This window comes from Vitis vinifera, chromosome 4, assembly GCF_030704535.1.
Source record: "Vitis vinifera cultivar Pinot Noir 40024 chromosome 4, ASM3070453v1".
Taxonomy (NCBI): Eukaryota; Viridiplantae; Streptophyta; class Magnoliopsida; order Vitales; family Vitaceae; genus Vitis; species Vitis vinifera.
Window position 1 is genome coordinate 22,267,831 of NC_081808.1, and position 130,444 is coordinate 22,398,274.

Below are 130,444 nucleotides of genomic sequence, written 5' to 3' on the forward strand. Positions count from 1 at the left end.
CAACTCTGAAACATGAAGAAGAAAACTATGAACAGTGATGGAAAAAAATGTTTCCCAAATTTTCAACACGCTCCTGTACAATTAGTTTAAAGTCAGTATGCACTAATGAACAAATCAGAATTGTCAAAACTATGAGAAGACTAACAAGCAAGTGAAGATAAGCTGTGGCGGCGAGAGAAAGGGGAAATGAGGGAAAAACTAAGAATAACAAAATACATTGATTCAATGGTATACAATTCATGTTATTGCGTAGGCGTACTATATAGTACAACAAAGCAGTAGTTTTTATACATGGAAACATATACTGCAGTTTGGTTAAATTGGTTTAAGCAATGTAATGGGAGGCAATACATGCGGTTGGAGTAAATACCAATAAAACAAGATGTGGTGCAACCATAGTTCGGACATTGTGAAAGAAATTAATAATCAAAGCAATATAACTTAACTCAATGAACATAGCAAGTGAAGGCAAAAGTACAAAATATTGAAATAGTAACGCTAATTTGGTGACAACCAATTCACTAAAGATACTTGAAATAGAGTAAGACAAGATCTACATAATGCAATAAGGTGACAAATATGCATTTAGGGCAAAGGTTTCCTGCAGGTTTTTCTGTTGTGGCTAGACATATGATAACGAGAGCAATAGATAGTGCGTTTATCTTGAAATTAGGACTCAACGAGAGCAATATATAAAACCAATAGTTCCTATATAGCATTTCCTATTTCCATGTTCTAAAAGAGATCTCTAAATCAATATCAATTACTAATCAACAAGAAGAGTAACATATACTAACCAAAAATATTTGAAGAAATGGGTCGTGAATTTAAACTATACATATAAAACAAATACAAAAAAAAAATAAAAAAACAACAACGAAAACGTTAGCACCCACCAACCATGAATATCACAAAAACCAAAAAACATGAGTAATTTCGAATCTATAAATCACCATTTCAGAAGCACTTATTTCGCTCTCAGAAGAAATACATCATCCCCAAAAAGTGTTCCATTTTGGTAATCCATTGCATAACCCAATCCAATAAATGGGTTTCACTAAAAAGGCATTGTTTCCCAATACCCAAAAACAGTTTGGGGAAAAAAAAATTCCTTTTTTAGCAAACCAATTCAAAATATGTTTTTCCCAATTCTAAACCACAACAAAAACAATTCCCAACCCATATTCTTGCCTTCATTTTATATCAAAACAACAGATTTTCGAGAATTTGCCAATCCAAATAAAACAGTAAAAACTCAGAAAACGCATGGAATTGAAAAAAAATGATGATGATTTATTACGAATAGATTTAAAAATTTAGTACCAACTCCTAAATGCCAACATTTAAGCCACACCTAGTTCATAAAAAACCCACACTAACAACATATTTACGTGAATGTAAATGCGAATGCAAAACAATGAAGGAATGGGTTACCTCAAGACAGAAAATCTGAGATAAAACAAATGGGATTAAACCCTTCTCAACTGAAATGACAGAAGGAAGGAATGTGTTACCTCGAGACAGAAAATCCGAGATGAAACAAATGGGATTAAGCCCTTCTCAACTGAAATGACAGAACTTTTTTAACACTCTACACGGTTCTTTGCTTCGCCTCCGTGACAAAGTGAAAACAGATGAGAGGAACAGGTAAGGAATGAGAGAGAGGGAAGAAAGAACTAACCATTTTCCTAGGAAGCTCAAATCGCCTCGGTGACGAAGTGAAGACAGATGAGAGGAATGGGTATGGAATGAGAGAGAAGGAAGAAAGAACCGTCGGCAAGGGTCTTGAAGCGTCGGCTACACCGTTTTTCTGGGAACCTCAAATCGCCTTGGTGACGGAGTGAAGACAACTGAGAGGAATGGGTATCAAATGAGAAAGAGGGAAGAAAGAATCGTCGGCTAGAGTGTTTTTGTGGGAAGCTCAACATTTGATTTTGGAGTTTTCAACCGGTTCAGTTTCAACCCGTGCTGAGATGGGTTGCTGATGTGGATACCTGGAGGGGCAATTTCGGTAGAAAAAATACAGAAGGCTTAGAGTGCATGAATCTGATATAAGTTTCCACATTGAAAGATATTTTTCATATTCCATAAATCTGGGTTCCAAAAACCATATATTTAACAAATTGGTCCGTGAAAACACAACTTTCCCTAAGGCAGGAGGGTATATATAAAGGTTAAGTGTCTGTTCTTGAGTATATAACATTTTTTTGAAAGAACAGAACCGCTCTCTCTCCCGCTCCCATTGCCTGAGAGAATACAGTGAAAGAGGTGGTGCCCTCCGTTGCTCTTAAAAGATCCATATCGTCTTCAAACGCACAATGGACTCAGGGTGGGGGCGCAGCCTTTGGCCTCGGCGGAGGCGGGGAAAGCATGCGGGTGGCACCAGGTAGACTTCCGCCCATTGAAGAAGGAAGAGAACGTGGGTGAGGCAGGGACGAGCATGGGTGCTGGTGGGTGTTCACGTGGAAGTTACAGGGGATAGTCGCGCATGGGGTTCGGAAAGAATGGTGCCAAAGCAATAATCAACAAGCCCAATGACAGAGAAGAATAGATTCACAGCACGAACTGAGCAAAAATAGCGAAAAAGAAATATCAGAATTGAGGAGATGGCCATACCTGAGCTCTCCGGCTGAAGGTGGTGCCCCTTTCCCTCCTCTTTCTTCTCCTTTTCTTTTCCCCTCCCTCTGTCCTCAGCTTCTTCCTGACCTCAAAACCCTCCTCTCTCTATCACCTACTCTCCTGTGTCTTCATCATGCCTGGCCCCCACCCCCCATTAAAAGGGGTCTACAAAGTGATTTTTATATTTTTTCAAATTAATGTTATTTCAAATTACCTAGTCATAAATTATTGATGTTAGAGATTCCATTTTGAAATCCCATATCATCATACACAGGAATCATATGTTTAATTATGTGAAGAAACTATGCCAAACATTTGTATAGAAAGGGGACATACGAAATTTGAACTAACCTGAGTCCATTGTGCGTTTGAAGACGATATGGATCTTTTAAGAGCAACGGAGGGCACCACCTCTTTCACTGTATTCTCTCAGGCAATGGGAGCGGAAGAGAGAGCGGTTCTGTTCTTTCAAAAAAATGTTATATACTCAAGAACAGACACTTAACCTTTATATATACCCTCCTGCCTTAGGGACCATACCCTTTGGGTTGTTGGGCCTCACGAGTCTTAGGCCCATCATCTAAGACCCGTGATGGCATTGGGCTCTACACATAAGGTGGCCCATACTCTAGACCAATCAACAATCATATATATATATATATGGATAGCTAAATCCTGAACAATGATTAATATGATGTGGGTCCACATTTATTCTAACAATTGAGTCATAAGTAATAACATACATGTTAATCCAAAACCCACTATTTTCAAATATATATATATAATGAAAAAAACTTTTATAGACAAACCCTTATGATTTTTCATGGAATCCAAATATCAGGTGTTGATTGTGCTAACAACAATGGGTAAATCAAGGTATTTAACCAACGACAAAATTTACAACAACCAACAAATAATAAATATTTAATGAATAGAATATCAATTAAAGAAGATAAAATTATATATTCACAAATATTAAACTTGAAATAGATTTTTTAAATGATTTATTTTAAAATTACATTTTGTGTCCAAAACAATTTAAGTTTTGAAATATGCATTTCAAAGATTTATTTTCTGACTTTGCCTAATTAGAAAAATTCAAAGAAAGTAGGGGCAAGTGGTACCCAAAGTAAATATTTTAGGTTTTCATTTATGTATTTATTTATAATTGGTACATGACAGAAGGTAATGGGTTCCCCCCTGGATGCTTTGTGATTGGTCAAAAATATAAAATGTTATCCATCAACCCCAACAGCTGAGTAATAATACTGTTCCCTTCCCTTCAAGCCAAAACCCTTGTGCTCTGCTTCTTCTTCCCTCCTCCTTCGTTTCAACAATGGAGGCCCTGCCTCTCTCAAGGTGCCCATCTTCTTCTACGTTAAATTTCTGTAGTGGGTCAGTCTCAGCTCTGGGTTTCTCTGTGCCTGCGTTCAGGACAACCCACCTCACAAGGAAGAAGATGGTCATAAGGGCCTCAATTGCGGTTGAACAAGAAACCCATAAAACAAAAGTCGCTCTCGTACGGATAGGCACGAGAGGAAGGTGAATGTTATTGCTCTGTTTCTCGCTTTGCTCAATTCCTCTTTCTGGGTTTGCTTTTACATCTCAAAATGTCGCTTTAGTTTTGCTCAACTCCATCAATTATTCATGTTGTTTGTGTTTTAATTTTTATGATTTTTTTTTCTGCAAAAGATGGTTCCTCTTTCTGAGGTTATTAACCAACTGGGTTGGTGCAATTTGTTGTGATTTGGGCTTTATATTCCATATCCAATCATGATTGGGCCAATTTCTAGTAGATTTTTTTCATTTGCATTGCAATTCTAGTTAGCAGATGAAAGGGAAACTATTATCTCATTCTTATTATGAAATATTGGATCTTATGGATCGAAGTCTAGGTGATTTGGTTCTTAATGTTTGACTCGTAGTTTCTGTAAAATGATAGCTGCAATTTGGAAAGTAAAATGGAAGGTTGGAAATAACAAACGTGTATAATTTGAAGAAAATACATCCTTGTAAACTTCATATGACAAAGGAAAAAAGGAAGGTTGGTTGGGATGTTAAAACACTTGATAGTGGAAATTTAGTTGCTATTGCTTTGTCTTATAAAATCTATGGTGCAGGTGATAATGAAAAATGTATAACTTGAATTCTTAGGGTTTGGTAGAACTATAGTTTGGTTGTAAAAGCATATTTGAGAGTCTTATTATTAATTCATAATCCTTAGATGATAGAATTGGAACTTGGAAACTTATTCTCGCTACATTTTTATGTAGACTTCACGATAATAAGTAAAAGACTAGATACCAGATCGTTAAGTGTGAAGCCTCACAAAATATCAACACAGCATTTTTCTTAACATTTGAGCAAGTATGAGTCCATTAGTTACCACATCCATTATGTGTAGTGTCATTTCCTCTCTGTTGTCAGAGTTGTGTAGGATTGTAAGAGGGAATGAGGGTAGCATCCTAATAGGTGGAATTCCTACATCTGATTGAGATCTACTTGAACTTTAAAAGATTTACTGTATTCTAATACTTTTTGTCAATTTGGTGTAGACCTTTACTACGCAAGTGTACCATGTACCCTACACATTATGGTGCATGGCCATTTATTAGCTGTGACCTTGATATACAATCTTCCCAACATAGCTTCAGCCTAAATAGTTCTTAAACGTCTAAAATAACTTTCCAGGAATGAATCTATGAAGATTTTTCATGTTATAGAACATGAAACATTTTAGATTGGGCAATTCATACATTTTTTAATGCTTCCTTTCTTTTTGAGACAGTCTCCAACTATGTTGTTGAATCATTTTTAGAATCTATTTTTTTTTTTTGATAGGTAAATAAGATATTGTATTAGAAAAGCCTAGAAGAGGCGAAAAGAGTATACACGAAGTATACAAGCAACCCCCAAGAAGCTAGGCAAAAAGAAAGAGAATCATTTTTAGAATCTATCTCCATATTTTCTTTCATGTATCACCTATCAAAAATAAAAAATAAAAAATTCTTTCATGTATTATTTTCATATTGTCCTTCTCCCTTTAGGTTCCCTCCTATAGTTGCTTCTCAAATTGGTAACATAGGCTCATCTCTTAAATTATCCACTCATTGAAGTTACTGATTCATGCTTGTTCTGATCATGTAAAAGTGAAACCAAGAGGTCGATAATGCCACCTTGATTGTCACATAAACAGGACACCTAAATTGGGACATGCATTGGAAGACAGAGCCTATCAAGAAGTTAATAAAAAGAGAACATAAAACAAGAAAATTTGTGCTGCATCTTGTCTTATTTATGCTATTATATTGAAGGTTTCCTGTCATGATCATTGTCAGAGTTTTAGAGACTCTCATGATCTTATCAAATATGTGCTTTTTCAACAAAAATAGTTATATATGTAAGTAAATAGAGAAATGCTTGAGGTTACTTACAAAACTATTTCATTGGCATTTTTGTTTCCTTCCGTCTCAACAGAAAATATAGAACATAAATTGAATGCACTTGGTTACATAATTTATTCCTTAAGATATGAATCTCTCTTAAGAAATAATAATTTCAAACATGTAACGTGTTTCAAACCCTGTTAGTCTTATGGATGAAATGAACCAGTGGAATCTTTACCTTCTAACCTAGATGTAAGCTGAGATGGGAGTCCAGCAATATGTATTTAAGTTGGGAGCTGGTGTATGTGATGAGTACGACATTTTAATACAGTTCTTATGAATTTGTAATACACTTGAGCTTAATAATGAGGAGAGATGCATGCATATATCTTTATGTCATGTAAGGCTCGATATTGGTTACTGAGATAGCAACCTTAAAGAAAAATGAATTTTAAACAGGGTTATTGGTGCCTGGTAAGGTATTTGCAAAAAATAATGCTAAACTAAATGTTTGTTTGGATATACTTTCTGTCTTTTGTTTTTAGAATTGGAAACTTATGTATAAAAGTAGAACATTTTGTACAAAAGAATATACATACACCTTATGTTTTTAAAAATCACTTTTAGAAGTTTTAAAATTTGAGGTAGTAAAAATTTTTTATACCTTAATTTCTTTTAAACAGTTTTTAAAATAATTACTTTTTCAATCTAAGTGTCTAAGAGTTCTTGTATCTTATGTAAGCATTACTACTATTTTTTTATTTTAAAAACAGAAAATAAGAAGTGGATCCAAAAGAAGGGTTCCATTTCTGATATCTGGTCATGTATGTGGCATAGCTAGATTGCAATCTATCCATTGCCCTTTCTTTCCGTATTCATTTATTTTCCCTTTTTTTTTGTATTTAAAAGAACTTGATGTTAAATAATGATGCCTGTGTATTTTTCTCATGTATTATTATGTTTGATGTGACATTTATCAAGAGTTGCAAAATGAAAAGGCAGAAGACATAAAATTTTATATATATATATATATATATATATATATATATTTATAAACAGTAAAAGATTGTAGTTATACTTGAACTAGTCTGGAGGAATATTATGATAAGCCGTGCCCTAGAAACTTCCTGTGTCCAAAATATTGGTAATCTTATATGAATTTTCTAATCTTGTGCCTGATGTTTTGGATTCCTCTACTTTATTTTGGTTATTTATATCCTTTCTGTATGTAAGACAGCCCACTAGCACTTGCTCAAGCTTATGAGACTCGAGATAAACTCATGGCAGCACATTCAGAGTTAGCTGAAGAAGGGGCCATTCAGATCGTAGTGATAAAAACAACGGGTGATAAAATACTAACTCAACCACTTGCAGACATAGGTGGGAAGGGCTTGTTTACCAAAGAAATAGACGAGGCACTTTTAAATGGTGATATTGACATTGCTGTCCACTCAATGAAAGATGTTCCTACCTATTTACCAGATAAGACAATTTTACCTTGCAATCTTCCCCGGGAGGATGTCAGAGATGCATTTATTTCCTTAACTGCAGCTTCTCTATCAGAGCTCCCAGCTGGAAGCATTGTTGGCACTGCTTCACTCAGGAGAAAGTCACAACTACTCCATAGATATAAATCACTCAATGTAAGTATTTTGTGTTACGCATTAGGATACATTTTATGGCAGGATTGTGATCAAAGAATTTCTGTAGATATCTTTATGCAGATGTTTAACTAGAGTATGCATAATAATTGAGTGCAGGTTTTTTTCTATATTTTTTCTTGAATTTTTTCTTGTTTGAGAAGGATAGAATTATATACATGGTATCATCTTTGACACACCTTTCCTGTCCATGATTTAGATAGATCTTGTTCATTAGCATACTAACTCTTCTATGGTGGGTTGCTTAGAATGTATGTGTATTGGTTTATCCACTGCTGTAAACACCAGCCACCACTGCTGCTACCAATGAGCAAGATGCTGGTCTTCCACCAGCACCATCACCGTCATCCCTATTGTGTGTCTGCCACCTCTTCCAATAGCACCAGCAACACTGAATACGACTGCTTCCACCATCTATCACTGTCCCCTGTTACCACCAGAGCCACCACCACCACCATTGTTGTACACCACTATTGTTACCGTCACCACTGTCATGCTGCCTTTCTCACTATCATTGTTGCAATTGCAGCCTCTACTGCAATTGCACCACCACCATTTCTGTTTTCATGCCAATGCTGCAACCACCACCACTTCCTATACTGTATCCATCACTATACCACTAATACCATCATCACCACTGTTGCAGTGTTGCCACTATCACGACTATCAGGACTCCTATTCTCAGTTCTGTCACCACCATTTCTTTAGATACTTGTCAAAGCCATAGGTAGAGAGTGGATCAACTCTCGTGCTAGAACTCCCTTTTCCATAGGTAATGTTTTGTGGCCAAGATTTTGGACTGATGGATGGTGTGGAGTGAGTCATTTAAAGGATTTTCTACTCTCATTTAATCTAGAGGTACAAAAAGATGCTATGGTGAGGGACTAGTGGAAGGTAGAGACTAGGACGAATTCTTGGAACCTTGGCTTTAGGTGGAAGCCTTTTGATTGGGAGTTGAAGGGAGTGGAGTTTTTGCTGCTTCTGTTAGCTGTTCCAATGTGTTAATTTTGGAGATTAGCTGGCGTAGAAGGCATCCAAAAAGGGCATCTTAACCCTACTGTAAGTCTTTGTGTCCAAGCAGTGCCTTGTTCTTTTTCCAGCCAGAGAGATTTGGACCTCTAGGGTACCATCTAAGTTTTAGCTTCTTCGCTTGGGAGGCTGTTTGAAGGAAAATTTGCATGATTGATTAGCTAATGAGAAGAGTTTGTAGTAAATAAATATTGTCTTTGCAAACAATAGATAGAACTGGTTGACCATATTTTTCTTAATTGTAAATGGTTATCCGATTTATGGTCTCTGGTGTTTTCCTTGTTTGGATTGACTGGGGTTCTTCCTTGGATGGGCTAATTGAGTGGCATGATAGTTTTGTGGGTCAAATTAGAAAGGCAGTTGGAAAATGACCCTCTCTATTTATTCTGGACCATTTGGACAGAGAAGAAAAGAAGAATTTTTGTGACAGAAATGATCGGACTTTGTCAGCCGTGAATGATCTTTTCTTAAAGTTATTTCTCTTTTGGATTTTAATTGTTATGTCTTGTTGATAATTTAAGCATCGGTTAGTCTATGGTAAATTAGTGGCAGTTTCCTCGTTCTTCTTTGAGCTAGATATGCCTTGTATACTTCCTGTGCCTGTGCCTTATTAGGAGCCTTTTTAATAAGTTTATTTTTTATTGCCCATAAACCAAGGTCTTTAATCTGATAAATAAAATCTAATTTTACTTACCAAGCATCGTTTTTGCAACTTGATTCATTGGATAGTGAGAGAGAAATTATCATATGTTTTCCCAATGCCCAATAAAGTCCTTATTACTCATTTCGCGACAAGATAGTTCATTTTAAGTTACATATATATATATCAAACACTAACTTAGCTTTTTTCCTTGAATCTAACCTCTATACTTCGGCTAAGGGCTTGTCTGGCAGTATTTCTGTTTTTTTTTTGTTTTTTTTATTTATTTTTATTTATTTATCTCCTGTTTGGGGCTTGCTTTTTTGGTTATTAATTATGTGATTTTAAAACAGGAAGCTGATCTGGAGTTTTCTGGAAACAGTAAAATGTTTGATAAATAACATTCAACCTATTTTTGTAAGGCCAAAAAAAAAAAATAACCAAAGCAGATCCTATGATGGTAAGACAAAATCAAGAATTTTTCTTTTCTGTTTTTCCTATTCATCAAATTGCAATAATTTTTTTTTGTTTTAATTAATTCAAGACTAAATCTATGTTTGCTTTAAAGGCCCATCCATTTATCTGATGTTTTTTGTTGCTTTTCTTGCTTCTCCTAATGTAATTTAGTTTTTTGTTTGCATGTTTTTATTTATTTATTTATTTATTATTATTATTTTTATTGGCCTTGTTTTCATTTGTTTTGTGTAACATTGAGCATAAAAAACTTGTTTCATCAATATTTATGTTTCTTTACTCAAAAAAGAAAATACAAGAAAAGATGTGCCTTTAATAATTACTGTTTGTTTAGTTTATCTGGCACTCAGTGGTTTCTGCAAGTAATGCTATAGCCTGTAAAAATATGTGGCTAATCATGATCTTGGGAGGCTTTAACTGGTAATCAATAAAGGAAACATTTAAGAGAAAATATTTGATTCTTTTATTTTATGCATGGGTAACCCATGGAGTGGGTTCCTTGCCAGGCTGAACCTTTGCCATATGGTATTTCTTCTGGATGAAGAAGAATATGAAGTTGCACAATGCCTGTGTTAGTTCCACTGAGTCTGGTATTGTCTCTATTATTCATCCCAATTGACTTAGCTAAGAGGAAGTTTTTCTTTTTTGTTTAATAGAGGCATCATGTGTAATGAGATTATTTCATTTCCTTCTGTATCAGAGAGGGGCCCCTTAGGGAGTGGGGCTTAATGAAAAAGGCTGAGAGCAGTGAAGAAAGCCTCAGGTTTAGGGCTTCAGCAAAGCATATGGAGACAGCATAGACATGCATGCTTGCATTTAAAATCATCATTCTAAGAACTGTTACTGGAGATACTACCTCAAACACTCGGTTTCTGTTTTCTGCTCTGCTGTTGCTGCCATGCTTAATTGCATTTTCAGCTATATATCTCCTTAATTGACAATTTATACTGAAGCTATACATTATGGATATTAGTATAGATTTTGATCAATACTTGGTCAACAGAGTCAAACTGAGTGGGTGTCAATGGATCTTTTAGGTATGTTATTCCCATTGGATGGAGTAAAAGTTGATGAACTACAAACTACTAGGAGTTTTCATGCAAGTGTCTGGGAAGTTAAATATTGATCTGACCAGTTTGAGCTTAATGGTTCATAAAAATGATGTTTAACCATCTTTAAGTCATGGTGGAATTGAGGAATTTTCTGTGTATGTACACATCTACGAACGGAGCATTGTATTTGGGGATGTTTATTCACAGAAGAAAAAAAAATATCCTCTAAATATAAAATTGTACAACACCAAGACTATGATGTATTTCTAATCTGCGTAACTGATGCATTAGTAATTCAGCAAGTCTGCAATCAATGTACTATGTACACCTTCTACTTGTTCGGATATTGTTGTTTTTTGAAGCCTTAGTGATGGCAGCTTCAAGATGCAAAGAATCCGCTTTGTTTAGATTTCTGATAGAGGAATAGCAGGCTTAAAACAATTTTCCAGTACTTCTATATCTAGATTTTTGTTTGCAGGCAGTTAGGTTCATATAAAGAAACAAAGCTTCATTCTTGATATTCTTATAGTTTAGCAGGCGGCCATGCATGTAGATGACTTTGATTCCCCAAGCAGTCCTTATTGTTGGTTATTTTTATTTATCTTGTAGGCTATTTTTCCTTTCTCTTAGGTGGTTTGATGTTGGGATCAGTGACATCTTTCTGTTGCTTATTGTTCTTTCTTTTGGCATTTCGTTTGCCAGGTGCTGGAAAACTTCCGGGGCAATGTCCAGACACGGTTGAGGAAACTCAATGAAGGAGTGGTCCAAGCAACATTATTGGCATTAGCTGGCCTCAAGCGGCTAAATATGACAGAAAATGTGACTTCTATTCTTTCAATTGATGAGATGCTTCCAGCTGTTGCTCAGGGGGCAATAGGAATCGCCTGCCGAAGTAATGATGATAAGATGGTGAGTCTCACTTTGTCAGATGTGTGAGTTACATTCACCAACCTGCATGTCTAATCTCAAGATTGATCATGAGGTGTTGTCGGGAATCCCATGACATTATGGCAGCTTGTTAGCTGCAACATAGATATCTGGTTTGTCTTTATTACTTTATTAACAGGGGTTTTGTTCTGGTAGCTTATTTGCAGTGTGTTTGCATATATGTTTTATATCCGTACATGATGTACATTATGGTGAGCTTTGATCCCAAATTGATTGGTTAGATTAAGTTATGGATCTTCTACATTAGGTTTTCTGTGTTAGTGAAAGGAATCCCTAATGGATTTGTGATGAGCTTAAGGGGTTTGAGGTTGAGTGACCCTCTCTCCCTGTTTGTTTATTTTAGTAATAGAAGCCTCAAGGGGTTTCATTTTTAACACTGTAGGTGAGTTTATTAGTGGTTGCAAGAGAGGGGGAGAGAGTGGAGGTTGGTCTCACTTCTTTTTTTTTTTTTTTGGCTGATGATCCCCTCCTATTTTATGAGATATATTGTGATTTCTTGTTGTACTTGGGGTGGGTTCTTCACTGTTTCGAGTTAGTGTCTGGTCCTTACAGTTAATTTGGAGAAAAGTGAGCCCATTTCAATAGGGGTAGTGACAGATGTGGATTCTTTTGCTTCAATTCTTGCCAGTAGGTGGGGAGTTTGTCCTCCACCTAGTTGGGTTTATTGTTGGGAACTCCATTTGTTTGAGTTAATTTTTTCTTTGTCCCTTGGTGCTTTTTGCATACTTCCTCTATGCTTGAGTTGCACCCCCTTTTTGCCAGGTGCCTATTAACTATATAACTACTACTACTACTTTGCTTATCTTTATTTAGCACTCAATTTTTTCTCTTCTCGCAATTTAAAATGTGCACATGCATGGTGTTTTCCATTTAGTCCAGGAGAAACTTTTCACAAGATCCCAAGTACATTTTACAAATACTTGCATCAAAGGGAATTGAACTTGCTAACGCAAACATGCTTTTTCACACTTCCATACCTTGTATATTTTCTCATTTTGTCTTAATGAAGTAAATATGTTTAATCATGAGTTTTAATTGGAACATGGTGTACCTGTACATCAGATTGCATCATTGATGGTCAAAGTTGACCATCTAGAAAATCATATATCTTTATTATGTGCTGGCAGCAATTGTTCTGCTGCTTCTGCAAGATCTTCTGAACTTTTAAGGCTTATGCTATTGTTATTTTTCTGGATTTTTCTTTACAGGCTAATTATTTGGCATCATTGAATCATGAGGTTACCAGATTAGCTGTTGCATGCGAGAGGGCCTTTCTTGAGACCTTGGATGGTTCTTGCCGGACTCCTATTGCAGGATATGCTTCTCACGATGAGGATGGGAATTGCATTTTTAAAGGGCTGGTGGCTTCCCCTGATGGAACCAAAGGTGAAAATATCCTCACTTAGAAAATATAACTTTCTTTGTTTATCTCTCTTATGCTCCATAATCGCAATAATTTGTCTTTAACATTGCTTTTGTTCCCTGTCTCCTTATTTCAGTACTTGAAACATCTAGGAAGGGCCCATATGCACTTGAAGATATGATTAAGATGGGAAAGGATGCTGGCGAGGAACTTCTTTCACGGGCGGGTCCTGGTTTTTTTGATTGTTGAGTAACATATTAATAGAGTTAGAGTCAAGAAAAAATGAGGCTTCATGCTCAAATCTTGGGGTTTGCATCCAATTAGTTCTGTCATCCTTGTGCTGTTGTTTGTGGTAGCTATAATGGGAATAATTGTGTCTTTCATTGTAAACTAAAACATTGATTATTTACATGAGGATTAGATTGTTGTCTTTCTGAGCAAATGAAAAAGCCAATTTTTGCTCTCTCTCTCTCTCTCTCTCTCTCTCTCCCCCCCCAACCCAATACTGCTTGTGGAAAATGAAATTACACTCTAGATTGCATGTAGGAGGTTCAGGATGGAACACAGTTATAATGCAGATAAATTAACCATAGCAAATTTTGGAAAGAATTGGATGCATTTAATTGGAATGTAGTTGTTTCACACTGCTGGGTTTCATATCCTATGATCAGTAGCAAGTATCCATCTTTTGCCCTCCTGAACACAGCATGGATTGCACAGATCAGATTCATCTTCTCCTATCCTGCATAAGATGGTTGGTCCTCTTCCTGTTCCTCACTATTTACAATGGAAACAGAAGGTATGCTACTTTCATTCTGATCATATTCTTGTTGTTTGAATTCTTCCGTCTGGATCGTGAATTGAGGTTGACTGTTCAGTGGTAAACCTATTTCAGATGGAACTAAACAGCACTTTGATTCCTCTCTTGTGGTCGGCGTTCAGTGTTTGGGTATGTATTTTTTGGCCTCTGATTGTACTACTGGCTGTATTGAAAGCATTATAAGCAAATTGTTCATATTTATGAAGCCAAACCGTCATCTATTCATTACTTCGAATTTCTAATAGCCGAGTTGCTTTGGAAAAGGAATGAAAAAGGAATGAAAAAAAGTTGAGAGTCATCATCATTGATAAAGCTGAATGCCTTGCTAAAGACACTGTTCTGATGTGACATCTAATTTCTTTCCAAATCATGTCAATTATTTCTTTATAGCTCACTCATTTTTTTCTTTGGATTAGGGGATGAAGAAGTTAGTTTGCTCGTAGAGAGAGAGGATGAAGATGTTAGTTTGCTGATTGAGAGAGTGAGAGAGAGGGGAGCGTGGGGGAGGAGGCTGTTTTGGTTTTCAAAATAAAACATTGCTGAAAAGTTCCAACTTGGCGAAATCATGGAAACCTAGCAACAATATGATACGATGAGAGATGAGAGGTGGCAGGTGCTGTTTTGCAGTGGGGTCCAAGTCGTTTGAAATCTTAGTAGAGGTGTTTGGAGGGAAACTGAAAGGGAAAATCTTGGAGAGATGCAGAGGTGTGTCATGGTGGATCAGGTTTGGGGAAAGGAGTTTGTGTTGTTTGTTGGAAGGTGTGGAAGCTTGTTGTAGGGGTGAGGATGAAAAGTTGTGCAACAAAGGTTGGGTGGAAGATGGGAGGGAGTTCAGGCTGGAACTACGCTCAAATGGGGCAGGGAGACTCATTCTTTGCTCGGTTTGCTCTGTGGAGACTAAAAGGTTCACTTTGAGTTTCCCTGAAGGAAGAAGTCTCCCTGGGGGATGGTCTATCCTGGCCGAGAAGCTTCGCTTTCTCGGAGTAGTTTCCTATAAGGAAATGAAGCTTCCATCCCTAACTGCCTCAAGATCTTTGGAGATAGGTAGTAGTTCTGTGAATCCACTGAAGGGATCTATTGTAGACTTGGTTAAGAAAGAGCATGGTTTGGTGAATGAAGCAATCTGGATTCAGATTGGGGAGGAGGAGGTTCAGCCTAGGACGGAGCATTTGAGTAGCTGTCTAGTAGGGAGATGGGGAGATTTTCTAGACCCAACTCCAGATTTGCTTGCGTTGAGGAGTTGGGTAGGTCATAATTGGTCTCTGAGAGGGGGAGTAGGGATTTTCTTGCTAGGGGGTGCCCTACTCTTGTTCGAGTTTGAGGAAGGCTCTGATGCAGAAATGGTGTTGTCAAGGGGTGTAAGAAGGTTTGAGGGAACGGTTTTGCATTTGGATAGGTGAGCACGCCAAGGAAGTGTGGATGAGAGTGGTGGGGCTTCCTCTGCACTTGTGGGGTCCGGAGGTGTTAAAAAAGATTGGGGATAGTTGCGGGGGTTTTGTTGCAGTGGATGAAGACACAGCTCATCTCCGACACTTGCAATGGGCAAGAGTTTTAGTGACGTTGGATGGGAGAAGGATGCCTGGGATGTTGAAGGTGGTGGTGGGCCTGTCTTGCTTCTCCATTCAGTTGTGGTGGGAAGTACCACCATGGTTTTCTACTGAGGTTTCGAGCTGTGGGTTTTCTGGTCTAGAGGTTAGGGGTGAAGTTACGGGAGAGACACGCGCTGTTGAGAGCGTGAGGGTGCAGGTTCCTCTGCAGCAGTTGGAGGCAGATGCCGTGTCACTTTGTGATGGGGGGTCAGAGGGAAAGGGTTTGGTAGTAGTTGATGGTTCTGAAAAGGCTATGGTAGGCAGTGGGCTGCAGAAAGCTGTAGAGGGTAATGGTGATGGGAAGCTAGCTAATTGCAATCGGCGCTGCTTGGGTGGGGTGTCTTGTAAGGGAACCCGAAGTGGGGCTGCTGGTGGGCTGAAAAAGTTGGGCTTTCAGGGTTTGAAAGAGGCCCAAGTGGTTCAAGGATTCTCAAGTAAAGCGGCCCATCTTTGTAGTGGCCCATTGGAAGGGTCAAAAGTTTTAAAGTCTAAGGAGGCCTGCGGGGTGGGTCATCTTGCCAAGAAGGCCCATAGACTTCCTGCTCTTTGTGTGGCCCAAGGTGGAGGTGAGGGCTCTGTTAACGTGCACTACAGATCTGATTCTAAGAATAGCCCATCGGAGGAGCCGACTCTTTTGGGGGCTTCTTTCTCCTCTAGAGGGCACTATTTCCAGAATCGTAAGCTCTCCCCGCCGGTGGAACTTCACACAAGCACCGACATGGCCCTTATGGAAGAAGCGGCGAGACATCCTGGTTCTTTTTCTTTCTCTGTTTCTCCCTTGGGGACACGAGCAGCTTCTTCTCCTTCTTTTTGTGGGACTGATCTTGGTTCGGAGGGATGTGGGGTGGTTTTTGCTGTTGATTCTCTGGGAGAGGATAACAGTCCCCTAAGGATGGTTTCGGAAAACGACTCTTCGTTGGAGTTTGAAGAGGCTGGGGTGATCCCGATTGAAGTTGCAGTGGGTGAGAAGGATAAGGAAGAAGGGTCATGTCTTGGCTTGGCTTCAAGCGAAAAGGTGCCTATGGAGAATTGGTCCTCAAGCAACCTGGAAGCTTTCAGTGACTGGTTGGGCATGCCGACAGTGGACTTCGAGGCTGAGATCTTGGCGCTCCTCAGAAAAATGGAGGCTAGGAAAGAGGTAAGGGAGCGAGAGGATGGGAAGAGAAAGAACTCTTCTTCTTCAAAATCTGAAAGGGAATTAAAGAAACTGGGGTGTTTTATGCAAGGGATCAGAAGGTAAACGATGAGGGTGTGGATAGGGAGAGTGGGAAATCACAGCAGTGGGTGTGTAGGAGATGCATTTTTTTTCATCTTTTTGGATTGTTAGATGGGCTTCTGCTATGTTTGGGTCACAGTAACCAGTTTGATCGGCAGGCCTACAAGAAGGTCGTCTGGGGTATTTTTTTTGGCTGACCGGAAGGCGCTCTTTGTATATTTTGATGCCCCTCTTTCAAGCGCTTTTAATTTAATCACTCTTTTTACCTATTAAAAAAAAATGTAATTTTACTGTGCCTTCCCTTTTGGTGAGTTATTTAATTTGTCTAGTTTGTACGGATGGGCACATGTAGAAATAGGCATTGGCAGGAATTAATGTATGCAAAACTTTATTGTGCCTTTCGATTGCTTGACCTAAAAGGAAGAAAGAATGATCCGCGTGGGAAAGAACTCCCATAATTAGACTTAAGAGATGGTTGAAAAATCATAACTTAATGACAACACGTGGATGAAAAGTGTGTTAAGGTATAATAAGTTCACATCTAGATGGTTGAAAAATCATAACTTAATGACAACACGTGGATGAAAAGTGTGTTAAGGTATAATAAGTTCACATCTAATTTAGTTGTATGAGGTTTGGCTAAAAAACACATGTTTACCAAGTGTGGACTTACCTTATTTAGATTTTGTGACTGGTAGGGATGGGATGACTTTAAGGTAGCAGCCGATAGTTTGTAAAGATGGTTGTTTGGATAGCAAGAAACCCATATGAAGTAAGGCTGGCAATTCATGTTGATGGGATGAACATGGGGTTAAAGTTTTAAGCATTTTATTACATAACTCAATCTAAACCTAACACAAATAATGATTCCATAAAAAATATAAATTCAAGTACTACTTAATTATTAAAAGGGTAACATGTTATAGAACTCATTTAACACATTTAATAATTAGATCCTCATATTTAACTATAAGGTTAAGTTGGATCTTGTGAATATCTATATGATTAACGTCTCAATCAAACTTGTTTATAATGAATGAGATAATTCGGGTTAAATTCATGTTATGTAGGTTGATAAAAAAATTATTTATTTATTAAACGGGTTATGTAGATTGATACGAATTTGACTCAAATCCATTTATATTTAATTCAAACCCACGAACAATGTGTTAGGTTCGTGTTATCTTGACGAATCATATCAAACTTTATCATTTCTACTGTGAAAGTTGTGTATATGTTGATTGAAATGTTCTACGATAACTTGGGAAGGAAGGGATGCCCACATTCATTTAGGTTTGACATGAAAGTGAGGCAGTGGATGAGCAAAAAGTTGAAGAGAAGGGTTGCTAAATAAGTGATGACTTGTGCAGTAGGACTACTGCAGACACAGTTGAGGAGCAGAGGAAGATTTCATGAACCACTGTGAAACTGAAACCCACATGCGTCTGAACCTTCGAATCACCGTCACTGTTGTTGTTACTGTCGTGTCGCGACTGTCCCCGACTCGGCCCTCTCTGTTTTCATATTGGACTTAAGACGTAAGTTTTGTTGTCTTATCTTAAGTTATAATTTCCTAGTTACAATACAAAGTATGATTTGATTACACCTAGCTTTGCGTTCAAAACTATACCTAAACATTACGAATATTTTTTCTCAAATTTTTCAAAAACCAAATATAGCCTTAATGATATTATTAATAAAAAGTTCAAAAATAAAATCTTTTATTTTAAATGGTTCATTATTTATTTAAATAATTTTCTTTTACCGTTTCTTTACACTTTTTTTTTTCTGTCATTCTTTTTATACCATTAAGACCTAAATTTTACATTCCTCTTTGTAAAATTTAAAAGAAAAGAATATTTATGAATACATTTATTTGAATTAAATTAAAATAGAAAAATTAAATTAAAATAGTAATAGTTAAATTTTAAGTAATACAATTATTTATTTAATTAAATATTAAATTTCATTTCCCAATAAAAGAAAATAATTAAATTTTATGAATTTAAGTAACTTTTGAGAAGTCAAAAACTCTTTTTTAAGTTTAATAACATCTTAAAGTTATGTATTAAAAAAGAACTAATATGAAAGTTAAGAAAATATTACTTCTTGTAAAAGCTTTATTTTGACTTATGTAAGGAGTTATTTTATATTTAATAAAAACTTTTATATGATATTAGTATTATCTTTCAAAAATTGTTACCGTGACTTTGACTTCAACTTTCAATTAAAATCGTATTCAAATAGAGTTCTAAATTTTGTAAATCTAAATACTTAAAATTATTTTAACTTAAATTATTAAGTAATATTAAATCAATAAGTTGGTTTATCACAATTATTTTTAATTTTAAGTTATAATATGTAATTTATCAAATATATTTAATATGCTTAAAAACTTAATTTAAATAATTTTAATTTATAAAACATCCTCTAAATAATGCATCAATAATAAATACAAAATATGCTTAGGTGGCGTTTGTTTTTTTGGCTTAATTCTAAATAGAACTTTTTTTTAACTTAATACTAAATAATGCTTAATAGCATTAAGCATTAAGTTGTTTGTTTTTTTTAAATTTTATTTCTATTAAGTATTAAGCTGTTTGTTTTTTTATATGTTGAAAACCAATATCTTAAATTTAAATTATTTCTAAAAAGTTCAAAATAATAAAATTGTTATAATAAATAATTTATCATTATCATTCTTACAAAAAATAATTAATATATTTATTTTTTATATAATTAAAATAAAATATTTAAACTTAATAATATGAAAAATAATGGATTGATAAAACTTAAATCAAATTAAAGAAAAAACATAACAATTCAAGTACATATTTTCAAATATCCGAAGACATCACATTTTATGCTAATATCTAAACATTGCATTTCTTACAATGGTAAAAAGCTAAAAATGACAAGTTAACTAAACACTTGAAAGAGTTCATTTGCAATTTGGTTTCGGAACTATTGCATGAATTCTTGATCAGATGCTGCAAAAAAACTGCTTGTAGTTGAGTTTTGATTTTGATTTGCATTGTCACTTTCCAATTCCACTTCATTGTCATATTCAGAAAATAATCTATCCGCAACTGAGATTTGTCGAAGAAAATTGTGAATGGAGAAGCATGTCATGACAATTTTTGTTTGAGTAGTAAACAAATAAGGTGCCATTCTCTTCAATATTGGAAAACACGCCTTAACAACACCAAAAGCACGTTCAATGACATTTCTCAATCTTGCATGACATTGGTTGAATATCTCCTCTTTTCCTACAGCTTTACCACCACTACGAAAATCACTCAACCAATAACGCACATTACGATATGGTGCCATAAAACCTCGAGTGTGTGTGTATGTTGCATCTACTAAATAATATTTTTCTGAAAAAAAAAAGGATTGAGTTGATTATTATAATGAATAAATACAAATTATATTAAATAAAATGAAAATAAAATATTTACCTGATGGGGGCATTGGAAAATTATGTTGTGGGTTACGGATAGTTTCTGTCAAGACTCTTGAATCATGAGTTGTTCCTTCCCATCCAACAACAACAAACCTAAATATCATGTCAAAATCACAAACTGCCATAACATTTTGAAAACATTCTCCTCTCCCACGACCTCGATAAGGTACTTGTTGATTAGTGGGAATACATGCATGAATAAGAGTTCCATCAATTGCACCAACAACATCCTACATGGTAATAATTCTTTAAAATATAAATAATTATTTTTATATGAGAATAATACAAATATGATATGAATAATTAGAAATAAAAAATAATATACCTTAAAAATTTGTCTTAGCCGACGATTGGAGATACCATTTGAACTATCATTGAATGATGGAGGAGTAATCATCTCTTTTGAGAAATTCACCATGGCCACTAAAACCTCATGGAAGTATTTGTGAATTGTTTGACTTGAGTGTTGGAATCTATTCTTAATCAATCAATTCCGAAGATTATGACTAATAGTCATAAGAAACATGGCCATTTTCTCTTCAACATTCAAATGTTTACTGTCAACAAGCCATCCTTTTTCTCGAAACATGTGACATAGAGAAATAAATCCATGTTTTTCCATCCGCATTAGTTCATAACATGTGCTAGATGAACCATTTAAAAGCTTTTGAATGAAAAGTGAACCTGTAAATGATGAAGTAGAGACTTGTTCCTTATCAATGGATGAGTCACTTAATAATTTGAGCAACAACATAACCAATCTTTTTTTAAAAACTCTTGTCACTTCTAACTTTGTGTCTTCATCTTCACTTGATGATGATGAACTTGAACTATTTGAGTGATGTGAAAGATTCTCCATAAGAAAATCTATTATAAAAAAACAATAGTTATGAAATAAAGGCATAACAATATAATCAAATAGTTATAACAATGTATGAGTAATAAATATCCAAAACAAATATCCATAAAATGTAGAGAGAAAGTCTTATAATTGGAAAAGTTTAAATGTATCAAATATCCAAAACAAACAAACCAAATGTACCAAATTAAAATCATCATATAAGTCATATACCCTATGCATTCCACAAATCTAAAACAAATATTTAAAAAGTTATTTTCGCAAGCTTTGAATCCATCCCATTCGCTCTTCGTCACTTTCCATCTCCATCCACACCTCTTTGTACTATTTCTTCTTGCAAAATGCATTAATTGCTACATAGTATAATGGATCCTCATAAGTCAAGAGCCTCTTCAAAATCTTCATGCATTCTTTGACTAAGGGTCCTTTAAAATTCTCCAACACATTCACTATTCTATTCATTTCTTCTTGAGTTTGCTCTTTCTTTCCTTTCTTCTGTTTTTTCTTAGAACCTTCTGCTTCATCATTAGTATTTCTTAGCAAATCCTCATCTTCTTCTAAACTAATTGAAGTTTTGCTAGGCATAGATGTAGAATGTGTTGATGATTCCTCAGCCCCAGAAGCTATCACTCCTTCAGAGCTCCAATTTTTAGACCCAGTAGCTAACACTCCTCCAAACAATGCCTCTAATTCTTCCACATTTGCTAATGGTTTAAAATGGAATTGTTTAGCTTCTGGATATTTCTATTTTACAAGATAAACAACAAATTAGTTATGTATACATATATAAGACAATTATTTTTAAAATTCACTCAAATCCATAAAAAAAACTACCTGTAGATATTCTTCCCATTTTTCAGCTGGCCAATCAAAAGTTTTGGTTACAGAGTTGTAACCATGTCCTGTCATAGTCATCATTTTACTCCAAATGAGATATTGTCTTTTCATGTAATCCCACCCATTCTTAAGTTGTTTTGAAGTATAACGTTTTCCAAGTAACTTCTCCAACTCTTCAGCAATTCGAGGCCAAGCACTAGACTTTAAACCTCCACCTGATCTAAAGCCTTTGTTTGCCTCTTGAAGACAAAGATCAATAAAGTGCTTTCTTTGGATGGGGTCAATCCAATTTGCCCTACTAATATCAACATTTTGACTCATTACTGTACAAAAAACCAACTAACATTAATGATTAATTTTCAATTTTCAATTAGAGACAATAAAATAAAATAAAATAAAAATCTTCATGAATGTAAAGTTTGAGTATGAACAAAAGTCGGTTAAGGAGTTGAAACTATGGTCATAAGTGAAGCAAAGTCATTGGTTCAGCATGCACAACAAATAATAGATATGACTAAACAGCTGAACAGTAGGAACAAGCTGAGTCCTTTGTGCCATCTGTTTGGAGTCATGGGTCCTCAACCATTCCATTCTGGTTGAGGACCCATTTGCAACGAGAAAAGGCTTATAATTAAAGGAGTATCAACTCGGTAAGACAAAAAAAAAAAAAAGCTATGCCAGTGCTTAATGGTTTGGAAGGTGAACAGAAGGTTCCTAGGACAGAGGTAGGGGAAAAAAACACTTGGATTGACATACAAACTGGGAAGATAACTCAAACTGATTACTCAGCATATTAGGGTGACGGAATCAAGAGACTATTTCTTATAGCTCAACGGTGGATGGTAGAACTGTGATAAGATTTTGGCCTAATGCACCCCCATGATAGAAACAATCTATGCACACGTAGGCATGTAGTTTGGTCCAATAAAAGTACAAGACATACAATATAGAGACCTCAAACAAACAAATCAACTCCAACACAGGTTGCCCAGAACATCGTCTAATGAGCATACATGCTACTGAATCTAACAAAAATGGCAGTGCTATAAAAGCAGTGTCCTTGCCACAAAGAATAAGAGTATCCATCAGAATAAAATGCTCAACTCTAGTAATAATTAGGATGAAAGACAATCATCAACCACTGGCATGTTGAGAGCAATTAATCATGTGGTTGATTTCAATTTTCCAAATTCATAGTCAACAAGTTGGTTGGATTTACCAAGAGGGACTGGATAGCATAATCTATTTAATCTTTGACTCTTCAGTTGCATGGTATGCAAGTTGGGTTGGTCTCTGTTACTACTATTTTTTTATTTTTTCCTGATAGGTGGTCTCTGGTAATGCTATATGTAATAAGATACAAGAGTACATCAGAAGTAGAATAGCAAAAACTCTACTGTGAGCTTTTTAATTTTCCGGGTGAATCTAAAATTCAAATCAAAGTGAAAAGACAAAGGACCCTAAACTTAGAGTTGGGTGTATAACAGAATTCAGCATGGATGTGCTGTTTGCAAACTGTTTTTCTCCTGATAGGAGCTAGTTCCACTATAAATATTGATGAGGCTTAAAACTATAAAACTCACAGGTTGGAACATCTTTAAAATTACGTCTTGTGTGCATCTTCTGGTGGAAATTTAAGGTTCAAAAACAACAAAACATATCCATCTCAATTAAACCCTCAAATCCCTCAAAGAACTAACACATATTTGGTAAGGATTTTGTATTGCAAATGGTAATTAGCAATTTTAGCGACAAGGGTGCAGACGCTAGTCTTTATGTTATCTGTTTGGAGTCATTTTTATGCATTTTTTTCAATGCATAAAAATCAGCTCTATAAGAATGCATTACATGGCTCAGGAATTCAAATCCAAGACAAAGAACTAAAAAAATTGAAAACTACCACTAAAGAGACGAGGGCTAAATCTTGAACTAAAGTAAGAAAATTGGATAACCTTTATAACACTTGTAAGAGTGGGAAAGAAGAAAGCCCACAAGTTGCAGACATCACTAACCATCCTCTGCAGAAACCTCAATAAAGAATAGGGAATACAAATAGATTGTATTCCCTATTCTTTTTCTGTACGAAGTGGCAACCTTATTGTATTACATGTTTTTCTAGTGGTTTTCTTGGTGGATTTTTCTGTGTTTGAAGTATCTATTTGAGTAAGGTGCAAAAGGTGTGTGCAAACCAATGTACCAACCCAACCTGATAAAAGTGAGTCAAGTCAGGTTTTTATCATAGATTGGTGGATTCTAAATAGAAAAATTAGATCCAAACTTAGGAGAGCCTGATTTTATGTTGATAGATAAACCAATTCTAATGTTGAACACAACTCACTGAACCAAACCTAATCCAGTTGTTTTGGCCTTTTGGGCTTGATGCAGAAACTAGAAGCCAATTAATTTTTTTTTTAAACCCTCATGTGATATCAATGTGAATGAAAATCTTCAGGGAAACTCTTTTTCAGATGCAAAATTCCTATTATATTGAAGTGTCATGTGGAGTTTAACTTGTGATCTTTATGTGGAGAAGAATGTTTTATAATGGAAGACAATCGCATTTATCATAAACTAACTGCTGAAATACCAATTGGGTAGCCAGTGGCGACAATTAGAAACTCATATTAGAATCTTATGCTCTGGCTCTCAAATTCAAGGAACCATTGACTATCAACAGTGGTAGAATTGGATAACATGATAACACTTATGCAAGTGCCCATGACCCACCCTCAGTGCATCATTCAAATTAAAACATGACTAATCTCTTATGGAGAAAGTTCATTCAGCAGCTATATAGTTCATTATCAGGGTAAAATCCCTTCTTCCATTTTGTGGCAAGGGGATGCAACTCCAACGAATAATGGAGAGAAAGAATAATTAGTTACTGGATGATTAGAGGTATGCAACACTTGCATAGAAGGCATGATTCTAGAAACTTTCTGCATATTCTATTAAAGTCATGGACGATATCAGTACAAATGAAATTATAAAGGCCAAATACACTATGAAGCTCACAAACAAAATCCACAAAGAAATAGATGTAAATGCAAACAACCCAATAATACAACAAAATGGATGAAAGGAACTAAAACATCACTAGCCTATGAAACCGCATGACAGTTTACATGCATGTCACACAAACAATGCTCCAAAATATGTAGTCATGCAGGCTTTATTCTGTACCAGATTTAAGCCAAAGTGGAGAATCTTCTCAATGATAATAGTTGGATAAGAAACTCCTATAATTGTGAAGAACTTGTTGCTAGTAATCTCTCACAGATTGGGCTCACTTACCTTCTAATGAGTATGGTAGCTTTGTTACCCCACGGTTAATTCGACTCCTCCCATTCCCCTAATTTTCCCCTTAGAAGAGGTTTCAATCCCATGGACTAATTTCATGCACTATAACAGCATATTGTGTTCCCCTGAGTAAACTCAGATACAAAGTTTGAAAAGGTATGCTAACCTTAAATCAGCTAAAATCTTCTTAATCTCTTCCTCAAATAGCTACAACCTGCATAACAGACCTCCCTTTAACTCAGTTTTAGGACACCAAATCTGATTTGTGAGTGTAGAGTGTAACTCCTAAAGCCAATACGACAAGCAATATTCACCATTTGAAAAGAAAAAAAAAATGTTGGTACAGAGATTGTTAGTTCCTATCATTAAATATCTATTTTTGAAGCATACAATGTAACAACATTTGCAGCCATTTAACAGCAAAGATGCTAAGGCAAGTTCAAGCAAATGTACACGGGCCAGTTGAGTCTAAAAGTTTCTGGCTTATGAAGTACTTACAAAGATGGAATTAATTTTACTTCAAAGTTAAGATAGAATCAATTCCGGCCCAACCTCAACAAAACAAATCCAACAACAGTGCATCACTGCAAACTTTACAAAGATGGAATAGAAACCATACCCATAAACAGGGCAGCTTATAACCCTGTTCGTTAAACCCATCTAACAGAATCCAAGAAACATTCCATAGATTATATATGAAAATATAGGCACATGCTATAAGAGTCTACAGTCTCACTGTAGCCAGATCATTAGAGAGTTTAAAAGGATGGATACCCATGGACCAAATCCAAAAATTCAGAAGTCGATCACAAGGACATGATGCATAAACAGAACCCAAGTAAAATTCAGCAAACAAAGCATCCACATTCCAATCAAAGAAATGGTGTAAGAGAGTCTGAACAACTAATTCAAAAGGGTTGCAAAAGATAGAAATTAAACTCCCAACTACCCATTGAATACTCCTGATTTGGTCTTGTTGAGACAAAAAAACCCAAATACCCGATACCCACATTCTTTGTAATCTCAAACAAAATCAATAGCCTATAAATCTTTTCTTAAAAATGAACTCAAACAAAAGAAACACCCACACAGATCCTCTAACAGAGCCTAGAAATCCTAAAATTATCTTAGGACCTGCAACACGTGAACTTAAAAATCCTAAAAAGAGCACTTGCATATGTGAACCAGAATAGAGAATGAGAGTTTTAGAGAGAGAAGCACTGGGAAATGAGACTCGACTGCTCTATTAAAATCCGAAAATCTAAAATAAATTTGGGTTGAGGGTTACCCTCAATCAGATCAACAATGTTGATTGAAAGTGAAGCGTCTTTCCAACTGTGTAGTCTCGGATGAAGAGCGATGGAGGAGGAGAATGAAGAAATTACCGCTTTGGGGACGAGGTGAGGGTTGAGGATGCCATTGCAGAAAGCTTTGAGGGGATGGGTGGGCTAAGGTCGGGCGTCGGGCTTTGAGGGGAGGTTTCAAAAATTGGCTTTTTCTATTTAGAAAAAGCCAAATATTTTTGCTTTTTTTATTTAGCCAAAAATTTTAAAAATTTAGTAATAAGTCATTAAAAATTAAAAAAACAAACAACCTAAATTCTAAAAAGAAATTGCATTAAGTAAAAAGCCAAAAAAATAAACACCACCTTACTCTACGAGATGGTGTCATAATGGCAAGAAACAACAAATTCTATAATTTAGAGATTGAACATTAACTTAAAAATTAATCATAAGTTGTTAAAATAAGGACAACATTCCTAGGTTATCGAGGTTTATTTTGATTATGTTTGGTAGTTGAGAAATGCTACAAAAATAATTATTAATTTTAAATTTATTTTTTTATTTAATTTTCATTTTTTTCTTGTATTTTTTTTTTCAAACCTTTTAGAAACTAGACAAAGCCTTTGGATTTTTTTTTTCACAAATATAATAATTTATTTTCCCACAACCATTATTTTATAGAGTATTATTAAAAAAAGAAAAACAACCCCACGATCCCGTAGGAATGAGTTTAAAGTTTTTAGGTGTAGTAGTCTAGCGTCGACCGCAAGGGTTCGGCTGGGCTGTTAGGTGGAAGGCAGTTGACCGCCGCATCAACTAAAAAATTGGTTGTAGTTATTGGTATTCTGGGTCAGTTAACCAATCAGGACCCCCCAATTACCCACAGGTTTTAAATTACATATCTCGCGAAACACCTGGTTGTAGCACTGGACACGTGGGCTTCTCTTTCTGTCAACGCCATTTGAGATCCCTTATTTATTAATTCTCGAATTACCCAAAAATCCATATATTTTTTGGTGACGAGTTTGACCAAACTCGTAATGAATTAAACGAGCCCAAAATTTGGAGGGAGGAGTCGTAGCCTTATCAACACCCAATTAACATGGGTTGTTTTATTAGCCAATTAATTGATTGGAGGTTGTTTGTTTGGTAATGGAATAATATTACTAACCCCTTAATAATTTAGTCCAATGCACCAATTATGTTGAAGAAGATTGTTATGAAAGCACTATTTGTTTTACAAAACTAAAGTTTTGTTTCAGTCGTCTTTTCACTGTCAATTATCGAGCTTATAATTTTACTTGTTAGAAGCATATAATGAATTTTAGATATTTGGATGATGATATAAATATATGACATTTGTTTGGTAATGATTTTAGAAAATGTTTTTAATTTTTCTAATATTTGAATTTTTATCGATAAGTAATAAAAAAAATTAGAATCGATTTTTAGAATCACCATCAGATAAACTTATAAAACCGGGATATGAATAAATGAGATAAAAATGCATAAAGAAATTAAAATATTAATGATTCACATTGATTTAAGTGTTAAAAGTAGTTATTAAAAATAAAGATAATGTTATATATATATATATATATATTTAAAAAAATTTATTAAATAAAATTTATTTGGTAATAAAAATATTAAATTTTTGTATAAATTATGTTGAGAGGATTGGGAAGAGTCATATCATAAAATGAGAAATCTCTTATTAACTTTTTGAACATCTAACGTTAAAAGTACGAATGAGATGGATGTTTGTTATCCAAAAGTACCAATGACATGGATGTTTATTATCCCAAAATATAAACGAGATGGATATTTGTTGTTTTGATAATTATATTTGATTTTAATCACAATTATTATCACATATTTTTGAGGATTTTTTTGGATTCTATGTATTATTCTCATTATGCACTAAATGGAGGAGTTGTATGAGATGAAAATCTCTCATCCAATTTTAGAACAAAGATTTTTTGAATCAAATACTAACCGTAACAGATGTTGACTTAATTCGAAGGAAATTATACAAAAGTTTTATAAAATTATTAAGAAGTTATGCGAATAGAAATTGATTCCTATAATCGAAGTTTTAAATTCTATACCATAGGACTTAAGAGTTATCCACACAAGTAATGGATAGCTCACAAAAGCTAAAGCTTAAAAAATTGGAATGAAGCCATAGTTTAAAAATGAACGATGATGATGTATACGAGTTTCATTCTTTTTTTATTTGAATCTAATTATTAAATCCTTGACTCACACAAAAATACAAAACCCTTTATCAAATCTTAATCCGACATGGAAAATAATGAATCAATTTAGTAAATTGGATAGTTGTTATTGTGGTGATAAGATATAAATATATAGATAATATTATAATTATTTTACAACTCATTTATTTGACATTAATTTCACTGTATGATGGAAAAAAAAAAATAATATACTGGAAATTAAAACTGTAAAATGAAAAATACGCCGACTTCGATTCACCTGCTGCCCAAACGAGGCATACAGCCGCGTGTTAAACTCTCTCTGTTTCTTTCTCCCCATTTCTCTCTGGCTTTTTCGTAGCTCTTTTATCCTGTTTTCTTCGTCCCTATTCAGCGGAGAGTGGTGTCTTTTCCTCAATTTCTAGGGGAGTTCGCCGTTTTTTTTTTTCATTTTTTTTTCTGTCAATTTATCGGGAAAGTTTGTTAGGATCTGTTGGACGGTTATCGGGCAAGAGTGGTGATTGGGATCCTAATGTTTTTGATGAATTGATGACAATCTTGGGTATGTGCCGCCCGTTCCGAGACCCATGGGATCGAGTGTCGGAGAGATGCTTTCGCTGCTTTCCCTGCCTCTCCGATCCCGGTACATTTTCTCGTTGTGATTCGAATTTTTTGTTTGTGTTTTAGCCCTATGTTTGGTGTCTGGGAAAGCGAGAGGAAATGAGGGAAAATGTTTTTGAAAGTCAGATGAGGGGAAAAGTGGTGCTTGGGTCAGTTGAAAATATGGGATTCCAGAGAATCTGATTTCTTTTAGTTTCCCATCTTTTTTCTCAGCTACCGAATGGAGCATTCACTATTTTTTTTTTGTCTCTGTGTTTCTTTCGTGTTGTTTTTTGTTTTTGGGTTTGTGAATTTCAGCTCGGAGATCTTCGTTGGGGTTGAAGGTGGCTCTGGTGATTCTGCATCTCATTTACGTGGGCGTTCTCTTTCTGTTTGATAGCGACTTGATAGAAAAAACAAAGAAGGAACCATGGTATTGAAACAACTCCGGGGTTTTATAATATTCTTCTTTTCTATTGAGCTCAAATCTTGTTTTTCTTTCCTGCCAATTTTAAACATGGACTTTGTGCTGAAGGTGGTGTTAAGTTTTACGTCTGTGCCTCCAAATACTGTGTTGCCAGTTGATGACTGTCGTATTTAATTAGTGAAGGTTAGATTTTATACTGGATGAGTAGAGACCTAAGTATTTGAATTTTGATAATTATGGAGTTTAATTAGTGAAGGTTAGGTTTTATATTGGTGATTTAGAACCCTAAGCATTTGAATAGAATGGTTTTGGGTTGCATTGAGCCAGTAACTTTCTTGGTTCTGTTTTTTGAAGATTGGTCGATAATATGTCATGCTGCATCATGGAAGGGAAAGTGACATGCGAAATTATGAAATTTTGGTATTTAAAATGACTGCCGAGTCATTATTGAATATGCGTTGCCTGGATTTGATTGCAGGGAAAATGTAATTGAATGTGAATTACCCAAGTTTGTTTGAAGGGAAAATGGTCGATCATTACTAGTAACATTTTGAAGATAATGAATTTCTAGTTATAAGTGAAAAGGAACTGCCCCTTAGCTGATTAAAGAGGGCAAATACTGAATTTTGGTTGACAATAAACAGTTTACCCAGTTCTTAAGTTTTTCCATACTCTTGCTAAGCACATTGTCAGATCCACTAGAAGAACTTTCCTCTGGTTTGATAACAATTGCCTTGTGGCCCATTTGTTGATCAGGTTGGTCTGTCTGTTACTCTTGACTCAGTTTTTAGAAGATTGGTGAACTGTAAAATAGTAGATAACCAAAGAATTCATCCTTGAGAGAACTCAGTGGAGCTATAAAAGGTGAGTAGGCATCCATAGAGTTATTCCTTATTCACTGGCTAGGATTAGGGTGGTATGATCAACTACTAAATATGGGAGGCATGGAATTGCTTCTCCATGTAACACTTTGAGGAGTTCTATATTGGAGGTCCCATGTCACTACTTAATTTGGTTCCTTAAAGCCATTTTTTGTCATTCCGATATGGTTCATTTTTTTAAGGGAGGAAATATCTCCACCAAGGACAGATTGATTGAGTGGGAGTGTCATTTGAAATGGTAGTTGTGCATTCTGCAGAAGAACCATTGCAAGCCCTTTGCTTATCCTTCCATATTCTGGGCATGCATTGACAATAAATATATGCTTGCTTGACCAATTGAAGTCTGGAAGGGAGAAACTGAATGGGCTTGCAATATGCTTAGAATGAAGTCTTTCACAGCCTTGATTAGAGTAGGTTGTAATTCTAATGTTATAAACATCTAGTGGGAGAGCTGGAGAAGAATAACTGGTTATTTATGAATGCTTATTTGCACACGCGCAAACACACTCACACACACAAGATATATATTTTTTCTTTGATAAGCAAGCAAAAACATATATTAACAACGCCTATCAAAAAACACACCAAAGTACATAGGACGTATACAAGGGCACCAAGGCAAGAACAAAAAGAATACAAGAGATAGGCAAGAGCAATAGCCTCTTCCCTTACATGACACCAAGCCAATCGACTAGGTCTACCATAGATATAGTCACATCATTTAAGCCCACCCTCACCCACTCCAAAAGTGAGCAAAAGGAGGAGGATTTGAACACTTGATCTGGTTTTTCCGCGTTGTCGAAGCACCTCCTGTTTCTTTCACTCCAAATAGTCCAACAAATGCATAAAGGGGCAGACTTTCAAGCTTTTTTCTTCTCTTCCCCACAAAGTTCCCTTGCCAACTTAAGAGGGGCCCCTTTAACTGAATCTGCCATCACCCATTCTACCTTGTTGAGAGAGAGAGAGAAAGGAGAAAAACCTTAATTCTCATTCATGTAAAATGTGCACTTACAATTGATATATATATATATATATATATATATATATATATATATATATACAAGGCTAGGAGTCCTAACTACCATACATGTGACCTATATTAACAAGGAAAGATAATATACTATAAATACATTATATTCAACACTCCCCCTCAAGCTGGAGCATATACGTCATATGCACCAAGCTTGTTACAAATATATTTAATCCTAGGACCTCTGAGAGATTTAGTGAAGATGTTTGCTAGTTGATCATTTGAATTAACAAAACTTGTAGCAACACATCCTGATGCGATCTTCTCTCTAATGAAATGACAGTCAACTTCAATATGCTTGGTCCTTTCATGAAAGACTGGATTGGATGCAATATGTAATGCGACCTGGTTATCACAGATGAGTTTCATCTGTTCATCCTTTCCAAATCTCAACTCCCGAAGAAGATGTCTCAACCATACGAGTTCACATGTTGCCAAAGCCATAGCTCGATACTCGGCTTCAGCGCTAGATCTGACCACTACATCTTGTTTCTTACTCTTCCAAGATATTAGATTACCTCCAATAAAAACACAGTACCCTGAAGTGGAACGTCTATCTGTGGGTGAGCCAGCCCAATCTGCATCTGTGTAACCAACAACTTGAGTATGACCTCTGTTCTCGTACAATACACCTTGGCCTGGTGTACTTTTGAAACATCGAAGAATGCGGATTACGGCATCCCAATGGCTATCACATGGTGACTGTAGGAATTGACTAACAACACTCACAGGAAAAGAAATGTCTGGACGAGTAATGGTGAGATAGTTCAATTTACCTACGAGCCGTCGATATCTCCCGGGGTCTCCTAAAGGCTCCCCCTGTCCTGGTACAAGTTTGACATTCGGATCCATAGGTGTGTCTACCGGTTTACAGTCTAACATACCGGTTTCTTCCAGGATGTCTAAAGCATACTTCCTTTGGGAAAGGACCACACCAGAATTGGATTGAGCTATCTCAATTCCCAAGAAATACTTGAGTTTCCCCAAGTCTTTGATCTGAAAGTGGGTAAAAAGATGTTGCTTTAGTTTCTGAATACCATCCTGATCACTGCCTGTAATGACGATGTCGTCCACATAAACAACCAGATAAATACACTGCCCCAAGGAGTTATGATGATAAAAAACTGAATGGTCTGCTGTACTGCGAAACATGCCAAACTCTTGAACAACAGAACTAAAACGGCTAAACCATGCTCGAGGAGATTGTTTCAAGCCATATAGAGAACGGCGTAACCTACACACTAAACCAGACTCCCCCTGAGCAACAAAACCAGGAGGTTGCTCCATATAAACTTCCTCGGCAAGATCACCATGAAGGAAGACATTTTTAATATCCAACTGATAAAGAGGCCAAGAACACATAGCAGCCATGGAGAGAAGCAAGCGGACAGAAGCAATCTTGGCAACAGGGGAGAATGTGTCACCATAATCAGAACCATAAACTTGAGTATAGCCTTTAGCAACTAAGCGGGCCTTAAGGCGATCAACCTGACCATCAGGACCAACCTTAACTGCATAGACCCAATGACAACCAACTGTAGATTTACCAGAGGGTAAAACAACAAGATCCCAAGTGCCATTAGAGTGCAGAGCAGCCATTTCATCCACCATTGCCTGTCGCCAGCCTGGATGGGAAAGAGCTTCATGGGTGCTCTTTGGAAGAGAAACAGAGGATATAGCAGAAACAAAAGCAGAATAGGGTGAAGATAATCGATGATAACTCAAAAAATTGCAAATAGGATGAGGATTACGAGTAGAGCGAGTACCTTTCCGAACAGCAATGGGTAAGTCATTAGGAGAAGGCAGAGCTGGGGTAGGTGAAGCCGAAGGGATAGGAAGTGAGTCAGCAAGTGCCTCAGGAAAAGGGAGAGGAGCAACGACACGAGGGCGACGATGATAAACCTGAAGTGGTCGAGGGGGCATAGCATCAGGTGGGGAGACAATGGGAATGAGCAAGACTTCAGAAACAGGAAGAGACTCAGAAGTGGTGGAAAAGAATGGTGAGTCCTCAAAGAAGGTGACATCAGCGGAGATAAAGTATCGACGAGTCTCAAGGGAATAACAACGATAACCCTTCTGAAGTCTGGAATATCCCAAAAAGAGGCACTTCATGGCTTTGGCGGAAAGCTTGTCTTGTCTAGGAGTGAGAATATGAACAAAACAAGTACAACCAAAGACACGAGGAGGAAGGAAATAAAGTGGTTGGTCAGGGAAGAGAAGGGAGTGAGGAATCTGATCGTGTAAGACAGAGGAGGACATACGATTAATCAAATAACAAGCTTTAAGAACAACATCCCCCCAAAAACGAAAAGGAACGTTACTATGGAGGAGGAGAGTACGAGCTGTCTCAACAAGATGTCGATTCTTGCGTTCAGCTACCCCATTTTGTTGAGGAGTATGAGCACAAGAAGACTGATGAAGAATCCCATGATGAGACATAAACGAAGTAAATTGGGCTGAAAAATATTCCCTGGCATTGTCACTGCGTAACACACAAATAGAAATATTGAACTGGGTTTGGATTTCAGTATAAAATTTCTGGAAAATAGAGAATAACTCAGCTCGATTTTTCATTAAAAATAACCAAGTACATCGAGAATAGTCATCAATGAAAGTGACAAAATACTGAAATCCTAAAGTAGACGCAGTCCGACAAGGACCCCAAACATCAGTGTGGACAAGCTCAAAAGGAGACTTTACCCGATTATTCAAACGCTTTGGGAACGAGACACGAGTATGTTTCCCAAGCTGACATGACTCACACGGAAGCGACGACAAAGTGGAAAAACGAGGAACCATCTTCTGGAACTTGGAGAGACTAGGGTGGCCCAGACGATTGTGAATGAGGAGAGGAGCATCAGTGGAAATGCAAACTGCAGGAGATGAATCTGAGGTGAGGTGATAGAGGCCTTGAGACTCACGTCCTATGCCAATCGTCTTCCCCGTACTCCGGTCCTGCAAGGTCACAAATTTATCAGAAAAGGTAATAGAGCAATTAAGAGTACGAGTGATTTTGCTGATGGAAATAAGATTAAAAGGACATTCAGGAGTATAAAGGACAGAAATGAGAGGTAGAGAAGGCAGAGGAAGGGCCAAACCAATACCTTTAGCCACAGTTTGAGAACCATTAGCTAAGGTAACAGTAGGTAAAGCAGAGGTAGTAGTAATAGAGGAGAAAAGATCCTTATTACCAGATAGGTGATCAGATGCTCTAGAATCTAGAATCCAGGGTCCAAGAGAAGATGTGTGGGTAAGGCAGGCAGAGGCATTACCAGGCTGGGCAACAGAGGCAATAGAAGCCTGAGATGTCTGAGAAGCGTAGGAGCTCGGAGGCTGAGGCAGCGGAGAATCAGAGGACTGGGCCATATGGGCAGTGCGAGGAGGTCTTCCATGTAACTGATAGCAACGATCGCGAGTGTGGCCAAGTTTATTGCAATAGGTGCAATGAGAACGTTGGCCTCTACCTCGAGTACCACTGCGTCCTCCTCGAGAGGTAGTTTGAGAAACTAACACAGAAGAATTTGAAGCGCTATCAGATGGCAAAGTCTGAGTGGACGAGATACGGAGGAGGCGAGCAAACACATCATCCAAGGACGGAACTGATGAACTACCAAGAATCTGATCACGAATAGGCTCAAGATCCGGACGGAGGCCAATAAGAGTAAGGACCATGAAGAACTTGTCAAGCTGTGTTTGTTGAGCCCCAACATCAGGAGTAAGAGGCATCACAATCAAGAACTCCTCCTTAAGAGAGGCAATCTGACCAATATAAGTAGATAGATCCAAGTCCTGTTGGCTGATATGGACAATAGCAGAAGCCACCTTATAAAGACGCTGGATATCATTCGTGTATAATCCTTTGGCCTGAGTCCAAAATTTAAAACAAGTTTTATAGACCTGAAGATGAAGAAGAATCTTGGGATCAACCGATTGCCATAATACACTACATAACTGTGCATCTATCTTCCTCCACTGTACGCGGTCAACCTCAGGGATATCTGCCTCCTGGGTAACCAAGTGATCCTCATAACCTTGACCCATGAACCAAAGTTCAACAGAGGCAGACCAGGAGAGATAATTCTCACTGCCAACCAATTTCTCTGAGGTAATCATAGGAGATCCAGAGATAACAGAGGTAAAGATCTGATTTTTGGTGGTCATATTCATGTATTTGGATCGAAGAGAGCCCTGGAGAGGAAGAGAAGCAGCACCCAAGCCGCGGAGATGGGGGGGAGCCCTGTCGGAGGTGGCCGGAATGGCAAGAAAGCCAAAAACAGGGAAAAAATGGAGATGCAGGGCTCGGGGAGGACTGCCGGAGGGCTAGAAGGCCAAGACGGCGCCGGACGAGCCTGGAGAGGTGTCGGAAGTGGCCGGAAAGTGAGCCACGCGTCATCACTCGCCGGCGCGTGGGTGACAGTCCGGAGGAGAAGAGCGGCGCGTGGGGGCGCGTGAGATGCCGGTTTCCGGTGGGGTTTCCACTGGCGTGTAGATCAGCCTCCGGCGTTTCGGAATATGTGGTCGTTTCCCGGAAAATAGGTCGCCGGAAAAGGTTGCCGGCGTGGTGGAGATCCGACGGCGATGAGGTTGTCCGGAGTGGTTCGGGAAGAGAATGAGGGGACCGGAGTGAAACACGGTCACTGGACGGTTTGCCGGAATTGATTACACGGCTAAACCGAAAAAAAGATTAGGTTTTTTCCTTTGGCTCTGATACCATGTTGAGAGAGAGAGAGAAAGGAGAAAAACCTTAATTCTCATTCATGTAAAATGTGCACTTACAATTGAGAGATATATATATATATACAAGGCTAGGAGTCCTAACTACCATACATGTGACCTATATTAACAAGGAAAGATAATATACTATAAATACATTATATTCAACATACCCCAAACAAAGAGAAGAGAAGAGAAGCTGCCACAAGATTCCTTTCTTGGTGCAATGAGAAATATTATCTCTCCTTCAACTGATAGAGTTTGATATCAGATTTATTGCTTCCAAGAGTATATAAGAAAGACATCTAAATAGAGAATATGAACTATTCAAGTATCCTTTAAGTACTACTTAGTCAAATGTACCCATGGCTTAGTGTATTTTCGTACTTTGCCGAGTTATCTAGCTTGCTCTTCAAAACGGTTATTTGCAAAGAAATTTGGGTTATTCGTATTCAGAAATTCTTTTTGCTAATCAGATAATTTTTTTTATATTATTTTTAGCACTTGGTATTATTTCCTTGACTTTTCTCTCTTTCTTTTTTCCCCATTGTCAAGGTACACTGCAATATATTTGTTGCTGTTTGTTGCTACAGTGGCTCAATATTTCTTTACCTCAGGTTCTTCTCCAGGGTAAATGACAGTGCATTTTGTTAGTTCCTCAAGATTGAATTTAGAAAATGTGCACTCTATGGTAATTGTACTCCATTCTCAGTCTAACATGATGGTTTTATTCCCATTCTGAAATTTTTAGATATGTCCTTGATGCAATGAGGGCTGCTAATGAGACAGATGCTATCTTTAGGAAGACATCAACAACCTCAAAGTGAGCACTTATTCCATTTACTTGCACATTTGTAGTTTGATACCTGCGTCAACTGGTTAATCATGTGGAGATAATTTAATGAGATTGCTATGTGAGTTAAGTTAAATATTAGTTGCAATGTCTTACCGTTTACCTTATTTTTGCCATGATCAAGCAAAGACAACCTGCTTCAAGCAAAAATGGAAGCTATGTCATTACTGTGGATGGAAGTCAGTCAGGAAAAAATCCTTTGGGAAGTAATGCAACTTCTTGGACAAAGCTGGTGATGGACATGTATCCTCCTGGTTCATCTGTTAGGTAAGGAATCCTTTCAGAGGTTGTCTAGATGCATTTCTCTTGGCAATGCTTTGCAGGAGCTGCTATTGACCATGTACACATAAAAACATGCATATAATCTTCCTCAATTCACATCCCTCATCTATCTCTTGAAAATTGACATTTACTCTGGAATGCTATTTGTTAGGTTATTTTGTATGTGTTTTGTTCCAGGCATAGAAATCACAAACCTTTATCATTTATCTGATGCTACGATTATCAATGAGCTGAGAAAAACTGTCATTACATCTTCTGGTAATTGCCTGGACTAAAGTTCGCTGTAGCCACAGAGATTAAAAAAAAATAGAGATTGGTAGAGAAGGGCATAAGGATGTACTTCCTGAAGCCAATTCAAGATGTAAGATCTGCTTACTTGTGGATATATTTTGGAGAACGAAGGCTTTTGCGCTCCCTTTTGTTAGGTGCTTTTAATATATTAGATCTTTTCCTATATAAAAAAAAAAATGTTTGGAAAATGAAAGACTGGAAGGACAGGTAGAAAAGATTGCAGAAGGAAGGTCTAAAGTGCCACTTTGAAAATGTAGTTGTAAAGATTAGAGGTTGTATGAAACTTATACAGATCTTAATCAGGGCAGCTAGACAAGGGAAACTGCAAATTAAAGAAGTCATTTGCATCACTTGATGCAGGATGTTGATCTTCATTTTCATCTCATGCAACCTTTTTGTCATGAGATGTTTGAAGTAGTATAATTTCTTTGAGTGGAAATTTCTAGATTATGAGAGTCCTTATTGCTTAGGGGAACTACTTATTTTTAAAGAACTTATAATGCTCTCAAGAGTTCCTATTCTGAGACTCCAATAGACAAAGTTGACAAACTAATGATGATTTACCATGGGCGTTTGGGGAGGGTGGTGTGGTTGTTGGGGGGGAATGTTGAGGGGGAATAAATTCATTTTTGGAGTGGTTGTGTGAAATCTTTAGTTAAACTTCAATTCCATTTAAAACTTACATATTATATCCAAATCCTGAGAGAAATTTGTTTAATTGAAGCTGAAAATGAAGACCTTGGTAAATTTAAATGTTTTCTCACTCAGTACACCTAATTTAGTTTTGAATCCAATAACATGTGTAAACTCTTTAACAATGGCAAATAAAGAGATACTTAGTAAATTATCTTGTTGTAGCCCTCAAAGCTTATCAGTTTGTCATAAGTTGTCAATGACCATAAATGTCAGGTTTCAATGTATTGGTGGTCCTACATCATAAGGGAGAGTTCAAGCCATCATCATAGGGCTCAGTAGGATACTTGATTGTTCTAAACATAGTTCTAGCAGTATAATCATTGATGGAAAATATTCTAAATATACTTATAGCAGTGTACTCATTGATGAAGATCAGTCTAAATATACCTCTTGCAAAGGGATTTCCCTTCCCTAATATCTGATATGATTAATGTTCCTCTCCACTATTTGCCTAAGTTATACTTTTAAATAAATGATTCATCAACGAGTGTAGAAGGGTGGTGGGAAACCGAGTCTGTGTACTTGAGAATTCCCAAAGATCATACTGATCTCTTCCTCCTGGTTTTGCAGATCTTGGACTTGCACATATTGTAATGTTTTGCAGGTAGTACTATTTCTTATTTATTCATCTTTTGTATGATACACCTGAATGCATGAATCAATATCTGCAATGATCTTTGGAATGCATAATTGTGTGATATTACTGCAATCATATCATTCTGTCTCTTGCCCACTAATGAAGATTTTCATAATTGCTGTTGGGGTCACCTTATGTTCTTTGATTTATGATTCAACCATAAGAGTACCAGAATTCTGATGATGTTTGTGAAAATCTGTATTATATTAAACTGGTAAGGAGCTGTTATGGGCCTCTGTTGCCAATTTAGTTGGTTTGTCATGAAAGTTAGAAAGGCACTAGGAAGAACGAGTAGTCCATTAGCTTCTTTGACCAATCCTTGGATTGAATGAGGTCCCACTTCATTCTTTTAATAAAAAGACATGAAGAAGGGGATGGCTGGGATGCAAACCAGAGAGGGAACAAAATCATTGAATGATTAGGTGGAGAAAATATGCCTCTTTGGGCAAGATAGTAACCCAATTAGAAGGCCACTCCTTGGTCTTCTCCAGGACCTCTACTCAATTTGCACATCCAAGTTCACACATGAAATTCTGTAGAAGAGAGCCAAGAAAAGATCTTTTGTGTATTATCTTGCATAATCTTGAATTTTATCAGTTCTGGTATGCAGATCAAATGATACAACAATCCCTACAAGAGTGTATGATATGAAATTAGTTGAATAACAATAAGCAAGAAATTGTGGATATCATACACAATATTTTAAAAATTGGATCGGACTGGCCAGTTTGACCGGTCTGACTGTTGACTGGTCTTATAAGAGATTCGGTTCGATTATCAAACCATTTTTGGCATTGAACTATTGTTGAATCGGTGGAACCATTGGTCCAACCGGTGAACCAGCCGATCTTTTACCTCCTATGGCCACCTAAACGCCTACTATTTTTGACTTTTCCCTCCCTTAGGTAACCAACACAGATTTCCACCTTACTTTCTAAAAGCTTTTATTTATTTTTTCATCCTCTATGTGAGGAGGCTCAGCACACTCCCCTATGTCACTGCACCCTACTTTTTAATTTTTTTTTTAATGTTTTTTAGTCTTCTCATCTCATCTTATCTTTTTTTTTTTCCCTTTCTTTTTTCAAAAAGGGAAGACACCTGACCTTTTTAATTTTTTTTTTTAATCTTCCCATCTTCACTGTTTTTTTCTGAGAGCCTAAAAGAGATGAGGGAAATTATACTACATTATTAGAGTTTCACACATGTTTAATTTTTTTTTTTAATACCAAAATCAAATAAGAATATAACATCATAAAATTATAAAATTGATGAAATACAAATAAAAATGATAAAATATAAAATTAAATAAATAATAAAACTGTATTTCACTTATGATACAAGGCATGGGGCTATTGATAGTGAGCAAGTGTTTGAACATCATGCTTAATCGACGTTTTCAGGATAAGGTACTTCATTTAGAGAGATGGGGACCGGAAGCAGGTTGCTTTCGTTCTGGAGTTCATACAAACCAATGCTGGGTGAGGGCGGTGGGACTTCCCCTTAATTTCTGGAACCAGGAAGTGTTCAGAAAATTGGGGGATAGCTGTGGAGGTTTGGTTGCAGTGGATGACGACACAACCAACTTCTCTTAGCTTCAGTGGGCTAGGTTTTTAGTGAAGACGGATGGTAAGGATTTATCGAGGACATTAAATCTGGTGGTGGGCTCTATGTGCTTCGCAATTCAACTTTGGTGGCAGGTGCCGCCTTAGGTGTCGGTGACAGTGCCGGTGCAAGGAAGGGAAAGGCCACAGGGTAGAGACGAAGGGTCCTTGGCTTCACACGTGGGAAGTAGTGCGGGGCCATCGTGGGTACAAGGAACTATGGAAGCAGGTGAGAAGGGTAGTGATGAGCAGGTGGGAGCTGATACTGTGGGGCATGGCCGGGATATGGCGAGGGGTACTGAAGCAGGTGAGGAATTTGATGGGAAGGGAAAGGGAGCAGTTGAGAACATGGGTGTTGTCTCAGAAGGAGTGGTTTGAAGGGGAAAAGGTAGTGGGCCTAGTGTGTGTTGGGCTGAGTCAAGTAAGGGGAGAAGCTTTAAGAAGGTGGGAGCCTAGGGGGGCTGCATGCAGCCTGTGGGCTTGGGGAAGCTCGAGGCCCATGAAGGATTTGGAGCGGGCCTTAGTCAAGAGGGTCATTACCCGTCTTTGGGAATGTTAAAGGAAGGCGGGCTCAGGGGTTTGGGCCAGCCCATTCAAGAGGATGTGGCCCAGATGGGTTACGATGGAGGTTTAAAGAAAGCTAGGGCTCCTGTGTCTCATTCTTCGTGTGTGGAGTCAAGGCTCGTCGAGGCCATTGTCGGCACTGTGCTGTGGATTGAAGAAGGAGGGACGACTGGAGCAGATGAGGCTCTTTTGGAGGAAGGTTCCAGGTACCCCCATCTCGTAACCTGTTCTTTTATTAGCTTTGGGGATTGGGGACTTCCTTCTTCTTCTTCTTCTTTCTGTGGGGGAAAAAAAAGGGATTTGTGGCTGATCGGGACTTGGTGGCGTTCGAGGGGCCACCTTTGGTGAATGGAGAAGGGAGGGTTGACCCGTTGAGGATTATTGAGGCTGATGGGAGGGAGAGAGAAATTTCGTATGACATGGAGAAGGATGTTAAGGAGAGTGAGGGGGGAGAAATGCCGACAGAAGTTGTGGGAAGAGCCTCGGAGGAAGAGAACAGAAGTGGGCTGGGATTGTGGATGAACGGAGATTTTGTGAATCTTTGCCGGTGTTTGGGTATGCCTACGGAGGGTTTTGAGGGGGAAATTCTACTGTTATTAAGAAGAATGGAAGAGTGAAAAAATTGTAAGGGCGGTGCGGCAGGAAAAAGAAGGAAGGTTCAAAAGGTATCCAAATCAGAGAGAGAATTGAAAAAGCTTGAGTGCTCAGTGAATTATTGTGGTAATGGAAAGAGTGCGGGGTTACTTCAGATTGCTAACTGAAGTTGGAGTTTTGTCGGTTCTGTGAGGGGTGAGGGGATTTTCAAGGTTGGTGTCATGAAATTAAGAGTTTTGTCGTGGAATGTTAGAGGGACTAATGATAGAGAGAAAAGAAAGGTGATTAAGGCGTTGATCAAGGGTCAAAAGGTGGATTTGGTGTGTTTACAGGAGACCAAGATGCAGGAAATGTTAGGGATGATAGTTAGAAGCCTCGGAGTGGGAAGATGTCTGGACTGGAAGGTGTAAAATTCAAGGGGAGCTTCTGGTGGTGTGCTAGTGTTCTGGGATAAGAGGGTGCTTCAATTATTGGAAGCGGAAGTGGGGAACTTTTCAGTATCCTACAAATTCAAAAGCTGTGAGGACGATTTCTGTTGGATTTTCTCTGGGGTTTATGGGCCTTCGTTGAAGAAAGAAAGAGAGGATTTTGGGGCTGAATTAAGGGCGGTGAGGGGTCTTTGGAGTGATCTTTGGTGTGTGGCAAGGGATTTCAATGTTGTGAGGTTCCTTGTGGAAAGCAATAGGGGAGGCAGATTATCTTTTTCAATGAGGAGATTTTCGGAGATTATTGAGGATTTAGAGTTGAGGGACCTATCTTTGCAAGGAGGTTCCTTCACTTGGAAGGGAGCCCATTCAAGGCTCGATCGGTTTTTGGTCTCAAATGAGTGGGAGGATCATTTCTCTGGGACTGTGCAGTGTGTCCTTCCTAAGCCGATATCGGATCATTTTCCAATTCTTTTAGATGGGGGAGGAGTTAGGAGTGGTCTGATGCCTTTCAGGTTTGAGAATATGTGGTTGAAGGAAGAAGGGTTCAAAGAAAAAGTGCAGGAGTGGTGGGTGGGCCTCAATTTTAGTGGGTTTGCGAGCTTTGTGCTGGCTTCTAAATTGAAAGCTTTGAAGCCTTTGTTGAGAAATTGGAATAAACTGGAGTTTGATAAAGTGGAAGTCAATAAGGTTTTGGCTTTGAATAAGGTGGATTTCTGGGACAAAGTGGAATTAACTCGGCCTCTCTCTGTTCAGGAGGTGGATGCAAGGAGAGAAGCAAAGGAGGATTTTAAAAAGTGGGTGTTGTTGGAAGAGATTTTGTGGAGACAGAAATCAAGAGAAGTTTGGCTGAGAGAGGGGGACAGGAACACTAGTTTCTTCCACAGGATGACCAATGCTCACAAGAGGAGGAACATGTTATACCGGGTCAAAATAAATGGAGTTTGGTTAATAGAAGAGAATGAGGTTAGAGATGGGGTGGTGAATGAGTTTAAATTTATGCTGTCTGTTGTGGGAGGTTGGAGACCCAGCATAAGAGGGATGTCTTTCGAGAGGTTGAAGGCTGTGGATGCAGCTAATCTGGAGGAGCCGTTCTCGGAGCAGGAGGTGCTGGAGGCTCTTAAAGGTTTTTGTGGGGATAAAACGCCTGGGCCTGATAGATTTACTATGGCTTTTTGGCAATCTTCTTGGGAGTTTGTGAAAGAGGAGGTCATGGGGTTTTTTAGGGATTTCCATAATCATGGCCGTTTCGTTAAAAGTCTTAATGCTACTTTTATTGTTTTGATCCCAAAGAAAAGAGGGGCAGAAGACTTAAGGGATTTTAGGCCTATTAGCTTGGTGGGAGGTCTGTATAAGTGGTTGGCTAAAGTTCTAGCCAATAGGTTAAAGACGGTGGTGGGGAAGGTGGTCTCCAAGGCTCAAAATGCTTTCGTGAAAGGAAGGCAAATTCTGGATGCTGTTCTTGTGGCTAATGAGGTTTTAGACTCGGTTTTAAAAAGTAAGGAAGGGGCAGTGATGTGCTAGTTGGACATTGAGAAGGCGTATGACCATGTGGAATGGTCTTTTTTGTTTTTAGTCATGAGTAAGATGGGTTTTGGGAAAAATGGATTAGGTGGATGAAGTGGTGTATCTCCACTGTCAGTTTTTTCGTTTTGGTGAATGGGTCTTCCTCAGGCTTTTTTCAAAGCTCTAGAGGGTTAAGACAAGGGGATTCTCTCTCTCCGTACCTTTTTGTGTTGGTTATGGAAGCTTTCAGTAGTCTCCTGAGGAGTGCAGTAGAGGGGGTTTTTGTGTCAGCTTGTAAGGCGAGGAGCAGGGGTGGCGAGGGAGTTAAAGTGTCACACCTTCTGTTTGCTAATGACACTTTGGTTTTTTGTGGAGCTTCCAAGGATCAAATGCTGTATTTAAGTTGGATTTTAATGTGGTTTGAGGCCATGTCGGGTTTGAGAATTAATCTTGATAAAAGTGAGCTTATTCCGGTGGGTTGTGTGGATGATGCAGAGGAGTTGGCTGCAGCTATTGGTTGTAAGGTTGGAAGTCTTCCAACCACTTATTTGGGGTTGCCTTTAGGTGCGCTACACAGATCGTTGGCTGTTTGGGACAGTGTGGAGGAGAGAATGAGGAAAAAATTGGCTAGATGGAAGAGCCAATACATATCCAAAGGAGGTAGGATCACTTTGATTCGGAGTACTCTAGCTAGTATGCCCATTTACTTTATGTCCATGCTCTCTATGCCAAGAAAAGTCAGACTGAGGTTAGAGCGAATTCAGAGGGATTTCTTATGGGGAGGTGGAGCTCTTGAGAGGAAGCTTCATCTAGTTAGGTGGGATCTGGTTTGCCTTGAGAAGTGTAATGGGGGGTTGGGGGTTAAGAGCCTTTCTATCCTCAATAAGGCTCTTTTGTGTAAATGGAGTTGAGATTTGCTATTGAGAGAGAGGCTTTTTGGAACCAAGTGATTAGGGGAAAGTATGGGGAGGAGCGGGGGGGATGGAGTTCAAAGGAAGCAAAGGGGGGGTATGGTGTGGGGTTGTGGAAAACTCTTAGGAAGGATTGGGAAGTTGTAAAAAGTAGGCTATTTTTTGTTGTGGGGAATGAGCAAAGGGTAAAGTTTTGGAAAGATATTTGGTGTGGGGTGAACCTCTTTGTGTTTCTTTTCCTTCATTATTTGCTTTGGCGGTTTTTAAGGATGCTTGGGTTAAGGATGTTTGGAGGTACAATGAGAGTGGGGGAAGTTGGAGCCCGTTGTTTTCTAGACTGTTGAATGATTGGGAGTTGGACGAGGTGTGCAGTTTTTTTGTGGCCTTAAATGGGAAACGAATTCAGCAAGGTGTGGATGATAGGGAGATTTGGAGAAAGACTAAATGTGGGAAGTTTTCAGTTAAGTCTCTTTACAAATCATTAGTATCAGGCCATCTAGCCTCCTTCCCTTCGTTGGTTATTTGGAAAGTCTCGGTGCAGCCTAGAGTGAGTTTTTTTGGGTGGGAAGCAACGTGGGGGAAGGCCCTCACCCTAGATCAGCTTCAAAGGAGAGGTTTGGCACTAGCGAACAGATGTTACCTTTGCCAAAGGAACGAAGAATCAATTGATCACATTCTACTCCATTGTGAAAAGCCAAGGACTCTTTGGGTGTTGCTTTTCTCTTTGTTCGGGGTGCAGTAGGTGCTGCCAGCCATGGTGAAGGAGATGTTTTTGGGGTGGAATGGGACCTTTGTGGGTAAGAAGAGGAAGGGTGTTTGGAAAGCAAGTCCATTGTGCCTATTTTGGACGGTTTGGAAGAGAAGGAACAAAGTGGCTTTTGAGGAAATAGAGCTGTCAATTCAAAGGCTTAAGTCATCTTTTGTTTATCTTCTTTGGTTGGAGACAAAAATGTCTATAAAAGATGGTCCCTCAACCTTAGTTGATTTTGTTGATTGGGTGGTCTCCCGTTAAGGGTGGTTTTTGGGTTGCTCCTAGGGCCTTGGCGTTTAGCTAGGGTGTGAGGGGCGTTTTTTTTCTTTCTTGTAATTCTAGCCACTGCTTTGGTGGCTTTTTAATACAATCTCTTTATTTATCAAAAAAAAAAAAAAAAAAAAATTATTGGAGACATGTGAATTTATTTTGGGGCTACCTCAACTTTGGATGAATTCACACAACTTGGGTTTGAATGGACTATATCAATCTTATTGTTGGTGACATGAATTTATTAAAAGATTGTATAAATACAATAATAGTACTCTTGAAAAAATAAAATAAATCTGATTGATTTCCTTGGGTAATCCTTTTTAACATATGAATTTTCTTCCTTGGCCGTAGGATATTCTTTTAATAATATATGAATTATATATTTATTATGTTACCGGTTCAATCGTGGTTCAATCATTGGTCTGACTATTGAACCCAGAAAAGATGACTTTTTCTGTTCAATGATCGGTCTGGTTATGAAAACATTGATTATACATTCATATATATATATATGTTTTTTTTTTTTTGTGATCAGAAATCATACATTCATTTGAGATTGTAAATTTAATGATCTCTTGTGTTCCTTTAATATTAATTAACCATTTTTTATTCTTCACTCACCATATTTGCAGCCTCCACGAGCAAAGCATTGCCATGATTGTGACAAATGCGTTCTTCAGTTTGATCATCATTGTGTTTGGCTTGGAACATGCATAGGCCAGGGCAACCATTGTCGATTTTGGTGAGTTTATGTCTTTCTGATGTGTTATTCACCAATTGCTCCAAAATTTTCCTATATGTAAATATCTCTTGATGTGGATTTTGAAAGTTTTCTAAGCAACATTGAAACTGGTAAACTATTTGTTAAAAACTTAATTTGAATGTGAATGGCTGAATTTTTTTGTTCATCTGTATTGTACCCTGTATTTTATATTGTTGAACCAATTGAGTTTATCCCTTGTTCATCATCAATGGAGTGTTATCCTCAGTTATTTACTAAGTGCTTAGTCCATTTTATCATGTCTCTTATGTACCTCTTTTAAGTTGTGTGCAAGTTGTCAACTTATTTCCATTGTCATTGAGTTCTGATTTGATTTGGATCTTCTCGAATTTGTTATATAATTCGATTCCAATAAACTAACCATGATTAGGAAATGCATACTTATGCTACCAGCTATAGAAATGTGCACACTAGAGGCAGCTATGTAGCTGTTAGCACAAAATAAAAATTTCTTTCCATTTAGTTGTGGACCACGTAAGGGGCTGGTGGGGCACAAGGCCCCCCCCTCTCTCCCGCCTTTTTTTTTTTTCTCTTTTTGAACTTTGTATGATTATTTTGAACAAAATAAAATGGAAAATGGCAGCTTTGTCTTGCCTAAAAAAATATAAATTTTATTTTGAAATTTCAGAAGGCAAATTGGCATAAAAAAAGAAGAAAAAAGGCTAGCCGTCGCCCCTGCCACCCCCCCTTCTCTCTCTCTCTCTCTCTCTCTTTTTTGATAGGTAAATAAGCAGACCTCTCTCTGTTTTTAATCCCATCTTCATCATTTTTTTCTCTTGTAACTATTATCCTAATTTATTTTTCTTTCTTTCGTATGCTAACTATTTTATTTTATTAAATAATTTTTTTAGTGTTGTGTTCTCTTTAGTTTCAATTTGAAAATTTTATTTTGTTTAAAACTTTTTGAGATTTAATTAAATGATGGCTAATTTACAACTGAACTATATGATTATATTGGATTATATTCTAGTTAATTATTCAACTTAAGAGAGTTTATGTTTATTTTTAACCATATGCTATAATATGGCTGAATAGGATACTTTAAATCATAGACAATAAGAATTGTTTATGTTTTAGTGATAGTGCTACTCTCATGTTACTATACGCTAGATAATTCTTAAATAAAAGACCGGATTACTTTCAATTGATTTGTATTTAGTTTATTTGAAAAGCTCTTAAAATTTATTAGAGAGATTATTGAATTCTTTGAATTTTTTTTAAATGTGTTTTTTTTGTTACAAAAAATTAATAGAATTGTTGAAAATTTTGTAGTCATCTTTCTCTAATAAATTACTTAGTTTGTTGAATGATAATGAGGGTACCGTCATCTACTTTTCAAATTTATTTATGGTTATTATAATGCATATTATCACCATTGCCCCCTTTACTGAAAGTTTCTGGCTCCACCACTTTTCTCATTGAATGGTTATGAAGGGTTAGCTGTTTAAAATACTATAGGTCCTTGTCAAAACACCTCTTCCTTTCTTTTTTTTTTTTTTTTTCATACGTTGCTATATTTTCCTAACTAAGGCCTATTTTGTTATACCAGGTGGTACATTTGTGAAGAGACAGCATTATGCCTCTGGACTGGCATCTTGTATATCTCATACTTGAAAGCTAACATATCAAGGGCTTGGTAATGTTTCAACTTCTCATGTTATGTTTGAAATTTAACACAGCTGATACATGCAATGTCTAATGGTCTTGGTGCTCTTTCACAATTACACTGCCAAGCATTTTTTTTTTAAAAAACAAGGGGTGGTGTCTTGTAATTATTTGGTTGTTGTGGTTTGTTATGGTATTTTAGTTAGCCATCTATGGAGGGTTTTTAATCCTCTTGCTTTAATTGAAATTTATAATTGGATTCTGCTCTGGGATTGTTGGCAGGTGGATGGATGCAATTATGATAGTGCTGTTGGTTACCTTGTCAATTTCCTTGATTTTTCTGCTTCTCCTGTTACTTTTCCATAGGTAAGTTTTTCTCAGTTATGAACTAATTTAATTTTTTTTCTTAGTATCATAATGTTTATGATATGATTTATTATCTGTAGCTTTATATGCTGTGTAATATAGAAGTCAAACTGTACTACTACTAATTGCTTTCTTCTTGTTTGCTATCCTTGAATCTTTCTATGATCTGCTTCTATTGTTCCTATTTTAGTCATATGTTTTAATGTTATGCTTCACTAGTTTACTTCCATAAGTTGTTTGGTGAATATGTATATTGCATTATTATAGCTTTAGCCAGTATGTTGCTATAAAGGGCATGACTCTTAAGTGTTCTAGTCCTGATTGTCTTTTCTACAGCTATCTTGTTGCAACAAACCAAACTACTTATGAGCTTGTAAGGCGTAGACGCATTCCATATCTAAGGTTTGCTAATTCTTTTATGCTCTTGTGATTATGCTTAGAACACATTTAACATTTTAGTTCTTATGAATTGATGACTTCAAGCCACTAAGGCTATTTTGGTTCTTAGAAAGTACCAAGGAAAGAAAAAATGTCCAGACAAATGATTTTTTCACGTTTGATTGTAATATACAAAATATGAAAGAAAATCAAATATAATTAAAAATTGTTAGAAACTTATGCATTTTCAAATTATTTAATTCTTATATAGAAAAGTTAAAATAAATGAAATGAGTTTGAGCCTTTGAGGTAGTGTATAAAAATAATTTATCGACTTAAATTTTTTTTTTTTTATTTCCCTTCATTTTTTCTTTCCCTCTACTATTCCTCTTTATTTTCTTTCCCTTGCATTTTTCCTCCAAATTTCCGAGAACTAAACGTAGCCTAATTCATCACTTGGTGCATTATGAAAATATGATGTCATGCTGTGTGTTGATTTATTGAATGGTAACTTATATAAAAGGAGTAATTTTCTGAAATATATTTCTTTATTCAACAAAATTGGTGATGATTTACCGTCATTGAGCAATTGTTCATGGTTTACTGTAACATATTTATGTATCGAACAATTGGTGATGATATTTAAAGCAAAGATAATTTGCTGGATTAAAAAGGAATGGAACTCTCTTTGCCTTGTTCTGGTCAAAGATGGGGAACCTCACCTTAGATGGAAGGACAACTAGTTTTGCAATAATGCATTGATACAATGGACACCTTGGGGGTGGTGTAATAAAATGACCCAATGGAACAGTTAACAATCATGCATGTGTTGATTGTATTAGTTCAATTGTAATTCACTAAATTCTTTATGTCAATTGCAGAGGGATTCCTGAAAGAGTGTATCCTTTCAGTAAAGGAGTTTGCACAAATCTGTACGAGTTCTGTTTTGCCCGCAGCAGCATATACAGGATGGAACCACTTCCATCTGCACAGGAACTTGAAATTAAGTCAAGACCCTACACATGCTTGGATGTTTTAACCTGTCGATGCTGCTGACATTGTTAGCATTGTTCCTTTTACATGATTTTTCATTTTTTTGTTTTTTGCTTGCAATTCTTCCCCACAAATTGTTTCAGGTTTTTTGTAGAAGTAGAAGTAGAAGATCTCCTTGCGGTGTGGGCTTACAGGGTTTGCCTTGCGATGGTCTGTGGTCCTCTGGATTTTTTGCCATATGAAAAAGGAGGATTGTTTTGTGAGTTCTTGTTCTTATGACTGAACCTTGAAAATTTGTTACGATCCTATTGTTATATGTGGGTATGGACAGCCTGTTTCATTGTTTTTGTGAAACAAGTGCACCAACCAATCAAAGATTGACATGTGATGGGGAAAAAAATTCTCTGAATCAGTACATTTCTGCAACATTTCTTGATCCGATTGGGCTAGGCTACGCTTTCCAATTGAATGGATGCCGTCTCTGCTCTCTACTTGCTATAGAAATCTTTATGAAATTTGTGATGCTTTTCTCTTAGTATGCCAATTTGAGTTGGTGATGTCTGAATGAAAGCAATCAGAATATCAGATAGAGGAGAGAGACTTTTAGGTGATATTATGAACTGAATGACAGATATCGTATACAAACAATACACACAAATCAGAAATCAGAAAGACCAACAACAAATGTGGGTTTATCAAGGGTGGAAGAACTTGGCTTCCATGTCAGTGTCAATTATAAGTTATAACATAAATTTCGGCTGCAATCGATGCACCACCCAGAAGCATGGCCACCACGCCGAACACCCAGTTCGGTAACCAGGCTACTCATCATTTTGGGCTTCTTGATCTTAAGCCACAGGAAGCATGGATGCACAAAGAACCACACATATCCGAACGTAGCCCTGAACAATGAGCGCAGCCACCATGGACACGCCCTCTTCATTCTGCTCGTATATTTGGACTCAATGAGGTCGAACATCGGCATACCATCAATTTGGAATGAGCTTACTGCATTGATTATCACAAACAAACTTGTGAGTCCTAGCAATGCTCGCGACACATCTCGCCCATGGAATGCATACGGGGCTGTAAGCATTCCCCCATTTGCTGGTATCTGTCAAATTGTAACACCAAACATTCTCCTTTAGTGTCCATTACAAGACAAAAACCTCAAATTCAATGAATACGACATCGTATGGAATAATTTTTGGTTTTGGCTTTAAGCAGAAAAATAAAAAGTTTATTCAAGAAGCATAAGCAGAGAAAAAAAAAAGAAGCTTATTCAAGAAGCAATATTTTCCTAATTTTCTTAATACTAAATATTTAAGATCCTGAGTTCACACTTCATTATTTGACTGTTTCTTTTAATAATTGCCTATTAAAGTAAGAAATTAATTGTAACACCCAAATGCTCTGCTAACGTAACACTATCAATGTAGACTTCTAAAAGAAAATGGCCTATCCCTTACTCCTAAGTATTTTGTCACATCCAATTCATCTTAGAAAGTAGAATTTGCAGTAGCAAGTTAAGACAAATGGATTTACAAGGAATAATAGAGTACCTGAATCTCGAGTATAAGGTTGTGGCCTCTAAAAGCAAAAGAAATAATCCCAAGGGCATTAAGCACATCAAAAACATATTTAATGTCGGAATCGCCTCTTACTGGATCATAAGACACTCCTGGAAGCCAACCCTTTGAGATTGACACCACCCATATTGAGGCGCAATACCCTATGGCTGTAATGTCTCCGATAAAGGACACTCCTGCTATGGAGTTCAAGTGTAACCCCAAGTTTTTTTTAAAGGGTAATTTAGGAAATTCATAATAATGATATTAAATTAATTAATTAATTAATTTATTTAATAAAATGGAAGAGGGGTGAAAAGGTAATTTTATGAATAATACCTAGGTATAAATAGAAAATGTTTTTTTTCCTGTTCTTTTCTGAATTGCGTTCCTGTTCGTAGAGAGTTTCCAGAGAACATAAAGTTGAGGTCAGATTTCAAGATTTGAAGAACAAACCTCTATAGGTAAGATTCCAACCCCTAGATTATTATTTTAGATTCGTTAGTTAATTTCTAGCGCATTAGATATATTTTTTTTTTGGAAAACCCCAAATCTAGATTAGGGTTAGTTTATTTTTTTTAATCCGTTTTAATATCAAAATAGTGAAAATTTAAGATTTTGATTTATTGTTGGAAATTGGAAAATTTTAAGTTTTTAGAAAAAAAAAAAAGACTCTTTGGAATGTTTCGCTTTAGACTAGGGTTAATTCAAAAAAAAAAAAAAAAAAAAAAAAAACCTAGAGGACGCATCTGCACACTGTGGAATTGGAGAATGACTTAAGGATTAAAAAAAAAAAAAAAAACATGGAGGACGCGTGTGCACATCGATGGAATTGGAGAATGGAAAAAAATATATATAATGGAGGATGTTTGTTAGTTAATATATATATATGTTTATTATTTTCTTGGCAATAATAGAGTATTGTTGGGAATAAATTTTATGTTTAAAAAAAAGAAAAAAAAAAGTAAGAATAGAAGTTTTAAATAAAAAGGAAGTAAAGTTTTTTTGATATTATAATTATGAGCGTAAGTGTAGACCCCCGTGTTGGGGTGCATTTCGTACAACCTGTTTTGCCAAATGTCCAAATTTCAAGGAGCCACGTGGAGGTTGAAGACTGGTCACCAGGTAACACACCTTGCCATTGAGAGGGAGTGTGTAGAAGCAATCAAAATAGGACACCTGTCAAGAGGATATTCTGAAAATCCTCAGGCCGTTATGGAGGAGCGTTTGGCAGCTGCAGGGGAGGCAGGTTGCTTTTTGGACGTGTTTGTTGATTTCTAGTGCATTAGATATATTTTTTTTTTTGGAAACCCCAAATCTAGGTTAGTTTTTTTTTTTTTTTTAATTCATTTTAATATCAAAATAGTGAAAATTTAAGATTTTGATTTATTATTGAAAATTGAAAATTCTTAAGTTTTTAGAAAAAAAAAAAAACTTGGAGGACGCGTCTGTACACTGTGGAATTGGAGAATGACTTAAAAAAAAAAGAAAAAAAAACATGGAGGACGCGTGTGCACATAGATGGAATTGGAGAATGGAAAAAAATATATATAATGGAGGATGTTTGTTAGTTTATATATATATATATATATATGTTTATTATTTTCTTGGCAATAATAGAGTATTGTTGGGAATAAATTTTATGTTTAAAAAAAAGAAAAAAAAAGAAGAAAGAATAGAAGTTTTAAATAAAAAGGAAGTAAAGTTTTTTTGATATTATAATTATGAGCGTAAGTGTAGACCCCATGTTGGGGTGCATTTCGTACAACCTGTTTTGCCACATGTCCAGATTTCAAGGAGCCACGTGGAGCTTGAAGACTGGTCACCAGGTAACACACCTTGCCATTGAGAGGGAGCTGGTAGAAGCAATCAAAATAGGACACCTGTCAAGAGGATATTCTGAAAATCCTCCGGCCGTTATGGAGGAGCGTCTGGCAGCTGCAGGGGAGGCAGGTTGCTTTTTGGACGTGTTTGTTGAGAGATATTTCAAGATTCAGGGGTTTTCAGAGAGTGTGGAGGCAAGGGAAGCGGGCAGTGCTTTTAGGATGAGAGAGGGGTAATTGGGGGGAGGAGGTTGGCTTGAGAGTTGTGGACAACTTGAGGAAAAGATGAGCCGAGAGTGAAGGAGAAAGAATCTGAGAAAGATAGAGTTGAAGAGGCGAGAGGAGGAACAACTCAAGAACTTTGAAAGAGCATCTCCAGGTACATTGGTGGTAATCTCTTGGACTATTCTCACTCACTCTGTTTTCTTTCTATCTTACATTTTCTTTTGCTGTCTCTGTTTTCTTTTCTTATCCTTGGTTGGTTGTTCGGGTATAAGTGTGATGCTGTATTACTTTCCTCTGTATTTTTTGCTTATTTGGATATGGCTCATTCCCCTTTTGGTATTTATTTTAAACTCTCCTGATGCACCACTGGCCAGAACCCCTGGATCTCAATATGAAAGGGGATCCCACTTAATGCTTTGCTCACTCTGTTTTGCTCTGTTCTGAGCACGTTATATCCCATTTTTCTTTTTTCACACTTCTTTACTTCTAGCACCCCAATCCATATCCCTTTTTATGGCTCACAATTCTGGGTTTATTCCGAATGATTTGGCTGTGTATATTCTGATCTGGGTTCGAGGAGAGATGGCTATGTATTTCGGCTCGCCACCATAGATTCATGGTTCCCAGTGGACGAGATGCATATGGCTCTCAGGCAAATCAATTTCCCTTGGCAAATGAGGTTGTAAGAGAGACTGGAGTTGTCCTCATTTGAGACCGATCTTTAAATTGTAACAGGGTGCCAAATGAGCTCAATAGCGAGCAGCCAACAGGATCAATCATGTGCACAGCCTCGGCAACGTGGGTCAGATTATGAGGGTCGATTCCCGCCATCGCCTAGTGATATATACCAAACTCAGCTGTCCTCGAACGACCTTATCATGGCAAGAGTATAATGGCCATGTTAATGCAAGAGAAGATCCTTGTGGGAATATTATGCATGTAATGTCTCATGGGTGTTTTGCTGCGGCAGGGTTTCTCCTATTCTTCATGAGTATCGTCATCGAACCTTGAGTTTAGCATTTTCTGTGGAGTCACAAGTGGGGCCTTGATCTGACACAGGGTGCTGCTGTCGGAAGAAGAACAACTTTAGCTTATCAGGTGCCACTGAGTGATATTACTACTACCTGTGTGGAGGTATGAATTTTGAGCAGACTCGCGTGGACCAAATACAGTGGCATCCAGATTATTGCAGCCCCCGTGTCGTCATATATATTCTGGTGAAAAAGAAAAGTCTCACGGTCGTGAGAGTTTCTAGAGATTCCAAAGGTGAGCTACCTTACCTTTCATTTTTTTGTGGTCATGGCTGCAGCTGGAGTACTGAGGGCTGCCAGTAAAACATACCGAGGGGTGTAGGGCTGGATGCTGTTTTGAGTCTAAGGACTTCTGCAGATGAAAGAATTAAAGCAGTGATCAAGAGAAAATACTCACTACCCAAACAGAAGATCCTACATCCTTGCAGCCCGGTGGATCGTTGAGTCTCTCAAAGCTGTGAAGTTCATAGGCAAAGAGTACTTTAACGTCCTCTTTAGTCTTGCTGCAGTTGAATACCTCGTAGGAAGAGAAAGTGCCAATGCCCAGGTCCTTTGAACGGTTCCCAACAAGCTCTATAATCTCACAGTCAACATGCCATAGCATTCCTCATTGGCAGCCTGAGAAAGCCAAGTTCTACTCCGAGTTTGCTAGAACAAGAATAACCTGGTAAACAAATGCCTTCTCTTGCAGCCTTACCATCGTTCTTGGCTGCACAGATATTTCTTTCAAAGGCAGTCTTTGCTGTTGTCAGTCTTGGTGCCCCTTATTCCTACTTGGCCTTGTTCCTGAAATGGTAAGCATGATACAGATTGACAATGGCACGTCCAGCTCTACCACTGCGCCCTCTTGCAATGACTGTGTAGCTAAGTGAAGAATTCCTGACCTCCTCAAGCAGGTTTGAGCTGTACTTGAAAGGGTTGATCACAAAAGCGATGAATCTGTGATTATTTGGACAACCAGCTGCTCTAATGATTGTGTGAAATCTTATATGACTTAACTTGGGCTTGCCAATAATGGTCCCAACAGCTAGTAGACTTGGCTTGGGGAAGCACCCAATCAAGCCTTATTGGCAAGGATGGATATGTAGATGCACCAAATCGCTGCATGGTTCGCATGGCCACGTTCGAACCACGTGTCCTTTCTTTGTATCTCATCGTCTTCGATTTTAAAATAATTTCCCAATTCCCGGTTTTCAAATGGTTTTTCCAATTTCTAGATTTCTAAAATAATTTTAACTTTTTCAAATCTTCATCCTTAGATTTTCTTTTGCTTACGTTCATCAAAAATCCTATTTTCAATAAAATTTGGCCGCCATTTTCTTTTTGACGAGCCCCTTTCGAATTTGTCATGATTTAAAATGTTTTAAAATAAACATGAATTTAAATTCCGTAATTCCGAATAATTGAATTTATAGAATTAATTCATGCAAAAATAAACGGGCTTTGGTGGGGGCCCTACATAAGTGATTTCCTTATGATTAATTGATCGATTGATTTAATTGCCATGAATGATAGATTTTATTATGATCTGTGACATATCTCGTGATTGTTGTTATGCACTAACCTCCTCTCTTGATAGCGCATGGTGGCTTGTTGGTCAGGTACGCACCTATTCTCACTCTGGTCACTCTATATACATGTATTGATTTTCATATCTGCATGATCAATTCGGGTATTCATTGATTTCTTTATTAGATGCCACGATTGCTTCATTTTATTAGTAGAGACCTGTCTTTAGGGACTTAGAGGGGTGCTACGGTCTTTACCGTACCTTCCCGATAAGTAACCTGACCCCCGAACCCGATCCGGTTTTTCACATACCACCTTTTCCAAAACAAGGAGTCACACTTAGGGTTTTTCTTTCTTATTTTGTTTACCCTTTAAAAATAAAATAAAAATAAGTGGCGATTCCAAATCATTTTTCTTAATCAATAAAAATCATTAATAAAATAAAAATCGAGCTCGCCATCGAGTGGAAAACGCATGAGCTGAAAATGCGGGGTCCACAGTAAGTTAATAAATAACATAGAAATTAATTATTGAAATAAATTATAGTTTAATTAAGTTGTGTCCTAAGAAATAAATTTTAAAAAATATATATATAAATAAATTCAGTTTTATATGAATTAGAAATTTATTAATTTTTAAAATATGAATAGATTAAATTACCTTTCATAATTAAAAAAAAAAAAATTAATTTGAATACCTAAAATTTTAGGATTGTCAAACCTATAATTTTAGATAAATAGTAATAATTATTCCTCTTATATTTGGTTAGGTGAAGAGTAGATTTTCAAGATTATTTCTCTCCAAAGTTTTTTAGGACTTCTTTTGAGGTAAGGGAAATTAATACAATTGTTAAATTTTTTTTGAAATAATTTTTAAGACACAACTCAATTAAACTATACTTTATTTCAATAATTAATTTCTATGTTATTTATTAACTTACGCTCATACATCGGATATGAGAGAATGTTCCCGACGCTATATATGTAGAGGCTCCTCTTAACCAAGTAGACGCGTTTTAAAGCCGTGAGGGCCCCCTTGGGCCTAAACCGGACAATATTTACACGGTTGGGTGTGAGTTGTTACAAATGGTATCAGAGCCGATCCCCGACCCCGGTGTGGGGGTTTGTTTGGCTTCGTAAGGAGTGTTTGTCTGTTTGACCCCGCAATCCCATGGGATACAACGAGGACGTTGTGTCTGTATTGGGGGGGGGGGGGGGGGCGTGTTTCTGATGTCCCACATCGGATAGGGGAGAATGTTTTTGATAGACGCATTTTAAAGCCGTGAGGGCCTCTTTGGGTCCAAAGCGGACAATATCTACATGGTTGGGAGCGGGTCGTAACAAATGGTATCAGAGCCGATCCCCGACCTTGGTGTGGGGGTTTGTTTGCCCCCATAAGGGGTGTTTGTCTGTTTGGCCTCACAATCTCATGGGACACAACGAGGACGTTGTGTCTGCATGGGGGGTTTGTGATGTCCTACATCGGATAGAGGAGAATGTTCTTGATGTTATATATGTAGAGGCTTATTTTAACCAAGTAGACGCGTTTTAAAGCCGTGAGGCCTCCTTGGGCTTAAAGTGGACAATATTTATATGGTTGGGTGTGGGTTGTCACATCTAGTTTGGTAGCCCCACAGCGGCACACGTAAATAACAAGTACCATTCCACAGGCGTCAGTGGCTGCTTGGTGCATATGCTTCCACATACTAATTGGTAGAAGACTTTTGATGTTGACCCACCAATGATGATCAATGTGATACAAGTCCCAGCAGATAGATACAGTATTGGAAATACTGCCAGTAAGTTCCCAAGCCTTACACCTGAGATATGCAATTACACCAAAGTTATTTGGATGGTTTTCTATAAATTTTGTGTAGCAATGATCAGTGGGTGAATGATACCAAAAGTAGCATTGAAGAGTTGAAGATATCTTCTGTAGCGCATCCCAGTTTCTTTAGATTCATGGAGCTTGACGAGTAGCCATAGAGTGTACAACTGCCACATGCTAGAGCCAAACAGATTATCCCCCACGTCCTGCAATCAATCACAAAAGAGAAGCCAAAAACAATAAAATCTTTGAGTAGTTGACCACTGGATTTTTATATTTTAATGTTAAGATTTGACATGAATATTCTTGAAATTTACGTGGTTAACAAATGTTTGTTTTTGGAAATGGTAGTTAGATGAGCATGGACGTGAAAGTGAAATGAGGCTCAGGTGGGGTTACCAGCCAAGAATGGTGAAGGCGACAGGGAGGACCAGAGCTTGAATTCCGATGCCGGAGCAGAGAGTATGGAAAGAAGCGTAGTAGGCGTTACCGTTTCTTGACTTGGTGATGGGAAGCCAAGCGTCCTGAGGATCTTTAACTTTTCAGGGTAAACCCAACAACAAAGACATGACTATAGCAGAAAAAGGAAAAAGAAAGAAACCCTTCCTTCCCTCTGGATTTTCAGTTGGCTTATTCAGGGTGGAAGAATTTGGCTTCAATGCCAGTGTCAATCACAACATAAATCCCGGCTGCAATTAGTGCGCCACTCAGACCCATGCCCAACATCCCTAGTCCCCAGTTGAGCCACCATGTTGGGCTGTACGTTTTGGGCTTCTTGATCTTAAGCCACATGAAGCATGGATAAGCCAATGTCACAGGCAGTGCTATTCCTCCTATCAACCCTGCCAAGCTTCCCAAGAATGGAATGGCCACCGCTACAAAGAAGCACCCGTATCCGAACATGGCCCTGAACAAGGAACGGAGCCACCAGGGGCATGGCTTCTTCATTCTAGTAGTGTATTTGGACTCCATGAAGTCGAACATTGGCATACCATATATTTGGAAAGAGCTCACTGCATTAACTATGATGAATAAACTTGTGAGTCCCAACACAAACTGTGACACGTCTTGCGAATGGAACGCGTACAAGGCTGTCAGAATTCCTCCATTTGAAGGTATCTGTCAATTATACAAGACAGATTAATAATCAACTTCTCATGAATTTTTATCCTGAATTAAGAGTCTTGCTAATGGTGACTTAATTAGAGTTGTTACCATGTGGCCATAAGCCCAGTAGCCTCCAATTGCAAGGGGAAATAAGCCCAAAGCAATGATGGTGTATGAAAACTTTACTCCTTTCCACATGGGCACGCGAGATGGGTGCTTCTCGCTGGAAGGCATCGTGGCCTGCAACATATTATTAACAAGAAAAGATCCTGAGAAACGTAAACTGTGGGGGGAAGAGGTCTGCAGAATTGCTTTAAAAATTGGAACGTGTTGAAGGGGTTTTGAGGTGATCTGAAAGGTCAAAAGTCAAATTTCTGTTTTCCTTTTTTAATACACGCAATGAATAAGAACGAGTAAAAAAAGTCTTAACTTTTGAATTTCCACTTTATTTATATACGGGACTTTCATTTTCATCTACTAAGTTAAGAAAGGAATCCAACCAAGCAGTCCACAATGACTAAACATTTTCCACATACCTATTTTCTTTGTCACACACGATTACTTGCTGAAAACCCCGAAATATTACAGCATTTCATACAGACCATGATATTGTTTTCTTCCCAAACTATCCAAGGAATAATTATCTAAGAGGGTATCATGAATCTTATTTAGAAAACTAGATTAAAATCTGATGCATTTGGAAGGAGAGAACAGGTACCTGAATCTCGAGGATAAGATTGTGGCCTCTGAAAGCAAAAGCAATGATCCCAAGTGCGTTGAGTACACTAAAAATATGTTCAATATCGGTGCCTTCCTTAACTGGATTGTAAGACACTCCTGGGAGCCTACCCTCTGCCACTGACACCACCCATATTGAGGTGCAGTACCCTATTGCTGTAACGGCTCCGATCAGTGACACCCCTGCTATGGAATTCAAGTTTGGCAGCTGTGAAAGTAACACTGCGGCACATGTAAACACCAGGTACCATTCCACTGTGGTTAACGGCACTTTTGTGCATGTGGCTCCACAGACAATTTGGTAGAAGGTTTTTGATGTGGAACCACCGATGATGATCAAGGCAACGCAGGTACCACCCGAGAGGTACATGATGGGGAAGAGAGCCAGCAAATTCCCTAACCTTTCACCTGTAAAAGAACATTTGAACCCAGTGTAAGCCTTTTCTTTCTTTAAAAGGAAAACCATAATATCAAGATAGAGTAGAGGCGTGTGGTTGAATGATACCAAAGGTTGCGTTGAAGAGTTGGAGGTATCTGCTGTAGCGCATCCCAGTTTCTGTTGATTCGTGGAGCTGGACGAGTAACCATAGGGTGTATAGCTGCCATATGAATGCCAAAGTCAAATTGATTATTCCCCATGTCCTGCAACCAGTCACATAATGAAGTTAGAGACAGAGAAGATTAGAGGTTATGGAATGAGTTGAATTCTGGGTTTGGGGGGGCTTACCATCCAAGGATAGTGAAGGCCACAGGAAGTACAAGAGCTTGAGCTCCAATGCCAGAGCAGAGTGTATGGAAAGCGGCGTAATAGGCGTTTCCATTTCTCGACTCAGTGATAGGAAGCCAAGCGTCCTGAGGATCAAGCTTTGTGAGGCGAAGAACCCTCCTCATAGGACTTCCCAGTGGAGTAATGAAGCGTGGAGTGAGTGAGAGTCTTGGGGTTCTTGAAGTCTTTGGGGTCTTGCTTTGAGGAGCTTCTTCATTGTCTGTGTGAAGAAGTGGTGATCTAGTCAAAGATGGGGAATGAAACTGAGAGGGTGGGCAAGACACTGGCGGTGTTGGCTCAGTTGTGGCTGGCCTCGGTGTAATAGGCGTTGAACTTATTTCTTGCGCCTCCCTCATTTTTATCTCCGATGGTGTTTGAATCCAATCTCTCTCTCTCTCTCTCTCTCTCTTTCTATGTCTCCTTGGGTGCTTGCTTTCCTTCTCTTACACTTGGTTACCTGGAAATGTTGTGTTGGGCATGGGATATTTCAAGGCAAATACAAGTGGGATCAGTGGGTTTAATTCAGGTAGGTGTGTATGGAGACTAGGTTCGTCATTGAACAGCTTTTGATGACCTGGGAGGAATTAATACTTTGGAAAAAGAAGGCAGTGATTTTGAAGACAATTTTGGCGGCTATCCCTTTGTCATATTCACACTTACTTTCGAAGTGGAAGAGATTTGACTATTGACTTAAAAGCTTTGTAGTTATGTTGCCTGGGTTTTCTACGCTTACAAACTATATTCATGGTTGACTAGCACAAAGTCAGCATAACGATCAGCTGAACAGAGTGGGGATAGGAGTCTATACAGCTTGAAATTCTTAGTAGTATTCATCTCCTGCAATGGTTTAGCAAACATACAATAAAAATTAGGAAAACCAACAAAAGACGCTTCCTGTTTTTTCTTTAAAAAAAATGGAAAAAGGGTCCTTGGTCAACACCGGAGTTGCTGACATCAAGGGAGAGTGTGGAAACCGGCCGGCAGCTGTTATGTTGCAATAGTTACGTGTTTCTAATCCTTTGCATGGGCAAAAGGCATTTTACCTGCAAATATGCGACACAGCAAAAGTGGAAGAATAGCATCATTAATGTAGAACCATTAATTCTGTTCAGCAGGTTATGTGGAACTCAGAAATGGACATAACTTCCCTCTGGCCTCGGCTTTATTATGATGGGGGAAAAGGGGCTGAAGTTGGAGAGGAAAAAAAATTCACCAGGGACTTTTAACTGTTTTCTCTCCAAACAAACAGACCAAAAGCCCATGAACTGCAAAATAAAAGATCATTGCTGTATAGAATTAGGTCTATTATTAATTGGGAGGATTTTAAGAAACATCAAAAGGGCATCTTTGAAAAGCAAGCACCTTAACAAGTAGGAATCAGGCAGCGGGCTTTCCAGGGAGCTGATTTGTCAATTTGTCGTAGGGATAGAATAAGCAAAAAAAAAAAAAAAAAAAAAAAAAAAAAATCATCTAGACGTCCCTATTTCCAAAAGTCAATTACCCAGTTTCCATGGCGCATTAAATGTTCTAAACTAAAGGTTACTTGAGCTTAAATAAAAGTGAGAGTGATAGAGGGTGCCAAGATGGGATGCCCAAAGAAAATACAGCCCCAGATAAAGTTGATTGCCTGGACTAAGAGATATCCATTGGTAGTGTAGCACCTCGTATTACTTGCCTCTGCCCAGAAGTGAATGGATATGTGTCACAGGCATGAACTCACGCCATCTCTTTGAAAGAGATGATTGTTTCTTTCAATGACCTAATTTTGTTGTAGAGTCAATGGGAGAAAACTCATATTTTGTATCTTAATCAAATTCCTATCCCTGTCACTCCTAATCCTAATTCAATCTGAATCCTAGCACAAGTCTGTCTTTTGAGTGATCTGTTGTTTCCGACATCTCTTTTAAAAAGGATTTAAAAGTAAATCTAAAGAAGTCATTTATAATGATAAAGACATACTTCTTGCCATCTTCACACCTAGTGAGCTATAAGGTTCATGTGTAAAAGATCTATTGGTCTAAGAGGCATTAATGTCCTTAATTCTTTTGTGTGACCTCATGATCGACTTACTTCCGTTTCATACGGTCACAACATTTAGTGTTAATAAATGCATTGACCTTAGACAATGCTCAATTCTAGACATACATGTTACATGAGTCTTATAAGATAGTGTAAATAATAGGAAAATATGCAAATCCTTCGAAGTTAGAATAGATGAAATAAATTTGCCAACTTAATCTAAATAGTCTAATGTGCGAGCACGACGAATGAGCAATACCACGTATAAAAATAATTTATTCATTCAACCCTGTTTTATGATAAGTACAATACCAAAAATGAATAAATTAAAAACCGAAAGAAAGAAAAGAAAAGAATATGGAAAACTTAGTTCAAGAAACCAATTATCTTGTGTCCATGCAGCATTTACGAATTGAAAATTATCTAAAACGAGCAATACACATTAGCAATATAATTTTAAGGTTTAAGATTTGCGATACTTGAGAGCTTCAAAGCGAGCAGTCAGTGCATCATAATCTGGCAATTTGGGATGCACACTGGGGACTGGACTCTGTTGAAAATGAGATGGTGGTACCGGAGGTGGATCCCGTCCTGGTGGTGGCTGGATACCAGCATAAGTATCTTGAGTCTCAATTTCTTCATCACTGTCCGATTCATCAAATTTTATGTTTGAATGTGCAGAAGGAGCATTGTAGCTGTGTCTTCTGTAAGCCTGTCTATCATCCCCATTGTTTGGTCTTCTCTCTTCGGTGTTCAGATGATGAGATCTGTCAAAGCTCTGTGATTCGTGCATCCTCCCTGGGATTTTAGCTTCATAGCCCATATTGTTCTGAGAGTAGGATCGTAAACCATGATCGGTGCTTGAGACATTCAAATTATTATTAAAACCGGGTGATTGAGTAACCAGATTGGGGCCTTTGTTGGCCAGATAGGCAGCAGCTTGTGCAGCTGCAATTGCTTTGTTTGCAGACTCTGCAGCAGCTTCAGCGGCTGATTCCATGTCTTTGAAATGCATGGGGGGCCTCTCTTCAGTACCTGTTGATCTGGGTAAAAATCCAGAAGTTAGCAAAGAATGATGGGTGGATTCATTATCCCCCCATATCTTTTTGGCGGGCGATTGAGTTTGAATATATTAGCTAAATTACCTAGCAGTTGGCTTATTTAGGTCACTAGGTTGTGATGGTTTGGGCTTCACGGGCATGCTACTCGCACTGACAAATGTGCATGGTCCATTCTGATCAAAAGAAAGATCGCAGGTCAGTAATAGAATAGTAAGTTGATTTCACATGAGAGATATAGAGAAAGCAGAACAAACTATAAGCTCTTCTGGAGGCTTGAGAAGCTCATTCTCTGATTCAGTTGTATCCCATTCGATCTGGTATTCCTTTGCTATTTCCTTCATGACTTTCAACTTTACTTCACCCATGGGGGTTCTAACAGAGAGCTTGTCTATCAGCTATAAAAATAAATAAGGCCTTATTATTGGATTGCGGTATTCAAAAGTATCATGTAAATAAAGACCAAGGTGTTTGTTCAGTGATGTATCAAGTGTTATACAAGTTAAAACAATAATAGTCCTACAAGTGAAAAAATAATAACATCTGCAAAACTACTGGAAGCCTCCAATTAAGCAGGTGAAAACTACTAAGAGCTCGAAATAAGAAGGCCACTTGTGAAAGAATCAATTTATCGTACAAGCAATGTTTGCAATGGTAGGCTGACGAGTCTTACCATGCGATTTACACCACAGCTAGGTCGTAAATCAGTAGCTGCAGACACAAAATCTTTCCCATATTTCTTCTCAAAATTATCCCGAATTGCCAATAGCTCTGGAATATCTGAGCACCTTGGGGCTGCAAATATTAAGCTAGATATCCCTTCTTTCAGATCTGCTGGGCAATCCCTGGAAGAGTATGGGGTCTATATCAGTAACTAATGCTTGTGAGTTCATAAATAGAGATTCAGCATTTATAAGCACCTTTGCTTTGAAATGATTGTAAGTCTTGCTATGATTAATTCACAGAAGAGCTCGAGGAACTCGTTCGCAGCCAAAATATTCTGTTCTCTGATCACATGTTCAACCTACAAAACCCGCAAAACCTTCATCCATGAATCACATCAATCTGAGTTTCATCCAGGATTTGTTATGGAAATTAGTACAAATCCTTGAATGTTTTAACGTGGCGTGGAAATCTTTGGATTACTAACCTAGCTTTGAAGTTCTTTAGATATTAGAAAATCTTATTGAATTAAAATTGTAACAGCTTCGGGACACGCACCAAAAGTTGCATATATTGAATAAATCAAGCAAAACATTCAGGAGCAGGAGATTATGAATTCCACTCCATAATTAGGATTGTTATCATTAGTAACTGTGCTTGTATAGTGTAATGGAGACCTAACATATCATAAAAACAGGATGGAGATTAAGTAGTTGATATAATCCTAGAATCAAAATGTAGATGCACAATTTTTGTAGGAACTCCAAAAGGGGCACAATGATTTTGTAGTTCAGTACTAAACAAGGGGCTTGAAGAAGAAGCCTCAAGTCTCTCATCAACAAGGACTTACTGAAAGAGCACTGAAGCGTGCAACTTGGGTGGGGGTTGGCTCAACTCATTTCAATCCAACTCGAAGCTTGGGTGAGATTGGATAATTATTTTAACCAGAACTCAATTTGGGTTGGGCTTAAGCTGAGGTTCAGACAACCTGAACCTAATCCAAACCCAATTTAATTTTTTATATAATATTTATAATTTATATCATCCTATATAATAATATTCATTTTACTTTAATTTTTAAGAAAAAATATCAAATTATATTACATTATATACTTTTTTTTTTTTTTTAAATGTATAAATTTATTTTTCGTTTTTGTATCACTATCTTGAAATTTTATTCTATTTATTATTTAAATTTTCACACAAACATATAGAAAATGCTTTTAAAAAACATTATAGATAAATTTGGAATTATTCAAACCAAACAACCCGCAAGTTGCAGGCCTAAGAGCTCCACAAGCAACTAGAAAGATCAAAGCTTGTAGAAATTCAATTCACAATGGCAACCAAACCAATTCTGTTCCATATAATCGATTTCTGAAATAAATTGGGAGGTTAGAGATGGAAACGGGGTGTGGGGCTAGGGTGGAATGATAAAAATAGAAAATTTACCCGGATTCGAGCAGTGGCATCCTGACCAGACTGGAGAAGCAGAGCAATGTCTCTTCGCATCTGCCTCACTACCGCCTCCCTCTTATTCCTCAACAGCTTTATCCTTGCCATTGCCATTTTTGCCATTGTTTTGCTGTTCAATTGATTTAACCCAAAAGAAAAAGAAAAACGAAAAGAAGAAGAATCAGAACAAAGAGAAACAAAGAAAGGCACAATTAATTTAACCCTGTCCCCGTTTGGCTTATCAGAAAACTCAAGGAAAATGGAAGAGAATAGGACATTGAGCCTCAGAACCCTGTATGTTGTTTTGCCATCCAAGAACACGAAAAAAACAAAAACAAAAACTATAGGAAAAGAAAGGGCTGGTATTAGGCAGTCTCAGTTAAGTGGAGGGAGTCCAAGATTTTCTCAGCAACCAAACAGAGGATTAGCCACCAAGAGGAGAGATTACCATTTGGAGGAGCTGAAGCCTCTGCGGAAGATGGAGAGTCCCAACTTCATGAGTTTCTTACAGCTAGACGTGGCCTCACCGGAAATGGTCATGAAGATTTTTGACAGCCTGAAACGAAGGTTTTAAGTCCTCCGCAACGGTCTCCTTAGTTGGAAATATGTAATTTAATAAATGATGAAAGGGATTTTTTTCTTGATTCTTCGATCCTACAGCCAGCGCTCCACCCAGCTTTTCCAAATCTCATCTAGGAGGATCCAATAAAAATAGCCGTTATGTGATCTGACACGCGGAGAAAGAGTGTTAAGTGGAAAACGTATCCGATGTGACCATGACTATTGTGGAAACTGGAAAGCTCTGCTTGTATTGGGCCCAAGGCCCATTAGAGAGTTTCCAGCTCGACCCATTTCTACGCTCAGCTTGAATCCTAAAATCAATCTGGGCCTGACCCATGAGTGAGAATTCGAGCTCGACCCAAATATTGAAGCCCAGACCAAGCTTGATTTCAACCTTTTCGAAAGTTAGGAAATGTGTAAGATGCTGTTATGTCTGAGACCAAATCAATTCGGGTATGTACAAGGAATTAGGAGCCTATTTGAGAATATTTTGGAAAACAGTTTTTAAAAATCTGTTTTTATTTTCAAAAACAAAATTTTGTTTTGGAACCTAATATGAAAAGATTGAAGTCGAATTCATGGTTATTGTAATACGCCACTATACATTTCATTTCATGTACACACTTTACATAGAAAAAAAGGGCGAAAACGCCAAAGAGGATCCTCTAAAATGCGGATGCCGAGAATGGACTAATCACAAAAATGTTTGTTCAAATCTCCCTAGTGAGAAAGTATATTGAGGAGGGAGACTCTTGTTTGGATCAACCGCCTAAACAAGCACCCCAATCCATTTTCAAGGCCTTCAATGCTCATATCCAAAGCCTCCAATCTTTTGTGTGCAGACTGAATCTTCTCTGCCTCAGGATCCTTGCTTGGATTCTGCACTAGTAGGTTGCAAACTGCAATATCCACACTTTCTAATTCATTGATCTTCTTCCCTTGGGCTTCACATACTATTACTCCTTTGTGCGCCAGTCTTGAGACCAATGACCATTTGGTAGGCTTTGGTTTCAACACAGGCGCAGAGAGGAACAGCAACAGCTGTTGAAAGATGGAAGTGGTGATCAGACTTGCTTCCCTGAGAACTCTAACCACTGAAGAGAGGTGCTGATCGAGATCCAAGATAGGCGATGTCCCGGATTTGTTTTCCATTTGCTTCAATGATGAAAGGGACTTTGCAACCTCCTTCTTCATCTTCTTTCTGCAGCAAGTGTAACCAGCAACATTGCCTTCAATGCTGAACTCCCCTCCCTTCCTTCGCCTAAGGGCAGATTGGAGTTCCCTGACACTTTCTTTCATCAATAACACAGTGTCGCTTGCTTTGCTGCATATATCCAAGTATTTTACTGATCCATCTAGCAGCTCGTTCACCCATTTCTCATGTTGGTACTGGGCTAGAGCTTGTTGGGTCAGTGGCAAATTTAGGAGTTCCTCTACGCATCTATACAACTCCACAAGGCCAAATAGACCCCTGCAAATTTTTTCTGCCTGTGATGAAGACGAAGCCTCACAAGCTTTAAGCTTGTTCAGCTGTTCTTCAACCTTGACCGTACTGGGATGTGATCTAGTAGGCAGGCTAATGGATCGAACATGGTAGCGGCTATCAGCCCTTGGCAAAAATGCAGCCATGGTTGCTCTTTTCATCAGAGAGAAGTTCAAATTTGAGGTGGGTTCAATGGTTTTTTGATCCACCATAGCTTGCTTATTATACCAAAACAATCAGAGAAATTGGGAGGAGACCAGAAGAATATTTTGGTTTGAATGTCAATGTGAGCACATGTGAAGGTAGTGTGGGTCTTCCTCTCAAATGGGCTATCTTGTCACATTCTCCACCAACAAAACTATATATATAAAAAAAACCCCTTATTATATCGTCCTCGTGGCTCTCCTCCAGGCTCTCTCTCGTTGCCTCTCCCCCATGCATCACCTCCACCGCCCACCGCCATCTGTGGTTCAATCAATAGAAGTGGATGACATAGACAAATGGTGTCCGGATAAGAAGAACCTTGAGTTGCAAACAAAGGTAAAATAATAAAAAGCCGGCAATCTTTCAGAGATTGAGATCTTGGGAGATCAAGTAAGCATATTGTTAATTGATTTCAAATGCATATGGAGAAGTAATTAAAGGAAATATGAGATGAAGAGATAGTATTTATATATGCATGCACGAGTGGCATGTTGTCACCATGTTTCCTCCACCTGCCAAGGCAAGAGACATTGGTTAAGTGCTGGGACTATATTCTAATGATGCACAGATCATATGTTTGTACTTGAGACTTGGATCCTACTGCAACAATGGCACTTTGTTCTACCACACAGCCACGTGGCGATCTATGGATAATAACAGATGAGGATGCGTGCGCATATGCTGATAGATTCTGTTTTTGTTACTCTCTCTAATTATTTTATTGTTCTCCAATTTTGCTTTTGTTGTTGCTGCTGTTGTTGCTGTTGTTACTAAGCTTTTACCTTTTTCCAGAAAGAATTTTTAATTTAATTTATTTTTTGGATACGGTGACCTTGAGATAGAAGTTGATTGAAGGAGTTGGTTGTTGTTCAAACCTGCATTTGCATCTGGGTGTTCTAAACTCACCATTTCTTTTAGTTATAGGGTGAAAATGGTTTAAATCACTGGTTTTAGGCCTTCAATTTAATTGAGGTCAACCTTCTGAGAATCTGAACTACTAAACTGTAAATTGAAAACCTTAAGGGAGTCAATTGAAATGAATGAAAGATTCTCATGCCCGGTGATAAATGAGAAACCGGTTCGAGTTGGGGCACAAGTCACCTTTGATGACCTCTGTCAATCTTAAAAGAGTGTCTGTGTTGGAAGCAGGTGGAGAACCTATTTGAGTTGCAATTCAAAATCCTCTAAATAAGACTTTTGGCATCTTCAACCCCCTACATATTAAAGGCCAGAGTCCAGAGGAGACATCTGGATATTCATTCAAGGTCCAATTTCTAATGCCTCCATGTTATTTAGAAAGTTTTCTCCCTGTAGTCTTCCCAACTGTCAAGGGTCCTTGAAAACAAACAAGATTGAACCAAAACAGCTCTGAAATCAAAGATTTGTATAGAGGAGGAACAGTCTTTGTGAAAAGTAACCTATTCATTTATGAAGCTCATTGAAATAATTTTGAGGGGATTTTTTTTTCCCAATTTTTATTTGCCAAAGACTGAAATTTGTTTCTTCAGCTTCTTATATGTATATATGTAGACACACACATACGATTTATTTATGCATCAAGGATTAAGGCTTCTTGGTACTTCGACCTGATTTTTTGCACGAGTAATATCACATTTGTTGTATTATTTTGGATATGGAAAAGAAAAAAGGGAAAACCAAATGAAGTCAAAATGTTCAAATTCTAATAGCATTTCATTGTGTAAATATGTTTCTTTACACTCGTATACATTGACTTTGGATTGAAAAACTAAACCCTTTTGCAGATCCTCTAAAATTCGAATCCTGTGCAGGATTTGGAGGTAGAGAAGGCTGTTGACATTACTCTAGTGAGAGATGATGTTGAGGATAGAGGCTCTTGTTTTGATCAAGTGCCTAAACATGCACTCCAAACCATTGTCAAAGCCTTTAATGCTGACCTCCAAAGCCCCCAGTCCTTTTTGAGCAATTTGCATCTTCTCCAAGTCTGCTCTTTCGCCTGAAATGGCGCTTAGTGCAAAATCTATATTCTCCAACTCTTTAACATTCTCATGCTTTTCTTCGCAAGAAACCACTCCCTTTTGCATAAGTTTTGAAACCAGTGACCATCTACTTGGTTTTGACTTCAACACTGGTGAGGACAAGAACAACACAAGTGACTGGAAGATAGAAATGCTCATTGCATTAACATCTCTGAGCACTTTGATCACTGTGGAGAGCTGGTGATCTTGATCTAAGAGTGGAGAGGCCCCAGCTTTGTTATCCATCTTCTTAATTGCTGCTAGCAACTTTTTGGCATCCTTGTTCATCTTCTTTCTTGAACAAATGTAATTGTTGATGCTGCTTTCAATGCACACATCTCCTTTTCTCCTCCTGAGAGCAGATTGAAGATCTCCAACATTTTCCTTAAATTCTGATATGACATCCCTTGTTGTGCCACAAACATCTAAAAGGCTTACAGATCCATCCAACAATTCTTCAACCCATTTCTCATGTTGATGGTGGGAGATGGCTTGTTGGGTGGACTGCAAACTAAGAAGCTCATCCAAGCATTTGTACAACTCTTCCATTCCAGAGAGGCCATTGCAGATTGTCCCCAATGTTGATGTGGATGATGCCTCCCATTTTTTGAGCTTGTTAAGCTCCTCTTGGATTTTGAGAGTGGTAGAATGGGATCTGGAAGGCAAGCTAATTGATCTAACGTGGCACCTGTTAGCCATTGTTCCTGTTCTTTCACAGAAAGCTCAAATTTGAGATGGTTGCTACAATGTCTACAATTCTCTATATATAATAACCACACACACAGATTAAAACAAGACAGGACGAATAATGTAATGTGAATGGCATGTGGTGCCAGCTTGGGTTTCCCTTTTATTTTCTTTTTTTGTCATAGTTTTGGCCTGCAAAGATCTCACAAGTTGCCAATTTTTAATCTGAAAAAGGTATTAGGTGTCCTACCATTTTGGTGTGTCATGCAGAAAGACAAGATGGTCATTTCCCTTTTGCCTCCCTAACTGCCACATTAGCCTGCATCCAATAATGTAGCCTATCAATATTGTATCCGCAGAGGAAGAACCTTGAGTCATTAGAAAACCCATAAAAATATATATGGACAGATCTCCAACTCTCGATCCCCATCCCAATCTTGAACCTAACATATTAAATTTTAAATGGTAATGAGAAATGAAAATGATGATCAAAGGTCAATGAACAAAGGCAAAATTATTATATGTGTGCACAAGTGGCTTCCTGCTTTTGTGTCTCCACTGTACTCCCTAAAAGTTTCATTTGGTTTGCTTGTCAGAAACAGGACTAAAATTTTCATTTCTTAATCTTTCCTCAATCAACCACCAAAATGGTAATAACCATTTGAATATTCACTACTAGTCTCAAACGTTCAGTCATTTCCTTTTGGTTTTTATGGAGCCCACCCACCCAATCTCAGCGAGAGAAAGAAAGGAAGACTGAAACAACCAGACAAGAATTTATTCTTCAATAGGAACCCAGAACATAGAAAAAAGAGAATGAACAACAACCAACAAGAATTTCAAGGCTATGCTAGTCTAAATTCAAAGAAACAGGAGGCAACCAACCACAGTGAGGTTGTTGAGAGGAATCCAAATGGGTGGTGATGCATTTTGCAAGAGGCAGACTGTTGCTCTGTCTCTTTGTGTACCAATGGACCTTAGGTAGTCCTCCACCAATTCCCTTCGACTGAGAGAACAGTAAATTTCAGCGCATTATGAGATGCCCGTACAAGCTGAGATACTCCCAATTAATCCATGAGTTGAATATGGATCAATCATTCACCACTAATCATAATCATTATAAATTCATTACATGTTTTATCATCTTTGCAGATTATATACATACTTTATAACATTGTTTGTTTGTGTGTCTACAGAGCCTTACTTTATGAGACAAGAATATGATAGTATATAAACAATTTATGTGAGGTGAAAATGATCTGAGATAATGAAATGTTATCTTAATTTGATGTTTGTAGAAGGTTGTAAATAAGGGTCAAGGGGTTGATACAAGCAGAACTACATCAGGTGTTAAGTCACCCTGCAGATGGTGATATATTAATCCAATGCTCCAACTCTTTTTGACAGATTAGATCTTGAGAGATCAAGCAATAATATTATTAATTGATTTTAAAATGTATGTGGGGATGGTATTAAATCAAAATGAGATAAACGTATTACTTATATATGTATGCACGAGTGGCATGCTGTCACCATAATTCCTCAAAAGGTCTTAATATGCCAATATAAGAGACATTTGTTTACAGCTTGATTATACTAATATTGTTGACTGATAATAGGTTTATCACATGAATCCGTGGGTCCTACTGCAGTTTCTTTGTTTTAACATAGACAACGATGAGTGATGAACACATATGATGAAAGATTCTGCTATTTTCACTGTTTGACTGTTCTAAAATTCTCAAGTTTTTCTTCTGTTGTTGTGTTTTATCCTTTTCCAGGTAAATTCCTTTTGGTTCTGGTCTTCAGGAAGGAAACCAGGGTGATCTCTAGCATGTAGGTAGCAATTCCCTCAAGGGGCTTGTTGACAATAAAAAGTATACTTTATGATTAATTACAGGGTTAAAGTGTCTGGCTCTGAATAGTTTAAATCATAATTAGCCTTAGAACCCTTGGAAGAATCAAGAGAATTGAATAGACTTTGATAGAAATAAATTTGTCTTTGTTTATGAAAAAATTAATCCATGAGTTGAATATGGATCAATCATTCACCACTAATCATAATCATTATAAATTCATTACATGTTTTATCATCTTTGTAGATTATATACATACTTTATAACATTGTTTGTTTGTGTGTCTACAAAGTCTTACTGTTGAAATCCGTGCAACGATTTATGGTGAAGTAGAAAAACGAGAAAGAAGAACACGCAGATTTAATGTGGTTTGGCTAATTGCCTATGTCTAGGGAACAGGGAAGATGATTTTCACTATGTATGAAATTAGTATTCTTAATTGATTTCAAAATGAATGTGGGGATGACATTAAAGCAAAATGAGATGTGTATTATTTATATATGTATGCAAAAGGGCTTAATATGCCAATATAAGAGGCTTCTGTTCACTGCTCGATTATACTTCTATGATAGACTGATAATATGTTTTCACACATGAATCCATGAGTCATAGTGCAATTTCTCTGTTTTAACACAGTCAAGGAGGAGTGATGAACACATATGATGAAAGATTCTGTTATTTTCACTGTTTTTGACTGTTTTAAAATTCTTCAAATTTGCTTTGTTGTTGTTATGTTTTATCTTTTTCCCAGGTGAATTCCTTTTTCTTCTGGTTTTCAGCAAGGAAAACAGGATGATCTCTAGCATGTAGGTAGCAAATTCCCTCAAGAGGCTTGTTGACAGTGAAAGGTGTACTTTCTGATTAATTATGGGATCAAAGTGTCTGGGCTCTGAATAGTTTAAATCATAATTAGCCTTAGACCTTGGGAAGAATCAAGAGAATTGAATAGAGTTTATAGAAATAATGTGTCCTTGTTTATGACAGTAAGGGGTATGTAATAGACTAAATAAAGGGCAAGTATGGTGTGCTCTCCCAAGCATCACCTCCACAATAGGTGTCTGGGGTTCAATTGTTAGAGGTAGGTTACCATAGAAAAATGATGGCTTCCCCAAGTTGTCGGGGTGGGAAGAACCTTGACTCAGCAAACGAAAATAAAATAATATAAAGCCGGCAAATTTGGAGATTGAGATCTTAAGAGATGAAGTAAGCATATTATTAATCGTCTCAAATGCATTTGGAGAAGCGATAATAAGAAATAGGAGATGAAGATATTATTCATACATGTATGCACGAGTGGCATGCTGTCACCATGTTTCCTCCAAGGTGTGTCACATGCCAATATAAGAGACTTAGTACTTGGTTATCTTATAATGATGTACAGATCCTATATTGTATTTCATCCTTGAATCCCACGACAATGGGGACCTTCTCTTGGTGTCTTATGGATGATCACAGATGAGCAATACACTGCTTATATAATGATTGATTATGTTATGCTTTTACACTTTTCCAGGAAAATTCTATTATTGTTATTATTTTGGCCATTAGGAAGGTACCCAGGATGACCTTTAGGTAGAGTTCATTGGAGCAAATGGTTGTTCACCCCTGCATTTTCATCTTGGCTTTTCAAGCACACCTTTTTTAGTAACTGGGAGGAAATGGGCTTGAAATGGTTTAAATCATCATTAGCCTCAGGGTTTGTGACCATCAACAGAATTGAAGATGGAAATAAATGTGTGGCTGTTTCTGAAAGACAGAATTGAAGAAATTTAGAAAGGTAGAATAAATCAAAATAAAGGGCAAGTATGATGGTTGTCTTTGAAGTTGAAAGGAGTTTTCTGCATTCCATTGATAACATCAAAAAACTTTGTATGAAATTTAATCGAGATCAAGCTTCTGAGAAACTGAAATGCTAAACTGTAAATTGAAAAACTTTGAGAATCCATTGACATGAAACTTTCTAAAATCCTCTGTTCTGAAAGAAATGGTTGTAATTTGGAATACAGATTGTAATGTCTGTTGATCAATGAGAAACATGCTCTTGAAAGGGGGCAAAGAAATGCTCTTGAAAAAAAACAAGATTGAACCAAAAACAGCTCTGAGATCAAATATCTGTATAGAGGAGGGAACAATCTTTATGCAATCAAAACTATAAATACGCAGAATCCTATTCATTTATTAAGTTTAACGTTGTTTCCCATTTTTAGGTGGCAAAATACTGAATTTTGTTTCTTCAGATTCTTATAGATACACCCTCCTTGTTTATGCATCAAGCATTAAGGCTTCTCAGTAATGAGACCTGACATTTTTGCATGCAATATCATATTATGGTGTTGAATTGAAATGTTCAAATTCTAATTGTATTTCATTGTGTAACTGTGTTTTTACACTCATATACATTGCTTTTGGATTGAAAACTGAAACCCTTTTGCAGATCCTCTAAAACTCGGGTCACTGTGCAAGGTTTGCAGATTGAGAAAGGCTGTTGACATTAGTGAGAGATGATGTTGAGAAGGGAGGCTCTTGTTTTGATCAAGTGCCTAAACATGCACTCCAAACCATTGTCAAGGCCTTCAATGCTGAACTCCAAAGCCTCCAGTCCTTTATGAGCGATTTGCATTGTCTCCAAGTCTGCTCTTTCACTTGAAACAGCCCTTAGTGCAAAATCCATATTCTCCAGCTCCTTCACATTGTCATGCTTCTCCTCACAAGAAACTATCCCCTTGTGCATATATTTTGAAACCAGTCACCACTTACTTGGTTTTGACTTCAACACTGGTGTGGACAAGAGTAACACAAGTGACTGGAAGATAGAAATGCTCATTGCATTAACTTCTGTGAGCACTCTGATCACTGTGGAGAGCTGCTGATCTTGATCCAAGAGTGGAGAGGCCCCAGCTGTTGTATCCATCTTCTTCATTGCTGCTAGCAACTTTTTGGCATCCTTGTTCATCTTCTTTTTTGAATAAATGTAATTGCTGATGCTGCTTTCACGACACAAATCTCTTTTTTTCCTCCTGAGTGCAGATCGAAGATCTCGAACATTTTCCTCAAATTTTGATACTACATCCCTTACAGTGCCACAAATATCTAAAAGCCTTACAGGTCCATCCAACAATTCATTGAGCCATTTATGATTTCTATAGTGGGAGAGGGCTTGTTGGGTGGATGGCAAGCTAAGAAGCTCATCCAAGCATTTGTACAACTCTTACAGTCTGGATAGACCATTGCAGATTGCCCCCAATGTTGATGTCGATGATGCCTCCAATGTTTTGAGCTTGTTAAGCACTTCTTGGATTTTGAGAGTGGTAGGATGGGATCTGGAAGGCAAGCTAATTGATCTAACATGGCATGGGTTAGCCATTGTTCCTGTTCTTTCACAGAAAGCTCAACTTTGAGATGGTTTCTACAAAGTCTACAATTCTCTATATATAATCACTCATAGAAATCATAACAAATACAAGACGAATAATGTAATGTGAGTGGCATGTCGTGCCAGCATAGCCCCCCCTTCAAATTTGGTTATATTGTCACATATGTGGCCGGCAATGCTCTCATAATTTGCTTATTTTTAAAATGCAAAGGTACCATTTTGCTGTGTCATACAGAAAGCCTAAACAGTCAATTATCTCCCTTTTGCCTCCCTAACTGTTACATTAGTCTGAATTTTCAAGTATAAAAATCCAGTTGCATCCAAAAATGAGCCCTGCCAATATTGTATCTGATGTGGAAGAACCTTGAGTCATTAGAAAAACCCAGACAAATATATTTAAGAATTTTATAGACACATCTTGAGTCCTTGATCCAGATTCAAATCTCGAACCTAACATATTAAATGTTAGAAGCTAATGAGAAATGAAAAACGGTGATCAAAGGTCAATGAACAAAGGCAATATTAATATATGTGTGCACGAGTGGCCTCTTGTTTTCATATCGCCACTTTACTCCCTAAAAGTTTCATTTGATTTACTTGCCAGAAACAGGACTAAAATTTTCATTTCTTAATCTTTCCTCAGTCAAATGAGTAAATAACTATTTGAATATTCATAACAAGTCTCCAACCTTCTGTCATATTCTTTTGGTTTTGAGAGAAAGAAGGAAAGAAAAACTGAAACAACCAGACAATAATTTATTCTTCAATAGGAAGCCAGAACATAGAAAAAGGAAAATGAACAAGAAGATGTTTCAGGGCCCTGCTAGTCTAAATTCAGAGAAACAGGAGGCAACCAACCAAAGTGAAGTTGTTGAGAGGAATCTAAGTGCATGAAAGAGAATGAGTACTGATACATTTTGCAAGAGGCAGACTGTTGTCCTGTCTCTTTGTGCACCATGTGACCTTAGGTAATCCTCTACCGTTTCCCTTGGACTGTGAGAATATGAGGATGGTATTGAAGAAAAATGAGATAAACAAGTTGTTCATATATATATATGCATGGTCACCATAATTCCTCAAAAGGTCTTATATGCCAATATAAGAAACACTGGTTCACTGCTTGATTATACTATTATGATTGATTGATAATATGTTTTGCACATGATCCATGAGTCCTAATGCAAAATATGGCTGCATTGGAGACATTAGTTGTGCCTATTTATACATTAGAAACATTCCCAACCATGAACTATGTGAGAATCACCTTTGATGAATTCTAACTTTAGTGTCAGTGGTGGAGGTTGCTGGAAAACTTAGTTGAGGTTACACAATAAAAGTTTTTCCACATTAAAGAGCCTAGAGGGGGATCCTCTCCACATATGTTTGAGACCCAGTATCTAGTGCCTTGAAAATAATGAAAATTTTCCTCTCACAGCATCCCCAGCTGCTCAAATGGGTAAAGAATGCCCTTGAAAACAAACAAAATGAAAACCAATAACAGTCCTCAAACCAAAGATTTGTCCTCATGGCTTTCCTCTAGGTAAGGTTCATTTTACAATATGTATTTGCTTTATACTGCCACTAGATTCGTTAGGTCTCTCTCTCCCCCATGCATCACCCATAGTTGTCTGTAGTTCAATTGATAGAGGTAGGTACCATAGAAAAATGGTGGCATCCCCAAGTTGTTTGGGTGGGAAGAACCTTGAGTCAGCAAACGAAAGTAAAATAATATAAAACCAAGAAATTCGGAGATTGAGATCTTGAGAGAAGAAGTAAGCATATTGTTAATTGATCTCAAATGCATTTGGAGAAGCTATTAAAGGAAATATGAGCTGAAGATAATATTTATGTGTGTATGCACGAGTGACATGCTCTCACCATGTTTCCTCCAAGATTCTTAACCTGACACTAAAAGAGACATTGGTTTACTACTGGATCATATCATGATGATGTACAGATAATATATTGTACTTCACCTTTGAATCCTAGTGCAACAGGGACCTTCGCTTGACGTCTTATGGATGATCACAGACGCCTTTGTTTACTCTTTCTCATTATTTTGTTGTTCTCCAATTTTTCTTTGGTCATTGTTATGCTTTTACCCTTTTTCAGGTAAATTCTATTATTATTATTCTGGCCTTGGCCAAGGTATCCAGGATGACCTTTAGATAGAAAGGATCATTGGGGCAAATGGTTGTTCAATCCTGCACTTGCATCTTGGCATTTTAAGCACACTTTAATATTTTAGTTACTCGAAGAAAATGGGCTTTAAATGGTTTAAATCAACATTAGCCTTAGGGCTTGGGACTGTGAACAGAATTGAAGATGAAAATAAATGTGTAGTTGTTTCTGAAAGATAAAAATAGAAGAAATTTAGAAAGGTAAAATAAATCAAAATAAAGGGCAACTATGATGATTTTCTTTGAAGTCAAAAGGAGTTCTCTGCATTCAATTGATAACATCAAAAAGGCCTTCTATGAAATTTAATTGAGATCAAGCTTATTGAAAAACTTAAGAGAATCAATTGAATGGAACTCCTAAAATCCTCTGTTCTGAAAGAAATGGTTGTAGATTTGAATATAGATTGTTATGCCTGATGATCAATGAGAAATAGGCTGAAGTGTGCCCAAAGTCACCTTTGATGACCTATAAAGGGTGTCCATGGTGGAATCTGGTGACCTATTTTGGTTTCCGTTTAAAATCCCTGAATAAGAGTTTTTGCATCTAATACCTTCCCATATTAGAAGAGTTCAGAGGAGAGCTCTATGGATTGATTCAATCCCCACTTTCTAATGCTTCCTAATATTTCCAAAATTGAAAAGGAAAAAATGGAAAACAATATGAACTCTAAATGTTCAAATTCTAATAGCATTTCGTTGTGTAACTATGTTCCTTTACACTCATATACATTGACTTTGGATTGAAAACTTCAACCCTTTTGCAGATCCTCTAAAATTCGGATGCCTGTGCAGGATTTGCAGATAGAGAAGGCTGTTGACATTAGTGAGAGATGATGTTGAGGAGAGAGGCTCTTGTTTTGATCAAGTCCCTAAACATGCACTCCAAACCATTGTCAAGGCCTTCAATGCTGACCTCCAATGTCCCCAGTCCTTTATGAGCAATTTGCATTGTCTCCAAGTCCGCTCTGTCGCTTGAAATTTTGCTTAGTGCAATATCTATATTCTCCAACTCTTCCACATTCTCATGCTTTTCTTCGCAAGAAACCACTCCCTTTTGCATAAATTTTGAAACCAGTGACCATCTACTTGGTTTTGACTTTAACACTGGTGTGGACAAGAACAACACAAGTGACTGGAAGATAGATATGCTCATTGCATTAACATCTCTGAGCACTCTGATCACTGTGGAGAGCTGGTGATTTTGATCTAAGAGTGGAGAGGCCCCAGCTTTGTTATCCATCTTCTTCATTGCTGCTAGCAACTTTTTGGCATCCTTGTTCATCTTCTTTCTTGAACGAATGTAATTGTTGATGCTGCTTTCAATGCACAAATCTCCTTTTCTCCTCCTGAGAGCAGATTGAAGATCTCCAACATTTTCCTTAAATTGTGATATTACATCCCTTGTATTGCAACAAACATCTAAAAGGCTTACAGATTCATCCAACAATTCTTCGACCCATTTCTCATGTTGATGGTGGGAGATGGCTTGTTGGGTGGACTGCAAACTAAGAAGATCATCCAAGCATTTGTACAACTCTTCCATTCCAGAGAGGCCATTGTGTATTGTCCCCAATGTTGATGTGGATGATGCCTCCCATTTTCTGAGCTTGTAAAGCTCCTCTTGGATTTTGAGTGGTAGGATGGGATCTAGAAGGTAAGCTAATTGATCTGACATGGCATGGGTTAGCCATTGTTCCTGTTCTTTCACAGAAAGCTCAACTTTGAGATGGTTGCTACAATGCCTACAATTCTCTATATATAATCACTCATAGAAATTAAAACAAAGACAAGACGAATACTGTAATGTGAGTGGCATGTGGTGCCAGCATGGGCTCCCCTTCGAATTTGGTTATATTGTCACATATTTGGCCGGCAAAACTCTCATAATTTGCCAATTTTTAAAATGAAGAGGTATAAGGTGTCCTACCATTTTGGTGCGTCATACAGAAAGCCTAAATAGTTATCTCCCTTTTGCCTCCCTAACTGCCACATTAGCCAGCATTTTGAATTATAAAAATCAAGTTGCATCCAAAAATGAGGCCTGTCAATATTGTATCTGCTATGGAAGAACCTTGAGTCATTAGAAAAACCCAGAAAAATAAACTCAAGATTGTTATGGACACATCTCGAATCCTCTTTCCAGATCCAAATCTTGAACCTAACATACTAAACGTTAGATGCTAATGGGAAGTGAAAATAATGATCAAAGGTCAATGAACAAAGGCAAAATTAATAAATGTATGCACGAGCGGCTTCTTGTTTCCATGTCTCCACTATACTCCCTAAAAGAATCATTTGGTTTACCTGTCAGAAACAGGACTAAAATTTTTATTTCTTAATCTTTCCTCAATCAAATGAGTAAAGTGGTAATATCTATTTGAATATTCAGTACTAGTCTCAGAACCTCAGTCATATCCTTTTGGTTTTTACAGAGCCCACCACCCAATCCCAGCCAGAGAAAGAAGGAAAAACTCAAACAACCAGACAAGAATTTATTCTTCAGTAGGAACCCAGAACATAGAAACAAAAAAAAGAAAAGAATGAACAACAAGATGTTTCAGGGCCATGATAGTCTAAATTCAAAGAAACAGGAGATAACCAACCACAGTGAGGTTGTTGAGAGGAATCAAAATGCATAAAAGAGAGTGAGTAGTGATCAGCCTTTTGCAAGAGGCAGACTGTTGCCCTGTCTCTCTCTGTACTATGTTACCTTAGGTAGCCTACCACCAATTCCCTTCAACAGCGAGAACAACAGTAATTCGCCGTGTTTTATGAGGTCCCCTTCGAGCCAAGGTACTTCCAATTGATCCATGAGTTGAATATGGATCAACCGTTTACCACTAGTCATAATAATTATAAATTCATTACATGCTTTATCATCTTTGCAGATTGTACAAATACTTAATAAAATTGTTTGTTTTTATGTATACAAAATCTGACTTTATGAGACAAGAATATGATATTGTATAAACAATTTATATGAGGTGAAGATGATCTGCAACACTGAAATGTTATTTTTACTTCATGTTCATAGAAGGTTGAACATATGGATCAATTATTTTTATGGGGTTGATGCAGACAGATCTACATCAGGTGTCAAGTCACCCTGCAAATGGTGATATATTAATCCAATGTTCCAACTCTTTTTTACAGATTAGATCTTAAGAGATCAAGCAATAGTATTATTCATTGATTTCAAAATGTATATGGGGAAGGTATTGAAGCAAAATGAGATAAACATATTATTTATATATGAATGCACGAGTGGCAGGCTGTCATCATGTTTCCTCCAAGGTTCTCAACCTGCCATCAGAAGAGACATTGGTTAAACAGTTGATTATATTATAATGATGTACAGATCATAAGTTGTACTTGATCCTTGAATCCTACTGCTACAGACGCTTGGCATCTTATGGGTGACCTTTAGGTGGAGGTTGAGGTTCACTGGAGCAAATGGTTGTTCTACCCTGCATTTGCATCCTGGCATTTTGAGAACCCTTTTTTTTTTTTCAAGTCACTGCAGGAAATGGGCTAAAAATGGTTTAAACCATTTTTAGCCTTAGACCTTGGGACTATCAACAGAATTGAAGATGGAAATAAATATGTAGATCTTTCTGAAAGATAAAAAATGAAGAAGTTTAGAAAGGTAAAATAAATCAAAATAAAGGGGAAGTGTGATGGTTTTCTTTGAAGTCAAAAAAAGGAGTTCCCTGCATTCCACTGATAACATCAAAAAGCCTTCTGTGAAATTTAAATGAGATCAACCTTTTGAGAATATATTATAAACCGTAAATTGAAAAACTTAACATTATGTTTGGATCCCAACAAAATGATGTTAAGGAAAATGACTTTCTCATATTTGGTTTCATTATGAAAAATACCAAAAAAAAAAAAAAATATAATTAAAATTAGTTAAAATTTTATATATTTTAAAATTGTTTAATCTTTATATAATGGAGGAAAGTAAGTGAAATGAGTTTGAAAAAGAATATAAAAATCATTTATTGACTTTGAATTTATTTTTTATTTTCCTTCTCTTTTTCTTTCCTCACACTTTTCCTCCTTATTTTCTTTCCCTTAAATTTTCCATAACCAAACATGATTTAAGAGAATCATTTGCATGGAACTTCTAAATTCCCCCGTTCTGAAAAAAATTGCTGTAATTTAGACTATAGATTGTTATGCCTGGTGATCAATGAGAAACAGACTCAAGTGTGCCCTAAGTCACATGTGATAACCCATCAAGGGTGTCCATGGTGGGAGCTGCTGGAAAACTTATTTCAGTTGCAGTTTAAAATCCTTGAATAAGAGTGTTTCCATCTACCACCTTTCCAAAATGAAGGAGTCCAGAGGAGAACTCCAGAGATTCATTCAAGGTCTACTTTCTAATGCCCCTCAAATATTCAGAAGTTTTCGTCTGCATAGCCTTCCCAACTGCCAAGGGGGCAAAGAAGTGCTCTTGAAAACAAACAAGATTGAACTAAAAATAGCTCTGAGATCAAATATTTGTATAGAGGAGGGAACAATCTTTATGAAATTAAAACTGTAGATATGCAGAATCCTATTCATTTATCAAGTTCAATGAAATAACTTGAGTTTATTTTTTCCCATTTGTATGTGTCAAAAGACTGAATCTACAACTCTTCAGTTTCTTATATATATGCATTCCTTGTTTATGCATCAAGCATTAAGGCTTCTCAGTACTGATACCTGATATTTTTGAATGTGATATCACATTATGATATTATTTTCAAATTTGAAAAGGAATAAGAGTAAACAAAATTGAGTACAAATGCTCAAATCTAAATGCATTTCATTGTGTAACTATGTTTTTACACTCATATACATTGCTTTTGGATTGAAAAACTGAAACCCTTTTGCAGATCCTCTAAAGTTCGGATGCCTCTGCAGGATTTGGAGGTAGAGAAGGCTGTTACATAACTCTAGTGAGAGATGATGTTGAGGAGAGAGGCTCTTGTTTTGATCAAGTGTCTAAACATGCACTCCAAACCATTGTCAAGGCTTTCGATGCTGACCTCCAAAGCCCCCAGTCCTTTATGAGTGATTTGCATCTTCTCCAAGTCTGCTCTTCCATTTGAAAGGGCGCTTACTGCAAAGTCTATATTCTCCAACTCTTTCACATTGTCATGTTTGTCTTCACAAGAAACTACCCCCTTGTGCATATATTTTGAAACCAGTGACCACTTACTTGGTTTTGACTTCAACACTGGTGTGGACAAGAACAACACAAGTGACTGGAAGATAGAAATGCTCATTGCATTAACTTCTGTGAGCACTCTGATCACTGTGGAGAGCTGGTGATCTTGATTGAAGAGTGGAGAGGCCTCAGTGTTGCTATTCATCTTCTTCATTGCTGCCAGCAACTTTTTGGAATCCTTCTTCATCTTCTTTCTTGAACAAATGTAATTGCTGATGCTGCTTTCAACGCACAAATCTCCTTTTCTCCTCCTGAGAGCAGATTGAAGATCTCGGATTTTTTCCTTAAATTGTGCTATAACATCCCTTACAGAGCCACAAACATCTAAAATTCTCACTGGTCCATCCAACAAGTCATTGACCCATTTCTCATGTTGATGGTGGGAGAGGGCTTGTTGGGTGGATGGCAAACCAAGAAGCTCATCCAAGCATTTGTACAACTCTTGCAGTCCAGATAGGCCATTGCAGATTGTCTCCAATGTTGATGTAGATGATGCCTCCAATGTTCTGAGCTTGTTAAGCTCTTCTTGGATTTTGAGAGTGGTAGGATGTGATCTGGAAGGCAAGCTAATTGATCTAACATGGCATCGGTTAGCCATTGTTCCTCTTCTTTCACAGAAAGCTCAAATTTGAGATGGTTGCTACAATGTGCACAATTCTCTATATATACACAATCACAGAGATTAAAACAAGCCAAGAAGAATAACGTAATGGGAGTGGCATGTGGTGCCAGCATGGGCTCCCCTTGGAGTTTGGTTATATTGTCACAGTTTTGGCCGGCAAAGCTCTCATAATTTGCCAATTTTAAATCTGAAAAGGTGTTAGGTGTCCTACCATTTTGATGTGTCATACAAAAGGCCAAAATAGTTATCTGCCTTTTGCCTCCCCAACTGCCACATACCCTGCATTTTCACGTATAAAAATGCAGCTGCAGCCCACCTCACATCCAAAAATGTGGCACGTCAATATTGTATCCACAATGGAAGAATCTTGAGTCATTGAAAACCCAGAAAAATATATTTAAGAATTTTATGGACAGATCTTGAATCTTCGATCCAGATCCATATCTAGAACCTAACATATTAAATGTTAGAAGTAAAGAGAAATGAAGGGAACATGACAAAGAACTTGAGTAGTCTCAAACCTTCATTCATTTCCTTTTGGTTCTTATGGAGCCCACCCCACCCAACAATCCGGGCAAGAGAAAGAAAGAAGAGTGCAACAGATAGACAAGAATTTATTCTTCAAGGCTATGCTAGTCTAAATTCACAGACACATGAGAAATCAACCACAGTGAGGTTGTTGAGAGGGATCTAAATGCACGAGTAGTGATGCATTTTGCTAGAGGCACATTATGTTGCCCTGTCTCTTTGTGCACCATGTGACCGATTCCTTTCAAATGGGAGGATCACAATAACTCGCAATATGTCGTGGTATGCCCGTACAAGCCAAGGTACTCCCAATTAATCCATGAGTTGAACATACATCAATAATTCACCAAAAAAATCATAATTGTTATAAACTCATTACATGTTTCATCATCTTTGCGTATTGTTTATATATTTTATATCATTGTCGGTCTGTATGTATACAAAGAGGCTTTAGGAGACAAGAATAAATATGAGGTGAAGTTATAAACTGAAATGTCATTTTTATTTCATGTTTACAGAGGGTTGTAACTATGGTTCAATTGAGTTTTAAAGAGGTGTTGCAAAGAGATGATCAATATTAGATGTTGTCAGCTGGAAAATCTCTTTAACCTTTTTTGTTAGATGTTGCAAAGAGGAGTTGCATGAGATACATATTATTTATATATATGTATGCACGAGTGGCATGTTGTCGCCTTAGTGACTGTTTTAGTATTTGATTAGATTATAATGATGCCCAGATCATAGATCCGTAAATCCTGCAACAACACTGCAGCATGGATGATCACTGAGAGATTATGTTTTTGTTACTCTGTCTAATTATTTTATTCTTCTTGAATATTGCTTTTGTTATGATTTTAAGCTTTTTCAGGTAAATTCTGTTTGTCTTTTCTTTCTTTCAGGCCTTGAGTAAGGAACCGGGATGATCTCCAGGTATGGGTTCATTGGAGAAGTACGTTGTCCCACCCCTGCCTTTGCATCTTGGCGTTTTAAATCACCATGTTTAGTTGCAGGAGAAAATGGGATAAAAGTAGTTTGTCTTCATTGGCCTTAGGCCTTAGGAACTATAAGCAGAATTGAGGATGGAAACAAATTTGTAGCTGTTTAAAGATAAAATTGAAGAAATATAGAAAGTTGGATAAGGTAAATGGAAATGAAGGGCAAGTATGATGGATGCGTTTGAAATTAAAGGGAGTTTCTACTTTCAATTGATAAAACCAGAAGGTCTCCAAGAGAATTTAATTGAGATTAAGCTTCTGAGAGTCTGAAATACTAAACTGTAGATTGAAAAAGTTGAGAGAATCAATTGAAATGAAACTTCTTAAATCCTCTGTTCTGAAAGTCATGGCTGCAGATTAGAATAGAAGATTGATTTGCCTTGTCATACAAGAGAAACAGGTTCAAGTGTGCCTAGACCTACCTTTGATGACCTGACTCTAGATAAGCAGAACCTTATTCATTTGCTCGGATCATTGAAGTAACTTAAGTTGATTTTTCCAATTTTTATGTGCCAAGAGACTGAAATTCATGTCTCCAGTTTCTTATATTTATATGCTCCATGTTTATGCAGCAAGCCCCAAGGCTTATCATTACTTAGACCCAACATGTTTGCATGTAATATCACACTGATAGTATCATTCTGGATATTCAAAAGATAAAAGGGAAAACAAGAAGCAGAAATGTTCAATTTCTAATTGTATTTCATATTGTAACTATGTTTTTTTTTACACTTGGGGGGGCCAAGAAGGACTATTAACATCATGCTAATGGGAGATTGTGTTTAGGAGAGAGGCTCTTGTTTTGATCAAGCGCCTAAACATTGACTCCAAACCATTGTCAAGATCTTCAATGCTGATCTCCAAAGCCTTCAGCACTTGATGAGCGATTTGCATCTTCTCCAAGTCAGCTTCTTCACTTGAAATTGCACTTATGGTAATATCCACATTCTTCAACTCCATATTCTGATGTTTTTCTTGGCAAGCTACTACCCCCTTGTGCATAAATTTGGAAACCAGTGACCACCTAGATGGTCTTGACTTCAACACTGGTGTGGATAAGAGCAACAGCAGTGACTGAAAGATTGAAATGCTCATTATATTAACTTCCCTGAGCACACTGATCATCGAGGAGAGCTGGTGATCTTTATCTAAGAGTGCAGAAGCCCCACCATTGTTAACCATCTTCTTAATTGCTGCTAGCAACTTTTTGGCATCCTTGTTCATCTTCTTTCTTGAACAAATATAATTGTTGATGCTGCTTTCAATGCACAGACCTCCTTTTCTCCTCCTGAGAACAGATTGAAGATCTCCAACATTTTCCTTAAATTTTGAAATAACATCCCTTGTTGCGCCACAAATATCTAAAAGGTTTACAGATCCATCCAGCAATTCATTGACCCATTTTTCATGTTGATGGAGGGAAAGGGTTTGTTGGGTGGATGGCAAACTAAGAAGCTCATCCATGCAATTGTACAACTCTTCCAGTCCGGATAGGCCATTGGAGATTTTCACCAATGCTGATGTAGATGATGCCTCCAATGTTCTGAGCTTGTTAAGCTCTTCTTGGATTTTGAGAGTGGCGGGATGAGATCTTGAAGGCAGGCTAATTGATCTAATATGGCACCGGTTAGCCATTGTTCTTCTTTTTTCACTGAAAGCTCAAATTTGAGATGGTTGCTACAATGTGCATGATTATCTTTATATAAGCGCACACAGACTAAACGCGACAAGAGGAATTATGGACTGTCCATGCCAATGTATGTAGCATGTGGTGCCAGCATGGGGTCTCTTTGGAATTCGGTTACATTGTCACATCTTTGGCCTGCAAGCTTCTTATGATTTGCCAATTTTTAATCTCAGCAGGATGAGGTGTCCTACCAATATTGTGTCATAGAAAGAGCCAAAACAGTCATCACCCTTTTTGCCTCCCAACTCCCACATTAGCCTGCATTTTCAAGTAAAAAAATGTAGCTGCAGCCTGCTCTCACATCCAAAACACTGTCCTGTCCATATTGAATCACTAGTGGAAGAACCTTGAGTCATTAGAAAACCCAGAAAAATGTATATAAGAACTTTATGGACAGATCTCGAATCTTCAATCCTGATCCAAATCTCAAACACAACATATTAAACATTGGATGGTAATGAGAAATGAAAATGATGATCAAAGGTCAATGAGCAAAGGCAAAATTAATATTTTTGTGCACGAGTGGCTTCTTGTTTCCATGTCTCCATTGTAGTCCCAATATATAACGGTTTTATCTGGTTTATTTGTCACAAATAAGACCAAGTTTTTAATTTCTCAATCTTTCAGCAATAAAACAAGCACAATGGTGATAAATTAATGTTCATTACTCTTTTATTTATTTCTGGCTATTTTCCTTGATGGAAAAGTTAGAGAATGGAAATAAAACTTACTGCCCTTTAAATCTTTCACAAAGAGGATTGTCATTTTGGTTCCCTTCTAAATATTCCATCTTGACACTGTTAGGATTAAAGCAATAAAGCCCAATATTTTGGAACCAACTTTTGACATATAAATTACATTCTACGTGGGAACATGATGGAGAACTTCACTACACTGAACATTAATCATTTGCTTCTGGTTTTTATGGAGCCCACTCCACCCACTCCTAACGACAGAAAGAAAGAAAGAGTGCAACAACCAGGCAAGAATTTATTCCTCAAGTGCAACCCAGAACATAGAAAGAGAAGGATCAGTAAGATGTTTCAAGGCCATGGTAGTCTACATTCAAAGAAACGGGAGGCAGTCAATTCCACCTAATGTTAATGAGAAAAATCTTAAATGCATGAGAGGGAATGAGTGGTGACGCATTTAGCAAGAGGCACACCATGTTGTCCCGTCTCTTTCTGCACCAGACTACTGATTCCCATGTGGGTGTAAGAAAACAGTACCTCGCAATGTGTCATGAAGTGTCGGTACGAATTTCATTAGATGCATGTTTCATCAACTTTATTTATATAAAGCATTGTTTGTTTGTATGTATACAAAGTCTCTGACTTTATGTAAACAATTTATTTGGGGCGAAGTTGGTAAATGTTATTTGTTTCAAGTTCATAGAAGGTTGCAAATATGGTTAATCTTGTTCTAATTTAGTGGTGATGCACACAGATCTACATCAGCTGTCTAGTCACCCTGGAAACAGAAATGGTGGTATGGTAATCCAATCCTCTGTTCTTCCAAAAAAGATTGGGTAGAATGAGTGTCCTTTGTAAAGTACCCAAACTATAGGTAAGCATAATCCTGCTTATTTTCTAAGTTCATTGAAATCACTGAAGTTTTTTTTTTCTTTAACAACCATATATTTGTTGCGTATATAGAAAAATTAAATAAAATGTCATACTTAATTTGTATGATGTTTTCCTGGACCAAGGACTTGCAGTTGCTAGTCTCCCTGGTCACTGTTCTCCCTTTGTTCCTCCTTGTACACCAAGTGCTACCAGAGTCGCTGTGGATTCTCCACACTCCAAGATCAAAGGCTCAGATGGTTGTCTTTGAAAAATAGGAGAGAGGATTTAGTGACTGGGATCTTTTAAAACTTCAAAAACTGAAGGATAGTTCACCAATGGTTACTGCATTTATCAAAATACTCATCAGGGAAGGGATAAGATAAATTTGGAAACATTATCCATCAACATTCAATTCAAATGTGAATGCTATTTGTGATTCGATCAAATCCATTCAAAAAATTCCAACGTGCTGCTTTCTAAGCATCAGGGCTTCTCAGTATGGAACATAACATCTGCAATATGACATTTATGGTTCTACTTTGGAAATTGAAAAGAAACAAAATGGGAAAAACTGCATTGGGTGGAGTGGATTAATGTTCAAATTGAGTTTGTATTTCATTGTGCAACTATGACTTTGATTCATATACATTGCTTTGCTTTCTGATTGAAAACATAAATGCTTTTACAGATCATCTAAAATTTGGATGCCTGTGCAGGATTTGAGGGTAAGAGAATTAATTAACATCACCCTAGTGAGAGACTATGTTTAGGAGAGAGGCTCTTGTTTTGATCAAGCGCCTAAACATGCACTCCAAACCATTTTCAAGGCCTTCAATGCTGGCCTCCAAAGTCTCCAGTTCCTTATGAGCAATTTGCATCTTCTCCAAGTCTGCTCTTCCACCTGAAATGGCACTTAGTATAAAATCCACACTCTCCAACTCCTTGATATTCTCATGCTTTACTATTCCCTTATGCATAAATTTGGAAACCAGTGACCACCTCGTTGGTTTTGGCTTTGAAACTGGTGCGGACAAAAACAACAAAAGTGCCTGGAAGATGGAAATGCTTATTACATTTACTTCTCCGAGAACTTCAATTACTGCCGAGAGCTGGTGATGTTGATCTAGGAGTGGAGAGGCCCGAGTCTCTTTATCCATCTTCTTCATTGCTGCTAGCAACTTCTTGGCATCCTTGTTCATCTTCTTTCTTGAACAAATATAATTGCCGATGCTGCTTTCTATGCACACATCTCCCTTTCTCCTCCTGAGAGCAGATTGGAGATCTCGAGCATTTTGCTTTAATTGCGATATTGCATCCCTTGTTGATCCACAAATGTCTAAAAGCCTCACAGATCCATCCAACAACTCATCGACCCATTTCTCATTTAGATGATGGGAGAGGGCTTGTTGGGAGGATGGCAAACTAAGAAGCTCATCCAAGGATTTCTGCAACTCTTCCAGTCCAGATAGGCCAGTGCAGATTGTCTCAGACATTGACCTAGATGATGTCTCCCATGATCTGAGCTTGTTAAGCTCTTTTTGGATTTTGAGAATGGTAGGATGTGATCTGGTAGGCAAGCTAATTGATCTAACATGACACCTGTTAGCCATTGTTTCTGTTTTTGTACAGAGCTTAAAACTGAGATGGTAGCTAGTAGCTACAATGTGAAGGAGTCTTTATATATAACCACATAAATAGATTAAAGCAAGACGATGAATAATGTAATGTAAGTGGCGTGAGGTGCCGGCATGGATCTTTGAATTTTGTTATCTTGTCGGATCTGTAGCCTGCAAAGCTCTCACAATTTTGCCACTTCTTAATTTGAAAAGGGCATGAGGTGTCCTACCAAATTGGTGTGTCATAGAGAGAACCAGATTAGTCATCTCCCTTTTTCCCTCCCCAACTGCCTCTTAGCCTGTGTTTTCAAATACTAAAATGCAGCTGCGCGCATCCTGCCTCACATCCAAAAATGTGGCCTGTCGATACGGTGCCTGCAGTGGAAGAGCCTAGAATCATTAGAGAATCCAGAAAGATATATTCGATCACTTTATGGACACATCTAGAATCCTCGTTTTAGGTCTAAATCTTGAACCTAACATATTAATAATATTAGATGGGAATCAGAAACCAAAATGATGACCAAAAGTTAATGAACAAAGGCAAGATTATATGTGCGCACGAGTGGCTTCTTGTTTTCATATCTTCCCGGTAGTCCCACGAGATTTCATTTGGCTTATTTGTTAAAACAAAGGCAATACCAGATCTTTTATTTCTTTATCTTTCCTCCAGCATGCGAGCAGGATGTATTTATTATTATTATTATATTTCGGTATGTGGGTTCTAAAAGAGATTACAATTCATCTTATAATGTGTAACGCTTAATTAAACAGTAACGCTAAAATAATCGTACCGTTGCAATGACTTTAGCCCCGTGAGGCATGGAATCACGCTACTTGATTTACTATACATGATAAGAAGTTTCAGTAGCTACAAACATTCATTCATTTCCTTTTGGTTTTTTCTGAGCTATCCCACCCCACCCCACCCCACCCCACCCAATCCCAACGAAACAATTTGTTCTTCAATGGAAACCCTCATTATAGAAAATAAATGAACATGAACACAATGTTTCAGGGTCATGCTGGTCTAAATTCAAACAGGAGGCAATCAACCACAGGACAGGTTGTTGAGAGGAATCTAAATGCATGAGAGTGAAAAAGTCATACATTATGGAAGAGGAGCACTACTTTGTTTCCTTGCCCCTTTGTGCACCATGTGACCCTAGTTAGTCCTCTCTCAATTCCCTTCTGATTCTCAGGATCGGAAAACAGTAATTGGCAATGTGCCCACACAAACCTCGGTGCTTCTGACCAATCCCCATGGGTTGGATATAGATCAACCATTCCCCAATAGGTCAGAGTCAGTCAGACGTATCATGGCCATACTATAAATTCATTACATGTTTCATCATCGAAAATATTGTTTATTTGTATGTTTACAGTGTCCAACTTTATGAGAGAAGAACATGCTGATAAACAAAAATTATGAGGGGAAGTTAATGTTATTTTTGTTTGTTTTTGTTGGTATAAGATTAAATACTTATACAGAATATATATTTTTGGGCTGCCGGAACTAATTTTATTGATGAAGAGTGCTGAATTTATACATGAGCTTGTAACTGAAATGACATTAGAATAGCAGAAAATCAAGCTACTAGATGATGAACAACTACTTCCTATAAAATAGAAACCAAATCTTGACCAAACAAAAATAAGAAAATATCTAGATGTTGCAGATTTTGTGCAAGACTCCAGCTGCAATATTCAAAATTCAAATTCTAGCAAATACTAAGTCAAAATTCAACACTCCTCCTTGACTTCGTAGATGCAAACTCCAAGTCTTGCACGTAGACACTCAAACCAAACTTCGAAAGGGGTTTGCTTCTTTAACACTTTTGTTGGCAATATGTTCAGAAAATATACTGCTCTACTTGTAGTTTTAGCCCAAAATTTTTTAGGTAGATATTTTTCATGCAGAAGGCATCTTGTCATCTTCAAAATTGTTCTATTTTTCCTTTCCATGACTCCATTTTGTTGTGGATTATATGGTGTAGTGAGCTGGTGAACATTGTTTGCATTCCATTTCAAGGATGGCATCTTTTGAGATCCACCAACATCAGTATGCACCAGTTGCAGTTTTTGGGTTGCTCTCCAGGATATTTTCTTTGGAAAGGGAAGTTTAGTTTGCTTCCCATATTGACAAGTAACACATATAGGAAGATCTTTTTCTAAGTCAGGAAGTCCTTCAGCTATTTGATTTTTCTTCATGTAGAGCACATCATCATGATGAAAGTGCTTGACCCTTCTGTCCCAAAACATTGTTGTGCTATCTTGTTGTAAAATAGCAGTATGCTCATCTTCCAGTAAATTCAAGGCAAAACTCTTGCCCTTCATTTTTATGTTGAACACCTCTTTGCCTTCAACATCCTTGATAATGCAATTCCTATCTTCAAAATAAACTTTAAATTCTTTCTCAACGAGCTGTCCAACACTGAGTAAGTTTTGGTCAATGTCAGGCACAAACAAAACATCATAAATGAGTTTCAAACCTGTTTGGCTTTCGATAGCAACCGTTCCTTTGCCCTTCACTGGAATATACTCACCATTTCCAATTCTGACTTTGGAAATAGTTGTTCTATCAAGTTCTCTAAAGAGATCTTGATTATTTGTTATGTGGTTTGTACAACCACTATCCACAAGCCAGCTTTTAGAGGTGCTTTTATTAGCAAAACACGTTACTGCAAACAATTGCTCCTCCTGGCAATAGTCAACTACTGCACTAGTTTCTTCCTACTGTTGATTTTTGCAAATCCTCTCCACATGTCCTTGTTTACCACACTTGTTGCATTTCACATCTGGTCTCCACCAACATTTTTGTGGAGAATGATTTGTCTTCTTGCAATGAGGACAAGGTGGAAAAACTCCATTTTTCTGGTTGTTGCCACACGACTTCTTGTTGTTCACCTTTCCATTTTTATGGCCTGCATTTTTCTGCATTCTTGCTTGAAATGCTCCTTCTGCAGTATCTCCTTCTGTAGTTGACAGATCTTTTGAATTCTCCAAAGAGGAAATTGTAGCTTCATATTTCTCAGGAAGTGTAACCAATATCTTTTGAACAATCTTCTCAATGGAAAATTCTTTTCCAAGTAGCCTAACTTTGTTTGCTATTGAAAGAAGTTGTGCAACATAGTCTTTAACAACATCAGACTCCCTCATTTTCTTCATTTCAAATTCTCGAATCAAGTTCATCACCTGCATGTTCTTGATTCTTTCATCTCCTTTGTATTCCTCCTTGAGATACTCCCAAATTTCTGCAGTTGAATCAATTTTCATGATTTTGATGAAAATTGATGGTGAAACTACAGCAAATAAGCAAGCTTTCGCTTTAGCTTTTCTTGTCCTTCTTTCTTTATGCAACTTCATTTGAGCCACAGTTGGATTGGCTCCCAGGGGAGGAACTTCATAATTTTCTTCCACTGCTTCCCAAACATCAAGTGCTTGTAGATGAACTGTCATTCTAACAGCCCAAGTTTCATAATTGTCTCCATCAAGAATTGATGGTGCAACTATGAGACTTGACTCTTCCATTGCTAAATGATTTTAGAAGGTGTTTGGGTTCACTCACCTCACTGGCCCCTTAAGATAACTATGACTCTGATACCACTTTGTTGGTATAAGATTAAATACTTATACAAAATATATATTTTTGGGCTGCTGGAACTAATTTTATTGATGAAGAGTGCTGAATTTATACATGAGCTTGTAACTGAAATGACATTAAAATAGCAGAAAATCAAGCTACTAGATGATGAACAACTACTTCCTATAAAATAGAAACCAAATCTTGACCAAATAAAAATAAGAAAATATCTAGATGTTGCAGATTTTGTGCAAGACTCCAGCTGCAATATTCAAAATTCAAATTCCAGCAAATACTAAGTCAAAATCAACAGTTTTAAGGGGAGTGGTGCAAACAGATGATCAACATTACGTGTTAAGTCCCCCTGCAAATGGTGATAAATAGAACAAATGCTCTATAACTTTCTTTTAGAGATTAGATCGTGTGAGAGATCAAGCAAATGATATGCTTAAGTGATTTCAAAATGTATGAGGGGATAGTATTAAAGGAAATATGAGATGAAGATGGTATTTATATATGAACACACGAGTGGTATGCTGTCACCATGTTTCCTGCAAGATTCTCAACCTGCTACCATAAGAGACATTGGTTTACTACTTGATTATATTATTATGATGGACAGCTAATATGTTCTGCCTACATGACCCACGAGTCCTACTGCAACAGCAACCTTCATTGTTCTAATTAAATAGTAGTGCAGGTCTATGGATGGTCACCCATGAGTGATGCGCACTTATATGATGAAAGATTCTGTTATTCTCACTGTTTGTAATTGTTAAAATTCCCAATTTTTTTTGGGTTGTTATCTTTTTTCCAGTTCCTTCTTGTTCTGGTGATCTTGAGGAAGGAACCCGGTATGATCTCTAGCCTGTAGATAGCAATTCCCTCAAGAGGCTAGTTAACAACACAACCTTTGCATTTTCCTCACTTCAGTATTGAAATACAACCTTTGCAATATGACATCTATGGTTCTACAATGTCAGTGACGCTCTATATATAACCACAGGAAGAGATTAAAACAAGACAAGATGAATAATTTATCTTTGCCAGCATGAGGTCCCCTTGGAATTTGGTTAGATTGTAACGTCTTTGGCCTGCAAACCTCACACGATTTTCCAATTTTTAATCTGATCAAAGGTATGAAGTGCCTCCGGCCCCCACTGCCATTAGCCTGCCTCACACCCAAAAATGACGTGGGCTGTTAATTTTGTATCCACAGTGGAAGAACCTTGGAGTCATTATAAAAACCACCAGAAAAATATATTTAAGAACTTTATGGAAAGATCTCTAATCCTTGATTCAGATATGCAGGGATAAAAAATGACCTAACGCATGTATGAATGTTAGATAGAAATGAAAGATGAAAATGGTGATCAAAGGTCAATGAACAAAGGCAAAATTGATATATGTGTGCACGAGTGTTAGTCTAATTAAAATTTAAAATTTTAAAAACCAGCTTAATTTGATTCTTTCTTTTTTGTTCATTAGTTTTTGTTCCCTACTTTTGTGTCCACTCCTAGCATCAAAAGAAGAAGGCATTTGATAGAAATTCCGAAAATTGTAAGTAATTATTAGAATCAATGGTCGTCATCGTATTTTGTTTGGAAAATGAAGGCAGTTTTTTATGCTGTTTATGTTATCATCAAATCCTACAACTGAAGATTGAAGGGATTCTAAACAATAGATAAGCAGAATCCCCTGGAATTTTTCCCACCTTTATGCATGTGTCAAGAAACTGAAACTTTTTTCTTCAGTTTCTTGAACAGCCATATTTGCTCCTTCTTCCCATGTCAAGCATTAAGGCTATCTCCATGTTAAGATATATACAACACATTTGCAATACCACTGATATGGCTATATTTCGGAAATTGAAAAGAAAGAAAGACACCATGGAGAGGAATATTGTTGAGATTCATGATGTATTTCATTGTGTAACTATAATATTTGATTTATATACATTGCTTTCCCATAGAAAAGAATAAAAATCCTTTTGCAGATCCTCTAAAAGTCGGATGCCTGTGAAGGAGACTACTAATTAATTAGCGTGGCCCTAGTGGGAGATGATGTTGAGGAGAGAGGCTCTTGTTTTCACCAATCGCCTAAACATGCGCTCCAAACCCTTTTCAAGGCCTTCAATGCTCACCTCCAAAGCCTCCACTCCTTTAAGAGCAATTTGCATCGTCTCCAACTTGGCTTCTTCACTTGAAAGGACACCTAGTGCCAAATCCACGCTCTCCAACTCCGTGTTCTCAGCGCTTTCTTCGCAAGAGACTGCCCCCTTGTGCATAAATTTGGAAACCAGTGACCACCTAGATGGTCTTGACTTCAACACTGGTGTGGACAAGAGCAACAGCAGTGACTGAAAGATTGAAATGCTCATTATATTAACTTCCCTGAACACTGTAATCATTGTGGAGAGCTGGTGCTCTTGATCTAAGAGTGGAGACTTGTTATCCTTCTTCATTGCTGCTAGCAACTTTTTGGCGTCCTTGTTCATCTTCTTTCTTGAAGAAATGTAATTGTTGATGCTGATTTCAATGCACACATCTCCTTTTCTCCTCCTGAGGGCAGATTCAAGATCTCCAACATTTTCCTTAAATTGTGATATTACATCCCTTGCAGTGCCACAAATATCTAAAAGGCTTACAGGTCCATCCAACAATTCATTGACCCATTTCTCATGTTGATGGAGGGAAAGGGCTTGTTGGGTGGACGGCAAACTAAGAAGCTCATCCATGCAATTGTACAACTCTTCCAGTCCAGATAGGCCATTGGAGGTTTTCCCCAACGCTGATGTAGATGATGCCTCCAATGTTGTGAGCTTGTTAAGCTGTTGTTGGATTTTGAGAGTGGTAGGATGGGATCTGGAAGGCAAGCTAATTGATCTAACATGGCATCGGTTAGCCATTGTTCCCCTTTATTTTCACAGAAAGCTCAAATTTGAGATGGTTGCTGCAATGCTATGGTTCTCTATATATAACCACACAGACTAAACTAGCGAATGGACTGCCCATGGCAATGTGAGCGGCATGTGGTGCCAGCATGGGATCTCCCTGGAATTCGGTTACATTGTCACATCTTTGGCCTGCAAGCTTCTTACGATTAGCCTATTTTTAATCTGAGAAGGTATGAGGTGTCTTGCCAATATTCTGTGTCATAGATAGAGCCAAAACAGTCATCTCCTTTTTGCCTCCCCAACTGCCACATTAGCCTGCATTTTCAAGTATAAAAATGCAGCTGCATCCTGCCTCACATCCAAAAATGTGGCCTGTCAATATTGAATCAGGAGTGGAAGAACCTTGAGTCATTAGAAAACCGAGAAAAATGTATTAAGAACTTTATGGACAGATCCCGAATCCTCAATCTTGATCCAAATCTCGAACATAACATTTTAAATGTTGGATGGTAATGAGAAATGAAAATGATATCAAAGTCAGTGAACAAAGCCAAAATTATTATATGTGTGCACGAGTGCCTCTTGTTTCCATGTCTCCATTGTAGTCCCTTTATATAAAGGTTTTATTTGGTTTATTAATTTGTCCAAAACAAGTCCGAGTTTCTTGTCTCTCAATCTTTCAGCAATCAAACAAGTACAATGGTAATAGATTAGTATTTATTACTTTTTATTTATTTATATATTTTTTATCAATACTAAAAAAATTGATCACAATTCATCTTATGATGTGTGGCATTTAATTGAAGAATTACACTAGAAAAGATCATATGTATTGTTATGATGTATTCAACGCTTACCTTCTTTTTATTTTATTTGTTGTTACTTTTTAGTTTTTATTTTTTATTTATTTTTTTATGGAAAAATTGGAGAATGAAAATAAAGCTCAATATTTTGGAACCAACTTTAGACATAAATTACAATGAGGTAGTTTTTATCCTTTGTGCTTGTCAACAAAAACCCCAGGCCCACCATCAATATAACTAATGTATATACCTGGTGATGTTATAGAGTGGGTGACTTAGCCCGGTGAGGCATGAAATTACTTTCTATATGGGAAATGATGAAGAACTTCAATAGTTTTTATGGAGCCCACCCCACCCAATCACAACGACAGAAAGAAAAAAAGAGTGCAACAACCAGACAAGAATTTATTCTTCAAGTGCAACCCCCGGGACATAGAGAAAGAATGAACAGTAAGATGTTTCTAGGCCAGGCCATGCTAGTCTACATTCAAAGAAACATGAGGCAATCGATTCCACCTAAGGTTGTTGACAAGAATATATCTAAACGCTGTTAAAATCTGGAGAAAAATAAGGAACTAAAACTTGCAGAAAATATTAGAGTACTGAGTTGGAGAAAGGCACACAATATTTCACCAATGAGAATGCCTATTTATAGGCTTACAACCAAACTGAAAATGCTAAAAACTCTCAGCTGTTATGACTACTTCTACTAACAGAAAAATTGAAAATTATGGAGCATAACAGAGACTGAGTCTAACTAAGACATTTTCAAAGGCAAACTCTCATGAATTCTAACACTCCTCCTTGAGATTTGCCTTGGACATACCAAGCTTCAACCTTAGGAACTCCAACCTTGATTTAGGAAGTCCTTTAGTCATTATGTCAGCAAGTTGCTCATCAGTTGAGCAATAATGCAGCTTAACAAGTGAATTCTTTTCAGCTTCCCTTATGGAGTGGAATTTTACATTTATGTGCTTGGTTCTGCCATGTTGGACAGGATTTTGAGTAATGGAAATGGCTAACTTATTGCCACAGTAAAGCTCAGTTGGTGAGCTTTGTTCCTGACCTAAATCAACAAGCAATTTTCTCAACCATATTACTTGATTTGCAGCAGCTGCTAAGGAGATATACTCAGCTTCTGTAGTTGATTGTGCCACTACTTCTTGCTTTCTTGAATTCTAGCATATAACACGTGAACCGATTGTAAATACATAACCTGAAGTGCTCTTCATATCATCAACACTTCCTGCCCAATCACTATCAGCATAACCATCTAGCTTAACTCCTCTTGTCTTTAAATACCAAATGCCAAGATTTGTTGTACCTTTAACATACTTTAGCACCCTCTTTGCAACTCCCATGTGAACATTTCTAGGTGAACTCAAGAACCTTGAAAGCAAACTAGCTGGAAACATCAAGTCAGGTCTGGTTACTATCAAGTATAGTAGGCTGCTCACCAAGCTTCTATATGCAAAGGGTTCCTCAAGTTTCTCACCATCATTCTTTTTCATTTTGTGCCAACAGAGTTGCTACTTCTTTGCATGATTCTAGCTTGAATTTCTTGAGAATATCCATAGCATATTTTCTTTGTGAAATGAAGATACCCCAGCTGCATTGGTATATTTCCATTCCAAGGAAGTAGTTCATGATGCCAAGGTCAGACATCTCAAATACATCTTGCATTTCCATTTTGAAATCAGCTAGCAATTTTACATTGCTTCCAGTCACTAGCATGTCATCAACATAAGGTGATACTACCAATTGCAAACCATCATCATTTTGTTTCAAATACAAAGTAGCTTCATTTTCACTCCTCCTAAATCCAAGTTGGATCAGATGAGAATCAATTCTGCTATACCGGGCCCTTGGTGCTTGCTTCAAACCATAGAGAGCCTTATGTAGCTTGTACACTTTATGTTCATGGCCAATAACCTCAAAGCCTTCTGGTTGTTGAACATAAATTTCTTCAAGAAGTATACCATTTAGAAAAGCTAACTTGACATCTAAATGGTACACTTTCCATCCCATTTGACCAGCAAGTGCAAGTAGTGGCCTTATAGTGTCATGTCTGGCTACTGGTGCAAATGTATCACCATAGTCCACTCCAGCAACTTGAGCAAAGCCCTTCACAACCAATCTAGCCTTATGCCTGAAGATTGAACCATCTGAATTAAATTTGGTTCTGAAAACCCATTTTACACCAATTGCATTCTTAACTTCAGGTAGTTCTGTCAACTTCTAGGTTCCATTTCTTTCAATAGCATCAATTTCAGCTTTCATGGCCTCAATCCATTCTAGAAATCTTGCAGCTTCCGTGTAACATGTAGGCTCAGCATGTACAAGATTGCACCTCTCATACACATCAGATAAATCTTAAGCACGGGTGTGTCTGAAGTTGCTTCAACATCAAGTGGACCTTCAATGATTGTACTTTCTATTGTTGGTTCAAGAATAGATGGAGTGGTTTGATCACATTTATGAACTTTCTTCAAGTCCCAATTCCAGTAGGAGTTTTCATCAAAGTGCACATCTCTACTTATCACGATTTTCATTCTATTCAAGCTATAAATTCTGTAACCTTTTGATTCAGCTACATACCCAACAAAGACACCTTTCTCAGCTTTTTCATCAAGCTCCCCTTTCTTGACAGATGGCACATGAAGATAACAAAATGAGCCAAAAACTTTCATGTGCTTGACAGAAGGTTTTACACCAGACCATGCCTCTATTGGTGTTTTGCTCTGAACAGACTTAGTTGGTAGTCTGTTAAGCAAATATACTGAGGTGTTGACTGCTTCAGCCCATAGAAGTTTTGGTAGCTTCTTCTCGAATAGCATGCACCTTGCCATCTCCATCACGGTTCTATTCTTCCTCTCAGAGACTCCATTATGTTATGGTGAGTATGGAGCTATTAGCTGGTGTACAATTCCAGCTTCTTGACAAAAGACATTGAACTCTTTTGAGATATACTCACCTCCATTATCAGTTCTGAGCACCTTAACGTTCTGGCCATTTTGAGTTTCAACCATTTTCTTGAAACTTTTGAACACAGAGAGCACTTGTGACTTGGTTTTTAGAAAATAAACCCAAGTCATTCTACTGAGATCATCAATAAATAATGCAAAATACACATTGTTGCTCAATGAGGCTGTGTCCACAAATATCTGAATGAATTAATTCCACCTTGTGAGTAGCTCTCTTGGACATATTTTGAGGGAATGGTTGTCATTGTTGCTTCCCTAGCTCACAACTTTCACAACTTTCACAAGTTTGAGCATTAACTGAGATTTCAGGCATGTCTTCAACCATACTAGCTTCTTGCATGAACCTCAGTGACTTCAAGTTGAAATGACCATATCTTTTGTGCCAAACAACACTCTCATCAATCTTGGCACTAAAGACATGACCTTCAACTAAATCAAGCTTCAAATAAAAGCTATTTCCATTCATTTTAATTTTTGCTATCTTTTTTTCGTGTACATTAGTGATAAAACAAAATTTTCTTTGAAAGAGACTGCATATCCATTTCTTAGCATTTGTGCAACACTAAGAAGATTCTGATCTAAATCTGGAATGTAAAGAACATTAGTGACAATTTTTGTACCTCTCTTGGTTCTGATAGCAATTGTCCCTTTTCCTTTGGCTTGCACAACTTGACCTTTGGTTGAACTGATCTATCAATGGAGGTAAATATTGACAGATATTTGGTCATGTGACTTGTGCAGCCACTGTCAATGAGCCAAGTATTCAGTTCATGAGAATTGAGTGCTTGTGATGCCATAAATAAATGTTCATCATCATTTTTGTCTTCTTCAGTCACACTTGCATTTTGTTTTGGTTGTTGTTGAGATTGTTTTTTCTTGGCTTTGCAATACTTCTCACTGTGGCCAAGTTTATTGCAGAAATTACAATTAAAGAGAGGTTTACCTTTGTGCCAACAATCTTTCTCATCATGGTTGGTTCTTCTACAATGAGAGCAAGACGAAAATTTTCCTTTTCTTGAAGACCCTTCATCTTTCCCTTTGTTGTTCTTGAAGAACTTCTTTCCTTGCAAGTTTCCAGAATTCTTTCCTTTGTGATTTGCTTGAAAAGCACCTTCAGTAGCTTCATCACCTCTCATTAAGACCCTTTGCTCCTGTGCATGAAGCTTGCTGGTTAACTCTACAATTGTGAGAGTTTGCAAGTCACAAGACTCTTCAATTACAGAAATCTTGGCTTCAAACTTTTGAGGCACTGAAACCATGATCTTTTCTACCACCTTTTGATATGTAAATGCCTCACCAAGAAGCCTCATTTGGTTTACAACATCCATTAACCTGCTAGAATAATCTTTGACAGATTCGTCGTCTTTCATCTTCATCAACTCAAACTCTCTCTTCAATGTGAGGAGTCTAACAGTTTTGACTCTTTCACTGCCCTCAAATTCACCTTGGAGCTTGTCCCATACCTGTTTAGGTGTTTCCAAGTTCATGATTTTGGCGAAGATGTGGTCTGCAAGTCCTGAATGTAGGCAGGTGATGGCTTTGTCTTTCTTGAGTTTTTCTTCCTCATATGCTTTCATCTGAGCAACTGTAGGATTTGCTCCCAATGGTGGTGGATCAGCTTCAGACATCACAACATTCCACAAACCTTGAGACATTAAATAAAACCTCATCTTGACTGCCCAAATGTGATAGTGTTCACCATTAAACACTGGAATTACAGAGGAAGTATTGCTAGAAGGAGACATGTTTGCACCATAGTTGCTTAAAAAAAAAAAGATCACTCAACCTTACTAGTGTTTGCACTCAACCTCACTGTGTTTAATACTAAAAACACTAAAAAACTTTGCCTCACAGCCTGTAGGAATAATGCTCTGATACCACTGTTAAAATGTATAACATTCGTTTAGAGATTTCGAATGCGGATAGGGATTTTGGGAAGGGTTTTTAACCTTTCTAAAACTTGAAATTTTTATTGTTCTCCCAAATGTACTATAGATTGCATGAGAGATCAAACTATAATATTCATAAGTGATTTCAAAATGTATATGGGAATAGTATTAAAAGGAAAAATGAGATGAAGATAGTATTTATACATGAATGCACGAGTGGCATGCTGTCACCATGTTTGCTCCAAGATTCTCAACCTGCCAACTACAAGAGACAATGGTTTACTACTCGATTATATGTGATGGACAGCAAATATATATGTTCTGCACATGACCCACGCATCCTACTGTAACAGCAACCTTCATTTTATTCTAAAAGGGTAATGGAGGTCTGTGGATGGTCACCCATGAGTAATGCGCACATATATGATGAAAGATTATGTTATTCTCACTGTTTGTAATTGTTAAAATTCCCAATTTTTTGGGTTATTATTATGTTTTTATCTTTTTTTTTTTTCCCAGTTAAAGTTACTTCTTGTTCTTTTTGAACCACACGAAGAGATTAAATCAAGACAAGATGAATAATTTGCCTTTGCAGGCATGAGGTCTCTTGTAATTAGCATCTTTGGCCTGCAAACCTCTAACATTAATTTTCCAATTTTTAATCTGATCAAAGGTATGAAGTGTCCTACCATTTTTGTGTGTGTCGACATACAAAGAGCCAAAACAGTACTCATCTCCACTTTTGCCTCCCCAACTGCTATTAGCCTGCCTCTCACACCCAAAAGATGTGGGCTGTCAATTTTGTATCCACAGTGGCAGAACCTTGAGCCCTTATAAAAACCAGAAAAAAATATATGTAAGAACTTTGTGGAAAGATCTCTAATCCTCGATTCAGACATGTAGGGATCAATAAATTAAATAACCTAACATATATATGTTAATGTTAGATAGAAATGAAAGATGAACATGATGATCAAAGGCCAATAAACAAACACAAAATTAATATATGTTTGCATGAGTGTCTTCTTGTTTCTCTCATGTCTCACCTGTAGTCTAAAAGGATTTCATTCGGTTTATCTACCAAGAAAAAATCAATTTAAAATAATATATAAAAATAATCTATTGATTTTAATTTTTATTCAATATATTTATTTATTTTTATTTTCTTTTCATCACATTTTCTCTCAAATTTTCTTCAAATCAAACATGACCATAAAACCATGAATGAAAACCAAAAACTCTACTCTTAGTCTCTATTAAAATTCAATGTATTTCTGTTTTTAATGTACTCACATTCATATTATTTTTTATATTTTTATTATAATCTTAATATTTATGTTTTACCATAAAAATATTTATCTTTAATTTCCTCCTTATTATTAAACAATTTTTATTCCTAATAAGACTTCATTTAATTTAATATCAAGATACATTGAACTTATAAAATTTTAAAATATACATATATAGATATGTGTGGGAATGTATATATATTCAATTAAGTTTTCGTCCCTTTAGATGTTTATAACGTATAAATCAAATTAAAAATTCCCTTTCTATCTTCTTTAAAATCAGCCTAATTAAAATTTTAAAAAAGCCAGCTTAATTTGATTTGTTTCAGTTGGGGTTTTTCTGGTTCATCAGTTTCTTTTCTACTTTTGTGTCCAGTCCTGGGATCAAGAGAAGTGAAGGTATTTGATAGAAAATCTGAAAATTGTATGTTAAGATATGTACAACACATTTGCAAATATGGGTATAGTTTGGAAATTGAGAGGTAAGAAAGACACCATGGAGTGGAATGTTGTTGAGATTCATGTTGTATTTCATTGTGTAACTGTGATATTTGATTCATATACATTGCTTGATCCCATAGGCAATAACAAAAATCCTTTTGCAGATCCTCTAAAAGTCGGATGCCTGTGAAGGAGACTACGTACTAATTAATTAACATGGCCCTAGTGGGAGATGATGTTGAGGAGAGAGGCTCTTGTTTTCACCAATCGCCTATACATGCACTCCAAACCCTTGTCAAGGCCTTCAATGCTCACCTCCAAACCCTCCAGTCTTTTGCGTGCAATTTCCATCGTCTCCAACTTGGCTTCTTCACTTGAAATGGCACCTAGTGAGAATTCCACGCTCTCCAACTCCTTCATGTTCTCAGCATTTTCTTCGCAAGAGACTGCCCCCTTGTGCATAAATTTGGAAACCAGTGACCACCTACTTAGTTTTGGCTTCAACACTGGTGTGGACAACAACAAGACAAGTGACTGGAAGATGGAAATGCTCATTATATTAACTTCCCTGAGCTCTCTCATCATTGTGGAGAGATGGTGATCTTGATCTAAGAGTGGAGAGGCCCCACCCTTGTTATCCATCTTCTTCATTGCTGCTAGCAACCTTTTGGCATCCTTGTTCATCTTCTTTCTCCAATAAATGTAATTGTTGATGCTGCTTTCAATGCACACATCTCCTTTTCTCCTCCTGAGAGCAGATTGAAGATCTCCAACATTTTCCTTAAATTGTGATATTACATCCCTTGTTGCGCCACAAATATCTAAAAGCTTTACAGATCCATCCAACAATTCATCAACCCATTTCTTATCTTGATGGTGGGAGAGGGCTTGTTGGGTGGAGTACAAATTAAGGATCTCCTCCAAGCACTGGTGCAATTCTTGCAGTCCAGATAGGCCAGTGGAGATTTTTCCCAATGCTAATGTAGATGATGGCTCCAATGCTCTGAGGTTGTTAAGCTCTTGTTGGATTTTGAGAGGGTAGGATGGGATCTGGAAGGCAAGCTAATTGATCTAACATGGCACCGGTTAGCCATTTTTCCTCTTGTTTTTCAAAGAAAGCTCAAATTTGAGATGGTAGCTACAATGCCAATGATTCTCTATATATAACTACACATAGCTAGAGATTGAAACAAAATAAGATGATTGATGATGTGAATGGCATGTGGTGCCAGCAAGGGCTCTCCTTCAAATTCGGTTATATTGTTACATGTTTGGCCTGCAAACCTCTCATGATTTGCCAATTTTTAATCTGAAATGCTAGGTGTTGTACCCTTTGTACCCTTTGTCTGTGTCATACAGAGCGCCAAAATAGTCATCTCCATAGTTGCCTTCTCTGCTGCCACATTATCCTGCATTTTCAAGTATAAAAAGGCAGCTGCATACAGTCCCGCATCCAAAACAACAACAATAATAATAATGTGGGCCTGTCCATGTTGTCACCCCTGTGGAAGAACCTTGAATAATGAAAAAATTTATAAACGGATCTCAAATCCTGGACCCGGATCTGTAGGGATGAAGAAATAACCTAATGTATGATTGTCAGATGGAAATGAGAAATCAAGACCATGAACAATGTAAAATTAAGGAATGTGCGCACGAGTGGCTTCTTGTTTCCCTGTCTCCACTATAGTCTCTAAACATTTCATTTGGTTTATTCGTGAAAAGCAAGGCTAGATTTTTTGTTTCTCAATCTTTCAGCAACAAGGAACCATAAAAAGGTACTAGAATTCATCCCTTTTTTTTTTCGGATGAATTTAATCACTACTTCTTTGATGGCTTAACCGTGAACAGAACAGACTGAGGAATGAAAACTTGTACCGTATGCATTTAAATTTGGTGGGTTGGTCTGATGCTTGATCCGTGCCCGCTTGAAAATCAGAGGCAAAGCCTAGTCTAACCTACATTTAAGCCTAACCTGAGCTTAATCCAAGCATTGAAGTCTTCCCAAAAATTACGCTTTACAAGGGATCTGAGTCCTTTCGAAATGATCTAATGCCTAACCATTAAATCAGGTCTTCTCTTTATTAACAGACATCATTATATTTATTACGTTGTTGGGCTTGGATTATCAGTTAAATTTCCGCCTTGAACCATAAGCCCTCTTGGGCCTAGCTAGGGGCCCTAGCCTAGTTCAGCTCGGTTCGGCTTGTTTATATAGCATGTTTTATATTTGAATTTAACGTAGATAGTTAGCTCCTTGCTCCTCCAATTGGTGGAGGGAATAGTTTGTATCTCAATGTTTAATAACTCCCATTTTTATTAAGGTTTGTATATCATTTCTATTCCCACCTAGGGTTGTGAAAATAGACCACAAATCCTTTGACAATTGGAAAAGCAAACCATAATTTAAGATTTTAATAACATAGTGCATATACTCTGAAAATGTGGAAATGGGGTCTGGAAATGCTTGAAGAAATTCATTCACATTGCATTAATAAACTAATACAATTGCATGCCACTAGAATTCTCATACAAACATGGGGTTTTGGGACATCAGCAAATCCTTCTAAAATACGGATGCCATGAGTCCATGACCAGTTGGGAGATGTACAAAATTTGGTAGCTAGCTTCATTGAGTGAGGACGTTGAGGAGGGAGACTCTGTTTTGGATTAGACTCCTATACATGCAATTCACTCCGGCTTCAAGACCTTCAATGCTAACATTGAGTGCCTCTAACCTCCTCTGGGTAACTTGCAATTCTACCTTGGCATCACTGTTGTGTAGTTGTTCTTGAAGAGTGTGGATGGCAACATCAACACTCCCCACCTCATTCACAATCTTCTGCCCTTTCCCTGAAGCCATGGGCATCAATTTCGTAATCAATGACCACCCCCCAAACATTTTCCTCACTGCTGGCATGGAGAAGAATAACAAGAGGGACCGAAAGGTGGATATGGTGATGCCGCTTACCTCTCTTAGCAATCTAACCACCACTGCAAGATGGTGGTCAAGATGTAAGACAGGAGAGGATCCAAGTCTGCTTTCCATTCGCTGCAATGCCCCAAGACACTTGGAGATATCCTTCTTCACCTTCTTCCTGAAGCAAATGTAAGAAGCGATTTTACTCTCAATGCTTGAGTCTCCACCCCTTCTACGTAAAGCAGACTGAAGGTCTTGCACATGTTCGTTTGTCATCAGCAATATGTCTTTGGCTGTGCCACATGCGTCTAGTAACGTGACTGATCCGTCTAGAGCCTCTTCCACTAGTTTTCGGTGTTGATGGCAAAGAAGAGCTTGCCGGGTAAGGGGAGAGTGAATGAGTTCCTCAACATAGTTGTACAACTCCATGACCCCAGCCAAACCAATTTGAATGGTCTCGGCCCCTGGGGAAACTAGTACTGAAGCGCATGACACTTCCCAGGCTTTTAGCTTGTTCAACTCTGCTTCAATTCTAAGGGAATGGGGATGTAACCTGGTGGGTAAGCTAATGGACCTTACGGTACATTTTGAACCATGCATTGCAGATGGGGCTGCCATCGCTATTTTCTTTGAAATGCTGAAACTGACTGGACATTCAACAGAGGCCTTCAAGTTACTTATAAGAACAAAATGAGGAGAACCTTGGTCCCTGTTGCCATGTGATGGCAATGTGGGTCACCCTATTCTCTCGATAATATTTTAACATTTTTGGCAAACAATTGCCAGGGCTTATTCTTTCTTTAGTTTTATGGGCCACCGATGACTTTGCTTACATGATGCTGATTACCCTGCAAGTACCATAAACAATGGGTCAGGCCATTGGTGCTGTATGCCTCCTTGCCTCCCCCAATTATCATTCAGCCCACCCTCTCAACCATCACTCAATCATATTCATTGAATAATTCAAGACCATCTATGTGATGCTCAACACCAAAGGATGGCATCTCATGATTCTAGCTCTTATTTAAAAGAACCATGGAGGGGTAATGATTGAGTAATTAAGATTAAGAAATATAGAAACAACGACAAGCCCCAGACAAGTTGCAGCATGAAAATCCAATATAGGGCATGAATCTAGGGGTATAGGGTGAAAAAAAAAAGTAATTGGGGCACAAAAATGATGTTTATTCAGTCATTAGAAGACCCTGGAATGAGTGATTGATGTTAAGAATGAATAGAGAATGAGAAAAGGCCAAGAGAAGTTTTAGCATGAAGAATCTATCATAGGCCATGAATCTAGGAGGATAGGTTGTGATACAAAGTAATAGGGCACAGAAATGTTGTTTATTCAAAATCAACAGCACCAGTGTCTCAAAATGGTACTGAATATTACTAGTGAGTTCTATAATATAGCATTAAGGTAGAAGAAAACTGATCAGTGTCCTGGGGAGACAGGGAGACAGTTGATAGTATATCTCTCTCTTGGGAATTGAAGCAAGCCTCAAATGAATAATGGGTGAAAACAACACTGGCGCAGGGGCTGGAGAGCAGCGCCATACACAAGGGAATCAAAGCCATGATTCTCCTTGTCTCCTCTGGTTTCTCCATATGTTAATTTGATTTATAATAAACAACCAGTACATTGCACTTGTAATGTACATTAGAATCAATTTCTCAAAGACAGTTACCGAGCCCGGCCTTTTGGAATTTTACTGCCAAATGAACAACATCGATATCTTCTGCTGAGGATTGAACTAACAAAGGTTAACATTTGGGAAGCACTTTCTACATATTAAATGCACCTTTCAACAATAGAGACAAAGGAGTAAATGTTCTCCATTTGGGCTACTCATCAAAAACCCCAGACTGACCCTCAATTTAGTTAATGGTACTTGGTGGTGCTATAGTGGTGGTTCAGATCACCCTGTGAGGCATGGAATTCAATTGCTGTTTTTTTCTTCTTTTTTAATGGGAACCCAGAACACAGAAAAAGAAAACAAAATGTTCCCTGCCATAGTAGTCTAAATTCAAAGAAACAGGAGGCAATGACCCACAGTAAGGTTGATGAGAGGAATCTGAAAGCATGTGAGAGAATGAGCATTGATGCATTATGCAAGAGGCATACTGGTGCCCTCCCCTTCTGTGCACCATGTGACCCTGGTCCTGTTTCAGTTCCTATTAGGATTGGGACAAGAACAATAATGAGTGATGTGTGCTTTTGCCAATCGGTTCTTTTAATGCGTCCTGAAAGAGAGAGCATTTTTTAATTCAATTTGGCTCTTTTGATGTGCCCGTACAAATCAAGGTACTCCCAATCAATCTTTGAGTTGAGTGTGGATCAACCATTCGCCATTAAATAAAGGGAGAATTGTGTTTTGGGCCCAACTGGGCCCAAAAATTAATATTTGGTCCTCCAACCACCCATATTTAAGCCCAAAACCCAAACAAAGTATGAAAATTAAGATGAAGAATATTTGTCTTTCATTAATTTCTAAAATACCCTTATCCCTTATATGCCTACAAGTGAGTATGAATTTTAATTTTTTTTTATGTTTTTTTTCCTTTCTATTCCCTATTAAATATTACTCATTTCTAACTTTTTTTTTCCTTTTTATTCCAATATATATTTCTATTTTATGTCAAATAAAAAATAATAATATTTTTTTATTTTTCATTTTTAAAGATCTTGAATCTTTTTGCTCTTATTAAAAACAATGATAAAAATTTTGGGATTTTTCATCTAAATATTTTTTATCTTTATGTATTTATCTTTTAGTTTAATTTTCATTCTTTATTTTAAATTTATATTACCCTTTCATCTATATTTTTCTCTTATTTTTTATATTTTCTACATTAACCATATTTTAAAAAAATTTAAAATTAACTATCACTTCACTTTATTATATATATATATATATATATATATTAGCTTTTTAATTTTTAATGTTTTTATTTTAAAATTTAAAAAAAAATAAATTTGTTGAAAAAAAATAACTAAGATATGAAGTTCTAATATTATATTAATAATTTTTCTTATCTAGATAGACTAATGCAAAGTATTTTGACCCACAACAAGAAAATTGTCAATACAATTTTTTAGTTAAACTTTAAAAATTAAGTTTCAAATAAAATATATTATATAAAATTTTATCTAAAAATTATTGAAAGTGATATTTAATTTTTTTATTTATTGACTTTGAAACTTATCTAATTTTTTACTTGAAAGGTAATAGAACATATTTACAAAAAAAAATTAGTTTTTCATTTTTTTAAATAAATGAGTATAAATATATTAAAAAAAATTAAAGATAATCTTAGTAAAAAATTTGATAAATATGATTATAATTTTAAATATAGATTCATGTGGATAAAATTTCACAAAAAAAAAATAGTGGAAAGAAAGAACATTGCTAAAACTACAAAAACAAAATATGCAATTACAAAAATTTGATGATGAAATTTAAAAATAAAATTCGAAACAATTCTTGAGTGAGAGAATTTGAGTGGGGAAAAAAATATTTGAGTGAAAAAAAATGGGAAAGTTTTTCGAAATCACTTTAAATCTTTAACAAAAAGTAGTCTTGTACACCCTTGTACAATTAGTAAATTTGTCTTGTATAGTTAGTGTAATACCCTTGTACGGTTAGTGTAATACCTTTGTACAATAACTCAAATTTCATACATCATTTTATGAATATCTAACAATAGGTCGGTTAACCATGTTTGCATCGGTTTGGTTTTAAAAAGGAAAAAAAATTGTTGTATAATTTTATTTTACAATCATCATAAGTGAGGTACCTATTAAAATGACCATATACAAGTTAGATAAAATACATGAGATGAATGTATGCTTAACCAATGTATGTAAGGAATGTCATTTATCCTTGGTTAAGGGAAATAAACAAACAAGTTTTTTAGAATCACTTAAAATCCTTCACAAATAATAGTCTTATACACCCTTGTACAGTTAGTATATTTGTCATGTACACTTAGTGTAAATACCTTGTACAGTGACTAAAAAAAAACGTTATTTTATTTTATTTTCAATGCAAAATGTAATTAAAAATAAGACAAAGAAATTACTTAAAAACTATTATTTAAGCCAAATTTATTTATTTATTTCCTTTTATTTTTGGAAATAAAGAAAAAAGAATAAAAAATTTATTTAATCATAAGAAATATGAATATAACATCAGTTGGAAAATTCTAAATTTATTTATTTATTTCATTTTATTTTTGGAATTAAAGAAATAAAAAATAAAAAATTTATTTAATCATAAAAAATATTGATATAAGATATATTAAAAAATATAAATAACCCCAAATTTATTTACTTATTTCATTTTATTTATTAAATTAGAAATTAATTTATTTTAATAGATTAAAATGTGCACAATTGATTTATTACTTTGTTAATTATGGATATATTAAAATTTTCGATAAAAAATAAATAAAGAAAATAAAACTAAAAAGAGTAATAAATATATATAATTTAGTTATTTAATTATTTTTCATGTAAAAGATAGTCCCACAAAAAACACATAATTGATCAATTTCTTTGTTTAATCGTAAACATACTATATTTTTTTTTATTATTAAAATAACTAATGAAAAAAAAATAAAAATGGATAATCAATGAATGAAATTTAGTTCTTTTTATTATTTTCATATGAAAAATAGTACTAAACAAGGTTTTCAATTTTTATTTTTTAAAATAGTTTTCATTTTTTAAATAATTGTTTTTTCAAAAAGAAAATATAAAAAATATAAATCATATTACTATTTTTTAGAAAGTATTTTTTAAAATAGCTTTCGAACATAATTTTTCTTTATTTATAATTTAAAATAGAAAATAATGTTGATTTTCAATTATTTATATATAAAAAATTTTAAATAATGAAAAATCCAAATTGTTAAAATAGAATTATTATGATTGCATGAATAATGGTGCAATAAAAACAAAAAAAAAAAAAGTTTATGTGAAAGGTCATTGGGTATTTTAGTCCATCACTATTTTATGTCCTTAAAAGGTAATGTATAGAAATTTGAAGGATATATTGGTCTTTTAACATCTCATATCCTTTCCATCAATTATGGAAGTTATATGGACCAAATGTTAATTTTTGGGTCCAACCGGGCCCAAAACACAATTCTCCCTTAACAAATTAGCATCAGACTCGTCATGGTCATTAATAAATTCATTACATGTTTTCTGTCCTCAGAGAATCAAAATCATTGGGCCTTACTTTGAGACAAGAATATGCTGCATGTATAAACAATTTGCGGAAGGAGAAGTTGCTTTCTATGCTTTATTTCAAGTTTACTTTATTCAGCAAAATAACCAAATCAGCCTTAGCATACTGATACCTCAGTCTCACGTCATATCCTGTAGTTGAAACATGAACCTAAAATCTAATCATATGCATAAGTTGGCTTTACTTCACGTACTGGTGAGAATATGGTGAATGATCTTTTTACTGTATCCCTAAAGAATTTGCTATACAATTCTGCAACTGACGTGGGGAATTTCCCTTTCCTATTAGAAGAAAATGACCATCACTGCTCGTTAAAATTATAGTTATAGCAGTTCTATGTCTTTACAGTGAGGATGTTTAGGAGGGAAACCCTATGCTGGATTAGGCGTCTATACAAGCAAGCTAATCCAGCTTCAATATCTTGAATCCTAATATCAAGTGTTTGTAATTTCCTTTGTGTCATTTGCAGATCAACCATATTGTTGCTGCCCCGGCTATGCCTATTGAGGGAGACCAGTGCAAAATCAACACATGCTACCTCATTGGTGCTCTCCTGGCTTCTCCCAGAAGCCAGTGACCCCCGTTGCATCAACTTTGAAACCAATGACCACCCACTAGCCTTTGTCTTCATTGCTGGCAAAGACAGATATAGCAAGAGGGACCGAAGGATAGAAATGGAGCTGGCGCTTAATTCGCTAAGCACCTGAACCACCACTGAAAGATGGTGATGTACATCCATCAGAGGAAAAGAACCAATTTTGCTCGCCATTTGCTTCAGTGTTCTAAGGCACTCGGCTACATCCCTCTTCACCTTCTTTCTGAAGCAAATGTATGCATTGACGTTACTAACAGTGCTTGAATCTCCACCCTTTCTCCGTAAGGCAGACTGAAGGTCCTGAACATGTTCCTTCATCATACTGAATAAGTCCCTCACAGTGCCACACATGTCTAGCAATACAACAGACATGTCCAGCGCCCCTTCCACTAGTTTTCCATGTCGGTTGTAGAAAAGAGTTTGTTGGACGAGGGGAGAGTGAATGAGTTCCTCCACACAACTGTACAATTCTGCAAGACCAGCCAGACCAGCCAGACCAGTTTGAAGAGTCTCAGATCCCGAAGGAACTATTGTGGAAAGTGATGACGCTTCCCAGGTTTTCAGTTTGTGTATCCTGGCTTCAACTTTAAGGGAACCGGGCTGTAACCTGAAGGGCAAGCTTGTGGACCTGCTACGGTCCTGGGCAACAGGTGAAGATAAGCCTGCCATCTTTAGTGTTTGCTTCCTGCAAATGTTGAAGTCAGCCAATGGTGTATCCTATTTATAAGAAGAATGAGAGAAATCATGACCATTCATGCCAGTATGCATGTGAGGGCAATGTGAATCGACCTGATTTCTTTATGATAATCTTGTAACGTTTTCAGACAACCAACTGTGATTTCTTTAAATTTATGGTCATGAGAGCGGCGACATGCACTTTACCTACCATTTTGGTGAGGAACCCAAAATCGAAAACGAAGACAGAGCATGAGAGCTGTACACCTATTGCCTCCCCACTCCCCTATAATCCAGTTGGTATCCTCTATCAACCATAACTCTTAGATCTTATGTAGCTATCTAATATTTTGTGTTTAGAAAACAACTGCATTTCAACATCAATGTGGGCAATGCATGCTAATCTATTGGCATAAATCTAGAGGCTAAGCAGCAAGTAAAGAAAAACAAATGGCAAGAAAAAACATCATTCCAGGAATCTAGAGTTGGAAATTCCAGTGATTGGTGCTAATTCCCAAATGCTACTTCTTTAATCTCAAAACAGCAAGGGAGACAAGGATGCTCCTGATGCCATATTCTTTTGTGTCTATTGAATTGAAACAGGAATAAACATATAAACCAAGTAAATAAATCTGGAGAGGGAAAAGAGAGGTCAATTCACATGCTCATTACATACCCCATGGAAGCCGCGATTCTCTTTATTGCAATTTTCTTGCCTTGTTGAGTTCACTGTCAAACATGCTTGTAAATGTTCACCAAGAAAATTAAAACAGACACAATTGTGTGGCCAATTTTTATATGGCGATCATGAATACAACAACCAAATATGATGCCACATGGGTTGGTAAAATGGCCTAATATTTGTTTAGGTCCCCTTGATGCGTTTCTATGGAAATAGCGTAAGGACATGAGAATGAGAATGAGAATGAGGATAAATCATGATACCATATAAAGAAAAAAGACTATCAAAATTCTAATAACAATCAAATTTCGTAACCAAGAGATTTGCTTTTCCATTCTCATTCTCCATTTCAATATTCCAAATATTGCCTTGATAGCTAGAACCCAATTAGACAGGATGGTTTTTCTCTTGGAATTGATGCACAAGGGGCTTTTAGAATGCAAATAGCAATCCCAAATTATGAAGCAAAATTTGAATAGGAAAAACAATTCAAATATAATTTAAGTTACATAATATTAACAATATTTGAGTAAACTGCACACATCCCTTCCATATCTTCACAACTCTGCAATTTTTAAAATTGATTAATAATCTTTCCAAGCATAACATATATCACTATTGTTCTTCCCCAACTTATACTCAAATGAACTTCTAAATACCAAGTCTGCAAGTTCTCCATTGATACATAAGGTGCAAGAAAATCTGAAAGCAGAATTTACTAAAGGACAGGTCATACATCTACTCAAAATTAAACAAAATTCTGTGGAGGTCAACTGTCCATACAGTAAATCAATAAGAAATATGGAAGACTCCTGCAAAACTAGAAGTCTACAAGGCCATCAAAGACTCAGGAGCTAAGTGATTTTAAAACAAAAAGGGAAAAAAATGCCACAGTTCCTACCCAGTGGCCAAATCTATCAGTACAAAATAGTAGTAATAGAATCTCGATGGCATTCCATGCTTATGCTTACAGTTGGTTACCAGGCTTCACCACCTTGAAAGTGGCCAATTGTATTTTCTCATATCAGCTTAGCATAAACTTACAAGCTTTATTAGCACCAGGATGTAGTTTATCAAATCAAATATGGTTTGTAGTCCAGATAATCATCCAAAGCAAACATGTTATCCCTTGTATTCACTGTGGTTTCTCCGGACCACAGCTAGATTTTTGGTGTTCAGAGTCTGAGAACCGCCAGTGGATGTGTAAGTACCACATATACAAGCATTTATCTCATTTGAGGGAAGGTCAATGAAGAGTTGAAAATTCCAACCCATAGAGCCCACAATAGCTTTCCCACATTTAGAACCTTGGAGAAAGAAGACCATTTAAGACTTCTTTGCAAGAAAAGGAACAAAAGCCTCAACCATGTGTATCCAGCCTCAGCCATGTATCTAGCCTCAGTGTAGCAAAATGCAATAGCAGTTGATGGCATAGAAACAAACAGTTGTCTTCATATCCCTGACAATAAAACACGATTCAATTACATCAAATATATTCATGTGTGGTAGAAAATCTTTAGCCTTCTAAAGCCAAATAAAACTTTCAACATCAGGTTATCCAGGAGAAGACCATGGAACTACTAAATCAAATAGAAAGTTACCTTACAAATGATGGACTTCCCACCCAAGCTACCTTTTAACACAACTAATGAACACTTCTATCCATGTGTCATTTTCAGGTCCCAATCATTTGGTTTTAACCTCATCTGTGCTCATAATTGTTAAAAGGCAAACCTTAGATGTGCCTAGGCCAACATGTAGTGACTCCCCAGTTGAAGAACCTTGCTTGTCAAGGTATGTGCCTTGTTGGAGAGGCATGCCTCATTTATTTTCTTTCTTTTTTTCCAAGAACTTTTCTTGAAATTTCTGGTTATATATCTCAATTTTACATAATTGCATTAGTTTTTTGTTGGATTTTCTTTTAAATGCTTGGAATCTTGGATTTCTTTGCTACTTGAATTGAAATTTTCGATCGTATTCAATAGTATCATTAAATGATAAATGGTTGCAGGACAAAATTTATGATATTATTTTAGGCAATGATATACATAGTGGGTCACACCTTAATTTGCTCAAGTTTTTGTGCCTTATGTTGCACCTTGCGCATAGGCCTAAGATTTAGGCGCACCTTGTACCTTTCAGAATTATGTTTGCGCCAAGGGCTGTCCCACAACTCCTACCTGATCGAATCTATTGATCTATTTAAATTCCCAGCCATGGCCTCAATTTTTCATACTTCTACTTTTACAAGCATTGTCCATGATATATTTTATAACCAATAAGATTGTATTGAGAAGTGCCAAGAAGAAAAGGGAGACAATTCAAGCATTGTTTCTGATTTTTCTATATGATAAAGAGCATGATTTCACCTGATACAAACAAAAGAGAAAACTATTGGGAGTGATTGATCCAATGAAGAAAACTCATCCAAGTCAATCACATGTGTAGAAAGCTCAATCAGATCAAATGATCTATATCGCTTGGGTTCTGCTTTGGTTTGAGGTTTCTTAGGGCTAACAGTTAACATGAACAAAAGCAAACCAAGTCCGGTAGGGAAGGTCCCTAATGTGGAGGAGCTAGCATTGATGATGGGTTGTAGAGTAGGAAATGTCTGTCAGTTACTTGAGCTTGCCTTTGTGGGCTCCTTTCAAGACATCAACCATTTGGGATGTGCTAGAGGAGAGGTTTTCCAAAAGAGGCAATGGCTCTCAAGAGGTGGGAGACTAATTTGATTAAAAAGTGCTCTTAGTAGCCTATCCTAATTTATCTATGGTCCTTTTTGTTATTCCTAAATTGGTAGCTTTAAAACTGAAAAAACTTCAAAGAGATTTCCCATGAGGAAGGGCTGTTGAGAAGAAGCCTCATCTCATAAAATGCATTAATCTGAAACGATAAAAAGAAAGAGGCTTAGGCATCAAGGACTTGTCCACTCTCCATAAAGCCTTATCAGGAATATGGTGTTTAAGATTCGCTTTGGGGACAAACATGCTTTGGATAATAGTCATAGTGGGAAAGTTTGGTTCTTGTATGCTTTGGGTTGGCCTTTGGGCACCCTTTATTCTTTATATATAATATTTTTCAGTGCTATTACCTATCAAAAATAAAAATAAAAATAAATAGTGGGAAAGTTTGGAGAAGAGCCCATTGGTGCTCTCGAATAGGAAGGGAAGGCTATGGTAGTGTTGGCTTGTGGAAGATAATAAGAAAAAGATGAGGAGTCTTTAAGGCCAAGACAAGGTTTGTAGTGGGTAACAGGAGAAGAATCAACTCTTGGCACGATGAAGAGTGTGGTGATGTTCCTTTGACTCTTTCTTTATCTCTATTCTCCTTTGTAGCTTCTAAAGAGACTTGAGTGAATGATTTTCAGGTGGTAGAGGCAGATTGATCTTGTGCAACCCATGCTTCTTAAGACATTTCCAAGTTGCTTCAAAAGCTACATGTGTTAGGAAGGAGCAGCAGGAGTAGGAGAGAGGAGAACAAGGACAAAATAATATGGAAGGCTAGTAAAAGCGGGGCTTTCTTTGTTAAGCTTTTCCTGTTAAGTCCTTCTACTCTACCTTGGAGTTCGAATGAGAAGTGTCTTTCCCCTCAAAGATAGTGTGGGGCTCTTAGACTCCCATGAAAGCAGGTCTCTTTGCATGGGAAGTGGCTTAAGGAGCATTCAAGCCATGGACCAACTTAGGAGAAGAGGTTGGGTTTTAGCGAGTTATTGTTGTATGTGTAAAAATGCAGAAGAATCAAGAGACTGTCTCGTCCATTGTGGCGAAGTTAGGGGGCTATGACACTTCTTGTTATCTTAATTTAGCATTTTGTGGGTTCTCCATTTTTTGATGAAAACTTGTTAATGTGTTAGAATGAGAGTTTTTATGTGCAAGAAGAGAAGAAAGGCTTAGAGACAAGTCCTCTTTGCCTATTCTGGATAATTTGGAAGGAACATAATCAAAGAATTTTGAAGGGGTGCAACACACAAACCAATCTCTTATATTTCTAATCTGTGCATGTGATCTTGTGGGTCTCTTTAGGATCATGTTCAAGTTGATTCCCCATCCTCAATGGATTTCTTCTAGTAGTTGTACGTTGAGTAATACATTGGGATTGTATTCATTGGTTGTTTCTTTTTTCTTTGTAGATGTGTAATTCCCGTGTACTATAGTATGCCTATTTTTGTTTGACCCTTTTAATATATTATCATTTTCTTTTATCTACATATATATATAATCCAAATAAAAAATGTGATCACTGGATTTAACATTACAAGAATGATTCATTAGATGATGGTGCAATAAGGATTGTAAAAGTTAAAAAAGTGTGACCAAAGTGGCTATTTCCCTCCAATGTGGTAATCCTAAGATTTCCAAGGGAGTTTGTATCTAGGCCAACAAAAAGCTTCAAATATCTCTAGGTATTGAAGGACATAACATGAACTTCAATTTATCAAGCATGAAAAATACCTCAACACAAACATCTCCATATGATGTTCAATAACAAAAATCACCAATGCCATTGGATCAGAGAGACTGCATTGGTGACCAAGAAAAAATTGAAAGTCTTTGCTCCAAAATCCTATTCCATTACCCTTTTGCATTAGTTTGCTAAAATTAAGAAATTAAAATTAGTGGAATCCCATTTTCATATCCTAAATGCTTTTGATTCCTATCATAGTTGTTTTACACATCAAAAAACAATTTGTGGAATCACATTCTTGTTGATCATCGTAATAATTATCATGCAACAAGCACAATACTACTCGAGCAGTCTAGAAAAGAAAGGACAAAAAGAAAAGAACCTCATCTGAATGCTAGTAAAAGGATTAACAATAAATGCCTATGACAGACTAAACAACATGAATAAGAACCATACCATTTAGGAAGCAAGGCCTTGTTCTCTAGCTTTCCTCAACCACTTAAGTGAATTTTCCAACGTTGAGTAAGCAGTAACATCGTCAAAACTCTTACTCTCCACCACATAATCAAATGCTTCATAAGCCTCTGCAACTCGACCTTCCTTACAAAGGGCCCTCACAAAAGTAGCATAAGAAGCTTTCTCAAGCTTCATCCCACCAGACTTCATTACTCCATACAATTCAATCCCTCTTTCCAGCATTCTTAACTTACACAAACCATGAAGCAATGTATTATATGTGCATGAATTTGGACTGCAACCCTTGGCTTCCATCTCCTCCAATAATGCCAATGCACCCAATGCATTTCCCTCCCGACACAATCCATTCATCAATGATGTGTATGTAACTGCATCTGGAAAATGACCCATTTCTGCCATGATATCCAAAAACTTCCTAGCTTCTTTAACCCTCCCTGACTTCGACAACCCAAAAATCAAAGTATTATATGTGACAAGGTCAGGCTCTACTCCTTCCTCCTTCATTTTCTTATAAACACCAATTGCCTCACTGCCCTTATCCAATATACAATAACCTTTCATAATTGTATTGTAAACATAACAATCTGGCTTAAATCCGGCCTCTCCTAATACTTCTAACAACCGTGTTGCCTCCCGGAGATTCTTTCCATTACATACATTATCAATCAAAATTGTGTAAGTAACAAGGTCAGGTTTCAATTGAAAAGAGTTTTGCAACTCATCTATGAAATTGTAGACAGTACTCAAAGCCCTAGTCTTGCAAAGATGCCTGATGATAAAATTGTAGGTAAAAGAATCAGGCGGCGAGTGTTTGAGTGACAATTCTTTTACCAATTCAATTGCGTGCTCTTCTCGGCCCGCTGAACAGAGCGATCGGACAGCGATGTCGGTGGTGACGCGGTCCGGTGGAAAGCCATGGGTGACCATTAAATTGAGGGTTTGATGGACAGCGGATAGGTCTGAATTGGGTGATTTGCAGGACTGGGAGAGCAGGATGTGGTAAGTGGACCGTTCGGGAGAGAAGGAAGGTTGAGATTTGATCATGTGGCGCAGAAAAGAAATGGAGTCATTGACGGTGGAGATTGAAGAGTACGATTGAAGGAGAGCATTGTGGAATCGGAAGTCAAGTGGGGTTGTGGAGGTGGTGGTGATGGATGCAAATAATTTCTTGGCATCCAAGAGATTGGGGGAGTTGAAGATTACTGGGGATTTAGGGTCTTCGATAGGAGTTCTAGTTTTCTTGGTTTTACCTGAAGGTTGAGGTCTTTTCTTGGGAAAATGATGGGGTTTCTGGGGGGTTTCTAGGACAGTGGACTGTTTAGGAAGAACTGCAGGAGGGTTTTTGAGGAGAGTAGTCACTGGAACTGTTGACGTACGGAATGATGGTGGAATCTTTCCCATCTTCTTCGTCTTCTTCCTCCTCTTCCTCTTCCTTCTTCTCTGGTTTTGGCTTTTTAGGGTTTTGCAGGGTTTTAGCAGGCAGGGGCGAAGGCAGGCTTGGGCCAGTCCAATCCAGACCAGCTGGATGATTTTCTTTGGTACAGCCCAAGCCCAAAATTTTAAAAGCAATCTATTGAGCAAGAAATAAATTGTTACCCAAAACATACGTACAATTGAACTCCTGTAAAATAATATTCTGAGATAAATTATTTAACACGAATTATTAATTTGTGGATAAATAAATAATTTATTGATTTATCGATAAATAAATTTTTATTATTATATATATGACTTATAAATTAAAAAATAATATAAGTAATTATATTTTTTTGTAAAATGGATATAATTTATAAATATATATATATATATATTTCAAAAAAAAGATAAAATTTAATATTATATTTATTTAAATTTTTCTATTTATAGGAATAAAATATTTAAAGATAATTATTTTTAGCGAAAGCAAAAAATCACGGATTTTGCACTAAAAACAAAGCCATTCACATTTACATTTTCTCTTACAAAAAGATTTTTTTATTTATAAATAATGATGTATTAAAATTTTGATAACATTACTTCTCTATTTTTATTTTTATTTTAATGCACATATTTTATATATATATATATATATATATATATATATATATATATCAAATTATTGGTTTCTAACTTAAATTCTTATGATTTTCTAAGAATTTATGTTACATATATATAAATATATATTTATTTTATAATAAATATTATACAATTAAAAATTTAAGATTAATATATATTTTACTTGAAAATAGTAATTGAAAATACTTCTGAAATACTTTCTATTCTACATGTAAACTTTTCATAAAATTTGTTAAACTCAAAAAATTTATTAACTAAACATATATAGTGGGAATACAAAAATATAACATATCGCATACCTCCACAAGGAGAAAATCTATATATAATTGAAATTTTTGTCCTCTTTTGTCGCTCCTTAATCATTGTTATTGAAGGATCCACCTACACACCCTTACGAACATTAGGAACTTGAATTGCCACATCCGCTTGTGATAGGATCAAAACTGTAGGCCATGAAGGTATCAATCTATGTGAAGGTGTTGTATGCCTATACCTTGGAATGTGGAGGGCTTACATTTGGATGAGTAACCTTTGACATCTCTTGTATAGGAAAGGATGTCATAAGTGGAGGCATACTTGATGATATGAATGACTTTAAGTAAGGATAATGTTAATGCCTTTAATAGGGTGGAGGGATGAGTGTGAATGTATCAAGCAAGAGTGATGCAACATACAATCATCATTAGTTTTTATTTTTAGTTTCTTACGGTATTAGTTTTTATTTTAAGTTTATTATTAGTTTCCTACATCATTAGTTTCTATTTTAGGTTAGTTTCTATTTTTTATATCATTAATTTTTATTTTAGGTTCATCATTAGTTTCTTCTTTTAGTTATTTCCTTTATTTTTCACATTACAATTAGAAGGAATTCAATATGATTTTTCAAAATTATACCTTAATTTTAAGATCTTACTGTGATCTTCGTGTTTATTCTTGAATGTTTTTTTTTTTGTTTCATTTCGAAACAAACCTTTTGTTGTACCCAAGAGTGGGGGACATGACGTAGAAAACTCAAATAGGAATGGAGAGGTTGATGTGTATGGCTTAGGTAAGTATGGGGACGACGACATAAATGCCCTAAATGGTGGAATAACTTATATGGATGGGTGAAGTGGATGTGTAGCTAAAGTAAAGATCTTCTCAAGTGGACACACAAGTAGTTAAGGTCGTCACCTACCATTTCTCCCTTTACCTTGAATAGGATGCAACCTAGTGATAGTAGTTGATACAAGTGGTCTCTAAGGTGATCCTAATGATGTAAATGGCTTCTCTGCTAGACATATATGATAACCCTCTTAAATAATGTGTCAAACATTAGTAGACATTCAATGAATGTCTCCTAAAATATTTGAAGTAGCTTTAACAAATTGACTCGTAATTTGTGTCATAGTAGTAATCTATAAACAAACTCAAATATCAAGGACAAATATGTTTTATTAATTATAATTTATAATAAGAGATTTGTTGGTCAAAATATATTACCAACAACTCACTAGAGGTTGCTATGCAATGATACTTAAATGGATCCTTGTGAATTGGGTGTGTAATCAATCAACATTTAATGTAATACCTAGTATTAATAAATTAAATAAGTAATAAGATTATCTTAGTACTAAACCTTAAATATGTTTAATTAGAGGCTAAAATTAGTTTAATGTTAATCTTGTTTAATTATGAATTAAACTTTGATTAAGGTTAAGTGTGATTAGTTAATAACTTAAGCATGTGTATTAGCTTTTTGGGGGTTAATCAAAATTAAGAAAACTTAAGGGATTGATGGGTTGCTACAAACATAAAATATCGCAAGTAGAAGGACGAAGTTGCAATATGGGGAATTAGTGGTTATAGTGTTAGCCTTAGGGCTTGCCACCTCATGCATGCTAGCTTAAGAACCACTTTACAAGGGCTACCAACTCTCATTTTCAACCCATTCTTTGCAGCAATTTGGTAGATTAGAGAGAGAAGTTAGAGAGAAAGAGTAGAGGAATCCAAATGAGAAGAAGGCAACGTTAGTAATTTTGGTAGTTTTGGATTCTAAATGATCTTTTGAAGCAAATTAATGGTAAAGTTTGTTTAAAGACTGAATCGAATTAGTTATAAGCATGTTTTAATTATAAATCAAAGTTAATTAGAGTTTTAAGTATTTTAATTTAAGTATCTTTTGATAGAAGAACTGATATGTTTGTTTGTTTGTTTAGTTTGCTTTAATTGAAAAATAGATTAATGAATCATGTGATTAATTAGGTTTATTTGAACACTTGGAGCTTGCTAATGGAATAAGTTTAAGGAAAATTAGAATAATTAATGCATATTAATTAATTAAAGAATATTAGTATGTATAACAAAGATTATTCAATTCACCTTAAATTTGATTTGAAAAACTACAGACTTGAAGATTAGAGAATATGAAATTTAAAGTTATTAGTATTAAATTGTTAAAATTAGCAATAAAGAAAAAATGTCATAAGCTTTAATTATGAAGTTTTTATATTTGGAAAACCAAAATTATATTATTTCATTTCAATTCCTTGTAATAGTTAACAATGTCCACATAGAAGGATTGCAAAAGAGAAGTTAGTGTAAAGTAGAGAATTTTATACCATTCCATTGTACATGTATCTTTGTTTCATTTCTTAAAGTATTTATTGAAATTTTCATATCTTTACTATGATTTCATGAAATGTTTCAATGTGTCATGGTGTTCTTAGTTTATTATTTTAAAAATATTGCAATGATATTTGGACATGTATTGGTATGAGGATTCATGAGTTCAATATTAAGGAAAGGGTTCATGGTATGGTTACATTGTAAGAATGATATGAAATAATGATAGATAATGTCCAAAGAATAGATTGATATGTGGGAAGTGTTTATGAGAAGTTGCAAACACCATATTTCAATATATTATTTATGTGGGACCGTGGATCCTTGGGTGAAAGTCCCTAAAGCCCACAAGGAAAACACTTCAATGTGGTTATATGGGGTTGGTCCTGCCCTTGGGTTTTAATCCCTAAAGACATGGGATTAGTCTTGCTCTTGGGTTGTAGTCCTAAAGGATACAAGGTTAGTCTTACTCTTGGGTATGAGTCCCAAAAGACACAAGATATGACTTATCATTGGGTGATAGTCCTAGAATAGTTATTATTTATGGCTAAGTATCTTTTGTAGTATTGATGGTTGATATGTATATTGCTAGGGGTTACCAGCTTATCAAGTGTGAGAGGATGAATAAGGCAAAACCAAGATGAAATCATCAACAACATGCATATAAATTTGATGTTATTGTTTATTTGTTAATGGTTATAAAGTGTTTATCATACATATTAATATATGATTAATTCAAGGTTTTCAAGGGTATGCATGAAATGGTTATAAACTTTCTTACTGAGTTGTGAACTTACCCTATCTCTTCCACCTTTATATGTAGGTCAAAAGACATCTGTTGGGGTTAATGTTTGAGTTTTGCATTTTTGTTGATTGGATGTTGTTTTGCGCATGTTAAAGTGTTTTGAGGCTTTTGTTTTTGTATCATATGAAGACTAAATCATTTTTGAAGAAATGATGTAATTTATATTTGTTTTTATACATTTGTAGTATGGGTCACCCTTAGTGAACCATGGGGTTTTGTTATGTACAAAGTAATATTGTGTACATTTTGTTTACGTGAAACTAATTATATTTTGCTAATTAATGGTTTCAAAGATTATCATAGGATACATACTTCTTTATAACAAGTTTACATATCCTCATTTTTCACAAAATCTACTTGAAACTCAACACCGATTTTTGCCTCCTAGGTTTTGGGGGCTTTAATTTTATATTTAAGTATTGATAAGTTTAAAATTCAAGATGTGACATGTAATATGTTGATATGGATCATGAAAGCCCATAGCACCAACTATAGGTGGTTTTGTAGCAATACACTTGGCACGACTAGCCCATGGAGTGGCATACTCTGCATGAAGAGCATCTTAATCATACTGATGTTAGCTTTGCCTATCCATTGAATGTAGGTTTGTATCTATCAAACAAGATGGATGTATTCCTTGATGCATTCTACTATTCAATTGATTAATCAAATGTAACAAATGTTCAAAACTAAATAAAAGTCCAATAAATGTAATAATATAAATTCACTATCAAATTAAATAAATATTATGTAATAATATAATAACATTATGTAATAAATATAATAATATGAAAGACATTGTTTCATTACAAATCACTTGATTAATCAAGTATTATCAATGAAACCCAATAAATATAATAATATAAAGTTTCATATAACAAATATAAGTGAGAATATAATGTTAACTACATAGATGCATCATAAACCACCATTACCCCTATTCTTATTTGGACAAGAACAATGATTATGACTACTTTATTTACATAGTCCACATATAATAAGAGTTTTGCCTTCTCTATAAAATGATTTAAGTCATTCATCTAACACATGTTTCATTAAATCTAAAGAGACTCATCATCAATTGCAACCATGATAGCTTAATGTCGGTCTAAAATAACACAAAGACCACTTCTTTGACTTACTTCATTTCTAATATATGTCAAAAATCATCCCTAATCATCAATATTTTTACCCATTATTGCAAAAACTAGTGGGAATAATTGATTATTCTTATTACAACCCATGACAATCATTGTCTTTATATTTTTCATACAAATGTATATTATCGATGCTCATAATAGACGACAATGCTTATTGAAACATTCTATTGATGAATGAAATGCCTAAAAAACTCATTAAAATATTTCCTCATTTACCATATTTTTAGGTAATATTTTCTAAACTACAACACATCTTGAATTTGTTTGCTCTAAGACACTAAAAATAAGGTAACCTTTGTATCTGACTTGTAAAAATTACCTTATAAAGCAATCAATGTTTTCAATTTGACTTTGAAAACCTTTTTATACGAAATATGGTACCTAAATTTGTTGATAACACTAGCTTGAATAACATCCATTGAAAGTGTAAATTGTGCCTTAATTGTTCCTTTGGTATAACTTGCAACCAAGTTTGAGTATAATTAACAATGGTCTTGATTGATACAAGGATTGACACATGTGTGTAAACCATTGTATTTCTTTAGAGCCTAATGCATTAAAATTAGTATCCTTGGCTATGAATTAACCTTAAGCTAAATAAGTTGTAAATTTAAAAAAAATAATGAAAATAAACTTTTTAGGAACTAGAATATCTTTATATGATACAATGAACCTATCATTCACATTGGTTTCTAAACTCAGAGTTGTACATAACGGATTGAGCAAATAGTTCATGTGTCGAACCTGGATATTTAAGAGAACTATAGAGAATCTGTCTAAGTTCTTATAGAAAACAACTCTACCTCTACCATATAGGTGATTTGAAGGAAATGATTATTCTCCTCAACTTTCATCTTCAAGCAAGGCTCAACATCCTTAGTCATCTCCTCTTTGATGTTTCCTAGATTTCTTTTATATTCATCTCTACTAATGATACTCAACTATGATTGGGGTATTGGTGTTAATAAACTACACAACCTTGAGTTAGGGTTATCAGAAATTTAGTTTTGAATCCTCTCAAAAAAAAAAAAAAAAAAAAAACACACACACACACACCTACTTTCTTTCTCCTTTAAGGAAAACTTATTCACTACTACTAATTTAGATACACTTCCTATTTTGTATTTTTAAAACAAATGAAGAATAATAATAACTTTTATGTAAAAAAAATTTTTATTTAAAATCATTTAAAAGAATTGAGGTATCAAAAAAAAAAAAAAAATTACTATCTCAAATTTTAAAGTTTTTTAAAGATATAAAACAAATCCAATGTTTTCAAAATTGAATTGATTATTGAATTGAAAAAGTTACTAAATCATGATTCAATGGTTAGTTGGACACTTGTTGAACTACGATTGAATATTATTTTGATATTTAAGTTTAAAATCATTATAAGAAATTAAAATTATATATGACTAATTAGAAAACATAAACCATCTCATTCTTTTGTCTTTAATATTGTTATATTAGATTGTGATAAGGATAAAATGTTAATGTATTAATATTTTGTATTTCGTTAAATTACAATACTAAATTATTAAGAGGATAAATTAAAATTTGAAATAAAATTATTTATTAATTAATTTATTTATTTATTATTAATTTGAGTTTGATCAGAATTATAATTTTATGAAATAATCATTATAAGAAAAAAAAAAAGTGAAACAATGATGCTTTTTAAGTGTTAAGAAAGGTGAAAGATGACACTTCCCTCAAAGTGTCATTTTTTGTCATGTTATCATATGTTATAAGGAATTTATATTTAATGTTGCCAATGACGCTTTTATTAATGTTGCCAATGATGCTTTAAGAAGTATCATCCTTAAATAATGTTAACAATGACACCTGTAGAAGTATCATCTTTGAACATAAATGTTCAAATTTATATTTAATGTAAACAAATTATATAACAAAGAAAGGATTAGCATGGTGATATCCGAGTTGAGCCTTGCCTTTCCTTTTAAATTTTGGGCAGATAAAACATGACTAGTGGTGGGCCAAGATCTTATTGATGCAAGGAGGGTTGAGAGTTGACCCCACAAAAAAAAAAAAAAAAAAAAAAGCCAATATAATACAAATTTTGAAATCATAGATAAATTTATACTTTTTATACAAGATATTTTATTTTTAGAGGCAAAGGACTAATATTGGTGGTAGGGCTTCGGAGTTGACACTATACAACTCATTCGTCTTATTCAATCCAAGTTTTTTAACACTAGATATAAATCTACATTTTTTTTTCATAAGATATTTTATTTTTATAGGCAAAAGGTTAGCCATTAGTGGTGGGGTTGGAAGTTGACACCACATAGGAAAAATAAATAGTATGTGAAATAGGAAGAGAAAATGAAGGGCCAAAAACCGAACAATTTGGTATGACAAAAACCAACTAGTCCATTGATTCAAATTGGTAATATGATTGATGAGATTTTAGATAAACCAATCTATTCTAATTTTTAAAATCATAGGTAAATTTATACTTTTTGTATAAGATGTTTTATTTTTTTTATGCAAGTTTCTAATTTTGAAAAAAAAAAAAACCGCATCTAGATGAACACTTATTTTTTGATTTGCAATTGATTGAGGTTGAAAGAGTGGATTCATAGAAATCTCAAGCTAATGACAGTTTGATCCAAAAGATTAAGAAAAAATGGAACAAAAATTTATGATAATTTATCTTCTATAATTATAAAGAGATGAAATTACTTTTAAAAAAAAATTCATGATAATAATAAGTGTTGTACCTACAAAAACTTTAATAAAAATAATGTTAGTTCAAAAACATAATGATAAAATAATTCGTATAAATGTATAATTATTGGGTTTCTAAAACATTTCGTATTTCTCCATTGCTTATATCTACATCATAAACTATTAGCCCTCTCATTCAATTGGGTTTTTGTTATTCTTCCTCACATTTTTATCCATCTTCTATGATCTTTATAGGCTTGTCTTTATTTCATAACTTTTTCCTCTCATAACTTAGAATATTTATAAAAATATTCATAATTTCTTTATTATATAAGAAAATCTAATATTAAAATAACATGTTAACTTACAAAATATTCTATACAATATTCTTTATAAAAAGAAATCTCCTACTAATTACGAATCTATTACACTTCCTAACATAAGTATTAAGGGTACTCTCATCATTTGAATTAAAACAAAACTATTAGGACAGGAAAGGTCGATGTCGATGTCGATGTCCTTAAAAATTGTTCTAGTCAATTCACCTTTGTATGAGTTTTCAATAGCTATATCTCATAGGTACCAAAAACTTACAAAAATTCTCAAGCATGGTCCTAAAAAAACAAAAGAATAAAAATCCAACACTTGTCCCAACTTTCTAAACCAAGATCCTAGTGTTGGAAAATATTAATAGTCTTATTTAAGACTATTGTTTAATTGGTGTTTAGAAGCTTCTTTTGAAATCCAATAAAAACTTCAAGCATAATATGATACAACATTAATACTCTTATAAAAAATAATTTTCTGAATTGATTTCAATTTTGCTAAAATTGATCGTCTTTGAACTACATAATAATGTGGAGCTTAAAAGGGAAAACATTTTTTTTTTTATTAATTCAACATTGATTCCCCATACTATTCTAATATCTTTCTCAATCATAATTATTTGTTAGTAGGAGTGAAGCTTCTAATGAATTTGAAAAACTTCGATCAAACGAGTATCTTGAAAGGAGCTAACAAAGATTTTTTGAGTAATGTATTATTTTGTCTTGATAATGGAAAAATTAAATATATTTCTCCCTTTAAAAAGAATTAAACACATGCATTGTGTTGAGGAAGTTTCTTTTAAGAAAATTATATAAAAATTAATTTATATTTGACCAAAATTTTAATATTTCTAAAATTATTCTTTGGAGATGACCATGATTTCAACTTTTTATGGAGCATAAGATTAGAGAGCTATTCCGAATGAAAGAATGCCTGCTAGCCTTCAAACTTATTTTGGTTCTTTATTTTTGAAAATAAATTTGCTTGAGCCACCTTAAAATATGGATGACATGGCAGATAATGATGATGTGGCAGATGAACAAGTGAACAAATGAAAGATAAAATGACACGTGGCTAGAAAAGACTCATGCAAGGACTAACTGGATATGATATGGAATTTGGGAAGCATGACCCTCACTGTGTGAAAATGTGACAAAAGGGAAGATGCGAAATTGGTGGTCAATGCATATCAAGGATATAAAGACAAATTCTTCAAACTTCCGCGGAAGGGAATAAAAGGACCGTTTAAGGCATATTAATATTTGAGACATTTCCCCTACCAAGAATTATACATACAAATATGTACGAAATATGTAGTAGCCACTCAATTATCTCCTCTAATATTTTTACAATTTCATTTTCACTAAACTTTATTTTAATTTTTTGTACCTTATATTTTGATAATATTGAGTGGTTCTGCCTAATCCAAAATTTCGCATTGTAAGTGAAATTGTTTGGATATTCTTCAATTTACATACATCCAATTAATCAACTTACAATCATATAAGTTAAATTGTATATTCAAATCATCATATCCAATTAATCAAGATCTCATTCGACTTGTGATTATATATGTTAAATTGCAAATTTGAGTTATTTGATTTTAACGCGCTTTTCCACAATCAACATGAA

The 130,444-nt window shown here is 36.4% G+C and overlaps 18 protein-coding genes and 2 pseudogenes across 18 annotated transcripts; 3 read left to right on the forward strand and 17 right to left on the reverse strand.

Moving 5' to 3' along the window:
- The first annotated feature begins 3,805 nt into the window (after positions 1-3,805).
- On the forward strand, positions 3,806-13,637 carry LOC100852483 (porphobilinogen deaminase, chloroplastic). Its single transcript, XM_010649022.3, has 5 exons — positions 3,806-4,161; positions 7,243-7,648; positions 11,564-11,770; positions 13,018-13,195; positions 13,309-13,637. The coding sequence occupies exons 1-5, from the start codon at positions 3,956-3,958 to the stop codon at positions 13,419-13,421; spliced, it is 1,110 nt and encodes a 369-aa protein (XP_010647324.2). The 5' UTR covers positions 3,806-3,955; the 3' UTR covers positions 13,422-13,637.
- A 64-nt stretch (positions 13,638-13,701) lies between these two features.
- Positions 13,702-17,195, forward strand: LOC100854193 (uncharacterized). Its single transcript, XM_059736485.1, has 3 exons — positions 13,702-13,971; positions 14,068-14,121; positions 14,409-17,195. The coding sequence occupies exon 3, from the start codon at positions 15,412-15,414 to the stop codon at positions 16,819-16,821; it is 1,410 nt and encodes a 469-aa protein (XP_059592468.1). The 5' UTR covers positions 13,702-13,971; positions 14,068-14,121; positions 14,409-15,411; the 3' UTR covers positions 16,822-17,195.
- Positions 17,196-19,591: 2,396 nt separating this feature from the next.
- On the reverse strand, positions 19,592-21,142 carry LOC132253656 (uncharacterized). Its single transcript, XM_059736486.1, has 3 exons — positions 20,589-21,142; positions 20,259-20,493; positions 19,592-20,177 (listed from the first exon to the last, which is right to left on the reverse strand). Exons 1-3 carry the CDS (start codon positions 20,679-20,681, stop codon positions 19,762-19,764), a joined length of 744 nt encoding a protein of 247 aa, XP_059592469.1. The 5' UTR covers positions 20,682-21,142; the 3' UTR covers positions 19,592-19,761.
- Positions 21,143-21,446: 304 nt separating this feature from the next.
- Positions 21,447-23,788, reverse strand: LOC132253686 (L10-interacting MYB domain-containing protein-like). Its single transcript, XM_059736601.1, has 2 exons — positions 21,957-23,788; positions 21,447-21,866 (listed from the first exon to the last, which is right to left on the reverse strand). Exons 1-2 carry the CDS (start codon positions 22,278-22,280, stop codon positions 21,447-21,449), a joined length of 744 nt encoding a protein of 247 aa, XP_059592584.1. The 5' UTR covers positions 22,281-23,788.
- A 5,242-nt stretch (positions 23,789-29,030) lies between these two features.
- Positions 29,031-50,354, forward strand: LOC100263551 (protein S-acyltransferase 10). The gene is made up of 11 exons (XM_059736487.1): positions 29,031-29,401; positions 29,677-29,791; positions 36,965-37,039; positions 37,161-37,232; positions 37,392-37,529; positions 39,102-39,135; positions 46,426-46,535; positions 48,124-48,210; positions 48,462-48,545; positions 48,882-48,947; positions 49,805-50,354. The coding sequence occupies exons 1-11, from the start codon at positions 29,308-29,310 to the stop codon at positions 49,977-49,979; spliced, it is 1,050 nt and encodes a 349-aa protein (XP_059592470.1). The 5' UTR covers positions 29,031-29,307; the 3' UTR covers positions 49,980-50,354.
- Positions 50,355-57,638: 7,284 nt separating this feature from the next.
- On the reverse strand, positions 57,639-58,441 carry LOC100259751 (lysine histidine transporter-like 8; annotated as a pseudogene).
- Positions 58,411-61,977, reverse strand: LOC100854282 (lysine histidine transporter-like 8). The gene is made up of 5 exons (XM_003635166.4): positions 60,472-61,977; positions 60,250-60,386; positions 59,725-60,152; positions 59,115-59,246; positions 58,411-59,018 (listed from the first exon to the last, which is right to left on the reverse strand). The coding sequence occupies exons 1-5, from the start codon at positions 60,864-60,866 to the stop codon at positions 58,530-58,532; spliced, it is 1,581 nt and encodes a 526-aa protein (XP_003635214.2). The 5' UTR covers positions 60,867-61,977; the 3' UTR covers positions 58,411-58,529.
- Positions 61,978-62,778: 801 nt separating this feature from the next.
- On the reverse strand, positions 62,779-66,426 carry LOC100853848 (uncharacterized). Its single transcript, XM_003635481.4, has 7 exons — positions 66,154-66,426; positions 65,703-65,835; positions 64,508-64,611; positions 64,261-64,432; positions 63,845-63,985; positions 63,675-63,763; positions 62,779-63,572 (listed from the first exon to the last, which is right to left on the reverse strand). Exons 1-7 carry the CDS (start codon positions 66,243-66,245, stop codon positions 62,993-62,995), a joined length of 1,311 nt encoding a protein of 436 aa, XP_003635529.2. The 5' UTR covers positions 66,246-66,426; the 3' UTR covers positions 62,779-62,992.
- A 560-nt stretch (positions 66,427-66,986) lies between these two features.
- Positions 66,987-68,004, reverse strand: LOC100853799 (uncharacterized). Its single transcript, XM_019218684.2, has one exon. It carries the CDS (start codon positions 67,893-67,895, stop codon positions 66,987-66,989), a length of 909 nt encoding a protein of 302 aa, XP_019074229.1. The 5' UTR covers positions 67,896-68,004.
- A 1,622-nt stretch (positions 68,005-69,626) lies between these two features.
- LOC109122224 (uncharacterized) lies at positions 69,627-70,774 on the reverse strand. Its single transcript, XM_019218685.2, has one exon. It carries the CDS (start codon positions 70,647-70,649, stop codon positions 69,777-69,779), a length of 873 nt encoding a protein of 290 aa, XP_019074230.1. The 5' UTR covers positions 70,650-70,774; the 3' UTR covers positions 69,627-69,776.
- A 4,465-nt stretch (positions 70,775-75,239) lies between these two features.
- Positions 75,240-75,857, reverse strand: LOC100853191 (uncharacterized). Its single transcript, XM_010648897.1, has 2 exons — positions 75,706-75,857; positions 75,240-75,591 (listed from the first exon to the last, which is right to left on the reverse strand). Exons 1-2 carry the CDS (start codon positions 75,855-75,857, stop codon positions 75,240-75,242), a joined length of 504 nt encoding a protein of 167 aa, XP_010647199.1.
- A 3,009-nt stretch (positions 75,858-78,866) lies between these two features.
- LOC104878451 (uncharacterized) lies at positions 78,867-79,721 on the reverse strand. Its single transcript, XM_010648898.1, has one exon. It carries the CDS (start codon positions 79,719-79,721, stop codon positions 78,867-78,869), a length of 855 nt encoding a protein of 284 aa, XP_010647200.1.
- A 3,268-nt stretch (positions 79,722-82,989) lies between these two features.
- Positions 82,990-83,862, reverse strand: LOC100852909 (uncharacterized). Its single transcript, XM_003635596.3, has one exon. It carries the CDS (start codon positions 83,860-83,862, stop codon positions 82,990-82,992), a length of 873 nt encoding a protein of 290 aa, XP_003635644.3.
- A 2,312-nt stretch (positions 83,863-86,174) lies between these two features.
- Positions 86,175-87,044, reverse strand: LOC132253687 (uncharacterized). Its single transcript, XM_059736602.1, has one exon. It carries the CDS (start codon positions 87,042-87,044, stop codon positions 86,175-86,177), a length of 870 nt encoding a protein of 289 aa, XP_059592585.1.
- A 2,366-nt stretch (positions 87,045-89,410) lies between these two features.
- LOC104878452 (protein BPS1, chloroplastic) lies at positions 89,411-90,271 on the reverse strand. Its single transcript, XM_010648899.2, has one exon. It carries the CDS (start codon positions 90,269-90,271, stop codon positions 89,411-89,413), a length of 861 nt encoding a protein of 286 aa, XP_010647201.2.
- Positions 90,272-93,010: 2,739 nt separating this feature from the next.
- Positions 93,011-93,808, reverse strand: LOC109122158 (uncharacterized). The gene has a single exon (XM_019218480.2). The coding sequence runs from the start codon at positions 93,806-93,808 to the stop codon at positions 93,011-93,013; it is 798 nt and encodes a 265-aa protein (XP_019074025.2).
- Positions 93,809-95,910: 2,102 nt separating this feature from the next.
- Positions 95,911-96,768, reverse strand: LOC132253688 (uncharacterized). The gene has a single exon (XM_059736603.1). It carries the CDS (start codon positions 96,766-96,768, stop codon positions 95,911-95,913), a length of 858 nt encoding a protein of 285 aa, XP_059592586.1.
- A 1,809-nt stretch (positions 96,769-98,577) lies between these two features.
- LOC104878437 (uncharacterized) lies at positions 98,578-107,700 on the reverse strand (annotated as a pseudogene).
- Positions 107,701-112,671: 4,971 nt separating this feature from the next.
- Positions 112,672-113,601, reverse strand: LOC100265135 (uncharacterized). The gene has a single exon (XM_002267814.3). The coding sequence runs from the start codon at positions 113,599-113,601 to the stop codon at positions 112,672-112,674; it is 930 nt and encodes a 309-aa protein (XP_002267850.3).
- Positions 113,602-114,980: 1,379 nt separating this feature from the next.
- LOC100852599 (pentatricopeptide repeat-containing protein At2g17670) lies at positions 114,981-120,682 on the reverse strand. Its single transcript, XM_003635518.4, has 2 exons — positions 119,150-120,682; positions 114,981-115,748 (listed from the first exon to the last, which is right to left on the reverse strand). The coding sequence occupies exon 1, from the start codon at positions 120,569-120,571 to the stop codon at positions 119,153-119,155; it is 1,419 nt and encodes a 472-aa protein (XP_003635566.3). The 5' UTR covers positions 120,572-120,682; the 3' UTR covers positions 114,981-115,748; positions 119,150-119,152.
- Between the last annotated feature and the right edge of the window lie 9,762 nt (positions 120,683-130,444).

Bases quoted from the DNA above. Each gene is read 5' to 3' on its own strand.
- LOC100852483 (XM_010649022.3), top strand. From the start codon at position 3,956: ATGGAGGCCCTGCCTCTCTCAAGGTGCCCATCTTCTTCTACGTTAAAT. The intron at 4,162-7,242 runs GTGAATGTTATT...TATGTAAGACAG, and splicing joins CGGATAGGCACGAGAGGAAG to CCCACTAGCACTTGCTCAAG. The intron at 11,771-13,017 runs GTGAGTCTCACT...TTTTCTTTACAG, and splicing joins GAAGTAATGATGATAAGATG to GCTAATTATTTGGCATCATT.
- LOC100854193 (XM_059736485.1), top strand. From the start codon at position 15,412: ATGAGAGTGGTGGGGCTTCCTCTGCACTTGTGGGGTCCGGAGGTGTTA.
- LOC132253656 (XM_059736486.1), bottom strand. From the start codon at position 20,681: ATGGTGAATTTCTCAAAAGAGATGATTACTCCTCCATCATTCAATGAT. The intron at 20,494-20,588 runs GTATATTATTTT...ATTACCATGTAG, and splicing joins GGCTAAGACAAATTTTTAAG to GATGTTGTTGGTGCAATTGA. The intron at 20,178-20,258 runs GTAAATATTTTA...TTTTTTTTTCAG, and splicing joins TTTTCCAATGCCCCCATCAG to AAAAATATTATTTAGTAGAT.
- LOC132253686 (XM_059736601.1), bottom strand. From the start codon at position 22,280: ATGAGTCAAAATGTTGATATTAGTAGGGCAAATTGGATTGACCCCATC. The intron at 21,867-21,956 runs GTAGTTTTTTTT...CTTGTAAAATAG, and splicing joins AATGGGAAGAATATCTACAG to AAATATCCAGAAGCTAAACA.
- LOC100263551 (XM_059736487.1), top strand. From the start codon at position 29,308: ATGACAATCTTGGGTATGTGCCGCCCGTTCCGAGACCCATGGGATCGA. The intron at 37,530-39,101 runs GTAAGGAATCCT...CTGGTTTTGCAG, and splicing joins CCTCCTGGTTCATCTGTTAG to ATCTTGGACTTGCACATATT. The intron at 48,211-48,461 runs GTAATGTTTCAA...GATTGTTGGCAG, and splicing joins GCTAACATATCAAGGGCTTG to GTGGATGGATGCAATTATGA.
- LOC100854282 (XM_003635166.4), bottom strand. From the start codon at position 60,866: ATGAGGGAGGCGCAAGAAATAAGTTCAACGCCTATTACACCGAGGCCA. The intron at 60,387-60,471 runs GTAAGCCCCCCC...GACTGGTTGCAG, and splicing joins GCCTTCACTATCCTTGGATG to GACATGGGGAATAATCAATT. The intron at 59,019-59,114 runs GTAACAACTCTA...TATAATTGACAG, and splicing joins ACTGGGCTTATGGCCACATG to ATACCTTCAAATGGAGGAAT.
- LOC100853848 (XM_003635481.4), bottom strand. From the start codon at position 66,245: ATGACCATTTCCGGTGAGGCCACGTCTAGCTGTAAGAAACTCATGAAG. The intron at 64,612-65,702 runs GTAAATTTTCTA...CGGGTTTTGTAG, and splicing joins ATGCCACTGCTCGAATCCGG to GTTGAACATGTGATCAGAGA. The intron at 63,986-64,260 runs GTAAGACTCGTC...TTATTTTTATAG, and splicing joins GCTGTGGTGTAAATCGCATG to CTGATAGACAAGCTCTCTGT.
- LOC100853799 (XM_019218684.2), bottom strand. From the start codon at position 67,895: ATGGCTGCATTTTTGCCAAGGGCTGATAGCCGCTACCATGTTCGATCC.
- LOC109122224 (XM_019218685.2), bottom strand. From the start codon at position 70,649: ATGGCTAACAGGTGCCACGTTAGATCAATTAGCTTGCCTTCCAGATCC.
- LOC100853191 (XM_010648897.1), bottom strand. From the start codon at position 75,857: ATGGCTAACCCATGCCATGTTAGATCAATTAGCTTGCCTTCCAGATCC. The intron at 75,592-75,705 runs GTAAGAGTTGTA...TGGACCTGTAAG, and splicing joins TGCAATGGTCTATCCAGACT to GCTTTTAGATATTTGTGGCA.
- LOC104878451 (XM_010648898.1), bottom strand. From the start codon at position 79,721: ATGTCAGATCAATTAGCTTACCTTCTAGATCCCATCCTACCACTCAAA.
- LOC100852909 (XM_003635596.3), bottom strand. From the start codon at position 83,862: ATGGCTAACCGATGCCATGTTAGATCAATTAGCTTGCCTTCCAGATCA.
- LOC132253687 (XM_059736602.1), bottom strand. From the start codon at position 87,044: ATGGCTAACCGGTGCCATATTAGATCAATTAGCCTGCCTTCAAGATCT.
- LOC104878452 (XM_010648899.2), bottom strand. From the start codon at position 90,271: ATGGCTAACAGGTGTCATGTTAGATCAATTAGCTTGCCTACCAGATCA.
- LOC109122158 (XM_019218480.2), bottom strand. From the start codon at position 93,808: ATGGAAGAGTCAAGTCTCATAGTTGCACCATCAATTCTTGATGGAGAC.
- LOC132253688 (XM_059736603.1), bottom strand. From the start codon at position 96,768: ATGGCTAACCGATGCCATGTTAGATCAATTAGCTTGCCTTCCAGATCC.
- LOC100265135 (XM_002267814.3), bottom strand. From the start codon at position 113,601: ATGGCAGGCTTATCTTCACCTGTTGCCCAGGACCGTAGCAGGTCCACA.
- LOC100852599 (XM_003635518.4), bottom strand. From the start codon at position 120,571: ATGGGAAAGATTCCACCATCATTCCGTACGTCAACAGTTCCAGTGACT.